Consider the following 144,179-nt stretch of genomic DNA (forward strand, 5'->3'; position numbering starts at 1 on the left):
ATGCATTCTGGCCGATGGTAAAAAAGGAAATATCCTCAGACAAAAACTAGAAGAAGGTTTCTGGAAAACTGCACTTTAATGAGTGCATTCATCTCACAGACTTAATATTTCTTTTGATTAAACAGTTTGGCAACACTGTTTTTGTAGAATCTGCGAAGGGATATTTTGGGGCACATTGAGGCCTATGGTGAAAAAGTAAATCATTTCAGATAAAAACTAAAGTGAAGCTTTCTGAGAAACTGCTTTGTGATGAGTGCATCCGTCTCACAGAGTTAAACCTTTTTTTGGTTGAGCATTTTGGAATCTGTTACTGTAGAATCTGCGAAGAGATATTTGAGAGCACATTGAGACCTATGGTGAAAAAGGAAATATCTTCAGATAAAAACTAGAAAGAAGCTTTCTGAGAAACTGCTATTTAACGTGTGCATTCATCTGACAGAGTTAAACCTTTCTTTTGATTCAGCAGTTTGGAAACACTGTTTTTGTAGAATCTGTGAAGGAATATTTGGGAGCACATTGAGGCCTATGGTGAAAAAAATATATACTCGGAGAAAAAATATGAAGAAGATTTCTGAAAAACTGCTTTGTGATGTGTGCACTCATCTCACAGAGTTAAACCTTTCTTTTGATTGAGGAGATTGGAAACATTGTTTGTGTGAAATCTGCAAAGGGATATTTTGGAGCATATTGAGGCCTATGGTGAAAAAGGAAATATATTCAGATACAAACTAGATAGAAGTTTTCTGAGAAACTGTTTCCTGATGTGTGCATTCATCCCACTGAATTACACATTTGTTTGATTGAGCAGTTTGGAAAGACTGTTTTTCTAGAATCTGTAAAGGGATATTTAGGGACACCTTCAAGCCTACAGTGAAAAAGAAAATATCTTCAGATACAAACTAGAAAGAAACTTTCTGAGGAACTGCTTTGTGATGTGTGCATTCATCTCACAGAGTTAAACTTTGCTTTTGATTAAGCAGTTTGGAATCACTGTTGTTGTAGAATCTTCAAAGGGATATTTGGGAGCCCATTGATTCTTATGGTAAAAAAGGAAATACCTTCACATAAAAAAATTATAGAGAAGCTTACTGAGAAACTGCTTTGAGATGTTTGCATTCACCTCACAGAGTTAAACTTTTCTTGTGATTGATCAGATTCTAACACTGCTTTTCTAGAATATCTGAAGGGATATTTGCGAGCTCCCTGAAGCCTATGGCGAAAAAGGAAATATCATCAGATAAAAACTACAAAGAAACGTTCTGAGAATATTCTTTGTGATGTGTGCATTCATCTCACAGAGTGAAATTTTCTTTTGATTGAACAATTTGGAAACACTGTTTTTGTAGTATCTGCAAAGGGTTATTTGGGAGGCCATTGATTTTTATGGTTAAAAGGTAACATCTTCACATAAAAACCAGAAAGAAAGTTTCTGAGAAACTGCTTTGTGATGTGTACATTCATCTTACAGAGATATACCATGAATTTGATTGAGCAGTTTGGAAACACGGTTTTTCTAGAATCTGCAAGGGGATATTTGGGAGTGCATTGAGGTCTATGGTGAAAAAAGAAATATCTTCAGATACAAACTAGACAGAAGCATTCTGAGAAAGTGCTTTGTAATGTGTGCATTCATCTCACAGATTTAAACCATTCTTTTGATTGATTAGTTTGGAAATACTGTTTGTGTAGAATCTGCAAAGGGATTTTTGGTAGCCAATTGAGTCTTAAGGTGAGAAAGGTAGTATCTGAATATAAAAACTGGAAAGAATTTTTCTGATAAACTGCTTTGTGATGTGTGCATTCATCTCACTTAGTTAAACTTTTATTGGACCGAGTAGTTTGGAAAGACTGTTTTTCTAGAATCTGCAAATGGATATTTCACAGAGCATTAAGCCCTAAGGTGAACAAGGAAATATCTTCAGATAAAAACTAGAAAGAAGCTTTCTCTGAAACTTCTTTGTGATGTGTGCATTCATCTCCCAGAGTTAAACCATTATTTTGATTAAGTAGTTTGTAAACCCTTTTTTTGTAGAATCTGTGAAGGGATATTTGGGAGCACATTGAGGCCTGTTGTGAAAAAAGAAATATCTTCAGATACAAAATAGACAGAAGCTTTCTGAGAAAGTGCTTTGTGATGTGTACATTCATCTCACAGAGTAAAACCATTCTTTAGATTGAGCAGTTTGGAAACACATTTTTGTAGAATCTGCAAAGGGATATTTGGGAGCCCATGGAGTCTTATGGTGAAAAAGAAATTTTCTTCATATAAAAAATAGAAAGAAGCTTTCTGTGAGACTGTTTTGTGATGTGTGCATTCATCTCAGAGATTTCAACCTTTCTTTTGATAAAGCAGTTTGTAAGCACTCTTTTTTTAGAACCTGCAAAGGGATATTTCAGAGAAAATTGAGTCTTATGGTGAAAAAGGGAATACCTTCACATAAAAACTAGAAAGAACCCTTCTGAGAAACATCATTGGGATGTGTACATTCATCTCACAGAGTTAAATCCTTCTTTTGATTGAGCAGTTTGGAAACACTGTTTTTGTAGAATATACAAATGGATATTTGGGATCGCATTGAGGCCTCAGGTGAAAAAGAAAATATCTTCCAATAAGAACTAGAAAGAAGCTTTCTCTAAAACACTTTGTTATGTGTGCACTCATCTCAGAGAGTTAAACCTTTCTTGTGATTGAGCAGTTTCTAACACTGTTTTGGTAGAAACTGCAAAGGGATATTAGGGAGTCACTGGAGGCCTATGGTGAAAAAGGAAATATATTAAGACACAAACTAGAGGGAAGATTTCTCTGAAACTGCTTTGTGAAGTGTGCGTACATGTTATAGAGTTAAACCATTCTTTTGATTGAGCAGTTTGGAAAAACTGTTTTTGTAGAATCTGTGAAGGGATATTTGGGAGTGCATTGAGGCCTATGGTGAAAAAGAATGTATCTTCAGATACAAATTAGACAGAATCATTCTGAGAAACTGCTTTGTGATGTGTACATTCATTTCACAGAGTTAAACCATTCTTATGATTGAGCAGTTTGGAGAAAATGTTTTTGTAGAAATTTCAAAGGGATATTTGGGAGTGCATTGAGGCCTATGGTGAAAAAGGAAATATCTTCCGATACAAACTAGACACAAGATTTCTGATAAACTGTTTAGTGATATGTGCATTTATTTCATAGAATTATACCTTTCTATTGATGGAGAAGTTTGGAAACAAAGTTTTTGTAGAATCTGTGAAGGGATATTTGGATTCACATTGAGGTCTAGGGTGAAAAATGAAATATCTTCCAATACAAATTAGATAGAAGTTTTCTGAGAAACTGCTTTATGATGTGTGCATTCATCTCAAGGAGTTGAACCATTCTTTTGATTGAGCAGTTTCGAACCAGTGTTTTTGTAGAATCTGCAAAGGGAAGTCTTGGAGCCGTTTGAATCTTATGGTGAAAAAGGAAATATCCTCACATAAAAACTAGAAAGAATCTTTCTGAGAAGCTGATTTGTGATACGTGTATTCATCTCAAAGAGATAAAACTTTCTTTTGATTGAGCAGTTTGGAAACACTGTTTTCGTAGAATTTGCAAAGTGATATGTGGGAGCGCTTTGAGGCCTATGGTGAAAAAGGAAATATCTTCACATAAAAACTAGAAACAATCATTCTGAGAAACTGCTTTGTGTTATGTCCATTCATCTTACACAGTTAAACATTTCTTTTGATTGAGTAGTGTGGATACACTGTTTTTCTACAATCTTTAAAGGGATATTTGGGAGTGCATTAAGGCCTATGGAGAAAAAGAAAATATTTTCCAATACAAACTAGAAAGCAAGTCTCTGAGAAACTGCTTTGTGATGTGCACATTCATCTCACAGAGCTAAACCATTCTTTTGATTGAGCAATTTGGAAACACTCTTTTTGTAGAATCTGCAAAAGGATATTCGGGAGTCCTTTGAGTCTAAAGATGAAAAAGGAAATACCTTCACATAAAAATTAGAAAGAAGCTTTCTGAGAAACTTCTGTATGTTGTGTCCATTCATCTCACAGATTTAAACACTTCTTTTGATTGAGCAGTTTGGAAAAATTGTTTCTTTACAATCTGCTAAGGGACATTTGGGAGCACATTGAGGCCCAAGGTGAAAAAGGAAATATCTACATATGTAAACTAGAAAGAAACTTTCTGAGAACCTGCTTTGTAATTTGTGCATTCATCTCACAGAGTGAAACAATTCTTTTGATTAAGCAATTTGGAAACACAGTTTTTGCAGAATCTGTGAAGGGTTATTTGTGAGTGCATTGAGGCCTATGGTGAAAAAGGAAATATATTCAGATACAAACTAGACAGAAGATTTCTGATATACTGCTTTGTGATGTGTGCATTCATCTCACAGAGTTAAATGTTTCTTTTCATAGAGCAATTTCGAAAGACTCTTTTTCTAGAATCTGCAAAGAGATATTTGGGAGCACATTGAGGCCTATGGTTAAACAGGAAATATCTTCCGATACAAACTAGAAAGAAAGTTTCTGAGAAACTGCTTTGTGATATGTGCATTCATCTCACAGAGTTAAACCATTCTTTTGATTGATCAGTTTGGAAACACAGTGTTTGTAGAATCTGCGAAGGGATATTTGGCAGTGCATTGAGGCCTATGTTGAAAAAGGGAATATTTTCCGATACAAACTAGAGAAAATCTTTCTGAAAAACTGCTTTGTGATGTGTGCATTCTCCTCACAGATTTAAACTATCCTTCTGATTGAGCAGTTGGGAGCCACTGTTTTTGTAAAATCTGCAAAGGGATAATTTGGAGCCCTTTAGGTCTTATGGTGAAAAAGGAAATATCCTCAATAAAAACTAGAAGGAAGCTTTCTGAGAAACTGCTATGTGTTGCTTCCATTCATCTGACAGAGTTAAACATTTTTTTTGATTGAGTAGTTTGGAAAACCGTTTTTATACAATCTGCATAGGGATATTTGGGAGTGCATTGAAGCCTATGGTGAAAAAGGATATATCTTCTGATACAAACTAGAAAGAAAGTTTCGGAGAAACTGCTTAGTGATGTGTGCATTCATTTCACAGAGTTAAACTTTCATTTACATTGAGCAGTTTGGAACCACTGTTTATGTAGAATATGCAAAAGAATATTTTGGAGCCCTTTGAGTCTTATGGTGAAAAAGGAAATATCTTCTGATAGAAACTACAAATAAAGTTTCTGAGAAATTTCTTATGATGTGTGCATTCATCTCACAGAGTTAAATCTTTTGATTGAGCCATTTGGAAACACTGTTTTTGTAGAATTTGCAAAGGGATATTTTGGAGCCCTTTGTGTCTTACTGTGAAAAAAGATATATCTTCACATAAAAACTAGTAAGAAGCTTATTGAGAAATGGATTTGTGATATGTGCATTCATCTCACAAAGTTAAACATTTGTTTTGATTGAGCAGTTTGGAAACACTGTTTTTGTAAAATCTTCGAAGGGATATTTGGCAGTGTATTGAGGCCTATGGTGAAAAAGGAAATACCCTCACAAAAAACTAGAAAGAAGCTTTCTGAGAAACTGCTTTGTGATATGTGCATTTATCTCACAAAGCTAAACCTGTTTTTTGATTGAGCTTTTATAAACACTGCTTTTGTAGAATCTGCAAATGGTTATTTGGGAGCGCATTGATGCCTATGGTGAAAAAGGAAATATCTTTACATAAAAACTAGAAAGAAGCTCAATGAGAAACTGCTGTGTGTTTTGTCTATTCATCTCACAGAGTTAAACATTTCTTTTGATTGAGTAGTTTGGAAAACCATTTTTCTATAGTCTGCAAAGGGATATTTGGCAGGGCATTGAGGCTTATGGAGAAAAAGGAAATACCTTCCAATACAAACTAGAAAGAAAGTTTCTGAGAAACTGCTTTGTGATGTGTGCACTCATCTCATGAAACTAAACGATTCTTTTGATTGAGTAATTTAGAAACAATCTTTTTGTAGAATCTGCCAAGGGATACTGGGGAGTAGCTTGAGTCTAAAGTTGAAACAGGAAATACCTTCACATATAAATTAGAAAGAACCTTTCTGAGAAATTTCTCTGTGTTGTGTCCATTAATCTCATAGAGTTAAATATTTCTTTTGATTGAGAAATTTGGAAAAACTCTTTTTCTGCAATCTGCAAAGGGATATTTTGGAGCGCATTTAGGCCTAGGGTGAAAAAGGAAATATCTTCCAAAACAAACTAGAAAGAAAGTTTCTGAGAGAATGATTTGTGATGCGTGCATTCCTCTCACAGAGTGCAACCATTCTTTGATTGAGCAGTTTGGAAACACAATTTTTTCAGAATCTGTGAAGGGATAATTGGGAGCGCATTTAAGCCTATGGTGAAAAAGGAAATATCTTCAGATAGAAACTAGACAGAAGATTTCTGAAATACTACTTTATGATGTGTGCATTCATCTCACAGACTTAAAAGTTTATTTTCATTGAGCAGTTTGGAAAGACTGTTTTTCTAGAATCTGTAAAGTGTATTTGGGAGCACATTAAGGCCTATCATGAAAAAGGAAATATCTTCTGATACAAACTAGAAAGAAAGTTTCTGAGAAACTGCTTTGTGATGTGTGCATTCATCACAGAGTGAAAACATTCTTTTGATTGAGCAGTGGGGAAACATAGTGTTTGTAGAATCTGCCAAGGGATATTTGGGAACACATTGAGGTCTATGGTGAAAAATGAAATACCTTCACATAAAAACTAGAAAGAAGCTTTCTGAGAAACTGCTTCCTGATATGCACATTCAACTCACAAAGTTAAATCTTTCTTTGATTAAGCAGTTTGGAATCACAGTTTTTAAAGAATCTGCCAAAGGATATATGGGAGTACAGTGAGGCCTATGGCAAAAAAGGAATTATCTTCCAATATAAACTAGAAAGAAAGTTTCTGAGAAACTGCTTTGTGATATGTGCATTCATCTCATAGAGTGAAACATTTATTTTGATTGAGCAGTTTGGAAACACAGTTTTTACAGAATCTGTGAAGGGATATTTGGGAGAACATCGATGCCTATGGTGAAAAAGTAAATATCCTCAATAAAAACCAGAAAAGAGCATTCTGAGAAACTGCTTTGTGATGTGTGCATTCATTTCACAGAGCTAAACCATTCTTTTAATTGAGCAATTTTGAAACATTCTTTTTGTAGAATATGAGGAGGGATATTGGGGTGTCCTTGGAGTCTTAAGATGAAAAAGGAAATAACTTCACATAAAAATTAGAAAGAAGCTTTCTGAGAAACTGCTATGTATTGTGTCCATTCATCTCTCAGAGTAAAATATTTCTTCTGATTGAGCACTTTGGAAAAACTGTTTTTCTACAATCTGCAAAAGGATATTTGGGAGCACTTTGGGGCCTATGTTGAAATTGGAAATATCTTCTGATACAAACCAGAAAGAAAGATTCTGAGAAACTGCTTCATGACGTGTGCATTCATCTCACAGAGTGAAATCATTCTTTTGATGGAGCAGTTTGGAAACAAAGTTTTGCAGAATTCGTGAAGGGATATTTGGGAGCTCATTAAGACCTAGTGTGAAAAAGGAAATATCTTCAGATACAAACTAGACAGAAGATTTCTGATACACTGCTTTGTGATGTGTGTATTCATCTCACAGTGTTAAACGTTTGTTTTCATTGAGCAGTTTGGAAAGACTGTTTTTCTAGAATCTGCAAAGGGATATTTGGGAGCGCTTTGAGGCCTATGTTGTAAAAGGAAATATATTCTGATAAAAACTAGAAAGAAGTTGCTCAGAAACTGCTTTGTGATGTGTGCATTTATCTCACAGAGTTAAACCATTCTTTTGATTGAACAATTTTGAAACACAGTGTTTGTAGAATCTGTGAAGGGATATTTGAGAGAGCATTGAGGCCCGTGGTGAAAAAGGAAATACCTTCTGATACAAACTAGACAGATGGTTTCTGAGAAAGAGCATTGTGATGTGTGCATTCACATCACAGAGTTGAGTTGAACCATTCTTTTGATTGAGCTGTTTGTAACCACTGTTTTTTGTAGAATCTGCAAAGGAATATTTTGGAGCCCTTTTAGTCTCATTGTGAAAAAGGAAATATACTCACATAAAACCCAGAAAGGATCATTCTGAGAAACTGCTATGTGATATGTGCATGTATCACAGTTAAAACTTTCTACTGATTGAGCAATTTGGAAACACCGTTTTTGTAGAATCTGCAAAGGAATATTTGGGAGTGCATTGAGGTCTATGTTGAAAAAGGAAATATCCTCACATAAAAACTAGAAAGAAGCTTTCTGAGAAACGGCTTTGTCATGTGTGCATTCATCTCACAGAGTTAAACCATTCTTTCAATTGAGCAATTTGGAAACACTCTTTTTGTAGAATGTGCGAAGGGCTATTTTGGTGTTCTTTGAGTTTTAAGATGAAAAAGGAAATAACTTCATATAAAAATTGGAAAGAAGCTTTCTGAGAAACTACTTTGTATTGTGTCCATTCATCCCACAGAGTAAAATATTTCTTCTGATTGAACAGTTTGGAAAAACTGGTTTTCTGCAATCTGCAAAGGAATATTTGGGAGCCCATTGAGATCTATGGAGAAAAAGGAAATATCTCCAAATAAAAACTAGAAAGAAAGTTTCTGGGAAACTGCTTTGTGATGGGTGCATTCATCTCACAGATTTAAACCATTCGTTTGATTGAGCAGTTTGGAAACACAGTGTTTGTAGAATCTGCGAAGGGATATTTGGTAGTGCCTTGAAGCCTACGGTGAAAAAGGAAATATCTTCCAATGCAAACTGCACAGAAGCTTTCTGAGAAACTGTCTATTATGTGTGCATTCATCTCATAAGAGTTGAACTGTTCTTTTCATTGAGCAGTTTGGAGTCACTGTTTTTGTAATTTCTGCAAAGGGATACTTTGGAGCCCTTTGAGTCTTATGGTGAAAAAGGAAATATCTTCTGATAGAAACTGGAAAAAAACTTTCTGAGAAACTGCTTTGTGATATGTGCATTCAGCTCACAGAATTAAAATTTCTTTTGACTGATCAGTTTGGAAACACTGTTTTTGTAGAATCTTCCAAGGGATACGTGGGAGCATATTTGGGACTGCTTTGAGGGCTATGGTGAAAAAGGAAATAACTTATGATACAAACTAGAAAGAAAGTTTCTGAGAAACTGCTTTGTGATACGAACATTCACCTAACAGTTTTAAACTACACTTGTGATTAAGCAGTTTGGGAACACAGTGTTTGTACAATCTGAGAAGGGGTATTTAGGAGTGCATTGAGGCCTACGGTGAAAAAGGACCTATCTTCCGCTACTAACTACACAGAAGGTTTCTGAGAAAGAGTTTTGTGATTAGTGCATTCATCTCACAGAGTTGAACCATTCTTTTGATTGGGAAGTTTGGAACCACTGTTTTTGTAGAATCTGCAAATTGATATTTTGGAGCCCCTTGAGTCTTATGGTGAAAAAGGAAATATCCTCACATAAAAACTTGGAAGGAGGTTTCTGACAAACTGTAATATGTGTATTCATCTCACTGAGTTAAAACTTTCTTTTAATTAAGCATTTTGGAAACACTGTTTTTGTAGAATCTGCAAAGGGATATTTGGGAACGCATTGAGGCCTATGGCAAAAAACAAGATTTCCTCACACAAAAACAAGAAATGAGCTTTCTTAGAAACTGCTTTTGTGACCTGTGCATTCCTCTAACAGAGTTGAATCATTCTTTTTCATAGAGCAGTTTGAAAACATAGTGTTTGCAGAATCTGCGAAGGGACATTTGTGAGTGCTTTGAGGCCTATGGTGAAAAAGGAAATATCTTCTGATACAAACTAGACAGAAGGTTTCTGAGAAACTGCATTGTGATGTGCGCATTCACCTCACAGAGTAAAATGTTTCTTTTCATTGAGCAGTTTGGAAACTCTGTTCTTCTTGAATCTGCAAATGGATACTTGGGAGTGCATTGAGGCCTATTGTGAAAAAGGAAATATCTTCTGATACAAACTAGATGGAATCTTTCTGAGAAACTGCTTTGTGATGTGTGCAATCAGCTCACAGATTTTAATGATTCTTTTGATTCAGCAGTTTGGAAATAGTTTTTGTAGAATCTGGAAGTGATATGTGGACTCAATTGTAGGCCTATCGTGAAAAAGGAAATACCTTCTGATATAAACTAGACAGAAGCTTTCTGAGACACTGCTTTGTGATGTGGTCATTCATCTCACAGAGTTGAACCATTATTTTCATTGACCAGTTTGGAACCACTGTTTTTGTGGAAACTGCAAAGGGATATTTTGGAGCCCTTTGAGGCTTATGGTGAAAAAGGAAATATCCTCACATAAAAACTAGAAAGGAGCTTTCTTAGAAACTGCTTTGTGATCTGTGCCTTCATGTCACCTTATTAAATGGTTCCTTTTATGAAGCAGCTTGGAAAACAGTGTTTGTAGAATCTGCGAAGGGATATTTGGATTTGCCTTGAGGCCTATGCTGACAAAGGAAATATCTCCTGATACAGACTAGACAGAAACTTTTTGAGAAACTACTTTGTGATGTGTGAATTCATCTCACAGAGGTAAACGTTTCTTTTCATTTAACAGTTTGGAAACTCTGTACTTCTAAAATCTGCAAAGTGATACTTGGGAGCACATTGAGTACGATGGCAAAAAAAGCAAATATCCTCACATAAACCTAGAAAGGAGCTTTCTTAGAAACTGCTTTGTGATCTGTGCATTCCTCTAAAAGAGTTGAACCTTTCTTCTGATGGGGCCGTTTGGAAACACAGTGTTTGTAGAATCTTTGAAGGGATATTTGTGAGTGCTTTGAAGTCTATGGTGAAAAAAGAAATATCTTTTGGTAAAAACTAGACAGAAACTTTCTGAGAAACTGCTTTGTGATGTGTGCATTCACCTCAGAGAGTTACACGTTTCTTTTCATTGGGCAGTTTGGAAACTGTTCTTTAGAATCTTCAAAAGGATATTTAGGAGTGCATCTAGGCTTATGGCGAAAAAGGAAGTATCTTAAGATACAAACTAGAAAGAATGTTTCTGAGAAACTGCTTTTTGATGTTGCGTTCATCTCACAGAGTTTAGCCATTTTTTCATTGAACAGTTTGAAAACACGTTGTAGAATCTGTGAAGGGATACTTGGACTCTCCTGGAGGCCTGTGATGAAAATGAAATATCTTCTGATACAAACTAGAAAGAAGGTTTCTGAGAAACTGCTTTGTGATGTGTGCATTCATCTCACAAAGTTGAACCATACATTTGATTGAGCAGTTTGGAACCACTATTTTTGTAGAATCTGCAAAGGGATATTTTGGAGCCCTTTGAGTCTTATGTTGAAAAAGGAAATATCCTCACATAAAAACTAGAAAGGAGTTTTCTGAGAAACTGCTTTGTGATTTGTGCATTCATCTCAGAGAGTTAAAGCTTTCTTTTGAGTGAGCATTTTGGAAACACTGTTTTTGTAGAATCTGCAAATGGATATTTGGGAGCGCTTTGAGGCTTATGGTGAAAAAGGAAATATCCTCACATAAAAACAAGAAAGGAGCTTTCTTAGAAACTGCTTTGTGACCTATGCATTCCTCTATCAGAGTTGAACCATTCTTTTGATACAGCAGTTTGGAAACACAGTGTTTGTAGAATCTGAGAAGGGATATTTTGAACACTTTGAGGCCTATGGTGAAAAAGGAAATATCCTCCAATAGAAACTAGACAGAATCTTTCTGAGAAACTGCTTTGAGAAGTGTGCATTCATCTCACAGAGTTTAACCATTCTTTTCATTGAGCAGTTTGGAAACTCAGTGTTTGTAGAAACTATGAAGGAATATTTAGATTCCCATGTAGGTCTGCAGTGAAAAAGGAAATACCTTCTGATAAAAACTAGACAGAAGCTTTCTGAGACACTGCTTTGTGATGTGTGCATTCATCTCACAGACTTGAACCATTCTTCTGATTGACAAGTTTAGAACCACTGTTTTTGTAGAATCTGCAAAGGGATATTTTGGAGCCCTTTGAGTCTTATGGTGAAAAAGGAAATATCCTCAAATAAAAATTAGAAAGGACATTTCTGAGAAACTGCTTTGTGTTATGTGCATTCATCTCACAGAGTTAAACTTTCCTTTGATTGAGCATTTTGGAAACTTTTTTGTTGAATCTGCAAAGGGATATTTGGGAGTCTGTTGAGGCCTACAGTGAAAAATGAAATATCTCCACATAAAAACTTGACAGAAGCTTTCTGATAAATGGCTTTGTGATGTGTGCATTCCTCTAACAGAGTTGAACAATTTTGAGATTGAGCAGTTTGGAATCACTATTTTTCTAGACTCGGTAAATGGATAATTGTGAGCGTTTTGAGGCCTATGGTGAAAAAGGAAATATCCTAACATAAAAACTAGAAAATATCTTTCTGAGAAACTGCTTTGGGATCTGTGCATTCATCTCACTGAGATAAACTCTATTCTTGATTGAGCAGTCTGGAAACACAGTGTTTGTAGAATCTGCAAAGGGATATTTGGATTCACCTTGAGGCTTACATTGACAAAGGAAGTATCTTCTGATACAAACTAAACAGAAGCTTTCTGAAAAACTGCTTTGCAGAGTGTACATTCATCTCACAGGATTTAACCATTCTTTTGATTGAGCAGTTTGGAAACTCAGTGTTTGTGGAAACTGCAAAGGGATATTTAGATTCACATGAAGGCCTACAGTGAAAAAGGAAATACCTTCCGATACAAACTAGACAGAAGCTTTCTGAGAAACTGCTTTGTGATGTGTGCATTCATCTCACAAAGTTGAACCATTCTTTTCATTGAGCACTTTGAGAACACTGTTTTTCTAAAATCCACAAAGGGATATTTTTTGAGCCATTTGAGTCTTATGGTGAAAAACGACATAGCCTCATGTAAAAACTAGAAAGGAACTTTCTGATAATCTGCTTTGTGATATGTGCACTGATCTCACGGAGTTAAAACTTTCTTTTGATTGAGCATTTTGGTAACAGTGCTCCTGTAGAATCTGAAAAGGGGCATTTCAGAATGCTTTGAGGCCTTTGGTGATAAAGGAAATATCTTCCCATAATATCTAGACAGAAGCTTTCTGAGAAACGGCTTTGTGATGTGTGCATTCCTCTAACAGAGTTGAACTGTGCTTTTGATTGACCAGTTTGGAACTACTGTTTTTCTAGGATCTGCAAATGGATATTTTTGAGCACTTTGAGGCCTACGGTGAAAAGGAAATATTGTCACATAAAAACTAGAAAGGAGGTTTGTTGGAAACTACTTTGTGATTTGTGCATTCATCTCACAGGGTTAAACATTTCTTTTCATTGAGCAGTTTGGAAAGTGTTCTTCTATAATCAGCAAAGTGAGATTTCAGAGTGCATTGAGGCCTATGGTGTAAAAGGAAATATCTTAAGACACAAACTAGAAAGAAAGTTTCTGAGAAATTGCTTTGTGATGTGTGCATACACCTCAGAGAATTTAACAACAGTTTTCATTAAGCAGTTTGGCAACACGCTGTTTGTAGAATCTGTGAAGGGATATTTGGATTTGCTTGGAGGCCTGTGGTGAAAAAGGAAATATCTTCTGATACAAACTAGAAAGAAGCTTTCTGAGAAACTGCTTTGTGATGCGTGCATTCATCTCACAGAGGTAAACGTTTCTTTTCATTGAGCAGATTGGAAACTCTCTTCTTGTCGAATCTGCAAAGGGATATTTATGAGTGCTTTGAGGCCTGTGGTGAAAAAGGAAATATCTTCACATAAAAACTAGACAGAAGATTTCTGAGAAACTTCTTTGTGATGTGTGCATTCATTTCACAGAGTTGAAACTTTGTTTTGATTGAGCCTTTTGGAAACACTTTTTCTGTAGAATCTGCAAGGGGATATTTGAGAGTGCTTTGAGGCCTATAGTGAAATGGGAATTAACTTCACATAATAACCATTGTTTTGATTGAACAGTTTGAAAACACAATGTTTGTGGAATCTGTGAAGGGATATTAGGATTTGCCTTGAGGCCTATGGTGAACTAGGAAATATCTTCTGATAAAAACTAGACAGAAGATTTCTGAGAAACTGCTTTGTGATGTGTGCATTCCTCTAACAGAGTTGAACCTTTCTTTCCATTGTGAAGTTTGGAACCCTTGTTTTTGTAGAATATGCAAATTGATATTTGTGAGTGCTTTGAGGCCTATGGTGAAAAGGGAAATATCCTCACATAATACTAGAAAGGAGCTTTGTTAGAAACTGTTTTGTGGTCAGTGCGTTCATCTCACTGAGTTAAAGAACTTTTTTGATTGAGCAGTTTGGAAACGCAGTGTTTTTAGAATCTGTGAAGGGATATTTGGATGTGCCTTGAAGCCTATGGTGAGAAAGGAAATATCTTCTGATACAATCTAGTAAGAAGCTTTCTGATAAACTGCTTTGTGATGTGTGCATTCATCTTACAGAGTTAAACTTTTTTTTCACTGAGCAATTTGGAAAAGCTGTTTTTTTTTTATAATTTGCAAAGTGATGTTAGGTGGCACAAAAAGGCCTATTGTGAACAAGAAACTGCTTTTTTATGTGTCCATTCATCTCACAGAACTAACTCCTTCTTTTGATGGAACAGTTCAGAAACACTGTTTTTATAGGATCTGCAAAGGAATATTTGGGAGCATACTGAGGCCTGTGGTGGAAAAGGAAATATCTTCAGATAAGACCTAGTCAGCAGCTCTCTGAGAAACTGCTTTGTGTTGTATGCATTCATCTCACAGAGTTAACTTTGCTTTTGATTGAGCAGTTTGTTAACACTCTTTTCGTAGAATCTGCAAACGTATATTTGGGAGTGCACTGATGCCTATGCTGAAAAAGGAAATATCTTCAAATAAAAACAAGAAAGAAGCTTTTTGATAAATGGCTTTGTGATATATGAATTCAACTCTCTGAGTTAAATATGTTTTTTGATTGACTGGTTTGGAAACACTGTTTTTGTAGAATATGCGATGGCATATTTGGGAGCACATTGAAGCCTATGGTGATCAAGGAAATATCTTTGGATAAAAACTAGAAAGAATCATTTTGAGAAACTGCTTTGTGATATGTGCATTCATCTCACAGAGTTAAACCTTTCTTCAAATAGAGAAGTTTGAAAACACAGTTTTTGCTTAACTTGCCAGGTGATATTTACTAGCGAAAAGAAGCCTATGGTGAAAAAAGAAATATCTTCAGATAAATACAGGAAAGAAGCTTTCTAAGACACTGATTTGTAATATGTGCATTCATTTTACAGTGTTAATCTTTCCTTTGATGGAGCCGTTTGGAAACACGCTTTTGGCAGAATCTGTGAAGGATTATTTTGGAGAACTTTGAGGTTTACAGTGAAAGAGGAAATATCTCCAGATAAAAACTAGAAAGAAGCTTTCTGAGTAACTCCTTTGTGATGTGTGCATCCACCACAAGGTGTTAAACCTTTCTTTTGATTGAGCAGTTTGGAAACACTGTTATGATAGAATCTGCAAAGGGATATTTGGGAGCACACGCGGCCTATGATGAACAAGGAAATAAAGTCAGATAAATACTAGAAAGAAGCTTTATGTGAAACTGCTTTGTGATGTGTGCATTCTTCTCACAGAGTTAAACGTTTCTTTTGATTGAGCAATTTGGAAACACTGTTTTTGTAGAATCTATGACAGGATATTTGGGAGCACATTGAAGACTATGGTGATAAAGGAAATATCTTCTGATAAAAACTACATAAAAGCTTTTTGAGAAACTGCTTTGTGATGTGTGCATTCATCGCACAAAGTTAAACTGTTATTTTGATAGAGCAGTTTGGAAACACTGTTTTTGTATAATCTGCGAAGTGATATTGGGTAGCACAAAGAGGCCTATAGTGAAAAAGGAAACATCTTCAGATAAAAACTGGAATGAAGCTATCTGAGTCACTGATTTGTGATGTGTGCATTCATTTCAGAGTATTAAGTTTTCCTTTGATGGAGCCTTTGGAAGCACTCATTTGTAAGTATCTGCAAAGGGTTATTTGGGATCCCATTGAGGCCTACGGTGAAAAAGGAAATATCTCCAGATAAAAAGTAGACAGAAGCATTCTGAGAAACTTCTCTGTGATATGTGCATTTATCTCACAGAGTTAAATCTTTCTTTCAATTGAACAGTTTTGATACACTGTTTCTGTAGTATCTGCAATGAGATATTTGGGTGCACACGAGGCCAAAGGTGAAAAAGGAAATAACTTCAGATAAAAACTAGAAACAGCTTTCTGAGAAACCACTTTGTGATGTGTGCATTCTTCTCATAGAGTTAAAAGTTTCTTTTAATTGAGTAGTTTGGAAACACTGTTTATGTAGAATCTGCAAAGGGATATTTTGGAGCACACTTATGCCTATGGTGATAAAGGAAATATCTTCAGATAAAAACTAGGAAGAAGCTTTTTGAGAAACTGCTTTCTGATGTCTGCATTCATATAACAGAGTTAAACCTTTCTTTGAATGATCACTTTGGAAACACTGTTTTTGTATAATGTGTGAGGGGATATTTGGGAGTGCACAAGGCCAAAGTTTAAAAAGGGAATCACTTCAGATAAAAAATAGAAAGCAGCTTTCTGAGAAACCGCTTTGTGATGTGTGCATTCTTCTCATAGAGTTAAACTTTTCTTTTCTTTGAGTAGTTTGGAAACACTGTTTTTGTAGAATCTGCAAAGTGATATATGGGTGCACACCGAAGTCTATGGTGCAGTTTGGAAACACCGTTTTTGTGTAATCTGTGAAGCCATGTGAGGTAGCATAAAATGTCTGTGGTGAACAAGGAAATATCTTCAGATAAAAACTGGAAAGAAGCTTTATGAGAAACCACTTTCTGATGTGTGTGTTCATCTCACGGATTTAAATCCTTCTTTTGATGGAGCAGTTCACAAACACTGTTTTTATGGAATCTGTGACGTGATATTTGGGAGCGCATTGAGGTCTATTTTGGAAAAGGATATATCTTCAGAGAAGAACTAGACAGAAGCTATTTTGGAAACTGCTTTGTGATGAGTGCATTCATCTCATAGAGTTAAACCTTTCTTTTGATTGAGCATTTTGGAAACATTGGTTTTGTAGAATCTACAAAGGTATATTTGGGAGCGCACTGAGGCTTAAGGTGAAAAAGGAAATATCTTCGGATAAAAAGCAGAAAAATCTTTCTGAGAAACTGCTTTCTGATGTGTGCATTCATCTCACAGAGTTAAGCCTGTTTTTTGATTCAACAGTTTGGAAGCACTGTTTTTGTAGAATCTGTGATGGGATATTTGGAAGTGCATTGAAGTCTATGGTGATAAAGGAAATATCTTCAGATAAAAACTGGAAATAAGCTTTTTGAGAAACTGCTTTGTGATGTGTGCATTCATCTCACAGAGTTAATCCTTTCTGTTGACGGAGAAATTTGGAAACACTGTTTTGTGTAATCTGCAAAGTGATAATAAGGAGTACAAAGAGGCCTCTATTGAAAGTGGAAATATCTTCAGATAAAAACTGGAAAGAAGCATTATGAGAAACTACTTTCTGATGTGTGCATTCATTTATCAGAGTTAAATCCTTCTTTTGAAAGAACAACTGAGAAACACTGTTTTTAGAAGATCTGCAAAGGAATATTTGGGAGCACATTGAGACCTGCAGTGGAAAAGGAAATAACTTCAAAGAAGAACTAGACAGAAGCTTTCTGAGAAACAGCTGTGTGATGTCTGCATTCATCTCACAGAGTTAAACCTTTCTTTTGATTGAGCTGTTTAGAAGCACCGTACTTGCAGAATCTGCAACAGACTATTTCAGAGCATACTGAGACCTATGGTGAAAAAAGGAAATTGCTTTAGATAAAAAGTTTAAGGAAGCTTTTTGAGAAACTGCTTTGTGATGTGTGCATTCAACTCTCAGAGATAAACCTGTTTTTTGATACAGCAGTTTGGACACCGTTTTTTGATAGAATCTAAGATGAGATATTTGGGTACGCATTGAAGCCTATGGTGAGAATGAAGAAACTTCGGATAAAAACTAGAAAGAAGTGTTATGAGAAATTGCTTTCTGATGTGTGCGTTTGTCTCACAGAGTTAAGATTTTCTTTTGAATGAGCAGTATGGAAACACTGTATGTGCAAACTCTGTGAAGTGATATTTGGTAGTGTGAAAAAGCCTATGGTGAAAAAGGAAATATCTTCAGATAAAAACTAGAAAGAATCTTTTTGAGAAACTGCTTTGTGATGTATGTGTTCAACTCATAGAGAGAAAACTGTTTTTTTAATGAGCAGTTTGGAAACACTGTTTTTGTAGAATTTGCAATGAGGTATTTTGGAGTGCCTTGAGGCCTACAGTAAGAAAGGAAATATCCTAGGATAAAAACTAGAAAGAAGCTTTTTGAGAAACATCTTTGTAATTTCTGTATTAATCTCAAAGAGTTAAACTTTTTTATTGACTGAACTGTTTGGAAACACTGTTTTTTCCAAGTCTCCGAAGCAACGTTTGGTAGTGCAAAAAGGCCTATGGTAAACAAGAAAATATCATCAAATAAAAACTGGAAAGAAGGGTTATGAGAAACTACTTTCTGATGTGTGCATTCAGCTCAGAGTGTTAGGTCTTTCTTTTGATGGAACCTTTTGGAAACACTGTTTTTATAGGATCTGCAAAGGGATATTTGGGAGCACATAGAAGCCTAAGGTGGAAAACAGAATATCTTCAGAGAAGAACTAGACAGAAGCTATCTGAGAACTGCTTTGTGATGTGTGCATTCATCTCACAGAGATAAACCTTTCTTTTGATGGAGCAGGTTGGAAACACTGTTTTTGCTAAATCTGCTAAGCGATATTCAGTTGTGCAAAAAAGCCTATGGTGAGAAAGGAAATATCTTCAGATAAAATCTGGAAGGAAACGTTATGAGAAACTGCTTTCTGATGTGTGTGTTCATCTAACAGAGTTAAGTCCTTCTTTTGATGGAACAGTTTGGAATCACTTTTTTTGTAGAATATTCCAAGGAAATTTGGAGCGCATTGAGGCCTATGGTGAAAAAGGATGTATCTTTGGATAAAAACTAGAAGGAAGCTTTTTGAGAAACTGCTTTGTGATGTGTGGGCTCAACACAGAGGTAAAATGGTTTTTTGATTGAGCACTTTGGAAACACTGTTTTCATAGAATCTATGATGGGATATTTGGGAGCACATTGAAGCCTATTGTGATAAAGGAAATATCTTCAGATAAAAATGAGAATGAAGCTTTTTCAGAAACAACTTTGTGATATATGCATTCATCTCATAGAGTTAAACTTTTCTTTTGACTGAGCAGTTTGGAAACACGGTTTTGGATAATTAGTGAAGTGATGTTAGGTAGTGCAAAAAGGCCTATGGTAACCAAGGAAATACCTTCAGATAAAAACTGGAAAGAAGCGTTATGAGATACTGCTTTCTGATGTGTGCCTTCATCTCATAGAGTTATATCCTTCTTTTGATGGAACAATTCAGAAACACTGTTTTAATAGAACCTGTGAAGGGATAATTGGGGGCATGCTGAGGGCTATGGTGGAAAAAGCAATATCTTCAGAAAAGAACTAGACAGAAGCTTTCTGAGAAACTGCTGTGTGATGTGTGCATTCACCTCATAGAGTTTAACCTTTATTTTTATTGAGCTGTTTAGAAACACTGTATTTGTAGAATCTGTGATGGAATGCTTGGGAGCACACTCTCACCTATGGAGAAAAAAGGAATTTACCTCAGATAAAAAGTATAAAGAAGCTTTTTGAGAAACTATTTTGTGATGTGTGTGTTCAAGTCACAGAGTTAAACCAGTTTTTTGATTGAGCAGTTTGGACACACTGTTTTGGTGGATTCTGCAACAGGACATTTGGGTACACATAGAAGACTATGGTGATAAAGGAACTAACTTCTGATAAAAACTAGAAAGAATCTTTTTGTGAAACTACTTTGTCATGTGGGCACTCACCTCACAGAGTTACACCTTTCTTTTATGGAAACACTGTTTTTGAAAAATCTGTGAGCGATATTAAGCAGTGTGAAAAAGCCTATGGTGAAAAAGAAAATATATTCAGATAAAAAGTGGAAAGAAGCGTTATGAGAAACTGCTTTGTGATACCTGCTTTCATCTCACAGAGATAAGTCCTTTTTTGATGTAACAGTTTGGAAACACTGTTTTTGTTGAATCTGCAATGGAATATTTAAGAGAGCATTGAGGCCTACAGTGAAAAAGGAAATATCTTTGGATAAAAACTAGAAAGAGCTTTTGGAGAAACAGCTTTGTGATGTGAGCATTAATTTCAAAGAGTTAAACTTTTCTATTGACTGAACAGTTTGGAAACACTGTTTTTGTATAATCTGCAAAGCAATGTTAGGTAGTGCAATAAGGTCTATGGTGAACAAGGAAGTATCTTCAGCTAAAGATTGGAAAGAAGCATTATGAGAAACTGTTTTCCAATGTATGTGTTCAACCTAGAGAGTTAAAATCTTTCTTTTGATGGAACCTTTAGGAAACACTGTTTGTATAGGAACTGTGAAGGGATTTTTGGGAGCGCATTGAAGCTGATGGTGGAAAAGGGAATATCTTCAGAGAAGAACTAGACAGAAGCTTTCTGAGAAACTCATTTGTGATGTGTGCATTCATCACATAGAGTTAAAGCTTTCTTTTGATTGAGCACTATGGAAACACTGTTTTTGTAGTATTTCTGAAGGGATATTTGGGAGCACATTTATGCCTATGGTGAAAAAGTAAATATCTTCTGATAAAAACAGGAAAGAAGGTTTTTAGGAACTGCTTTGTGTCCTGCATTCAATTCACAGAGATAAACCAGTTTTTTTATTGAGCAGTTTGGAAACAATGTTTTTGTAGAATCTGCAAAGGTATATTTGGGAGCGCACTGAGACCTATGCTGAAAAAGGAAACATCTTTGAATAAAAACTAGAAAGAAGCTTTTGAAGAAATTGCTGTGTGCTATGTGCATTCGTCTCACAGTTAAACCTTTCTTTTGATTGATCAGTTTGGAAACACTGTATTTGTAGCATCTGTGAAGGGATATTTGAGAGCTCACAAGGCCTATTGTGAAAAAGGAAATAACTTCAGATAAAAACTAGAAAGAAGTTTTCTGAGAAACCGCTTTGTGATGTGTGAATTATTCTCACAAAGGTAAATGTTTCTTTTGAATGAGCAGTTTGGAAACACTATTTTTGGAGAATCTCTAGAGGGATATTTTGTAGCACACTGAGGCCCATGGTGAAAAAGGAAATATCTTTGGATAAAAACTATAATGAAACATTTTGAGAAACATCTTTGTGATGTGTGCATTAAACTCACAGAGTTAAACCTGTGTTTGATGGAGCAGTTTGGAAACACTGTTTTTCTAGAATATGCAAAGGATATTTGGGAGTGCACTGATGCCTATGGTGAAAAAGGAAATATCTTCAGATTAAATCTAGAAAGAAGCTCTCTGAGAAACTGCGTTGTGATGTATGCATTCATCTCACAGAGTTAAACGTTTCTTTCCACTTAGTTGTTTGGAAACACTGTTTTTGGAAAATTTGTGAAGCTATATTAGGTAGTGCAAAAAAGCCTGCGGTGAAAAAGTAAATATCTTCAGATAGAAACTGGAAAGAATCGTTATGAGAAACTGCTCTCTGATGTGTGCGTTCATCTCATAGAGTCAAGTCCTCTTTTGATGGAACAGTTTGGAAACACTGTTTTTGTAGAATGTGCAAAGGGATATTTTGGAGTGCAGTGAGGCTTACAATGGAAAAGGAAACATCTTCAGAGAAGAACTAGACGGAAGCTCTCAGAGAAGCTTCTTTGTGATGTGTGCACTCATATCACAGTGTTAAACCTTTTGGTTGATTGGGCAGTCTGGAAACACTGTTTTTATAGAATCTGCAAAGGTGTATTTGGGACCATATTGAGGCCTATGTTGAAAAAGGAAATATCTGTGGATAAAAACTAGAAAGAATTTTTTTGAGAAACTGCTTTGTGATGTGTACATTCAATTCAAAGAGTTAAATCTGTTTTTTGATTGATCAGTTTGGAAACACAGTTTTTGTAGAAGCTGTGAAGGCACATTTGGGAGTGCTTTGAGTCCTACATTGGAAAAGGAAATATCTTCAGAGAAGAAATAAGCAGACACTTTCAAAGAAACTGCTTTATGATGTGTGCATTCATCTTACAGAGTTAACAGTTTCTTTTAATTGAGCAGCTTGGAAACACTGTTTTTATAGAACCTGTGAAGGAATATCTGGGAGCATATCTCTTTTTGTAGAACCTGCGAAGGAATATTTGGGAGCACATTTAAGCCTATGGTGAAAAAGGAAATATCTTCTGATAAAAACTAGAAAGGAGCTTTTTGAGAAACTGTTTTGTGATGTGTGCATTCATCTCACAGAGATACATATTTCTTTTGATTGATCATTTGGGAAATCATCTTTTTATAGAATCTGCAAAGGGATATTTGGGAGTGCATGAGGCCTATGGTGAAAAAGGAAATAACTTCAGATAAAAACTAGAAAAAAGCTTTTTGTGAGGCATGCATTCTTCTCACAGAGGTAAGCATTTCTTTTGATTGAGGAGTTTGGAAACACTGTTTTTGTAGAATTGGCAAAGGGATATTTAAATGCACTGATGCCAACAGTGATGAATGAAATATCTGGATTAAAAACTAGCTTTTGGAGAAACTTCTTTGGGAAGTATGCATTCATCTCACAGAGTTAAACTTTTCTTTTGACTGAGCAGTTTGCAAACACTATTTTACTATAATTTGTGAAGAGATGTCACGCAGTGCAAAAAGGCCTATGGTGAACAAGGAAATATCTTCAGATAAAAACTGCAAAGAAGCACTATGAGAAACTGCTTTCTGATGTGTGAATTCATCTTACAGGGTTAAATCCTTCTTTTGATGGAACAGTTTCAAAACACTCGTTTTATAGAATCTGTGAGGGGATATTTCGGAGCGCATTTAGGCCAATGGTGGAAAAGGAAAAATCTTCAAAAAAGAACTAGACAGAAATTTTCTAAGAAACTGCTTTGTGATGAGTTCATTCATCTCACCGAGTTAAACTTTCCTTTTCATTGAGTAGTTTGGAAACACTGTTTTTGAAGAAGCTGGGAAGGCATATTTGGGAGCGCATTGAATGCTATGGTGAAAAAGGAAATATCTTCAGATAAAAACTAGAAAGAATCCTTTTGAGAAACTGCTGTATGATGTGTGCATTCATCTCACAGATTTAAAACTTTGTGTTTATTGAGCAGTTCATAAACACTGTTTTTGTAGAATCTGAGAAGGGATATTTGAGAGCACATGTGGCCTATGGTGAAAAAGGCCCTAGTATCTTCAGATAAAAACTAAAAAGCACCTTTTTGAGAAACTGGTTTGTGCTGTATTCATTCAACTCACAGAGTTAAAACGGTTTTTTGATTGAGCCGTTTGGAAACACTGTTTTTTTAGAATCCGCTATGGGATATTTGGGAGCACAATGAACTCAATGGTGATAAAAGAAATATCCTCGGATAAAAACTAGAAAGAAGTTTTTTGAGAAACTGCTCTGTGATATGTGCATTCATCTTACAGAGTTAAACCTTTTTTTTTTTTGATTGAGCAGTTTGGAAACACTGTTTTTGCAAAATCTGTGAAGCAATATTAGGTAGCACAAAAAAACCTATGGTGAAAAACGAAATATTTTCAAATAAAAACTGAAAAGAAGTGTTATGAGAAACTGCTTTTTGACGTGTATGCTCATCTCACAGTGTTAAGTCCTTCTTTTAATGTTACATTTTAGAAAAACTGTCTTTGTAGAATCTGTGAAGGGATATTTGGGACATCATTGAGGCCTATGGTTGAAAAGGAAATATCTTCAGAGAAGAACTAGACAGAAGGGTTCTGAGAAACTTCTTTGTGTTGTGAGCACTCATCTCACAGAGTTAAACCTTTCTTTTGATTGAAGAGTTTGGAAACACTGTTTTGGAAGAATCTGCAAAGACATATTTGGCAGCATATTGAAACCCTTAGTTAAAAGGTAAATATCTTAAGATAAAAACTAGAATGAAGCATTTGGAGAAACTGCTTTCTGATATGTGCATTCATCTCACAGAGTTAAGCCTTTAGTTTGATAGAACAGTTTGGAAACACTGTTTTTGTATAATCTGCAAAGTGATATTTGGTAGCAGAAAGAGGCCTATTGTGAAATAGGAAATATCTACAGATAAAAACAGGAAAGAGTTTTCTGAGACACTTATTTCTGATGTGTTCATAGATTTCACTGTTTTAAATCTTTCCCTTCATGGCACAGTTTGGAAACACACTTTTGGCAGAATCTACGAACAGTTATCTGGGAGCTCATTGAGGCATATGGTGAAAAAGGTAATATCTCCAGATTAAAAATGGAAAGAAGCTTTCTGAGAAGCTACTTTGTGATGTGTGCATTCATCTCACAGAGTTAAACTTTTCTTTTGATTGAGCAGTTTGGAAACACTGTTTTTGTAGAATCTGCAAAGGGATATTTGAGAGCACACTATGTCTACGGTGAAAAAGGAAATATCTTTGGATAAAAACTAGAAAAAAGATTTTGAAAAACTGCTTTGGATGTATGCATTCATCTCACAGTGTTACATTTTTCTTTTGACAGAGCAGTTTGGAGACACTGTTTTTGGACAATCTATGAAGTGATGTTAGTGCAAAAAGGCCTACGGTGAATAAAGAAATAACTTCAGAAAAAAGCTGGAAAGAAGAGTTATGAGAAACTGCTTTCTGATGTGTGCATTCACATCATAGAGTTAAAACCTCCTTTTGGTGGAAGAGTTTGGAAACACAGTTTTTGTAGAATGTGTGAAAGGATATTTAGGAGTGCATTGAGGCTTATGGTTTGAAAGGAAGAATCTGCAGAGAAGAACTAGACAGAAACTGTCTGACAAACTGCTTTGTGATGTGTGCATTCATCTCACAGAGTTAAAACTTTCTCTTGATTGAGCATTTTGGAAACACAGTTTTCACAGAATCTGCAAAGGGATATTTGGAAGTGCAATGAGGCCTATGGTGAAAAAAGAAATATATTCGGGTAAAACCAGAAAAAAGTTTTGTGAAGCTGCTTTGTGAGGTGTACGTTAAACTACAGTGTTAAATTTATTTTTTGTTTAAGTAGTTTGGAAACACTGTTTTTGTAAAATCTACAATGGGATATTTGGGAGTACATTGAAACCTATGGTAATAAAGGAAATATCTTCAGATTAAAACTACAAAGAATCGTTTTGAGAAACTACTCTTTGATTGTGCATTCATTTCACAAAGTTAATTGCAGGTTTTGTTTGAGCAGTTTGGAAACACTGTTTTTGTGTAATCTGTGAAGTGATTCTAAGTAGTGCAAAAAGGCATAAGCTGAAAAAGGAAATATCTTCAGGTAAGAACTGGAAAGAAGTGTTATGAGAAACTGCTTTCTTTTTTTGTACATTTTTTATTGTAATTTAACTTTTAAGGTGCATGTGCACAACGAGTAGGTTATTTACTTATATACACATGTGCCATGTTGGTGTGCTGCACCCAGTAACTCATCATTTAACATAAGAAACTGCTTTCTAATGAGTGCATGCATCTCACAGAGTAAAGTCCTTTTGATGGAACAGTTCAGAGACACAGTTTTTATAGAATCCATGAAGGGATATTTGGGAGCACATTGAGGCCTATGGTGGAAAAGGAAATATCTTCAGATTAAAACTGCAAAGAAGCTTTCTGAGACACTGATTTGTGAGATATGCATTCATTTCTCAGTGACAAATTTTTCCTTTAATGGTGCCGTTTTTAAACACACTTTTTAAAGAACCTGAGAAGGGTTATTTAGGAGTGCAATGAGGCCTATGTGGAAAAGGAATTATCTCAAGACAAAAATTAGAAGGAAGCTTTCTGAGAAACAGCTTTTTGATGTCTACATTCATCTCACAGAGTTAACCCTTTCTTTTGATTGGGCAGTTTCAAAACACCGTTTTTCTTGAGTCTGCAAAAGGACATTTGGCAGCACACAAAGCCTATGGTGAAAAAGGAAATAACTTCAGGAAAAAAATAGAAAGAAGCTTTTTGAGAAAATGCCTAGTGATGTATTCATTCATCTCACAGAGTTAAACTTTTCTTTTGACTGTGCAGTTTGGAAACACTGTTTTTGCAAAATCTGTGAAGTGATATTAGGTAGCACAAATAAACCTATGGTGAAAAAGGAAATAACTTCAGAGAAAACTGGAAAGAAGCATTATGAGAAAGAAACTGCTTTCTGATGTGTGCATTTAACTCGCAGAGTTAAGTCCCACTTTTGATGGAATAGTTTGGAAACACTGTTTTTGTAGAATCTGTGAAGGGATATTTGGGAGCACATTGAGGCCTGTGATGAAAAAGGAATTATATTCGGATAAAAATTAGAAAGAAGCTTTCTGAGAAACTGCTTTGTGACATGTGGGTTCAACTCACAGAGTTGTTTGGAAGCAGTGCTTTTGTAAAATATGCGAATGGATATTTGGGAGTTCATTGAGGCCAATGGTGGAAAAGGAAATATCTTCAGAGAAAAAGTAGACAGAAACTTTCTGAGAAACTGCTTTGTGATGTGTGCATTCATCTCATAGGGTTAAAACTTTCTTTTGATTGTTCAGTTTGGAAACACTGTTTTTGTAGAATCTGTGAAAGGATATCTGGGAGCACATTGAGGCCTATGGTGAAAAAGCAAATAACTTCGGATAAAGACTACAAAGAAGATTTCTGAAAATCCACTTTGTAATGTGTCCATTCTTCTCAAACATTTAAACATTTATTTTAACTGAGCAGTTTGGAAACACTATTTTTGTAGAATCTGCAATGGGATATTTGAAAGCACAGTTAGGCCTATGGTGAAAAAGGAAATATATTTGGATAAAAACTAGAAAGAAGTTCTGGAGAAATTGCTTTGTGATGTGTCCATTCATCTCACAGAGTTAAACTACCCTTTTGAATGAGGAGTTTGGAAACACTGCTTTTGTGTAATCTGTGAAGCAATATTAGGTAAATTATAAAAGCCTATGGTGGAAAAGGAAATAACTTCAGAGAAGAAATAGATAGAAGCTATATGACAAACTGTTTTTTGATGTGTGGATTCTTCTCATAGAATTAAAAGTTTCTTTTCATTGATCAGTTTGGAAACACTGTTTTTGTAGAATCTGTGAAGGGATATTTGGGAACTCACAAGGCCTATGTGGAAAAAGTAAATAACGAAGATTAAAAAAAAAGAAGTTTTACAAGGAACTGATTGGTGATGTGTGCATTCTTCTCACAGTGTTAAACATGTCTTTTGAATGAGCAGTTTGGAAACACCCTTTTTGTAGAATCTGTAAAGGTGTATTTGGGAGCATACTGATGCCTATGGTGAAAAAGGAAATATCTTCAGAGAAAAACTAGAAAGAAGCTCTTTGAGAAACTGCATTGTGATGTGTGCATTTATCTCAAAGATTTAAACTTTTCTTTTGACTTAGCAGTTTGGAAACATTGTTTTTGTATATTCTGCAAAACGATGTTAGGTAGCACCAAAAGGCCTATGGTGAACAAGGAAATATCTTCAGATAAAAACTGGGAAAGAGCTTTATGAGAAACTGCTCTCTGATGTGTGAGTTTCTCTCACAGAATTCAGTCATTCCTTTGATGGAACAGTTTGGAAACACTGTTTTTGTAGAATCTGCTAGGTATATTTCAGAGTGCACTGAGGCCTAGGGTAGAAAAGGAAATATTTTCAGAAAAAAATTAGACAGAAGCTTTCTGAGAAACTACTTTGTGATGTGTGCATTCATCACACAGAATTAAAACTTTCTTTTGATGGAACCATTTGGAAACACTGCTTTTGTAGAATCTGTGAAGTGATATTTGGGAGTGCTTTGAGGCCTATGGTGGAAAAGAAATATCTTCAGAGAAGAATTAGTCAGAAGCTTTCTGAAAAACTGCTTTGTGATGTGTGCATTCATCTCACAGAGCTAAAAAGTTATTTTGACTGATCAGTTTGGAAATACTGTTTTTGTACAATCTGTGAAGCGATGTTACCACAAAAAGGCATATAGTGAATAAGGAAATATCTTCATAAAAATGGAGAGAAGCATTATGAGAAACTGCTTTCGGATGTGTGTGTTCACATCAAAGAGTTAATGCCTTCTTTTGATGGAATAGTTCATAAACACTGTTTTTATACCATCTGTGAAGGGATATTTGGGAGCGCATTGAGGCTGATGGTGGAAAAATTAATATCTTGAGAGAAGAACTACACAGAAGCAATCTGTGAAACTGCTTTGTGATGTGTGCATCTGCCTTACAGAGTTAAAGCTTACTTTTGATAGATCAGTTTGGAAACACTGTTTTTGTAGAATCTGTAAAAAGTGATATTTTTGGAGTGCACTGAAGCCTAGGTGAAAAAGGAAATTTCTTTTGTTAAAAACTAGAAAAAGCTTTTTGAAAAACTGATTTGTGAGGTGTCCATTCAGCTCACAGAGTTAAACCTATTTTTTGATTGAGGAGTTTGGAAACACAGTTTCTGTAGAATCTGTGATGGGATTTTTGGAGCTCCTTGAAGCCTATGGTAATAAAGGAAATAGCTTCAGATAAAAACTAGAAGGAAGCTTTTTCAGAAACTGCTTTGTGATGTGTGCATTCATCTCACAAAGTTAAAAGTGGCTGCTCTTTGAGAATCTTGGAAACACTCTTTATGTAGAATCTGCAATTGGATATTTGAAAGTGCAGTTAGGCCTATGGTGAAAAAGGAAAAATCTTTGGATAAAAACTAGAAAGAAGTTTTTTGAGAAACTACTTTCTGACGTGTGCATTTGTCTCACAGAGTTAAACCTTTCACTTGATGGAACAGTTTGGAAACACTGTTTTTGAGTAGCCTGTGAAGCAATATAAAGTAGCTCAAAAAGCCTATGATGAAAAAGGAACTATCTTCAGATTAAAACTGGAAAGAAGTGTTATGAGAAACTGCTTTAAGATGTGTGCATTCACCTCACAGAGTTAAGTCCTTCTTTTAATGGAAGAGTTTCGAAACACTGTTTTTGTACAATCTGTGAAGGGATATTAAGTAATGCAAAGAAGCCTATGGTAAAAAAGGAAATATCTTCAGATAAAAACTGTAAAGAAGCTTTCTGAGAAACTGCCTTGTGATGTGTACATTTATTTAATACTGTTAAATTTTTCCTTTGATGGAGCCCTTTGGAAATACCTTTTTTGGCAGAATCTGTAAAGGGTTATTTTAGAGCAAATTGAGGCCTATGGTGAAACAGGAAATATCTCAAGATAAAAACTATAAAGAACCTTTTTGTGAGACTGATTTGTGATGTGTGAATTCAGTCAACATGGGTAAACGTTTATTTTTTTGAGAAGTTTGGAAACACTGTTCTTGTAGAATCTGAGAAGGGACATTTGGGAGCACATTGAAGCCTATGGTGAAGAAGGAAATATCTTCAGATATAAACTAGAAAGAAGCATTATGAGAAACTGCCTGCTGATGTGTGCGTTCATCTCACAGAGTTAAGTCCTTTTTTTGATGGAACAGTTTGAAAACTGTTTTTGTAGAACCTGCAAAAGAATATTTGGGAGTGCATTGAGGTCTTGGTGCTAAAGAAATTATCTTCAGAGAAGAACTAGACAGAAGCTTTCTTTGAAACTGCTTAGTGAGGTGTGCATTCATCTCACAGAGTTAAACCTTTCTTTTGCTTGAGCAGTCTGGAAACACTATTTTTGTAGAATCTGTGATGGAATATTTGGGGATCATTGAAGCCTATGGTGAAAAAGTAAATATATTCAGATAAAATCTAGAAAGAAGATTTTTTAGAAACTGCTTTGTGATGTTTATATTCACCTCACACACTTAAACTTGTTTTTTGATTGAGCAGTTTGGAAACACTGTTTTTGTAGACTCTGCGATCGGAGATTTGGGAGTGCATTGAGGCCTATGTTGGAAAAGGAAACATCTTTACAGAGGAACCAGACAGAAACTTTCTGAGAAACTGCTTTGTGATGTGTGGATTCATCTCACAGAGTTAAACATTTCTTTTGATTGAGCATTTTGGAAACACTGTTTTTGTAGAATCTGTGAAGGGATATTTGGGAGCACACTGAGGTTTATGGTGAAAAAGGAAATATCTTAGGATAAAAAATAGAAAGAAGCTTTTTTGATAAACTGTTTTGTGAAATGTCTGTTCATCTCACAGAGCTAAACATTTCTTTCAACTGAGCAGTTAGGAAACATTCTTTTTGCAAAATCTACTAAATGATGTTTGGCAGCACATAAAAGCCTATGGTGAACAAGGAATTATCTTCTGACAAAAACTGGAAGAAGCGTTATGAGAAACTGCTTTCTGAGGTGTGCATTCATCTCACAGATTTAAGTCCTTCTTTTAATGGAGCAGTTGGGAAACAAGTTTTTATGGAATCTTCGTAGGGATATTTGGGAGTGCATTGAGGCCTGTGGTGGAAAAGGAAATATCTTCCAAAAAAAACTAGACAGAAGTTTTCTGAGAAACTGCTTTGTGATGTCTGCATACATCTCACAGAGTTAAACCTTTCTTTTGTTTAATCAGTTTGGAAACAATGTTTTTGTAGAATCTGCAAAGAGATATTTGGGAGCGCATTGAAGCCTGGGGTGAAAAAGTAGATATTTCCTTTTTTACCATAGGCTTCTTTGCATTACTTAATATCCCTTCACAGATTGTACAAAAACAGTGTTTCCAAACTCTTCCATTAAAAGAAGGACTTAACTCTGTGAGGTGAATGCACACATCTGAAAGCAGATTCTCATAACGCTTCTTTCCAGTTTTAATCTGAAGATATTTCCTTTTACATCATAGGCTTTTTGAGCTACTTTATATTGCTTCACAGGTTACTCAAAAACAGTGCTTCCAAACTGTTCCATCAAATGAAAGGTTTAACTCTGTGAGACGAATGCACACATCACAAAGCAGTTTCTCAAAAAGCTTCTATCCACTTTTTATTCAAAGATTTTGGATAAAAACTAGAAAGAAGATTTTTGAGAAACTGCTTTGTGATGTGTGCATTCATCTCAGAGTTAAACCTTTCTTTTGATAGATCCTTTTGGAAACACAGTTTTTGTAGAATCTGTGAAGCGATATTTGGCAGCACACATGACCTATGGTGAAAAAGGGAATAACTTCATATAAAAACTAGAAAGAAGCTTTTTAAGAAACTGCTCTGTGATATGTGCATTCATCTCACAGAGTGAAACGTGACTTTTGATTGAGCAGTTTGGAAACACTGTTTTTGCATAATCTGTGAAGTGATGCTAGGTAGCAGAAAAGGCCTGTGCTGAAAAAGGAAATATCTTCAGATAGAACCTGCAGAGAAGCGTTTTGAGAAACTGTTTTCTATAGTTGCATCTATCTCACAGAGTTATGTCCTTCTTTTGATGGAACAGTTTGGAAACACTGTTTTTATAGAATCTGTGAAGGGATATTTGGGAGTGCATTGAGGCATACTGGGAAAAATAAAATAACGTCAGATAAAAAATACAAAAAGCTTTCTGAGAAACCACTTTGTGAAGTGTGCCTTCTTGTAACAGATTTAAACATTTCTTTTGATTGAGCAGTTTTGAAATACTGTTTTTATAGAATCTGCAATCAGATATTTGAAAGCGCTGTTAGGCCTACGTTAAAAAAGGAAATATCTTTGGATAAAAAGTAGACAGCAGCTTTATGATTAACTTCTTTGTGTTGTGTGCATTCATCTCACAGAATTAAACATTTCATTTTACTGGAGCAGTTTGGAAACACTGTTTTTGTGTAATCTGCGAAGCAATAGTAGGTACCTCAAAAAGCCTATGATGAAAAAGGCAATATCTTTAGATAAAAACTGGAAAGAAGCCTTATGAAATACTGCTTTCTCATGTGTCTCTTCATCTCACAGAGTTAAGTGTTCTTTTAATGGAACACTTTGGAAACACTGTTTCTGAAAAATCTGTGAAGGGATATTTGCCAGCACATTAAGGCCAATGGTGGAAAAGGAAATATCATCAGAGAAGAACTAGACAGAAAGTTTCTGAGAAACTGCTTTGTGATGTCTGCATTAATCTCACAGCGTTAAACCTTTCCTTTGATTGAGCAGTTTGGAAACACTGCTTTTGTATTATCTGCAATATTATAATATGCAGTGAAATATGTCTATGGTGAAAAAGGAAATATCTTCAGATTAAAATTGGAAAGAAGCTTTCTGAGAAACAGTTTTGTGATGTGTGCATTCTTCTCACAGAGTTAAAAATATCTATTGATTGGGAGTTTGAAAACACTGTTTTAGTGGAATCAGCAAAGGTATATTCGGTAGCACTTTGAGAACTAGGATGAAAAAGGAAATATCTTCAGATAAAAATAAGAAAATCTTTTTGAGAAACTGCTTGTAATGAGTGTGTTCATTTCACAGTGTTAAACTTCTTTTTTATCAGCCAGTTTGCAAACACTGTTTTTGTAGAATTTGAGATGGTGTATTTCAGAGTGCATAGTAACCTATGGTGAAAAAGGAATTAACTTCAAATAAAAACTAGAAAGAAGTTTTTGAGAAACTGCTTTATGATGTGTGCATTAATGTCACAGAATTAAACGTTTCATTTGACTGAGCAGTTTGGAAACGCTGTTTTTGTGTAATCTGAAAAGTGATATTTTGTACCCCAAGAAAGCCTATAATGAAAAACGAAATATCTTTTGTTAAAAACTGAAAAAAATCGTTATGAGGAACTGCTTTCTGATGTGTGCATTCATCTCATAGAGTTAAGTCCTTCTTTTGATGGAACACTTTGGAAACACTGGTTTTGTAGAATCTGCAAAGGGATATTTGGTAGCCTATTGAGTCCTATTGTGGAAAAGGAAATTTCATCAGAGAAGAACTAGACAGAAGCTTTCTGAAACTACTTTGCGATGTCTGCATTTATCTGACAGCATTCAAACTGTCTTCTCATTGAGACTTTTGGAAATTTTTTTTTTTTTGTAGAATCTGTGAAGGGATATTTGGGTGTGCATTGAACCCTACAGTGAAAAAGGAAATATCTTCAGATAAAAACTAGAAAGAAACGTTATGAGAAACTGCTTTGTGATGTGTGCATTCACCTCAAAGATTTAAACCTTTCTGTTGATACAGAAGTTTGGAAACACTCTTTTTGTCTAATCTGCTAAGTGATATTAAGTAGCGAAAAGAGGCCTACAGTGAAAAAGGAAATATCTTCAGATAAAAACTGGATAGGAGCTTTCTGAGACACAGATTTGTGATGTGTGCATTCATTTAACACTGTTAAAGTTTTCATTTAATGGAGCCACTTGGAAACAACCCTTTGGCAGAATCTGCGAAGGGTTATTTTGGGGTGCATTGAGGCTTACAGTGAAAAAGGAAATATCTCCAGGTTAAAACCAGAAAGAAACTTTCAGAGAAACAGCTTTGCAATGTGTGCATTCATCTCACATAGTTCAATCTATTTTTTGATTGATCAGTTTGTAAACATTGTTTTTGTAGAATCTATGAAGGGATATTTGGGAGCGCATGAGGCCTATGGTCAAGAAGGAAATAACTTCAGATAAAAAGAATGTTTCTTGGAAATGGCTTTGTGATGTGTGCATTCTTCTTATAGATTTAAAAGCTTCTTTTGATTGAGCATCGGGAAACACTGTTTTTGTAGAATCTGCAAAGGGATATTTTACTCGCACAGTGTCTATGGTGAAAAAATAACTTCAGATAAAAAGTAGAAAGAAGCTTTTTGAGAAAATGCTTTGTGATGTATGCATTCGGGTTACAGAGTTAAATTTTCTTTTGACAGATCTATTTAGAAACGCTTTTTTTTTTATAATATGCAAAGGATGTTAGTGCAAAAAGGCCTATGGTGAACAAGGAAATATCTTCAGATATGTCCTGGAAAGAAGCGTCATGAGAAACTGGTTTCTGATGTAGGCACTCACATCACAGAGTTAAAACTTTCTTTTGATGGAACAGTTCAGAAACACTGTTTTTATAGAATCTGTGAAGGGATATTTGGGAGCACAATGTGGCTTATGGTGGAAAAGGCAATATCTTCAGAGAGGAACTAGACAGAAACAACCTGAGAAACTGCTTTGTGATGTGTGCATTCATGCCACAGACTTAAACTTTTTTTTTGATTGAGTATTTTGGAAACACTGTTTTTGAACTATCTGAAAAGGGATATTTGGGAGTGCACTGAGGCTTATGGTGAAAAAGGAAATATCTTTGGTTTAACACCAGAAAATCTTTTTGAGAAACTGCTTTGTGATGTGTGCATTCTCCTCACAGAGTTAGACATTTCTTTTGATTGAGGAGTTTGCAAACACTGTTTATGTAGAATCTGAAAATATTTATTTGGGAGCGAATTGAGGCCTAGGATGAATAAGGAAATATCTTCAGATAAAAATAAAAAAGAAGATTTTTGAGAAACTGGGTGCTATATGTGCATTCATCTCACAGAGTTAAACTTCCTTTTTATTGAACAGTTTGCAAACACTGTTTTTGTGGAATCTGTGATGAAGTATTTTGAGTGCATTGAAGCCTATGCTGAAAAACGAAATAACTTCAGATAAAAAGTAGAAAGAAGCTTTTTGAGAAACTGCTTTGTGATGTGTCTATTCATCTGAGAGTTAAACCTTTCTTTTGACAGAGCAGATTGGAAACACTGTATTTGTATAATCTGCAAAGTGATATTAGGTAGCACAAAGAGGCATATTTTGAAAAAGGAAATAATGTTAGACAAAAACTGGAATGGAGCTTTCTGAGACACTGATTTGTGATGTGTGAATTCATTTCACAGTGTTAAACTTTCCTTCAATTGAACCGTTTGGAAACACCCTTTTGGCAGAATCTGTGAAGGGTTATTTGGGAGCACATTGAGGCCTATGATGAAAAAGGAAATATCTACAGATTAAAAAAAGAAAGAAGCTTTCTGAGAAACTTCTTTGTGATGTGTGCATTCATCTCAAAGTGTTAAACGTTTCTTCTGATTAATCAGTTTGGAAACACTGTTTTTGAAGAATCTGTGAAGGTATATTTGGGAGCACAGGAGGCCTATGGTAAAAAAGGAAATAACTTTCAATAAAAACTAAAAAGAAGTTTTATGACAAACATCTTTGTGATGTGTGCATTCTTATCACAGACCTAAAAATTTCTTTTGATTGAGCAGTTTGGAAACACTGTTTTTGTAGAATCTGCAATATTTGAGATATTTAGGAGTGCACTTTTTCTATGGCAAAAAAGGAAATATCTTCACATAAAAACTAGAAAGAAATTTTTGAGAAACTGCTTTGTGAGTAATGCTTTCATCTTACAGAGTTAAACTTTTCTTTTGACTGAACAGTTTGGAAACACTGACTTTGTATAATGCATGATGTGATGATTTGCAGTGCCAAAACGTCTGCTGTGAACAAGGAAATATCTTCAGATAAAAGCTGGAAAGAAGCATTATGAGAAACTGCTTTGTGATGAGTGCATTCATCTCACAGATTTCAATTCTTTTGATGTAATAGTTCAGAAACACTGTTTTTTTTAGAATCTGCTAATTGATATTTGGGAGTGCTTTGAGGCCTATGGTGGAAAAAGAAATAGTTTCAGAGAAGAACTAGGCAGAGGCTATCTGAGAATCTGCTTTGTGATGTGTGCATTCATCTCACAGAGTTAAACTTTTCTTTTGATTGAGCAGTTTGGAAACACTGTTCTTGTAGATTCTGCAAAGGTATATAGCACTGAGTCCTATGGTGAACAAGGAAATATCTTAGGATAAAAACTAGAAAGAAGCTTTTTGAGAAACTACTTTGTGATATGTGCACTCAAATCATAGAGTTAAATCTGTATTTCATTGAGCAGATTGGTAACACTGTTCTTGTAGAATCTGCAATGGGATATTTGGGAACGTATAGAAGCGTATGGTGATCAAGGAAGTACCTTCAGATAAAAACTAGAAAGAAGCTTTTTGAGAAACTGCTTTGTGATATGTGCACTGAAATAACAGAGTTAAACCTGTTTTTTTATTGAGTCAATTTATTTGTAGAATCTGCAATGGGATATTTGGGAGCGTATTGAAGCATATGGTGATAAAGGAAATATCTTCGGATGAAAACTAGAAGGAAGTTTTTGAGAAACTGCTTTGTGATGTGTGTGTTCATCTCACAGAGGTAAACCTTTCTTTTGATAGAGCAGTTTGGAAACACTGTTTTTGTATAATCTGTGAAGTGATATTAGGTAGTGTAAAGAGGCCTGTGGTGAAAAAGGAAGTATCAGATAAAAGCTGGAAAGAACCTTTCTGAGGCACTGATATGTTATGTCTTCATTCATTACAAAGTGTCAAATCTTTCCTTTGTTGAAGCCATTTGGAAACATAATTTTGGTAGAATCTGCTAAGGGATATTTGGGAGCCAATTGAGGCCTGAGTTGAGAGAGGAAACATCTCAAGACAAAAAACTAGACAGAAGCTTTCTGACAAACTGCTTCAAGATGTGTGCATTCATTTCACAGAGTAAAACCTTACTTTTGGTTGAAGAGTTTGGAAACACTGTTTTTGTAGAATCTGTGAAGGGATATTTGGGAGCGCCCAGAGGCTTATGGTGAAAAAGGAAATAATTCAGATAAAAAATACAATATCTTTCTGAGAAACCTCTTTGGGATGTGTACATTCTTGCCACAGATTTAAAACTTTCTTTCAATGGAGCAGTTGGGAAGCACTGTTTTTGTAGAATCTGCAAAGGGATATTTGAAAGTACAGTTACACCTATGGGGAAAAAGGAAATGTGTTCAGATAAAAACTAGAAAGAAACTTTTTGAGAAACGAGTTTGTGATGTGTGCATTCATCTCACAGAGTTAAACATTTCATTTGACTGAGCAGTTTGGAAACACTGTTTTTGTGTAATCTGCGAAGTGATATTACGTAGCTCAAAAATGCCTATGATGAAAAAGGAAATATCTTCAGTAAAAAACTGGAAAAAAGTGTTAGGAGAAACTGCTTTCTGATGTGTGCATTCATCTCACAGAGTTAAGGCCTTTTGATGGATAACTTTGGAAACAATATTTTTATCCAAACTGCGAAGGATATTTGGCAGCACGTTGACACCTATGGTGGAAAAGGAAATATTGTCAGAGAAGAACTAGACAGAAGCTTTCTGAGAAACCACTTTGTGATGTCTTCATTTATCTCACAGAGTTCAATCTTTCTTTGGATTGAGCCTTTTGGAAACACTGTTTTTGTAGAATCTGCATAGGGATATTTGGGAGCTCATTGAAGCCTACGGTGGAAAAGGAATTATCTTTGGATAAAATCTAGAAAGAGGCTTTCTAAGTAACTATTTGTTATGTGTGCATTCATCTCACAGAGATAAACCTTTCTTTTGATAGAGCAGTTTGCAAACACTGTTTTTGTTGAATCTGCGATGGTGTATTTGGGAGCACATTGAAGCCTATGGTGAAAAAGGAAATAACTTCGGATAAAAACAAGAAAGAAGCTTTTTGAGAAACTGCTTTGTGATGTGTGGATTCATCTCACAGAGTTAAACCTTTCTTTTGATAGAGCACATTGGAAATACTGTTTTTGTATAATCTGCAAAGTGATATTAGGTAGCACAAAAATAATAGGTTGAAAAAGGAAATAGCTTCAGAAAAAAACTGGAATGGAATGAAACTTCTGAGACACATATTTGTGATGTGTGCATTCATTTTGCAGCGTTCAATTTTTCCTTTGAGGAAGACGTTTGGAAACACCATTTTGGCAGAATCTGTGAAGGGTTATTTGGGAGCACATTATGGCCTACAGTGAAAAAGGAAATATCTCCAGATAAAAACTAGAAAGAAGTTTCTGAGAAACTGTGTTGTAATGTGCACATTCAACTCACATAGTTAAGCTTTTCTTTTGATTGATCAGCTTGGAAACACTGTTTTTCAAGAATCTGCAGAGGGATATTTGGGAAGGCACGAGGCCAAAGGTAAAGTAGGAAATAACTTCAGGTAAAAACAACAAAGAATGATTTTGAGAAATGGTTCTATGATGTGTGCATTCTTCTCACAGATTTTAATGTATCTTTTGATTGAGCAGTTTGGAAACACTGTTGTTTTAGAATCTCAAAGAGATATTTTGGAGCACACTATGTCTATGGTGAAAAACGAACTATCTTCAGATAAAAACTAGAAAGACTTTTTTGAGAAACTGATTTGTGATGTATGCATTCATCTCACAGATTTAAACTTTTCTTTTGACTGAGCAGTTTGGAAACACTGTTTCTCAATAATCTGCAAAGTGATGTTAAGTAGCACAAAAAGGCCTATGGTGAAGAAGGAAATATCTTCAGATTAAAAATGGAAAGAAGTGTTATGACAAACTTCTTTCTGGTGCGTGTGTTCATCTCACAGAGTTAAATCCTTCTTTAGAGGGATCACTTCTTAAACACTCTCTTTATAGATTCTGTGAAGGGATATTTGGGAGTGCATTGAGGCATTTGGAGCAAAAGGAAATATCTTCAGAGAAGAACTAGACAGAAGCTATCTCACACTGCTTTGTCGTGTGTGCATTCATCTCACAGAGTTAAACCTTTCTTTTGATGGAGCAGTTTGGAAACACTGTTTTTGCAAAATCTGTGAAGCGATATTAGATAGAGCAAAAAAGCCTATGGTGAGAAAGGAATTATCTTCACATAAAAACCGGAGAGAAACATTATGAGAAACTGCTCTATGATTTGTGCATTCATCTCACAGGGTTAATTCCTTCTTTTGATGGAACAGTTTGGAAACACTGTTTTTGTTGTATCTGTGAAGGGATATTTGGGAGCACATTGAGGCCTAAAGTAGAAAAGGAAGTATCTTCAGAGAAGAATTAGACAGAAGCTTTCAGAGAAACTGCTTTGTGATGTGTGTATTCAACTAACAGAGTTAAACACTTCTTTTGATTGAGCAGTTTGGAAATGCTGTTTTTGTAGAATCTGGGAAGGGATATTTGGGACTGCATTGGAGCCAATGGTGAAAAAAGAAATATCTTTGCATAAAAACTAGAATGTTGCTTTTTGAGAAAGTGCTTTGTGAAGAGTGCATTCATCTCACAGAGTTAAAGCTTTCTTTTGATGGAGCAGTTAGGAAACACTGTTTTTGTATAATCTGCAAAGTGATGTTTGACAATGCATACAGGCCTATGGTAAACAAGGAAATATCTTCAGATAAAATCTGGAAAGAAGCATTATGAGAAACGGCTTTCTGATGTATGCTTACATCTCACTGGGTTAATTCCTACTTTTGATGGAACTGTTTGGAAACATTGTTTTTGTAGAATCTGCGATGGGATATTTTGGAGCACATTTAGTCCTATTGTGGAAAAGGTAATACCTTCAGAGAAGAACTAGAGAGCAGCTTTCTGAAAAACTGCTTTGTGAGGTCTGTAGTCATCTCACAGAGTTAAATTTCATTGAGCAGCTTGGAAACACTTTTGTCATAGAATCTTTGAAGTGACATTTGAGAGTGCACTGAGGACTATTGTGAAAAAGGAAATAACTTCAGATAAAAACTAGAAAGAAGGTTTTGGGAAACTGCTTTGTGATGTATGCATTCATCTCAAAGAGATAAACTTTTCTTTTGACTGAGCAGTTTGGAAGCACTGTTTCTGCATAATCTGTGAAGTGATGTTAGGTAATGCAAAAAGGCCTATAGTGAACAAGGAAATATCTTCAGATAAAAACTGGAAAGAAGTGTTGAGAAACTGCATTGTATGTGAGTTCATCTCACAGAGTTAAATGTGCCTTTTGATGGAAGAGTTTGGAAACACGGTTTTAGAGAATCTGTGAAGGGTATTTGGGAGTGTATTGAGGCCTGTAGTGGAAAATGAAATAACTTCAGAGAAGAACTAGACAGAAACTATCTGAGAAACTGGTTTGTGATGTGAGCATTCATCTCGCAGAGTTCAACTTTCTTTTGATTGAGAAGTTTTGAAACAATATTTTTGTAGAATCTGCAAAAGTATATTTGGGAGTGCCCAGAGGTCTATGGTGAAAAAGGAAATATCTTCAGAGAAAAACTAGAAAGAAGACTTTTGAGAAACTCCTATGAGTGTGTGTGCATACAATTCACAGATTCAAACCTGTTTTTCGATTGAGCAGTTTTGAAACACTCTTTTTGTAGAATCTACGAATTGATATTTGGGAGCGCATTGAAGACTATAATGAAAAAAGAAATGTCTTTGGGTAAAATCTAGAAAGAAGTTTTCGAAATACCCCTTTGAGATGTGTGCATTCTTCTCACAGTTAAAATTTCCTTTTGATTGCACAGTTTGGAAACACTGTTTTCGTAGAATCAACAAAGTGATATTTAAAGGGCAGTTAGTTCTAAGGTGAAAAATAAAATATCTTCGGATGTAAATTAGAAAGAAATTTTTTGAGAAACTGCCTTGTGAGGTGTGCATTCATCTCAGAGAGTTAAACATGTTTTTTGATTAAGCAGTTTGGAAACACTGTTTTTGTTGAATCTGTGAAGTGATGTTTGGTAGCACAAAAAGGCCTATGGTGAAAAACACAATACATTCAGATAAAAACCTGAAAGAAGGGTTATGAGAAACTGCTTTCTGAAGTGTGCATTCCTCTCACAGAGTTAAATCCTTCTTCTGATGGCACAGTTTGGAAACACTGTTTTTGTAGAATCTGTGAAGGGATATTGGGAGTGCATCAAGGCCTACAGTGGAAAAGGAAATATCTTTAGAGAAGAACTAGACAGAAGTTTTCTGAGAAACTGCTTTCAATGTGTGCATTCATCACATAGAGTTAAACCTTTCTTTTGATCGAGCAGTTTGGAAACACAGGTTTTGTAAAAACTTCGAAGGCATATTTAGGAGCATAATGAAGCCTTACAGTGAAAAAGGAAATACCTTCACATTAAAACAAGTAAGAAGTTTTCTGAGAAACTGCTTTGTGATATCTGCATTCATCTCAGAGAGTTGAACCATTCTTTTTATTGAGCAGTTTGGAAACACTATTTTTGAAAATCTGTGATGTGATGTTATGTAGCACAGAAAAGCCTATGATGAACAAGGGAATATCTTCAGATAAAAACTGGAGAGAAGTGTTACAGAAACTGATTTCTGATGTGTGCATTTATCCCACAGAGTTAAGTCCTTCTTTTGATGGTACAATTCAGAAACACTGTTTTCACTGAATCTATGAAGTGATGTTTAGTAGCGCATTGAGGCCTCTCGTGGGAAAATAAATATCTTCAGAAAAGAACTAGAGAGAAGCTTTCTGAGAAACTGCTTTTTCATGTGTGCATTCATCTCACAGAGTTAAACCTTTCTTTTGATTGAGCAGTTTGGAAAAACTGTTTTTGTAGAATCTGCAAAGGGATACTTGAGAGCTTACTGAAGCTTATGGTGAAAAAGGAAATATCTTCAGATAAAAACTAGAAAGAAGTTTTTTGAGAAACCACCTTGTGATGTGTGCATTCATCTCACAAAGTAAAACCTTTCTTTTGAATGAGCAGCTTGGAAACACTCTTTTTGCAAAATCTGTGAAGCGATACAAGGTTGCACAAATAAGCCTATGGTGAAAAAGAAAATATCTTCAGTTAAAAACTGGAGAGAATCGTTAGGAGAAACTGGTTTCAGATGTGTGCATTCATCTCACAGTGATACATCCTTCTTTCATAGAACAGTTTGGAAACACTGCTTTTGTAGAATCTGTGAAGGGATACTTGGGAGCACCTTGAAGCCTATGGTGAAAATGGAAATATCTTCAGAGAAAAACTAGAAAGAAGTTATTTGAGAAACTGCTTTGAGATGTTAAACTCACAGAGTTAAAACTTTCTTTTGATTGATCAGTTTCTAAACACTATTTTTGTAGAATCTGCAAATGTATATTTGGGAGCGCACTGAGGCCTATGGTGAAATACGAAATATCTTTGGATAAAAACTAGAAAGAAGATTTTAGAGAAACTGTTTTGTGATGTGTGCATTCAACTCATAAATTTGAATTTTTTTTTTCATTGAGCAGTTTTGAAATGCTTTTTTTGTACAATCTGCTATGGGATATTTGGGAGTACATTGAAGCCTATGGTGAAAAAGTAAATATATTTGGATAAAAACTAGAAAGAATCTTTTTGAGAAACTGCTTCCTGATGTTTGCATTCATCTCACAGAGATAATTTTTTCTTTTGACAGAGCAATTTGGAAACACTAACTTTGTTTAATCTGCAAAGCGATGTTAGGTAGCTCAAAAAGGCCTATTCTGAACAAGGAAAGGCCTACCAATAAAAACTGGAAAGAAGCGTTATGAGAAACTGCTTTCTGATGTGGACATTCATCTCACTGAGGTAAATCCTTCTTTGAAGGAACAGTTTGGAAACACTGTTTATATAGTATCTGCAAAGGGATACTTGGGAGCTCATTGAACCACATGGTGATAAAGGAAATATCTTCAGATTAAAACTAGAAAGAAGCTTCTTCAGAAACTGCTTTGCAAAGCGTGCATTCATCTCACAGAGTTCAACCAATCTTTCCATTGATCAGTTTGGAAACACTTTATTTGTAGAATCTGCAAAATGGTATTTGGGAGCTCATGAGGCCCATGGTGAAAAGGGAAATGTTTGGATTAAAAATCGAAAGAAGGTTTTTGAGAAATCACTTTTTGTGAAGTGTGCATTCAACTCAGAGTTAAATCTATTTTTTAATTGAGCAGTATGGAAACACTGTGTATGAAGTATCTGTGATGTGATATTTGGAAGCTCACTAGGGGCTATCGTGAAAAAGGTAATATCTTCGGATAAAAACTAGGAAGAAGCTTTTTGAGAAATTGCTTTATGATGTTTGTGTTCAACTGACCGAGTTAAACTTGTTGTTCTATTGATAAGAATGGAAACAGTGTTTTTGTAGAATCTACGATGGGATATTTGGGACTGCATTGAAGCCTATGGTGAAAAAGGAAACATTTTAGGATAAAAACTAGAAAGAAGCTTTTTGAGAAACATCTTTGTGATGTGTGTATTCATCTCACAAATTTAAACATTTCTTTAGACTGAGCAGTTTGGAAACACTGTTTTTGCAAACCTGCAAAGTGATATTAGGTAGTGCAAAAAAGCCTATGGTGAAAAAGAAAATATCTTCAGATAAAAACTGAAAAGAAGCGTTATCAGAAACTGCTTTCTGATGTGCATGTTCATCACACAGATTTAAGTCATACTTTTGGTGGAACAGTTTGGTAACACTGTTTTTGGAGGATCTGCAAAGGGATATTTGGGAACACACCGAGGCCTATGGCAGAAAGGAAATATCTTCAGAGAAGAACTAGATAGAAGCTTTCTGAGAAACTGCTTTCTGATGTGTGTATTCATCTCACAGATTTAAATCTTTCTTTTATTTGAGCAGTTTGGAAAAACTGCTTATGTAGAATCAGCGAAGGCATATTTGGGAGTTCATCGAATCCTAGGGTGATAAAAGCAAATATCTTCAGATAAAAAGAAGAAAGAAGCTTTTTGAGAAACTGCTTTATGAAGTGTGCATTCATCTCAGAGAGTTAAACCTTTATTTAGATTGATCAGTGTGGAAACACTGTTTTTGGAGAATCTGTGAAGGGATATTTGGCTCACATGAGTCCTATGGTGAAAAAAGAAATAACTTCCCATGAAAACTAGAAAGAAACTTTCAGAGAAACTGCTTTATGACATGTGCATTCTTCTCACAGGGATAAACCTTTCTTCTGATTGAGCAATTTGGAAAGCCTCTTTTTGTAGAATCTGCAAAGGGATATTGGGGAGCGCACTGATGCCTATGGTGAAAAATGAAATATCTTCGGAAAAAAACTAGAAAGAAGCTTTTTGAGAAACTGCTTTGTGATGTATGCATTCATTGCACACAGTTAAACTTTTCTTTTGACCTAGCACTTTGGAAAGACTGTTTTTCTGTAATCTGCAAAGCAATGTTGAGTAGTGCAAAAAGTCCTATGGTGAACAAGGAAATATCTTCACCTAAAAACTGGAAAGAAGCGTTATGAGAAACTGCTTTCTGATGAGCGCATTCATCTCACAGGGTTAAATCCTTCTTTTGATGGAACTATTTGGAAACACCGTTTTTATAAAATACACAAAGGGATATTTGGGAGCTCATTGAGCCCGATGGTGGAAAAGGAAATACCTTTGGATAAAAGCTAGAAAGAACATTTTGGAGAAACTGCTCTGTGATGTGTACATTCAACTCACAGAGTTAAACCTGTTTCTGTATTCAGCAGTTTGGAAACACTGTTTTTGTAGAATCTGCAAAGGGGTATTTTGGACCACACTGATGACTATGGTGAAATGGAAATATCTTTGGATAAAAACTAGAAAGAAGCTTTTTGAGGAACTGCTTTGTCAGGTAAGCATTCATCTCACAGTCTTAAACTTTTCTTTTGATTGAGCATTTTGGCAAGATTGTTTTTGTATAATCTACGAAGCAATTATAGGTATCACAAAAAGGTCTGTGGTGAATAAGGAAATGTCTTCATGTAAAAACTCTAAAGAAGCATTATGAGAAACTGCTTTGTGATGTACACATTCATCTCACAGAATTAAATCCTTGTTTTAATGGAACAGTTGAGCAACACTGTTTTTACAGGGTCTGCAAAGGGATATTTGGGAGTGCATTGAGGCCTATGGTGGAAAAGGAAATATCCTCAGAGAAGAAGTAGACAGAAGATATTGGAGAAACTGCTTTGGTATGTGTGCGTTCAACTCACCAAGTTAAATCTGTTCTTTCATTGAGCAGATTGGAGATAGTGTTTTTCTACAATCTGTGACATGATATTTGGGAGCGCATTGAAGTCTATGGTGATAAAGGACATATCTTTGGATAAAAACTAGAAAGAAGCTTTTTGAGAAACTGCTTTATGATGCATGCATTCATCTCACAGTGTTAAACTTTTGTTTTGACTGAGCTGCTTGCAAACACTGTGTTTGTATAATCTGGGAAGCGATGCTAGGTAGTGCAGAAAGGCCTCTGGTAAACAAGTAAATATCTTAAGATAAAAACTAGAAAGAAGATTTATGAGAAACTGCTTTCTGATGTGTAAGTTCATCTCACAGAGTTAAATCTTTCTACTGATTGAACAGTTTGGAATCACTGTTTTCATAGAATCTGCAAAGGGATAACTGGGAGCACATTGAGGCCTATGGTGGAAAAGGAAATATCTTCAGAGAAGAACTAGAGAGAAGCTATCTGCGAAATTGCTTTATTAAGTGAATTGCATTCATCTCACAGAGTTAAACCTTTCTTTTGATTGATCAATTTGGAAACACCGTTATAGCAGAATCTGCAAAGGTATATTTGGGAGCACACTGAAGCCTATGGTGAAAAAAATATGTTCGGATAAAAAGTAGAAAAATCTTTTTGAGAAACTGCTTTGTTATGTGTGAATTCAACTCATAGAATTAAATCTGTTTTTTTGATTGTGCAGTTTGGAAACACTGTTTTTGTAGAATCTGTGACTGGCTATTTTTGAGCACATTTAAGCCTATGGTGGGTGATACAGGAATATCTTATGATTAAAACTGGAAAGAATCTTTTTGACAAACTGGTTTGTGATTTGTATTTGCTCACAGAGTTAAAACTTTCTTTTGATCGATCAGTTTGGTGACACTGTTTTTGTAAAATCTGTGACAGGATATTAGGTAACGCAAAAAAGCCTATGCTGAAAAAGGAAATAACTTTAGATAAAAAATGGAAAGAAGCGTTATGAGAAATAACTTTCTGATGTGTGCATTCACCTCTAAGAGTTAAGTCCTCCTTTTAATGGAACAGTTTGGAAACACTGTTTATGTAGAATCAGCAAAGGGATATTTGGTAGCAAACCTAGGCTTATCATGGAAAAGGAAATATCTTCAGAGAAAACTAACCAGAAGCTTTCTGTGAAACTGCTTTGTGATGTATCCATTCATCTCACAGAGTTAAAACTTTCTTTTTATTGAGCAGTTTGGAAACACTGTTTTTATAGAATCTGCAAAGGTATATTTGGGAGTGCATTGAAGACTATTGTGAAAAAGGAAATATCTTTAGATAAAATCTAGGAAGAAGCTTTCTGAGAAACTGGTTTGTGATGTGTGCATTCATCTCATAGAATTAAGCCATTATTTTGATTGAACAGTTTGGAAACACTGTATTTGCAAAATCTGCGAAGCGATACTATGTAGAGCAAAAAAGCCTGTAGTGATCAAGCAAATATCTTAGGATAAAAACGTTATGAGACACTGCTCTCTGAGGTGTGCATTCCTCTCACAGAGTTAAATCTTTCTTTTGATGGAATAGTTTGGAAACAATTTTTAGAGAAACCGTGAAGGGACTTTTGGGAGTGCATTGAGGCTTACAGTGGAAAAGGAAGTAGATTCATAGTAGAACTAGACAGAAGCTATGTGAGAAACTTCTTTGTGATGGGGGCATACATCTCACAGAGTTACACCTTTCTTTTGATGGAGCAGTTTGGAAACATTGTTTTTGTAGAATCTGCAAAGGTATATTTTGGAGTGCACTGAGGCATATGGTGAAAAAGGAAATATCTATGGATTAAAAACTACAAAGAAGCTTTTTGAGAAACTGCTTTGTGATGCATGTATTCAATTAACAGAGGTAAACCTGTTTTTTGATTGAGCAGTTTGCACACACTGTTTTTGTAGAATCTGTGATGGGATATTTGGGAGCACATTGAAGCCTATGGTGATAAAGGAAATATCTTAGGATAAAAACAAGAAAGAAGCTTTTTGAGAAACCTCTTTGTGATGGGTGTATTCATCTCACAGTGGTAAACCCGTTTTCTGATTGAGCAGTTTGGAAATGCTGTTTTTGTAGAATCTATGAAGAGATATTTTGGAACTCGTTGAGGCCTACGGTGGAAAAGGAAATATCTTCAGAGAAAAACTAGGCAGAAGCTTTCAGAGAAACTGCTTTGTGATGTGCAATCATCTCACAGAATTAAACCTTTCTTTTGATTCAGCAGTTTGGAAGCACTTTTTTTGTAGAATCTGTGAAGGGATATTTGGGAGAGCATTTAAGCCTATGGTGAAAAAGGAAATATCTTCACATAAAAACTAGAAAGAAGCTTTTTGATAAACTGCTTTGTGGTGTTTGCATTCACCTCACAGAGTTAAACCTTGCCTTTGGATGATCAGTTTGGAAACAGTTTTTGCAGAATCTGCAAAGGGATATTTCAGAGTGCACAAAGCCTATGCTGAAAAAGGAAATAAATTCCGATTAAAGGTAGAAAGAAGCCTTCTGAGAAACTGTTATATGATGTGTGCATTCTTCTCACGCAGATAAACGTTTCTTTTGAGTGAGAAGTTTGGAAACACTGGTTTTATAGAATCTGCTAAGTAATGTTAGGTAGCTCAAAAGGCCTATGGTAAACAAGGAATTATCTTAAGATAAAAATTGGAAAGAAACCATGTGAGACAGTGGAGCCCCATCTCTACTGAAAATACAAAAAATTAGCTGGGCGTGGTGGTGGGCGCCTGAAGTCCCAGCTACTTGGGAGACTGAGGAAGGAGAATGGCATGATCCTAGGAGGTGGAGCTTGCAGTGAGCCAAGATTGCACCACTGTACCCCAGCCTGGGTGACAGAGCAAGACTCTGTCTCAAAAACAGAAAAAAAAAAGAAATGATGTAAGAAACTGCTTTCTGATATCTGCATTCATCTCACAGAGTTAAATCTTACTTTGGATGGAACAGTTCAGTAAGTCAGTATTTAAAGATTCCACAAACAGATATTTGGGAACATTTTGAGGTCTATGGTATAAAAGGAAATATCATCAGAGAAGAGCTAGACAGAAGCTCTCTGAGAAACTGCTTTGTGAGTTCTGCATTCATCTCACTGAATTAAACCTTTCATCTCACTGAGTTAAACCTTTATTTTCTTTGAGCAGTTTGGAAACACTTTTTTTGTAGAATCTGTGAAGGTATATTTGGGAGTGCATTGAAGCCTATGGTGAAAAAGGAAATATCTTCCAATGAAAACTAGAAAGAAGATTTTTGAGAAACTGCTATGTGATGTGTCCATTCGTCTCACACAGTTAAACCTTTCTTTTCATTGGGCAGTTTGGAATAACCGTTTTTGCAGAATCTGCGAAGGGATATTTTGGAGTGCACAAGGCCTGTGGTGAAAAAGGAAATTTCTTTGGATAAAAACTAGAAAGAAGGTTTCTGAGGAACTTCTTTTTGATGACATGTCACTCACAGGGTTAAACCTGTTTTTTTGATTGAGCAGGTTGGAAACACTGTTTATGTAGAATCTGCGACAGGATATTTGGGAGTTCATTGAAGCCTATGGTGATAAATGAAATATCTTTGGAAAAAAGTAGAAAGAAGCTTTTGGAGAAACTGCTTTGTGATGTGTGCATTCACATTGCAGAGTTAAAACTTTCTTTCCAAAATGAGCTCTTTGGAAATAGTGTTTTTGCAAATTTTGTGAAGCGATATCAGATAGTGTAGAAAAGCTTATTGTGAACAAGGAATTATCTTCAGAAGAAAATTGGAAAGAAGCATTATGAGAAACTGCTTTCTGATGTGTGTGTTCATTTCACAGAGTTAAGTCCTTCTTTTGATGGAACAGTTTGGAAACATTGTTTTTGTAGAATCTGCAAAGAGATATTTGGGAGTGCATTGAGGCCTATGGTTAAAAAGGAATTATCTTCATAGAAGACTAGACAGATGCTTTCTGAGAAGTTGCTTTGTGATGTATGCATTAATCTCACAGATTTAAACCTTTCTTTTTATTGAGCAGTTTGGAAACACTGTTTTTGTAGAATCTGTGCTGGGATATTTGGGAGTGCATGTGGTGTATGGTGAAAAAGGAAATATCTTCAGATAAAAACTAGAAATAACCTATTTGAGAAGCTGCTTTGAGATGTATGCATACATCTCAGAGAAATATACCTTTATTTTGATTAATCAGTTTGGAAACAATGTTTTTGTAGATTCTGCAAAGGGATATTTGGGAGCACACAATGCCTATGGTGAAAAAGGAAATAACTTCAGATAAAAACTATAAAGAAGCTTTCTGTGAAACCGTTTTGTGATGCGTGCATTCTTATCACAGATTTAAACGTTACTTTTGATTTAGCAGTTTGGAAACACTGTTTTGGTGGAATCTGCAAAGGGATATTTTGGAGCGCTCTGATGCCTATGGTGAAAAAGGAAATATCTTCAGATAAAAACTACAAAGCAACATTTTGAGAAACTGCTTTGTGATTTATGCATTTAGGCCACAGAGTTAAACTTTTCTTTTGACTGAGCAGTTTGGAAAAACTGTTTTTCAGTGATATGTGACAAGATGTTAGGTAGGGGTAAAAGGCATTTGGTGAACAAGGAAATATCTTCAGATAAAAACTTAAAAGAAGTGTTATGAGGAACCACTTTTTGATGTGTGCATTCATCTCACAAGGTTAAGTCCTTCTTTTGATGGGACAGCTTGGAAACACTGTTTTCGGAAAATCTGTGAAGGGATATTTGGGAGCGCAATGAGGCCTAAAGATGAAAAGGAATTATCTTCATTGAAGAACTAGACAGAAGCTTTCTGAGAAACTGCTTTGGGATGTGTGAATTCATCTCATGGAGTTAAACATTTCTTTTGATAGAGCAGTTTGGAAACACTGTTTTTGTAGAATCTGCTAAGGGATATTTGGGAGCGAACTATTTATATGGTGAAAAAGGAACTGTCTTCAGATAAGAAGATTTTTGAGAGATGGCTTTGTGATGTGTGAATTGAGCCAACAGAGTTAATCCTTTCTTTTTCTGAGCAATTTGGAGACACAGTTTTTGTAGAATCTGTGAAGGGATATTTGGGAGTGAATTGAAGACTATGGTGAAAAAGGAAATAACTTCAGATAAAAACTAGAAAGAAGCTTTTGGAGAAACTCCTTTCTGATGTGTGCATTCATCTCATAGAGTTTAACCCTTCTTTTGATTGAGCAGTTTGCAAACTCTGTTTCCATATAATCTGCAAAGTGATGTTAGGTGGTGCAAAAAGGTGTATGGTGAACAAGGAAATATCCTCAGATAAAAACTGGAAGAAGCATTATGTGAAATTGCTTTCTGAGGTATACGTTCATCTCACAGAGTTAAGTCCTTCTTTTGATAGAACAGTTTGGAAATACTGTTTTTGTAGAATGTGTGAAGGGAAATTTAGAAGTGCATTGAGGCTTAGGGTGGAAAGGGAAATATCTTCAGAGAAGAACTAGACAGAATCTTTCTGAAAAATTGCTTTGGGATGTGCGCATTCATCTCACAGAGTCAAAAGTTTCTTTTGATTGAGCAGTTTGGAAACAGTTTTTGTAGAATCTGTGAAGGGATATTTGGGAAACCAGTGAAGCCTATGTTGAAAAAGGAGATAATTTCTGATAAAAACTAAAAAGAAGCTTTCTGAGAAACTGCTTTGTGTTGTGTGCAATCTTCTCACAGAGTTAAGCATTTCTTTTAATTGAGTAGTTTGGAAGCACTGTTTTTGTAGAATCTTCAAAGGGATATTTAGTGGCACAGTGATGCCTATGGTGAAAAAGGAAATATCTTCAGAGTAAAACTAGAAAGAAGCTTTCTGAGAAACTGCTTTGTTATGTACGCATTCATCTCACAGAGTTAAACTTTCCTTTGGCTGAGCATTTTGGAAACCCTGTTTTTTATAATCTGTGAAGCAATATTAGCACAAAAAGGTCTATGGTGAAAAAGGAGATATCTTCATATAAAAATTTGAGAGAAGCGTTATGAGAAAGTGCTTTCTGATGTGTGCACTTACATCACAGAATTAAAGCCTTCTTTAGATGGAACAGTTTGGAAACATTGTTTTTATGAATCTGCATAGGGATATTTGGGAGTGCATTGAGGCCTGTGGTGGAAAAGGAAATATCTTCAGAGAACAACTAGATAGAAGCTATCTGAGAAACTTCTTTGGTATGTGTGCATTCATCTGACAGAGTTAAACCTTTCGATTGAGTAGTTTGGAAACACTGTTTTAGTAGACTCTGCAAGGGTATATTTGGTGTGCACTGAGGCCTATGCTGAGAAAGTAAATATCTTTGGATAAAAACTAGAAAGAAGATTTTTTGGAAACTACTTTGTGACGTTTGCATTCATGTCACTGAGTTAAACTTTTCTTTTGACTGAGCAATTTGGAAACACTGTTTTTGTAGAATCTGGAGAAGGATATTTGGGAGCACACTGATGACTCTGGTGAAAAAGGAAATATCTTCAGATAAAACCTAGAAAGATGCTTCTTGAGAAACCCCTTTGTGATGTATGCATTCATCTCACAGAGTTAAATATTTCTTTTCACTGAACAGTTTGGAAACACTGTTTTTGTATAATCAGCAAAGCAATGTTATGTAGTGCAAAAAGGCCTATGGTGAACAGCTAAATATCTTCAGATAAAAACTGGAAAGAAGTGTTGCAAAAAAATGCTTTCTGATGTGTGTGTTCACATCACAGAGCTAATTCTTTAACAGATTGGAAATGCTGTTTTTATAGAATCTGTGAAGGGATATTTGGTAGTGCATTGAGGCCAATAATGGAAAAGGAAGTAAGTTCAGAGGAGAATTAGACAGAAGCTTTCTGAGAAACTGCTTCATGATGTGTGCATTCATCTCACAGAGTTAAACTTCTTTTTTGTTGGAGCAGTTTGAAACACTGTTCTTTTAGAATCTGCAGAGGTATATTTCAGAGTGCACTGAGGCCTATGGTGAAAAAGGAAACATCTTTGGATAACAACTAGAAGGTAACGTTTTGAGAAACTGCTTTGTGATGTGTGCATTCATCTCACAGAGTTAAACCTTTCTATTTATTGATCAGTTTAGAAACACTTTGGTAACACTGTTTTTCTAGAATCTGCAAAGGTATATTTTGGAGTGCACTGAGGCCTATGGAGAAAAAGGAAATATCTTCAGATAAAAACTAAAAAGAAGCTTTTTGAGAAACTAATTTGTGATGTGTGCATTCAAATCACAGAGTTAAACCTGTTTTTTGATTGAGTAGTTGGAAACACTGTTTTTGTAGAATCTGCAATGGGACACTTTAGAGTGCGTTAAAGCCTATGGTGATAATGGAAATATCTTTGGATAGCAACTAGAAATAAGCTTTTTAAGAAACTGCTTCATGAGGTGCACATTCATCTCACAGAGTTAAACCTCTCTTTGACTGAGCAGTTTGGAAACACTGTTTTTGCAAAACCTGAAGAGCTATATTAGATAGAAGAAAAAAGCTTATGGTGAAAAAGAAAATATCTTCAGATAAAAATTGGAAAGAAGCATTATGAGAAACTGTTCAGATGTGTGCATTCATCTCACAGAGTTAAATTCTTCTTTTGATGGAACATTTCAGAAACACTGTTTTTTATAGAATCTACAACAGGATATTTTGGAAAGCACTGATGCCTATGGCGAAGAAGGAAATATCTTTTGATAAAAACTAGAAAGAAGCTTTTAGAGAAACTGCTTTTTGATGTGTGCATTCATCTCACAGAGTTAAACGTGTTTTTTCATTGAGCAGTTTGGAAACACTGTTTTTGTAGAATGTGTGATGGGATATTTGGGAGCACTCTGATGCCTGTGGTGACAAAGGAAATATCTTTGGATAAAAATTAGAAAGTTTTTTTTGTGAGTGCCTTGACACATATTGTGATAAAAACTAGAAAGAAGATTTCTGAGAAACTGCATTGTGATGTGTGCATTCTTCTCAAGGAATTAAAAGTTTCTTTTGATTGAGCAGTTTGGAAACACTGTTTACATAGAATCTGCAAATATATCTTTGGGAGCAGACTTATGCCTATGGTAAAAAATGAAATATCTTCAGATAAAATCTAGAAAGAAGCTGTTTAGAAACTTCTTTGTGATGTATGCATTCACCTCACAGAGTTAAGCTTTACATTTGACAGAGCAGTTTGGAAACACTGTTTTTGTATTATCTGTGAAGCATTGTTAGGTTGTGCACAATGGTTTAGGGTGAACAAGGAAATATCTTCAGAAAAAAACTTGAAAGAAGTATTATGAGAATCTCCTTTCTGAAGTGTGTGTTCATCTCACAGAACTATATCTTTCTTTTGATGGAACATTTTGGAAACACTCTTTCTATGAAATCTGAGAAGAGATTTTTGTAGGGCATTGAGGCCTATGGTGGAAAAGGGAATATCTTCAGAGAAGAATCAGACAGAAGCTGTGTGAGGAAACTGCTTTGTGATGCATGCATTCCCTCATAGAGTTAAACCTTTCTTTTGATTGAGCAGTTTGGAGACCGTTTTTGTAGAATCTGCAAAGGTATATTTAGGATGGCCCTGAGGCCTATGGTGAAAACAGAAATATCTCCAGATGAAAACTAGAAAGAAGATTTCTGAGAATCTGCTTTGTGATGTGTACATTCATCTGAGAGAGATAAAACTTTCTTTGAGCAGTTTGGAAGCCCTGTTTATACAAAATCTGTGAAGCAATATGAGGTAGTGCAAAAAAAGCCTACAGTGAAAAAGTAAATACCTTCAGATAAAAAATAGAACTAAGCTTTCTGAGAAACCACATTGTGATATGTGCATTCTTCTCACAGAGTTCAACCTTTCCTTTTATGAAGCAGTTTTGAAACAGTGTTTTTGCAAAATCTGCCAAGCAATGTTTGTTAGCACAAAAAAACCTATGGTGAAAAAGGAAATAACATCAGATGAAAACTGCAAACAAGCGTTTTGACAAACTGCTTTCTGATGTGTGCATTCATCTCACAGACTAAGTCCATCTTTAGATGGAACAGTTTGGAAACACTGTTTTTTTTTTTTGTTTTTTTTTTTGAATCTGCAAAGGTATATTTGGCATCATTTTGAGGCCTATGGCGGAAAAGGAAATATCTTTAGGGAAGAACTTCACAGAAGGTTTCAGAGATACTGCTTAGTGATGTGTGCTTTCCTCTCACAGAGGTAAGCCTTTCTTTTGATTGAGGTATTAGGAAACACTGCTTTTGTAGAATCTGTGAATGGATATTTGGGAGCACATTGAAGCCTATGGTGAAAAAGAAAATATCTTCAGTTAAAAACTAGAAAGAAGCTTTTTAAGAAACTGCTTTGTGATATGTGCATTCATCTCACAGAGTTAAACCTTTCTTTTGATTTAGCAGTTTGGAAACACTGTTTTTGTAGAATCTGTGAAGGGACATTGGGAGCGCATGCAGCCTATGGTGAAAAAAGAAATAATTTCAGATAAAAACTAGAAAGAAAGTTTCTGAGAAACCACTTTATGATGTGTTCATTCTTCTCAAGGAGTTAAATATTTCTTTTGATTGAAGAGTTTCTAGACACTTTTTTTGTAGAATCTCCAAAGGGATATTAGGGAGTGCACTGATGCCTATTGTGAAGAACGAAATATCTTCAGATTGAAATCTAGAAAGAATCTTTTTGAGAAACTGCTTTGATGTATATGCATTCATCTCACTGAGTTAAACTTTTCTTTTGACTGAGCAGTTTGGAAACACTGTTTTCACTTAATCTTCGAAGCGATGTTATAAAGCATGAAATGGCCCATGGTGAGCAAGGAAATCTTTTCAGATAAAAACTGGAACGAAGCATTATGAGAAACTGCTTTCTAATATGAGCATTCATCTCACAGAGTTGTCTTCCTTTTGATGGAACAGCGTGGTAATAATGTTTTTAAAGAATCTATGAAGGTATATCTGGTAGCACTTTCAGACCTGTTGTGGAAAAATAATATCTTCAGAGAAGAACTAGACTTTTTGGAAGTGCTGTTTTAGTAGAATCTGCAAAGCTCTATTTGGGAACCCTTTCTTTTTATTGAGCAGTTTGGAAACACTGTTTTGGCAGAATCTGAAAAGGGATATTTGGCAGCACATGGACCATATGGTGAAAAAGAAAATAACTTCGGATAAAAACTACAAAGAAATTTTCTGAGAAACTGATTTCTGGAATGTGCATTCTTCTCACAGGTTTAATTCTTTCTTTTGATTGAGCAGTTTGGAAAAAATGTTATTGTAGAATTTGCAATGGGATATTTGAAATCACAGTTAGGCCTATGGTGAAAAAGGAAATGTATTGGGATAAAAACTAGAAATAAGCTTTTTGAGAAACTGCTTTGTGATGTATGCATTCCTGTCACAGAGTTAAACCATTCTATTGACTGAGCACTTTTGGAAAACTGTTTTTCTGTAATCAGTGGAGAGATATTTGGTAGCACAAAAAAGCCTATGGTGGAAAAAGATATACCTTCAGATAAAAACTGGAAAGAAGCATTATGAGAAACTGCTTTCTGATATTTGCATTCATCTCACACAGTTAAGTCCTTCTTTTGATGGAACAGTCTGGAAACACTGTTTTTGTAGAATATGCGAAGGGATATTTGGGATCACATTTAGTTCTAAGGTGGAAAAGGAAATAACTTCATTGAAGAACTTGACAGAAGCTTTTGGAGGAACTACTTTTTAATGTGTGCCTTCATCTCACAGAGTTAAAACATTCTTTTGATAGAGCAGTATGGAAACACTGTTTTTGTAAAATCTGTGAAGGGATATTTGGAACTGCATTGAGGCTGATGGTGGAAAAGGAAATAACCTCAGAGAAGAACTAGGCAGAAGCAATGAGAGGAACTGCTTTGAGATGTGTGCATTCATCTCAAAGAGTTAAACTTTTCTTTTGATTGAGCAGTTTGGAAACTGTTTTTGTAGAATCTGTGAAGGGATATTTAGGAGTGCATTGAGGCCTAGGGTGAAAAAAAGGAAATATCTTCAGATAAAAACTAGGAAGAAACTTTTTGAGAAACTGCTTCATGATATATGCATTCATCTCACAGAGTTAAACCTTTCTTTTGACTGAGAAATTTGGAAACATTGTTTTTGCAAAATCTGAGAAGCTATATTAGTTACTGCCAAAAACCCTATGGTCAACAAGGAAATATCTTCAGATAAAAACTGGAGAGAAGTGTTATGAGAGACTGCTTTCTGATGTGTGTGTTCACCTCAGACAGTTATGTCCTTGTTTTGATGAAACAGTTTGGAAACAGTTTTTGTAGAATCTGCAAAGTGATATTTGGGAGTGCATTGAGGACTATGGTGGAAAAGAAAATATCTTCAGAGAAGAACGAGAGTAGCTTTCTAAGAAACTGCTTTGTGATATGTGCCTTCATCTTACAGAGTTAAATCTTTCTTTTGATTGTGTAGTTTGGAAACACTGTTTTTGTAGAATCTGCAAAGTGATATTTAGGAGCACAAGAATCCTATCTTAAAAAAGGATATAACATCAGTTAAAAAGTAGAAAGAAGCTTTCTGAAAAACTGCTTTGTGATGTGTGCATTCTTCTCAGAGAGTTAAACATTTTTTTGCTATTGAACAGTTTGAAACACTGTTTTTTTTTGTGGAATCTGCAAAGGGATATTTTGTAGCAGACTGATGTCCATGATGAAGCAGGAAATATCTTCAGATAAGAACTACAAATATGCTTTTTGACAAAAAGCTTTGTGATTCATGCCTTCATCTCACAGAGTTGAATCATTTTGATGGCACAGTTCAGAAACATTATTTTTATAGAATCTGTGAATGGATATTTGGGAATGCATTGAGGCCTATGGTGTTAAAGAAAATCTCTTCAGAGACAAACTAGACAGTAACTATCTGAGAAATTGCCTTGTTATGTGTTCCTTCATTTCACAGAGGTAAAACTTTCTTTTAATTGAGCAGTTTGGAAACACTCTTTTTGTAGAATCTGCAAGAGGATATTTGAGAGCTCACTGAGGCCTTTGGTGAAAAAGGAAATATCTTTGGATAAAAACTAGAGAGAATCATTTTGAGAAACTGTTTTGTGATGTGTGCACTCATCTCACAGAATTAAACCTGTTTTTTGACTGAGCAGTTTGGAAACACTGTTTATGTAGAATCTGTGATGGGATATTTTGGAGTGCATTGAAACATAAGGTGATAAAGGAAATACCTTCAAAAAACTAGAAAGAAGCTTTTTGAGAATCTGCTTTGTGATGTGTGCATTCATCTCACAGAGTTCAACCTTACTTTTGACTGAGCAGTTTGGAAACACTGTTTTTGCAAAATCTGTGGAGCCATATTTGGTAGTATAATAAACCCTATGGTGAATCATGATATATCTTCAGATAAAAGCTGGAAAGAAGCATTATGAGAAACTGGTTTCTGACTGTGCGTTCATCTCACTGAGTTAAGTCCTTCTTTGGATGGTACAGTTTGGAAAACTGTTTGTGTACAATCTGTGAAGGGATATTTGGGAATGCATTGAGGCCTAAGATGGAAAAGGAAATATCGGCAGAGAACTAGACAGAAGCTATTTGTGAAACTGCTTTATGATGTTTGCATTCATCTCACAGATTTAAATCTTTCTTTTGATTGAGTAGTTTGGAAACACAGTTTTTGTAGAATCTGTGAAGGAATATTTGGGAGTGCATTGAAGGCTATGGTGAAAAAGGAAATATCTATGGATAAAAACAAGAAAGAAGCTTTTGAGAAACTGCTTTGTGATGTGTGCATTCATCTCACAGAGCAAAACCTTTCTTTTGATTGAGCAGTTAGGAAACACTGTTTTTGTAGGGTCCACAACAGTATATTTGGGAGAGCATTTAGGCCTATAGTGTAAAAAGAAATATTTTGGATAAAAATTAGAAAGAACTCTTGAGAAACTGCTTTGTGATGTGCACGTTCAACTCACAGAGTTAAACTTGTTTTTAGATTGGGCCATTTGGAAACACTGTTTTTGTAGAATCTGCAACAGGATATTTGGGAGTGCACTGAGGCCTATGGTGAAAAAGGAAACACCTTCAGATAAAAACTAGAAAGAAGCTTTTTGAGAAACTGCTTTGTGATGTGTGGGTTCAATTCACAGAGTTAAAACTGTTGCTTCATTGAGCAGTTTAGAAAACTGTTTTTGTAGAATCTGCGATGGGATATTTGCAAGCACATTGAAGCTTATGGTGATAAAGCAAATATCTTCAGATAAAAAGTATAAAGAAGCTTTTTAATAAACTGCTTTGTGGTGTGTGCATTCATCTCACAGAGTTAAACCTTTCTTTTGACTCAGAAGTTTGGAAACACTGTTTTTGTAGAATCTGTACAGCGATATTCGGTAGTGCAAAAAGACTATGGTGAACCAGGAAATATCTTCATATAAACACAAGAAACAACCATCATGAGAAACTGCTTTCTGATGTGTGCATTCATCTCACAGAGTAAAACCTTTCTTTTGATTTAGCAGTTTGGAAACACTGTTTTTGTAGAATCTGCAAATGTATATTTTGGAGTGCACTGAGACCTACGGTGAAAAAGGAAATATCTTCAGTAAAAACTACAAAAAAGCTTTTTGAGAAAATGCTCTGCAATGAGTACATTGAATTCTGAGAGTTAAACCTGTTTTTTGATTGAGCAGATTGGGAAAACTGTTTTTGAAGGATCTGCAACTTGATATTTGGGATCGCATTGAAGCCTATTTTGATAAAGGAAATATCTTCAGGGATGAACTAGACTGAAGTTTCTAAGAAACTGCTTCATAATGTGTGCATTCATCTCACAGAGTTAAATCTTTCTTCTGAGTGAGCAGTTTGGAAACAGTGTTTTGTATAACCTGCAAAGTGATGTTATGTAGTGCAAAAGGGCCTATGGTGAACAAGGAAATATCTTCAGATAAACCTGGAAAGGGGTGTTATGAGAAACAGGTTTCTGATGTGTGGGTTCATTTCACAGAGTTAAATACTTCTTTTGATGGAACAGTTCAGAACCACTGTTTTTATAGAAGCTGAGAAGGGATATTTGGGAGTGTACTGAGTGCTATGGTGAGAAGGAAATACCTTTAGAGAAGAACTAGAGAGAAGTTACCTGAGAAACTGCTTTGTGATGAGTGAATTTTTCTGACAAAATTAAAAGTTTCTTTTGATTGAGCAGTTTGGAAACACTGTTTTGGTAAATCTGCAAAGGTATATTTGGGAGTGTACTGAATCCTGTGATGAAAAAGGAAATGTCTTCAGATAAACACAAGAAATAAGATTTTGAGAAATGGCTTTTTGATGTGTGCATTCAACTCACAGAAGTAAATCTGTTTTTGGATAGAGCAGTTTGGAAACGTTGTTTTTGCAGAATCTGTGACAGGGTGTTTTGGTGCTCATTAAAGCCTACGGTGATAAAGGAAATATCTTTGGATAAAACTAGAAATAATCTTTTTAAAAAACAACTTTGCTGTGTGTGCATTCATCTGACAGAGGTAAAATTTTCTTTTGACTGGCCATTTTGGAAATACTCTGTTTGCAAAATCTGCAAAGCGATATTAGGTAATGCAAAAAAAGAATATGGTGAAAAAGGAAATATCTTCAGATAAAACCTGGAAGGAAGAATTATGAGATACTGCTTTCCGATGTGTGAATTCCTCTCATAGAGTTCAGTCATTCTTTTCATTAAACAGTTTGGAAACACTGTGTAGAATCTGCAAAGGGATATTTGGGAGCACATTGAGGCCTATGGTGGAAAAGGAAATATCTTCAGAGAAGAACGAGACAAAAGCTTTCAGAGAAACTGCTTAGTGATGTGTACATATTTGTCACACAGTTAAACCTTTATTTTGATTGAGGAGTTTTGAAACACTGATTTTGTATAATCTGCAAAGCAATATTATTTAGCCCAAAAATGCTTATGTTTTTAAAGGAAGTATCTTCAAAAAAAAACTGGAAAGAAGCATTATGAGAAACTTCTTTCTGATGTGTGCATTCATCTCACAGAGTTGCGTCTTTCTTTTGATGGTATAGTTTGGATACACTCTTTTTGTGGAATCTTCAAAGGGGTATTTGGAAGTGCACTGAAGCCTACGTTGAAATGGAAATATCTTCAGATAAAAACTAGAGAGAAGCTTTTTCAGAAAACTGCTTTGTGCTGTATGCATTCATCTCACAGAGTTAAACAATTCTTTTGACTGAGCAGTTTGGAAGCACTGTTTTTGTATAATCTGCAAAGCAATGTTAGTTAGAATGAAAACACCTATGGTGAAAAAGGAAATATCTCCAGATAAAAACAGGAAACAAGCATTATGAGAAACTGCCTTCTGAAGTGTGCATTCATCTCACAGAGTAAAATCTTTCTTTTGATGGAACAGTTCAGAAACACTCATTTTATGCAATCTGTGAAGCAATATTTTTTTGAGCACATTGAAGCCTATGTTGGAAAAGGAAATATCTTCAGAGAAGAACTAGACAGAAGCTATCTGAGAAGCTTCTTTGTGATGTATGCATCCATCTCACAGAGTTAAATACTTCTTTCAATGGGACAGTTCAGAAACACTGTTTTTATACAATCTGCAAGGGAATATTACGAGCATATTGAGGCCTAAGGTGAAAAAGGAAATCCCTTCAGAGAAGAATTAGAGAGAAGCTATCTGAGAAATTGCTTTTTATGTGTGACTTCATGGCACTGAGTTAAATCTTTGTTTTTATTGAGCAGTTTGGAAACACTGTTTTTTGGTAGGATCTGTGAAGGGATATGTGGGAGCACTTTGAATTTTATGGTGAAAAAGGAAATATCTTCAGATGAAAACTAGAAAGAAGCTTTTTGAGAAATTGCTTTGTGATGTGTGCATTCATCCCACAGAGGTAAACCTTTCTTTTGATCGACCAGTTTGGAGACACTCTTTTTGTAGAATCTGTGAAGGGTCATTTTGGAGCATATGAGGACTATGGTGAAAAAGAAATAACTTCTGATAAAAACAAGAAGGAAGTTTTCTGAGAAAATGCTTTGTGATGTGTGTGTTCTTCTCACAGTGTTAAACTTTTCTTTTGATTGAGCAGCTTGGAAACACTGTTTGTGTAGAATCTGCAATGGGATATTTGGGAGCACACTGATGCCTTGGTGAAAAAAAGAAGTATATTCATATAAAAACTAGAAAGAAGCTTTTTGAGAAACTGCTTTGTGAGGTGTGTGTTCAACTCACAGAGATAAAACTGCTTTTTGATTGAGTAATTTGGAAACACTGTTTGTGTAGAATCTGTAATGGAATATTTTAAAGCACAGTTTGGCCTATGGTGAAAAGGGAAATATCTTCAGATATAAACAAGAAAGAAGTTTTTTGAGCAACTGCTTTGTAATGTCTGAATTCATCTCACAGAGTTGAACCTTCCTTTTCACTGAGCAGTTTGGAAACACTTTTTTTTGTACAATCTGTGATGCGATATTAGCGCAAAAATGAATATGTTGATAAAGGTAATGTCTTCAATCACAAATTGGAAAGAAACGTTATGAGAATCTGCTTTCTGATGTGTGCATTCATCTGACAGAATTAAGTCCTTCTTTTGATGGAACAGTTTGGAAACACTTTTTTTGTAGAATCTGCAAAGGGATATTTGGGATCGCATTGAGGCATATGGTGGAAAAGGAAATATCTTCAAATAAAAAAATAGATGATTTCTGAGAAACTGCTTTGTGATGTATGCATTCTTCTCACAGATTTAAACTTTTCTTTTGATTGAACAGTTTGGAAACTTTTTTTTGTGTAGAATCTGTGAAGCGATATTTGGGAATGCATTGAAGCTTATGGTGAAAAGGAAACATCTTTGGATAAAAACTAGAAAGAAGCTTTGTGGGAAACTACTTTGTGATGTGTCAATTCATCTCACAGTGTTTAGCCTTTCTTTTTTACTGAGCAGTTTGGAAACACTGTTTTTGTATAATCTGTGAAGTGATATGAGGTAGTGCAAAAAAGTCTATGGTGAAAAGTGAAATATCTTCAGAAAAAAAATGGAAAGAATTGTTATTAGCAACTGCTTTCTGATGTGCGCATTCATCTCACAGAGTTATGTCCTTCTTGATTGAACAGTTTGGAAACACTGTTTTTGTAGAATCCGTGAAGGGATATTTGGGAGTGCATTGACTCCTAAGATGAAAAAGGAAATACCTTCAATGAAGAATGAGACAGAAGCTTTCCAAGAAACTGCTTTGTGACGTGTGCATTAATCTCACAGAAGTAAACCTTTCTTTTGATTGACCAGTTTGGAAACACTGTTTTTGTAGAATATGTGAAGGGTTATTTGGGAAAGCATTGAAGCCTAAGGTTAACAAGGAAATATCTTCAGTTAAAAAATAGGAAGAAGCTTTTTGAGAAACTGCTTTGTTATGTGTACATTCATCTCACAGAGTTAAACTTTCTCCTAATTGAGCAATTTGGAAACACTGTTTTTGTATAATCTGTGAAGGTATATTTGGGATGCATTGAAGCCTAAGTTGAAAAAGGAAATACATTCAGATAAAAACTAGAAGGAAGTTTTTTGAGAAACTGCTTTCTGATGTGTGCATTAATCTCACAGAGTTAATCCTTTCTTTTGATAGAGAGTTTGGAAACAATGTTTTTGTAAAACTTGAGAAATGATATTATGTAGTGTAAACAGGCCTATGTTGAAAAAGGAACTATCTTTGCATAACAACTTGAAAGAAGCTTTCTGAGACACTGATTTGTGATGTCCACATTCATTTCACATTGTTAAATCTTTCCTTTAATGGAGCCACTTGGAAAAACCCTTTTGGTAGCATCTGCGAAGAGTTATTTGGGAGAGCATTTAGGTCTATGGTGAAAAAGGAAATACATCCAGATAAAACCCAGAAATAATCTTTCAAGGAAACTGCTTTTTGATGTGCACATTCATCTGACAGAGTTTAAGCTTTCTTTTGATTGAGCAGTTCGGAAACACTGTTTTGGCAGAATCTGCCAGGGATATTTTTGATCGCATTCACCCGATGGTGGAAAAGGAAATAACTTCGGATAAAAACTACAAAGAACGTTTTTGGGAAACTGCTTTGTGATGTGCACATTCTTCTCACAGATTTAAACCTTTCTTTTGATTAAGGAGTTTGGAAAATCTGTTTTTTTAGATTCTTCAATGGGATATTTGAAAGTGCAGTTTGGCCTATGGTGAAAAAGAAATTATATTTGGATAAAAACTAAAAAGAAGTTTTTTTAGAACATGCTTTGTGATGTGTGCATTCACCTCAAAGTGTTAAACCTTCCTTTTGACTGAACAGTTTGGAAACCCTTTTTTTGTAGAATCTGCAAACGGATATTTGGGAGCACATTTAAGTCTACAGTGAAAAATGAATCATCTTTGGATAAAAACTATAAAGAGACTTTCTGAAATAATGCTTTGTGATGTGTGTATTCTTCTCACAGAGTTAAAACTTTCTTTTCATTGATAAGTTTGGAAACACTGCTTTTGTAGAATCTGCCACAGGATATTTGGGAGTTCCCTGAGGCCTATTGTGAAACAAGGAAATATCTTTGGATAAAAACTAGAAAGCAGCTTTTTGAAACTGCTTTGTGATGTATGCATTCATCTCACAGAGATAAAATTTTCTTTTAACTAAGCAGCTTGAAAACAGAGTTTTTGTGTAATCTTTGAAGCTATGTTATGTAGTACAAAATGGCCTATGTTGAACAAGGAAATATCTTCAGATAAAAACTGGAAAGAAGCGTTATGAGAAACTGCTTTCTGATGTGTGTGTTCATCGCTCAGAGTTATATCCTTCTTTAAAAAGAACAGTTCAGAAACACTGTTTTTATTAAATCTGGAAGGGATATTTAGGATAGCATTGAGACCTAGGGTGAAAAAAGAAATATCATTGAGAAGAACTAGAGAGAAGCTATCTGAGAAATTGCTTTCTGACGTGTGCATTCATATCACAGAAATAAACCTTTCTTTTGATTGAGCAGTTTGGAAACACTGTTTTTGTAGGATCAGCAAAGGCATATTAGGGAGCTCAATGAGGCCTATGCTGAAAAAGGAAATATATTCGGATAAACACTAGAAAGAAGTTTTTGAGAAATGGCTATCTCATGTGCACATTCAACTCACAGAGTTAAACCTTTCTTTTGACTGAGCAGTTAGGAAACACTGTTTTTGCAAAATCTGCGAAGTGATTTTATGTAGTGCAAAGAAGCCTATGCTGAAAAAGGAAATGTCTTCAGATAAAAACTGGAAAAAAGAGTTATGAGAAACTGCTTTCTGATGTGTGTGTTCAGCTCACAGAGTTAAATTATTCTTTTGATGGAACAGTTTGGAAATACTGTTTTTATTGAATCTGCGAAGGAGTATTTGAGAGCCCATTGAGGCCTATGGTGCAAAAGGAAATATCTACAGAGAAGAGCTAGACAGAAGCTTTCTGATAAACTGCTGTGTAATGTGTGCATTCATCCGACACGGTTAAATCTTTCTTTCAATTCAGCAGTTTGGAAACACTGTTTTTGCAGAATCTGCAAAGGGATATTTGGAGTGTTTGAGGCCTACCAATGGTGAAAAAGGAAATAACTTCCGATTAAAACTAGAAAGAAGCTTTCTGACAAACCGCTTTGTGATGAGTGCATTCTTCTCACATAGTTAAACGTTTCTTTTGAGTGAGCAGTTTGGAAACTTGTTTTTATGGAATCTGCAAAGGGATATTTTGGAAGGCACAGATGACTATGGTGAAAAAGGAAATATCCTCGGATAAAAACTAGAAAGAAGATTTTTGAGAAACTGCTTTGTGATGTGTGTATTCAACTCACAGAGTTAAACCTCTTTTTTGATTGAACAGCTTGGAGAAACTGTTTTTGTAGAATCTGCAATTGGATGTTTGAAAGTGCAGTAAGGCCTGTAGTGGAAAAGGAAAGATATTCAGATATAAACTAGAAAGATGATTTTCAGTAACTGCTTTGTGATATGTGAATTGATCTCAAAGAGTTAAACCTTTTTAATGATGGAGCAGTTTGGAAACACTGTTTTTCCAAAATGTAAAAAGTGATATAAAGCAGCACAAAAAAGCCTATTGTGAACAAGGAAATATCTTCAGCTAAAAACTGGAAAGAAGCGTTAGGAGAAACAGCTTTCTGATGTATGCATTCATCACAGAGGGTTAAGTTCTTTTTTGATGGAACAGTTTGGAAACACTGTTTTTGTAGAATCTGCGAAGGTATAGTTGAGAGATCATTGAGACCTGTTGTGGAAAAGAAATGTCTTCTGAGAAGAACTAGAAAGAAGCTTTCAGAGAAATTGATTTGTGATGTGTGCATTCGTCTCACAGAGTTAAACCTTTATTTTGACTGAGCAGTTTGGAAACACTGTTTTTGCAAAATATGTGAAACGATATTAGGTAGCACAAAAAACCCTATGGTGAACAAGGAACTATCTTCAGACAAAAACTGGAAAGAACATTATGAGAAACTGCATTCAGATGTGTGCATTCATTTCACAGAGTTAATTCCTTCTTATGATGGAACTGTTTGGAAACACTGTTTTTGTAGAATCTGCAAAGGGATATTTGGGAGTTCATTGAGGCTTATGGTGGCAAAGGAAATAACTTCAGAGAATGAGATGTAAGCTTTCTGAGAAACTGCTTTTTGATGTGTGCATTCATCTCACAGAGTTAAACTGTTGCTTTGACTGAGCAGTGTGGAAACCCTGTTTTTGTACAATCTGCAAATCAATATTTGGGAGTGCACTGAGGCCTATGGTGAAAAAAGGAATATCTTCAGATAAAACTAGACAATAAGTGTTTTGAGAAACTGCTTTATCATGAATGCATTCAACTCACAGAGTTAAACCTGTTTTTTGATTTAGCAGTTTAGAAACGCTGTTTTTGTGGAATCTGTGATGGGATATTATGGAGCGCTTTGAAGCCTATGGCAATAAAGGAAATAACTTTGGATAAAAACCAGAAAGAAGCTTTTTGAGAAACTGCTTTGTGGTGTGTGCATTCATGTAACAGAGCTAAACATTTCTTTTGACAGACCAGTTTGGAAAAACTGTTTTTGTATAATCTTAGAAGTGATAATTTGTAGCACAAAAAGACATATGGTGAACAAGGAAATATCAGATAAATACTGGGAAGAAGCTTTATGAGAAACTGCTTTCTGAATTGTGCATTCATCTCACAAAGTTAAATCCTTTTGATGGAACAGTTTGGAAATAATGTTTCTATAGAATCTGTGAGGGATATTTGGGAATGCATTGAGGCCTATGGTGGAAAAAGGAAATATTTTCAGAGAAGAACTAGACAGTAGCTGTCTGAGAAACTGCTTTGTGAAGTGTGCATTCATCTCACAGAGTTAAACATTCCTTTATATTGAGCAGTTAGGAAAAACTGTTTTTGTACAATCTGAAAAGGTACATTTGGGAGTGCACTGAGGCCTATGGTGGAAAAGGAAATATCTTCAGAGAAGAAATAGACTGAATCTTCACAGACACTGCTTTGTGATGGGTGCATTCATCTCAAAGATTTAAACCTTTCTTTTCATTGATCAGTTTGGTAACACTCATTGTAGTATCTGCAGTGTTACTAGAGAGCACAGGAGGCTTAGGGTGCAAGAGGAAATAACTTCAGATAAAACATAGAAAGAAGCTTTCTGAGAAAGAGTGTTGTGATGTGTGCATTCTTTTCACAGAGTTACGTTTCTTTTGATTGATCTGTTTGGAAATACTGTTTCTGTAGTATCTGCAAAGGGGTATTTGGGAGCACAATGAAGCCTATGATGATAGAGGAATTATCTTCAGATAAAAACTAGGAAGAAGCTTTCCGAGAAACTGCTTTGTGATGTATGCATTCATCTCACAGAGTTAAACTTTTCTTTTGACTGAGCAATTTGGAAACACTGTTTTTATATAATCTGTGAGGCACCGTTTGGTAGTGCAAAAAGGCCTATGGTGAGAAAGGAAATTTCTTCAGATAAAAACTGGAAAAAACTGTTACAAGAAACTGCTTTCTGATGTGTGGGTTCATCTCACAGAATCAAATCTTTCTTTTGATTGAGAATTTGGAAACACTGTTTTTGTAGAATATGCGAAAGGATATTTGCAGCGCATTGAAGCCTATGGTGAAAAAGGAAATATCTTCAGATAAAAACTGGAAAGAAACATTTTGAGAAACTAATTTGTAATGTGTGCATTCATCTCAGAGTTAAACCATTCTTTTGACTGAGCATTTTGGAAAGAGTCTTTTTGCAACATCTGTGAAACAATATTAGGTAGCGCAGAAAAGCATATGTTGAAAAAGTAAATACCTTCAGATAAAGACTGGAAAGAAGTGACACGAGCAATTACTTTCTGAAGTGTGTGTTTGTCTCACAGACTTAAGTCCTTATTTTGATGGAACAATTTCAAAACACTGTTTTTGTAGAATCTGTGAAGGGATATCTGGGAGTGCATTGAGGCTGATGGTGGAAAAGGAAATATCTTCAGAGAAGAACTAGACATAAGCTTTCTGATAAACAGATTTGTAATGTGTGCATTCATCTCAGAGAGTTAAACATTCCTTTTGATTGAGCAGTTTCCAAACAATGTTTTTGTAGAATCTGGAAAGGGATAATTGGTAGCACTTTAAGGCTTAAAGTGAGAAAGTGAATATCTTCACATAAAAATTAGAAAGAGACTTTTTGAAAAACTGCTTTGTGATGTGTGCATTCATCTCACAGAGTTAAAACTTTCTTTGATTGATCAGTTTGGAAACACTGTTTTTGTTGAAACTGCAAAGGTATATTTTGGAGCACCCTGAGGCCTATGGTGAAAAAGGAAATATCTTCAGAAAAAAATAGAAAGAAGCATTTTGAGAAATTACTTTGTGATGTGTATGTTCAACTCACAGAGTTAAACCTTTCCTTTGAGTGAACAGTTTGAAACACTGTTTTTGCAAAATCTGTGAATGATATTATTTACCCAAAAAAACCTGTGGTGAAAAAGTAAATATCTTCAGAAAAAAACTGCAAAGAAGAGTTATGAGAAACTGCTTTCTGATGGGTGTGTTCATCTCACAGATTTAAGTCCTTTTCTTGATGGAACAGTTTGGAAACATTGTTTTTGTAGAATGTGCGAAGAGATATTTTGGAGTGCATTGAGGCCTAAAGTGGAAAAGGGAATATGACCAGTGAAGAACTAGAGAGATTCCTTATGAGAAACTGCTTTGTGATGTGTGCATTGCTCTCACAGATGTAAACGTTTCTTTTGATTGAGTAGTTTGGAAACACTGTTTTTGTAGAATCTGGGAAGGGATATTTGGGAACACGTTGAAGCCTGTGGTGAAAAAGGAAATATCTTTGGATAAAAATTAGAAAGAAGTTTTGTGAGAAACTGCTTTGTAGTGTGTGCATTCTTCTAACAGAGATAAACCTTTTTTTGGATTAATCTGTTTGGGAACACTCTTTTTGTAGAATATTCAGAAGGATATCTGGGAGCTCATGAGGACTATGTTGAAAAAGGAAATAACTTCAGATAAATCTAGAATGAAGCTTTCTGAGAAACTGCTTTGTGATGTGTGTGTCCATCTCACAGAGTTAAGTCCTTCTTCTTATGGAACAGTTTAGAAGCACTGTTTTTATACAATCTGTGAAGGTATATTTTGGAAGGCATTAGGCCTATGGTGGAAAAGGAATTATCTTCAGAGAAGAAGCAGATAGAAGCTTTCTGAGACCCCGCTTTGTGATTTGTGCATTCTTCTCACAGAGTTAAACATTACTTTTGATTGAGCAGTTTGGAAACCCTGTTTTTGTAGAATATGCAAAGGCATATTTGGGAGAACGTTGATGCCTATGGTGAAAAAGGAAATATCTTCGGATAAAAACTAGAAAGAAGCTTTTTGAGAAAGTACTTTGTGACGTGTGCATTCATCTCACAGAGTGAAATCTTGCTTTTGATTGATCAGTTTGGAAACTCTGTTTTTGTAGAATCTGCAACAGGATATTTGGCAGCATACAAGGCCTATGGTGAAAAAGGAAATATCTTCGGATAAAAAATGGAAAGGAGTTTTTTGAGAAACTGCTTTGTGATGTGTGCATTCAACTCACAGAGTTAAACCTGTTTTTTGATTGAGCAGTTTGGAAACACTGTTTTTGTAGAATCTGAGATGTGATATTTAGGCATGCAGTGAACTGTATGGTGATGAAGGAAATATCTTTGGATGAAAACTAGAAAGAAGCTTTTTGAGAAACTGCTTTGTGATGTGTGCATTTATCTGACAGAGTAAAAAGTATTTTTCACTGAGCAGTTTGGAAACACTGTTTTACAAAATCTGTGAAGTGATATTAGGTAATGCTAAAAAGCCTATGGTGAAAAAGGAAACATCTTCAGACAAAACATGGAAAGAAGTGTTATGAGAAATGGTTTTCTGATGTGTGCATTAATCTCACAGAGTTAAGTCCTTCTTTTCATGGAAGTTTGGAAACAGTGTTTCGGTAGAATGTGCATAGGATATTTCACAGCACATTAAGGCCTATGGTGGAAAAGGAAATATTGTCATAGAAGAACTAGACAGAAGCTTTCTGAGAAACTGCATTGCGGTGTCTGCATTCATCTCACAGAGTTAAAACTTGCTTTTTATTGAGCAGTTTGGAAACACTGTTTTTGTAGGATCTGCAAAGGGATATTTGGGAGTGCATTGAAACCTATGATGAAAAAGGAAATATCTGCGGATAAAAACTACAAAGAAGCTTTTTGAGAAACTACTTTGTGATATGTGTAGTCTTCTTACACAAGTAAACGTTTCCTTTGATTGAGCAGTTTGGAAACCCTGTTTTTGTTGTATCTGCTAAGGGATATTTTGGAGTGCACTGATGACTATGGTTAAAAAAGAGATATATTCAGATAAAAACTGCAAAGAAGTTTTTGTTAAACTGTTTTGTGATATATGCATTCATCTCACTGAGTTAAACTTTTCTTTTGACTGAGTAGTTTGGAAACACTGTTTTTGTATAATCTGCAAAGCAATGTTTGGTAGCACAAAAAGGTCTTTGGTAGACAAGGAAATATCTTCCAATAAAAACTGGGAAGATGTGTTATGAGCAACTGCCTTCTGATGTGTCCGTTCATCTCACAGAGTTAAATCCTTTCTTTGATGGAACTATTCTGAAACACTGTTGTTATAAAATATTTGAAAGGATATTTGGGAGTGCATTGAGGCCTAAGGTGGGAAAGGAAATATCTTCAGTGAAGGAATAGGCAGAAGCTATCTGAGAAACTGCTTTGTGATGTGCACACTCATCTCACAAAGTTAAACCTTTCTGTTGATTGAGCACTATGGAAACACCGTTTTTGTAGAATCTGAGAAGCCATATATTGGATTGCATTGAAGCCTATGGTGAAAAAGGGAATTATATTCAGTAAATACTAGAGAAAATATTTTTGAGAAACTGCTTTGTGATGTCTGCCCTCATCTCACAGAGTTAAACCTCTCTTTTGATTGAGCCCTTTGGAAAAACTGTTTTTGAAGAATCTTCAAAGGTATATTTGGGAGCACACTGAGGACTATGGTGAAAAAGGAAATATCTTTGGAAAAAAACTAGAAGAAATTTTTTGAGAAACTACTTTGTGATGGGTGAGTTCGACTCACAGAGATAAACCTTTCTTTTGACTGAGAAGTTTGGAAACACTGTTTTTGCAAAATCTGTGAAGCGATATTAGCTAGCACAGAAAAACCTGCGATGAAAAAGGAAATATCTTCAGATAAAAACTGGAAAGGACCATTTTGAGAAACTGCTTTCTGATGTGTGCATTCACCTCACAGAGTTAAGTATTTTTGATGGAATATTTTGGAAACACTGATTCTGTATAATCTGCGAAGTGATGTTTTGTAGCACAAAAAGGACTTCAGTGAACAAGGCAATAACTTCTGATATAGACTGGAAGGAACTGTTGTGAGAAACTGTTTTCTGATGTGTGCATTCCTCTCACAGAGTTAAATCATTCTTTTGCTGGAACAGTTTGGAAACACTGTCATTATAGAATCTGTGAAAGGATATTTGGGAGTGCATTGAGATTTATTGTGGAAAAGGGAATATCTTCTGAGAAAAACTAGACAGAAGCTATGTGAGAAACTGCTTTGTGATGTGTGCATTCATCTCACAGAGTTCAACCTTCTTTTGATTGAGCATTTAGGAAGCACTGTTTTTGTAGGATCTGCGATGGGATATTTCAGAAGGCATTGAAGCCTATGGTGATACAGTAAATGTCTTCAAATAAAAACAAGAAAGAATCTTTCTAAGAGACTTCTTCTTGATATGTGCCTTCATCTTATAGTGCTAAAACTTTCTTTGACTGAGGAAATATCCTCAGATAAAAACTGGAAACAAGCATTAAGAAAAACTGCTTTCTAATGTGTGCATTCATTACACAGAGTTATGTCATCCTTTTGATGGAACAGTTTGGAAACACTGTTTTGTAGAATCTGCAAAGGGATATTTGGGAGTGCATGAGGCCTATGGTGAAAAAAGAAATAACTTTGGATAAAAACTAGAAGGAAGCTTTCAGAGAAACTTCTTTGTGATGTGTGCATTCATCTCACAGAGTTAAATCATTCTTTTGGCAGAACAGTTTGGAAACAGTGTTTTCATAACATCTGCGAATGGACATTAGGGAGTGCCTTGAGGCCTATAGTTGTAAAGGAGATATCTGCAGATAAAAATTAGAAAGAAGCTTTATGAGAAACTTCTTTGTGAAATGTGCATTAATTTAACAGAGTTAAAGCTTTCTTTTTATTGATCAGTTCAGAAACACTGGTTTTGTAGTATCTGCAAAGGGATATTCATGAGTGCATGTGGCCTATAGTGAAAAAGTAAAAGTTTTCAGATAAAAACTAGAAGGAAGATTTCCGAGAAACTGCCCTGTGATGTGGGCATTCAAATCACAGAGTTAAAGATTTCTTTTGATTTAGCAGTTTGGAAACACTGTTGTTTCAGAATCTGCAATGGGATATTTGGAAGGTCATGGAAACCTATGGTGATGAAGGAAATATCTTCGGATGAAAACTGGAAAGAAGTTTAAAGGAAACTGCTTTGTGATGTGCACATTCATCTCACAGAATTAAACTTTCTTTTGACTGAACAGTTTGGAAACACTGTTTTTGCCAAATTTGTGAAGTGATATAAGTTAGCACAAAAAAGCCATTGGTGAACTAGGAAATATATTCAGATAAAAAAATGGAAAGAAGCGTGGTGAGAAACTGGTTTCTGAAGTGTGCTCATCTCACAGAGTTAAGTCCTTCTTTTTTGGAACAGTTTGGAAACACTGTTTTTGTAGAATCTGAGAACAGATATTTGGGAGTGCATTGAGGCCTATGGGGGAAAAAGAAATAAGTTCAGAGAAGAACTAGACAGAATCTTTCTGAGAAACTGCTTTCTGATGTTTACATTCAGCTAACAGAGTTAAACCTTTCTTATGATTGAGCATTTTGGAAACAGTGTTTTGTACAATCTGAGAAGAGATACTTGGGAGCACATTGAAGCCTATGGTGAAAAAGCAACTGTCTTTAGATAAAAAGTAGAAAGAAGGTTTTTGAGAGACTGCTTTGTGATGTGCACATTCATCTCACATATTTACAATATTCTATTGATTGATCAGTTTGAAAACACTGTTTTTGTAGAATCTTTGAAGGGATATTTGGGAGCGCAAAAGGCCTATGGTGAAGAAGGAAATAACTTCTAAGAAAAACTAGAAAGAATCTTTCTGAGAAACCACTTTGTGATGTATGCATTCTTCTCACAGAGTTAAACCTTTCTTTTTCTTAGGCAGTTTGGACACTGTCTTTGCATAATCTGTGAAGCAAAGTTAGATAGCACAAAATGCCCTATGGTGAACAAGGAAATAACTTCAGAGAAGCCATAGAGACAATGTATCTGAGAAACTGCTTTGTGATGTGTGCATTCATCTGACAGAGTTAAAACTTTCTTTGATTGAGCAGTTTGGAAAAAATATCATTGTAGAATCTGCACAGGGATATTTGGGAGTACATTGAAGCCTATGGTGAAAAAGAAAATATCTTTGGACAAAAACAGGGAATAACTGTTATGAGAAAGTTCTTTCTGATGTGTGTGTTCATCTCACAGAGTTAAGTCCTTATTTTGATCTAACAGTTTGGAAACACTGTTATTGTAGAATCTGTGAAGAGATATTTGGGAGAGCATGGAGGCCTATGTTGGAAAAGTAAATATCTTCAGAAAAGAAAGAGACAGACTCTTTCAATAAAGTGCTTGGTGAAGTGTACATTTATCTCACAGAGTTAAAACTTTCTTTTGGTTGATCAGTTTGGAAACACTGTTTTATATAATCTGCGAAGGGATAATTGGGAGCACACAAGGCCTATGTTGAAAAAGGAAATGATGTCAGATAAAAACTAGAAAGAAACTTTCTGAGAAACTGCTTTGTGATGTGTGCATTCTCCTCACAGCATTAAAGCTTTCTTTTGATTGAGGATCTTGGACACATTGCTTTTTTTAGAATCTGCAAAGGGATATTTGGGAGCACAGTGATGTTTATGGTGAAAAAGGGAATGTCTTCAGACAAAAACTAGAAAGAAGGTTCTTGAGAAACTGCTTTATGATGTATGCATTCATCTCACAGGGTTAAACCTGTCTTTTGACTGAGCAGTTTGTAAACACTCTTTTTGTAGAATCTGCAAAAGGATATTTGGGAGTGCATTGAATCCTATGGTGAAAAAGGGAATACCTTCCGATAAAAACTAGAAAGACGCTTTTTGTGAAACTGCTTTGTGATGTGTGCATTCATCTCACAGAGTTAAACCTTACTTTTGATTGAGCAGTTTGGAAACACTGTTTTTGTAGAATCTGAAAAGGTATATTTAGGAGCTCCCTAAAGACTATGGTGAAAAAGGAAATATCTTAGGGTAAAAACTATAAATAAAATTTTTGAGAAACTGTTTTGTGATGTGTGCGTTCAACTCACATAGTTAAAGTTGTTTTTGGATTGAGCTGTTTGGAAACACAGTTTTTGTAGAATCTGTGAAGGGATATTCGGGAGCACATTGACACCTATGGTTTAAAAAGAAATATCTTCACAGAAGGAAGCCTATGATGAAAAAGGAAATAGCTTCGGATAAAAACTAGAAAGAAGCTTTTTGAGAAACTGCTTTCTGATGTGTGCATTCATCTCAAACAGTTAAACGTTTCTTTTGACTGAGCATGTTGGAAACACTGTTTTTGCAAAATCTGTGAAGGTATACGGGGTAGCACAAAAAGTCTATGTTGAAAAAGGAAATATGTTCATGTAAAAACTAGAAAGAAGAGTTAGGAGGAACTGCTTTCTGATGTGTGTGCTCATCACACAGAGTAAAATTCTTCTTTTGATGGAACAATTTGGAAACACTGTTTTTGTAGAATCTGTGAAGGGATATTTCGGAGTGCATTGTGGCCTATGGTGGAAAAGGAAATATCTTCAGAGAAGGATGATACAGAATCTTTCAGAGAAATTGCTTTGTGATGTGTACATTCAGCTAACAGAGTTAAACCTTTCATTTGATAGACCAGTTTGGAAACACTATTTTGTAGAATTTGAGAAGGGATATTTGGGAGTACATTGAAGCCTAGGTTGAAAAAAGAAATATCTTCAGATAAAAAGTAGAAAGAAGTTTTTGAGAAACTGCTTTGTGATGTGTGAATTCATCTCACAGAGTTACAACATTCTTTTGATTAATATGTTTGGAAAAACTATTTTTGTAGAAAGTGCGAAGTTGGGAGCATTCGAGGCCTAAGATGAAAAAGGAAATAACTTCAGATAAAACTAGAAAGAAGTATTCTGAGAAACTGCTTTGTGATGTGTGCATTCCTCTTACAGAGTTAAACTTTTTTTTTTTTTTTTGATTGAGCACTTTGGACACACTGTTTTTGCACAATCTGCAAAGGCATATTTTGCAGTGCAGTGATGCCTATGGTGAAAAAGGAAATATATTCTGTTAAAAAATAGAAAGACGATTTTTGATAAACGGCTTTGTGATGCCTGCATTCATCTCACAGAGTTAAACCTGATTTTTGACTGATCGCTTTGGAAACACTGCTTTTGTGGAATCTGCAAAGGGATATTTGGGAGTTCACGAGGCCTATTTTGAAAAAGGAAATAACATCAGATAAAAACTAGAAAGAAGTTATCTGAGAAACTGCCCTGTGATGTGTGCATTCATCTCACAGAGTTAAATCTTTTGAATGCTCAGTTTGAGAACACTGTTTTTCTAGAATCTACAAAGTTATATTTGGAAGCCACAGAGGCCTATGGTGAAAAAGAAAATATCTTTGGAAAAAAATAGAGAAAAGCTTTTTATAAACTGCTTTGTGATGTGGGCCTTCAACAGATGACGTTAAAACTGTTTTTTGATTGAGCACTTGGACACCCTTTTTCTGTAGAACCACGATGGGATATTTGGGAGTGCATTGAAGCCTGTGGTGACAAAGGAAGTATCTTGGGATAAAAACTAGAAAGAAGCTTTTGAGAAACTGCTTTGTGATGTGTGGATTCATCTCACAGAGTTAAAACTTCCTTTTGACTAAGCATTTTGGAAACACTGTTTTTTCAAAATCTGTGATGCAATATTTGGTAGCACAAAAAAGCCTATGGTGAACAAGGAAATATCTTCACATGAAAATGGGAAAGAAGTGTTATGAGAAACAGCTTTCTGATGTGTGCATTCATCTCAGAGTTAAATCACTCTTTTGATGGAACAGTTCAGAAACACTGTTTTTATAGAATCTGCAAAAGCATATATGTGAGCGCATTGAAGCCTATTTTGGAAAAGGAAATGTCATCAGAGGATAACTAGATAGAAGCTATCTGAGAAACTGCTTTATGAAGTGTGCATTCATCTCACAGAGTTAAACATTTCTCTTGATAGATCAGTATGGATACACTGTTTTTGACAATCTGCGAAGGTATATTTGGGAGAGTACGAGGCCTATGGTGAAAAAGGGAATAACTTCAGATAAAAAATAGAAAGAAGCTTTCTTACAAGCTGCTTTGTGATGTGTGCATTCTTCTCATGGAGATAAACGTTTCTTTTGATTGAGCACTTTGGGAACACCGTTTTTATAAAATCTGCAATGGGCTATTTGCGAGCACACTGATGCCTACAGTGAAAAAGGAAATATCTTTATATAAAAAGTAGCATGAAGTTTTTTAAAAAACTGCTTTGATGTATGCATTCATCTCACAGAGTTAAACATTTCTTTTGACTGAGCAGTTTGGAAACACTGTTTTTGTATAATCTGCGAAGCAATGCTTGGCAGCACGAAAAGGCCTACGGCGAACAAGGAAATATATTCGGATAAAAACTGGAAAGATGCATTATGAGAAACTACTTTATGATGTCTGCATTCATCTCACGGATTTAAGTCCATCTTTTGATGGAACAGCTTGGAAACACTGTTTTTGTAGAATCTGCGAAGGAATATTTGGGAGTGCATTGAAGCCTGTGGTGGACAATGAAGTATCTTCAGAGAAGAATGAGACAGAAACTTTCTGAGAAACTGCTTTGTGATGTGTGCATTCATCTCACAGAATTAAAAATTTCTTTTCATTGAGCAGATTGGAAACACTGTTTTGGTAGAATCTGTGAAGGTATATGTGGGAGCGCATTGAATCATACATTGAAAAAGAAAACATCTTTGGAAAATCTAGAAAGACACTTTTTGAGAAACTGTTTTGTGATGTGTTCATTCATCTCACAGAGTTAAACTTTCTTTTGATTGAGCAGTTTGGAAACAGTGTTTTCATAGAATCTGTGAAGGCATACTTCAGAGCGCATTGAAGCCTATGGTGAAAAAGGAAATATCTTCAGATAAAAACTAGAAAGAAGCTTTTTGAGAAACTGTTTTGTGATGTGTGGATTCATCTGACAGAGTTAAAACTTTCTTTTGATTGATCAGTTTCAAGCTGCAAAGGGATATTTGGGTTCACACGAGTTCTATGCTGAATAAGAAAATAACTTCAGATAAAAATTAGAAATAATCTTTGTGAGAAACTGCTTTGTGATGTGTACATTCATCTCACAGAATTAAAACTTTCTTTAGATTGTGCAGTTTGGAAATGCTGTTTCTGTACAATCTGCAAAGGGATATTTAGGAGCAAATAAGGACTATGGTGAAAAAGGAAATATCTTCAGATAAAAACTAGAAAGAATCTTTCTGAGAAACGTCTTTGTGATGTGTGCATGAGTTAAGTCCTTCTTTTGATGGAACAGTTTGGAAACCTTTTTTAGAATCTGGGAAGGGATATTTGAGAGTGTATACACCCCTCCTTTGGAAAAGGAAATATCTTCAGAGAACTTTCTTTTGGTGATCATTTTGGAAACAGTTTTTGTAGAATATACGAAAGGATATTTGGGAGCACAAGAGGCCTATGGAGAAAAAGGAAATATCTTTGAATAAAAACCAGAAAGAAGTTTTTAAGAAACTGCTCTGTGATGTGTGCATTCCAGTCACAAAGTTAATCTTTTTTTTTTTTTCATTGAGCAGTTTGGAAACACTGTTTTTTTAGAATCTAGAATGGAATATTTTGACTCACATGGAAGCCTATGATGACAAAGGAATTATCCTTGGATAAAAACTAGAAAGAATCTTTTTGAGAAAGTGATTTGTGTGTTAAATACTTCTCATACTGTTAAATCTTTTTGTGATTGAGCTGTTTGAAACAATGTTTTTGCAAAATAGGTGAAGTGATCTTATGCAACACATAAAAGCCTATTGTGAAAAAGGGAATATCTTCAGATAAAAACTGGAAAGAAGCTTTATGATAAACTGCTTTCTGATGTGTGCATTCATCTCACAGAGTTAAGTACTTCTTTTGATGGAAGAGTTTGGAAGCACTGTGTTTGTACAATCTGTGAAGGGATATTTTGGAGTGCTTTGAGGCCTAAGGTGGAATAGGAAATATCTTCAGAGAAGAACTAGACAGAAGCTTTGTGATAAACTCCTATTGATGTGTGCATTCATCTAGAAGAGTTGAACTTTTCTTTTGATAGACCACTTTGGAAACACTGTTTTTGTAAAATCCGTGAAGGCATATTTGGGAGCTCATTGAAGCCTAAGGTGAAAAAGGAAATAATTTCGGATTAAAAACTAGAAAGAAGATTTTTGGGAAACTGCTTTGTGATGTGTGGATTCATCTGACAGGGATAAACCTTAGTTTTGATTGATCAATTTCAAAATACTTGTAGAATCCACGAGGGGATATTTGGAAGCAAACGTGGCCTCTGGTGAAAAAGAAATTAACTTCAGATAAAAACTAGAAAGAAGCTTTCTGAGAAAACGCTTCATGATGTGTGCATTCATCTCACAGTATTAAGCCTTTCTTTCGATAGAGCAGTTTGGTAAAACTGTTTTTGTAAAAAATATGAAGGGATATTTCAGAGCACATGAGGCCTATGATGAAAAAGGTAATATATTCAGAGAAAAACTAGAAAGAAGCTTTTTGAGAAACTGCTTGGTGATGCGTACATTCATCTCACAGAGTTAAACCTTTCTTTTGATTGAGCAGTTTGGAAACACGGTTTTGGAAATTCTGCAATGGGATATTAAGGAGCATATGAGACCTATGGTGAAAAAGGAAATAACTTCAGATAAAAACTGGAAAGAATCTTTCTGTGAAACTGCTTTGTGATGTGTGCATTCATCTCACAGAGTTAAACCTTTCTTTTGATTAAGAAGTTTGGAAACACAGGTTTTGTACAATCTGTGAAGGGATATTTGGGAGTCCATTGAAGCCTATGGTGAAAAAGGAAATATCTTCAGATGAGAACTAGAAAGAAGCTTTTTGAGAAACTGCTTGGTGATGTGTGCATTCATCTCACAGAGTTAAACCTTTCTTTTGATGAGCACTTTGGGAATGCTGTGTTTGTAGAATCTGCAAAGTGATATTTGGGAGCGCATGGGGAGTATCGTGAAAAACGAAATAGCTTCAGACAAAAAGTAGAAAGAAGCTTTTTGAGAAACGGCTTTATGATGTATGCATTCATCTCACAGAGTTAAAATTTCTTTTGTCTGAGCAGTTTTTAAATACTCTTTTTTTATAATTTGCAAAGCGATTTTCAGTAGTGCAAAAAGGCCTATGGTGAACAAGGAAATATCTTCAGATTAAAACTGGAAAGAAGGGATATGAGAAACTGATTTGTGATTGCTGCATTCATCTCATAGAGTTAAATGCTTCTTTTGATGGAGCAGTATGGAAACATTGATCTGTATAATCTGCAAAGGGATATTTTTGAGTGCATTGAAGCCTACGGTGGAAAAGGAAATATCTTAAGAGAAGAAATAGAAACTATATGAGATACTGCTTTGTGATGTGTGAATTTATCTGACACAGTTAAACCTTTCTTTTGATTGAGCAGTTTGGAAACACTGTTTTTGTAGAATCTGAGAAGGGATAATTGGGAACACATGAGGCCTATGGTGAAAAAGGAAACAACTTCAGATAAAAACAAGAAAGATGCTTTATGAGAAACTGTTTTGTGAAGTGTGCATTCTTCTTACAGAATTAAAAGTTTCTTTGGTTGAGCAGTTTGAGAACACTGTTTTTGTAGAATCTCTGAAAGGATATTTGGGAGTGCATGAGGTCTATGGTGAAAAAGGAAACAACTTCAGATAAAAACAAGAAAGAAGATTTATGAGAAACTGCTTTGTTATGTGTGCATTATTCTTACAGAGATAAAAGTTTCTTTTGATTGAGAAGCTTGGAAACACTGTTTTTGTACAATCTGCAAAGGGATATTTTGGAGTGCATGTAGTCTATGATGGAAAAGGAAATATCTTTGGATAAAAACTAGAAAGAAGCTCTTTGAGAAACTGCTTTGTGATGTATGCACTCATCTCATAGAGTTAAAATTTTCTTTTGACTGAGCAGTTTGGAAACACTTTTTCTGTATAATCTGTAAAGTGATCTTTCATAGTGCTAAAAGGCCTATGGTGAACAAGAAATTATCATAAGATAAATACTGGAAGTAAGCATAATGAGAAACTGCTTTCTGATGACTGCATTCATCTCACAGAGTTATGTGCTTCTTTTGATGGAACAGTTGGGAGACTCTGTTTTTGTAGAATCTGGGAAGGGATATTTGGGAGTGCATAGAGCCCTATGGAAAGGAAATGTCTTCAGAGAAGAACAAGATGGAAGCTTTCTGAGAATCTGCTTTGTGATGTGTGCATTCATCTCACAGTGTTCAACCTCTCTTTTGATTGAGCAGTTTGGAAACTGTTTTTGTAGAATCTGCAATGGGATATTTTGAGCACATTAATGCCTTTGGTGAAAAAGGAAATATCTTCACATAAAAACAAGAAAGAAGCTTTTAGAGAAACTGCTTTGGGATGTGTGTATTCATCTCACTGATTTAAAACTTCCTTTTCATTGAGAAGCGTGGAAACACTGTTTTTGTAGCATCTGAGAACGGATATTTTGGAGTGTACGTGGCCTATGGTGAAAAAGGAAATATCTTCAGATAAAAGGTATACAGATTTTTCATAAACTGCTTTGTGATTTTTGCGTTCAACTCACAGAGTTAAACTTGTTTTTTGATTGAGCAGTTTGGAGACACTGTTTTTGTAGAATCTGTAAAGTGATATTTGGGAGCACATTGACGCCTATGGTGATAAAGGAAATATCTTTGGATAAAAACTTGAAAGAAGGCTTTTGAGAAACTGCTTTGTGATGTCTGCATTCTTGTCACAGAGTTAAACCTTTCCTTTGACTGAGCAGTTTGGAATCACAGTTTTTGCAAAATCTGTGAAGTGATATTAGGTAGCGCAAAAAAGCCTAAGGTCAAAAAGGAAATATCTTCAGATAAAAACTGGAAAGGAGCATTACGATAAACTGCTTTCTAATGGGTGCATTCATCTCAGAGAATTACATCCTTCTTTCAACAGAAAAAGTTTAGAAACACTGTTTTTGTAGAGTCTGTGAAGGGATAGTTGGGATCGCAGTGAGGCTTATGAAGGAAAAGGAAATAATTTCAGAGAAGAACTAGACAGAATCTTTCTGAGAAACTGCTTTGTGACATGTGCACTCATCTCACAGAGTTAAACATTTATTTTGGTGGAGCAGTTTGGAAACACGGTTTTTGCAAAATCTGTGAAGTGATATTTGGTAGCACAAAAAAACCTAAGGTGAAAAAGAACATATCTTCAGATAAAAACTAGAAAGAGACTTTTTGTCAAAATGCTCTGTAATGTGTGGATTCACCTTACAGAGTTAAAACTTTCTTTTGATTGATTAGGTTGGAAGCACTGTTTTTGTAGAATCTGTGAAAGGATATTTGGGAGTACATGAAGCCTATCGTGAAAAAGGAAATAACTTCCGATTAAAAACTAGAAAGAATGTTTCTGAGGAACCACTGTGTGACGAGTGCATTCTTATCACAGAATTAAACGTTTCTTTTGATTGAACAGTTTGGAAACACTGTTTTTGTAGATCTGCAAAATGATATTTTGGAGCACACAGATTCCAATGCTGAAAAAGGAAATATCTTCAAATAAGAACTAGAAAGAAGCTTTTTGAGAAATTGCTTTGTGATGTATGCATTCATATCAGAGTTAAACTTCAATTTTAACTGAACCGATTCAAAACACTGTTTTTGTATAATCTGCAAAGTGATGTTAGGTAGCACAAAAATCTTATGGTCAACAAGGAAATATCTTCAGATAAAAACAGGAAAGATGTATTATGAGAAACTGATTTTGGAAGTGTGTGTTCATCTCACAGAGTTAAATCCTTGTTTTGATGGAAAATTTGCAAACACTGTTTTTACAGAATCTGTTAAGAGATATTTCGGAGAGCATTGAGGCCTATGATGACAAAGGAAATATCTTTAGAGAAAATGCAGAAGCTATCTGAGAAACTGCTTTGTGATGTGTGCATTCATCTCACAGGGATAAAACTTTCTTTTGATTGAGTAGTTTGTAAACACTGTTTTTGTAGTATCTGCAAAGCTACATTTGGGAGTGCACTTAGGCCTACGGCAAAAAAAGAAATATCTTTGCATAAAAACTAGAAATAAGCTTTTTAAGAAACATCTTTCTGATGGCTGTGTTCAATTCAGAGTTAAAACTGTTTCTTGAATGAGGACCTTGGAAACCCTCTTTTTGTAGAATCTGTGACGGGATGTTTGGAAGCACATTGAAGCTAAGGGTGAAAAGGGAAATATCTTCAGATAAAAAATAGAAAAAAGCTTTTTGAGAAACTGCATTGTGATGAGGGCATTCATCTCACAGAGTTACATCTTTCTTTTGGTTGATTAGTTTGTAAGTACTGCTTTTGTTGAATCTGCAAAGGGATAATTCAGAAAGCACTGACGCCTATGGTGAAAAAGCAAATATCTTCGGATAAAGACTAGAAATTAGCTCTTTGAGAAACTGCTTTGACATGTATGCACTCATCTCACAGAGGTAAACTTTTCTTTATACTGAGCAGTTTGGAAACACTGTTTTTATATAGTCTGAAAAGCAATGTCAGGCAGTGCAAAAATGCCTATGGTAAACAAGGAAATATTCTCAATTAAACACTGGAAAGAAGTGTTATGAGAAACTGCTTTCTGATGAATGTGTTTGACTACTAGGTTAAATCCTTCTTTTGATGGAACAGTTCAGAAGCACTGCTTTTATAGAATCTTCGAAGTGATATTTTGGAGCACAGTGAGGCCTATGGTGGAAAAGGGAATATCTTCAGAGAAGAATGACAAAGAAATTATTAGAGAAAATGTTTTGTGATGTGTACATTCATCTCACTGAGTTAAAGCTTTCTTTTGATTGAGCAGTTTTGAAACACTGTTTTTGTCGTGTCTGCAATGATATCCTCGGGAGCAAATTGAGGTCTATGGTGGAAAAGGAAGTATCTTCAGATAAAAACTACAAAGAAGTTTTTGAGAATCTGCTTTGTGATGTGTGCATTCAAATCACATATTGAAATATTTCTTTTGATTGAGCAGTTTCTAAACATTGTTTTTGTAGAATCTGTGAAGGGATATTTGTGATCTGATGGAGGCCTATTTTTAAAGAAGAAATAACAGAGAAGAAGTAGAAAGAAGATTTCTGAGAAACTTCTTTGTGATGTTTGCATCCATCTCACAGAGTTAAAGCTTTCTTTTGATTAATCAGTTTGCAAACACTGTTTTTGTAGAATTTGTGAAGGGATATTTGGGAGCACTTTGAAACCTATGGTAAAAAAGGAATTATCTCCAGATAAAATAAAAGAAGTAGCTTTCTCTGAAACAGATTTGTGATGTGTGCATTCATCTCTGAGAGTTAAAGACTTCTTTTGATTGAGCAATTTGGAAACACTGTTGTTGTAGGATCTACATGAGAATACTTGGGAGCAGATTGAGACCTGTGGTGGAAAAGGAAATATCTTTTGATAAAAACTAGAAAGAAGCTTTCTGAGAAACTGCTTTGCGATGAGTTCACTCAACTCACTGAGTTAAATCTTCCTTTTGATTGAGAAGTTTGAAAACAGTGTTTTTGTAGAATATCTGAAAATAATTTTTGGAGTTCAGGGATAATTTTGAAAGCATTGAGGCCTATGTTGAAATAGGAAATATATTCTGATAAAAAAATACAGAGACTCTTTCTGAGAAATTGCTTAGTGATGTGTGCATTATTCTCACACAGTTAAAACTTTCATTTCATTGATCCATTTGGAAACACTGTTTCTGAAGTATCTGCAAAGGTATTTTTGGTAGTTTATTGAGGCCTATGGTGGAAAAGGATATAAATTCAGAGAAGAACTATACAGCAGCAATTTGAGAAAATGCTTTGTGATGTTTGCATTCATCTCACAGAGTTAAACCATTCTATTGATTGAGCAGCTTGGAAACCCAGTTTTTATAGACTCTGTGAAGGGATATTTGGAAGCGCACTTGGCCTATTGTGAAAAAGGATATAACTTCAGATAAAAACTACAAAGAAGATTTCTGAGGTACCACTTTGTGGTGTGTGTATTCTTCTCACAGAGTTAAATGGGCTTTTTGATTTAGCAGTTTGTAAATACTGTTTTTGTAGAATCTACAAAGGTATATTGGGGAGCACAAGGAGGCCTATGTTGAAAAAGTAAATATCTTCAGATAAAAACTAGAAATAAACTTTTTGAGAAACTGCTTTGTGATGTGTGCATTGAACTCACAGAGTAAAACTTATTTTTTGATTGAGTAGTTTGGCAACACTGTTTTTGTAGAATCTGCAATGGTATATTTGGGAGCACACTGAGGCCTCTGGTGCAAAAGGAAATAACTTCAGATAAAAACTAGAAAGAAACTTTTGGAGAAACTCCTTTGTGACGTGTGCATTCAATTCGCAGAGTTAACCCTTTCTTTTGATTCAACAGTTTGGAAATACTGTTTTTGTAGGATCTGTGAAGAGATGTTAGGAAGTGCAAAAAGGCCTTTGGTTAACAAGGAAATATCTTCAGTTAAAAACTCGAAAGAAGCATTATGAAAAACTGGTTCTGATGTGTGTGTTCATCTCACAGAGTTAAATCCTACTTTTGATGGAACAGTTCCTAAACACTGTTTTATAGAACCTGTGAAGGGATATTTTGTAGCACACTGAGGCATATGCTAAAAAAGGAAATATCTTCACATTAAAACTAGACAGAAGCCTTCTGAGAAACTTCTTTGTGATGTGTGTATTCATCTCATGGAGTTCAATCTTTCTTTTGATAGAGCAGTTGGGAAACAGTCTTTCTGTAGAATCTGCAAAGGGATATTTGTGAGCCCTTTGAGGCCTATGGTGAAAAAGGAAATATCTTCACATAAGAATTAGAGAGAAGCATTCTGAGAAACTTCTTTGTGATGCATGCATTAATCTCACAGAGTTGAACCTTTTTTTTGATTGAGCAGTTTGGAAACAGTCTTATAGAATCTGCAAAGGGATATTTGGGAGCACATGAGGCCTATGGTGAAAAAGGAAATAACTTCAGATAAAAACGAGGAAGAAGCTCTCTGAGAAACTGCTTTGTGATGTGTACATTCTTCTCACCGAGTTAAACGTTTCTTTTCTTTGAGTGGTTTGGAAATACTGTTTTTGTAGAATCTCCAGTGGAATATTTGGGAGGGCACTGATGCTTATGTAGAAAAAGGAAATATCTTCAGATAAAAATTAAAAAGAAGCTCTTTGAGAAACTGCTTTGTGATGGATGCGTTCACCTCACAGAGTTAAATTTTTCTTTTGATGGTGTGGTTTGGAAAGACTGTTTTTGCAAAATCTGTGAAGCGATATTCTGTACCACAAAAGAGCGTTTGGTGAAAAAGGAAAAAACTTCAGATAAAAACTGGAAAGAAGAGTTATGAGAAACTGCTTTCTGATATGCGTGTTCAACTCCCAGAGTTAATTCCTTCTTTTGATGTAATAGTTTGGAAACACTGCTTTTGTAGAATCTACAATGGGATATTTGGGAGCACTATGAGGCTTATGGTGGAAAATGAAATATCTTCAGAAAAGAACTAGATAGAAGCTTTCTGTGACACTGCCTTCTGATGACTGCATTCTTCTCACATGGTTAAAACTTTCTTTTGATTAATCACTATGAAAACACTCCTATTGTAGAATCTGTGAAGGGACATTTGGGAGCACTCACAGCCTATTGAGAAAATGGAAAAAACTTCTGATAAAAACTAGAAAGAAGCGTTCTGAGAAATCACTTTTCGATGTGTGCATTCTTGTCACAGAGTTAAACATTTCCTTTGATTGAGCAGTTTGGAAACACTGTTTTCATAGAATCTGCCAAGGGAAATTTGGTAGTGCACTGATGCCTGTGGTGAAAAAGGAAATATCTTTGGATAAAAATTAGAACAAAGTTTTAATTAAAAATTAGATTTAATTAAAAATTTAATTAAAAATTAGAACGAAGCTTCTGAGAAGCTGCTTTGTGATGTGTGCATTCAACTCACAGAGTTAAACCAGTCTTCTTATTGAGCAGTTTGGAAACACTGTTTTGTAGAAACTGCAATGGGATATTTGGGAGTGCTTTGAAGCCTATGGTGGAAAAGGAAATATCTTCAGATAAAAACTAGAAAGAAACTTTTTGAGAAACTGCTTTGTGATGAGTACATTCATGTCACAGAATTAAACATGGCTTTTTGATTGAGCAGTTTGGAAACACTGTTTCTTTGTAATCTGCGAAGTGATGCTAGGTAGCACAAAAAGGACTGTGCTGAAAATGGAAATATCTTCAGATAGAAACTGGAAAGAAGTGTTATGAGAAACTGCTTTCTAATATGTGTGTTCATTTCACAGAGTTAAGTCCTTCTTTTGATGGAACAGTTTGGAAACACTGTTTTTATAGAATCTGTGAAGGGACAATTGGGAGCGCATTGAGGCATACAGGGAAAAAGGAAATATATTCGGATAAAAAATACAAAAAGCTTACTGACAAACCACTTTGTTATGTGTGCATTCTTGTCACAGATTTATACATTTCCTTTGATTGAGCAGTTTAAAAACATTTGTTTTGTAGAATCTGCAATCTGATATTTGAAAGTACTGTTAGGCCTATGTTGAAAAAGGAAATATCATTGGAAAAAAAATAGAAAGTAGATGTTTTACAAACTTCTTTGTGATGTGTGCATTCATCTCACATAGTTAAACATTTCATTTGACTAAACAGTTTGGAAACACTGTTTTTGTGTATTCTGTGAAGCAATATTTGGTAGCTCCAAACGCAAAGCCAATATCTTCAGATAAAAAATGGAAAGAAGTGTTATGAGATACTGCTTTCTCATGTGTGCATTCATCTCACAGAGTTAAGTCATTCTTCTAATGGAACAATTTGGAAACACTGTTTTTGTAAAATATGCAAAAGGATATTTGGCAGAGCTTTGACGCCTATGGTGGAAAAGAAAATATCATCAGAGAAGAAGTAGAGAGAAGCTTTCTGATACACTGCTTTGTTATTTCAGCATTCATCTCACAAAATTAAACTTTCTTTTGGTTGGGCCTTTTGGAAACACTTTTTTTTTAGAATCTGCAAAGGGATATTTGGGAGCTCACTGAATCCTATGGAGAAAAAGGAAATATCTTTGGATAAAAACTAGAAAGAAGTTTCTTGAGAAACTGCTTTGTGATGTGTGCATTCATCTCTCAGAGCTAAACCTTTCTTTTGATAGAGCAGTTTGGAAACACTGTTATTTTATAATCTGCAAAGTTATATTTTGTAGCACAAAGTGGCCTATGGTGAAAAAGGAAATATCTTCAGATTAAAACTGGAAAGAAGCTTTCTGAGAAACTCCTTTGTGATTTGTGTATTCTTCTCATAGAGTTAGACATATCTATTGATTGATTGTTTTTGTAGAATCACTGGAAACACTGTTTTTGTAGAATCAGAGAAAGTATATTTGGGAGCACTTTGAAGCCAAGGGTGAAAACGGAAATATATTTGGATAATAATAAGAAAAGCTTTTTGAGAAACTGTTTGTAATGAGTGCATTCATCTCACAGAGTTAAACTTGTTTTTTATTGACCAATTTGCAAACACTTTTTTTGTAGAATCTGAGATGGAATATTTGGGAGTACATTGAAGCCTATGATGAAAAAGAAAATAACTTCGGATAAAAACTGGAAAGAAGGTTTTTGAGAAACTGCTTTGTGATGTGTGCATTCATCTGACAGAGTTAAACTTTTCTTTTGATAGAGTACTTTGGAAACACTGTTTTTGTATAATCTGTGAAGTGATATTAAGTAGCACAAAGAGGTCTATGGTGAAAAAGGAAATAGATTCAGATAAAAACTAGAATAAGTTTTCTGAGACACTGCATTGTGATGTGTACATTCATTAAACAGTGTTAAGTTTTTCGTTTGATGGAGCCATTTGAAAAGCCAGAAAGAAACTTTTTGAGAATATCTACATTCATCTCACAGAGTTTAAACTTTCTTTTCATTGAGACTTTTTGAAACTTTTTTTGTAGAATCTGTGAAGGGATATTTGGGAGTGCATTGAAACCTACAGTGAAAAAGGAAATAACTTTGGATAAAAACTAGAAAGAATCTTTTTGAGAAACTGCTTTGTGATGTGTGCATTCATCTCACAAAGTTAAATCTTTCTTTTGATCGATTAGTTTGTAACCATTGTTTTTGTAGAATCTGCGAAGGGATATTTGGGAGTGCATGAGGCCTCTTGTCAAGAAGGAAATAACTTCTGATAAAAACAAGAAAGAATGTTTCTGAAAAATAGCTTTGTGATGTGTGCATTTTTCTCAGAGATTTAAAAGTTTCTTTTGATTGAGCACTTTGGAAACACCGTTTTTGTAGAATCTGCAAAGGAATATTTGGTCATGGACTATGTCTATGGTGAAAAACAAATATCTACAGAAGAAAAGTAGAAAGAAGGTTTCTGAGAAACTGTTTTGTGATGTATGCTTTCATCTCACAGAGTTAAACTTTTCTTTTGACTGATCCATTTAGAAACACTGTTTTTGTATAATATGAGAAGTGATGTTCGTGCAAAAAGGCCTATGGTGAACAAGGAAATATCTTCAGAAAAAACCTAGAAAGAAGCGTCATGAGGAACTGCTTTCTGATGTGTGTGCTCACATCACAGAGTTAAAACCTTCTTTTGATGGAACAGTTAGGAAACCGTGTTTTTATAGGATCTGTGAAGGGATATTTGGGAGCACATTGTGGCTTATGGTGGGAAAGTAAATGCCTTCAGAGAGGAACTAGAAAGAGACAATCTGAGAAACTGCTTTGTGATGTGCACATTCATGTCACACAGTTAAACCTTTCTTTTGATTGAGCATCTTGGAAACACTGTTTTTGCAGAATCTGCAAAGGGATATTTGGGAGTGCACTGAGGCCTATGGGGAAAAAGGAAATATCTTTGGGTAAAAACTAGAAAGAAGCATTTTGAGAAATTGCTTTGTGAGGTGTGCATTCAAGTCACAGAGTTAAACCTATTTTTTGATTGAGCAGCTTCAAAACACTGTTTTTGTAGAATCTGTGAGGTAATAATATTATGTAGCACCAAGAGGCCTATGGTGAAAAAGTAAATATCTTCAAATAAAAACTGTAAAGAAGCTTTCTGAGAAACTGCTTTGTGATGTGTGCATTTTCCTCACAGAGTTAGATATTCCTTTTGATTGAGGAGCTTAGAAACACTGTTTTTGTAGAATCTGCAAATGGGAGTACAATGACGCACAGGATGAAAAAGGAAATATCTTCAGATAAAAATAAGAAAGAAGATTTTTGAGAAACTTTCTGCTATGTGTGCATTCATCTCACACAGTTAAACTTGTTTTTTACTGAACAGTTTGCAAACACTGTTTTTGTGGAATCTGCGATGGTATATTTGGGAGCACTTTGAAGCTTATGGTGAAAAAGGAAATATCTTTGGATAAAAACAACAAAGATGCTTTCTGAGAAACAGCTTTGTGATATGTGCATTCTTCTCACAGAATTAAATGTTTCTTTTGATTGAGAAGTTTGGAAAAACTGTTTTTGTAGAATCTGCTAAGGCATATTTGGGAGCACACTGAGGAGTATGGTGAAAAAGGAATTATCTTCGGATTAAAACTAGAAACAAGGTTTTGGGAAACTGCATTGTGATATATGCATTCATATCTTAGAATTAAAATTTTCTTTTGACTGAGGAGCTTGGAAACACTGATTTGTATAATCTGTGAAGCGATGTTTAGTATTGCTAAAAGTCCTATGATGAACAAGGAAATACCTTCAGATGAAAACTGGAAAGAAGCATTATAACAAGCTGCATTCTGAAGTGTGTGTTCATCTCACAGAGTTAAATCCTTCTGTTGGAACAGGCCAGAAACACTGTTTTTGTAGAATCTGTGAAGGTATATATGGGAGTGCATTGAAGCATATGGTGGAAAAGGAAATATCTTCAAAGAAGAACTAGACAGAAGCTATCTCAGAAACTGGTTTTTGATGAGTGCGTTCATCTCACAGAGGTAAACTTTTCTTTTGATAGAGCAGTTGGGAAACACTGTTTTTGTAGAATCTGCAAAGGGATATTTGGAGTGCATTGAAGCCTAGGGTGAAAAGGGAAATATTTTCAGATAAAAACTAGAAAGAAGCTTTTTGAGAAATGGCTTTCTGATGTGTGCATTCATCTCACAGAGTCAAACCTGTTTTCTGATTGAGCAGTTTAGAAACACTGTTTTTTTTTTTAGAAACTGCCAAGTGATATTTGGGAGCATATGAGGTCTATGGTGAAAAAGGAAATAATTTCAGATGAAAACTAGAAAGAAGCTTTCTGAGAAAATGCTTTCTGATGTGTGCAATCTTCTCTCAGAATTAAACCCGTTTTTTTATTGAGCAGCTTGGAAACACTGTTTTTGTAGAATCTACAAAGGGATATCTGGGAGTTCATTGAAGTCTATGTTGAAAAAGGAAATATCTTTGGATAAAAACTAGAAATAAGATTTCTGAGAAACTGCAATGTTATGAGTGCATTCATCTCACAGAGTTAAACAAGTATTTTGACTGAGCAGTTTTGAAACACTGATTTTGTAGAATCTGCAAAGGGGTATTTTGGAGCACATTAACGTCTATGGTGGAATAGAAAATATCTTCAGAGAAGAGCTAGACAGACGCTTTCTGAGATACTGCTTTGTGAAGTGTGCATTCAGCTCACTATGTTGTACCTTTCTTTACATTTAACGGTGTAAACACTGTTTTTGTAGAATCTGCGAAGGGATGTATAGGAGTGCATTGAAGTCTATTGGGTAAAAGGTATAACTTTGGAGAAAAACAAGAAAGGAGCTTTTTGAGAAACTGCTTTGTGATGTATGCATTCATCTCACAGAGTTAAACTTTCCTTTGACTGAGCAGTTTGGAATCACTGTTCTTGCATTGTCTGTGAAGCGATGATATTAGTGCAAAAAGGTGAAAAAGGAAGTATCTTCAGATAAAAACTGGAAAGAAGAATTATGAGAAACTGCGTTCCAATCTGTGCATTCCTCTCACAGAGTTAAATGCTTCTTTAGATGGAAGAGTTTGGAAACACTGATTTTAGAGAATCTGTGAAGGAATATTTGGGAGTGTATTGAGGCCTATATTAGAAAAGGAAATAACTTCAGAGAAGAACTACACAGAAACTATCTGAGAAACTGCTTTGTGAAACATGCATTCATCTCACAGAGTTAAACCTTTCTTTTGTTTGAGATGTTTGGAAACACTGCTTTTGTAGTATCTGCAAAGGTATATTTGGGAGCGCACTGAGGCCTATGGTCAAAAAGTAAATATCTTCATATAAAAAGTAGAAAGAAGATTTTTTAGAAAATACTATGTGATGTGTGCATACAACTCACAGAGTCAAACCTGTTTCTTGATTGAGCGTATTGAACCACTGGTTTTGTAGAATCTGTAAAGGGATATATGGGAGCGCATTGAGGCCTACTGTGGAAAAGGAAATATCTTCAGAGAATAACTAGACTGAACCTTTCTGAGAAACTGCTTTGGGATGTGTGCATTCATCTCACAGAGTTAAAACTTTCTTTTGATTGCTCAGTTTGGAAACAATGTTTTTCCAGAATCTGTGAAGGAATATTTGGGAGCACATTGAAGTCTACTGTGAAAAAGGAAATATCTTCAGATAAAAACGAGAAAGAAGCTTTTTTGAGAAATTGCTTTGTAATGTGTGCATTCATCTCACACATTTAAAACTTTCTTTTGACTGAACAGTTTGGAAACATTTTTTTTTCCAAAATTTGTGAAGCAATATTAGGCAGTGTGAAAAAGCCTATGGTGTAAAAGGAACTATCGTCAGATAAAAACTAGAAATAAGATTTTTGAGAAACTGCTCTGTGATGTGTGCATTCAATTGGAAGAGTTAAACCGGTTTCTGATTGAGCAGTTTTTAAACAATGTTTTTTCTAGAATCTTCCAAAAGATATTTGGGAGTGCATTGAAGTCTATAGTGGAAAGGAAATCTCTTCAGAGAAGAACTAGACAGAAGCTTTCTGTGAAACTGCTTTGTGATGTGTGCTTTCAGCTAACTGAGTTAGACTTTTCTTTTGATTCAGCAGTTTGAATACACTGTTTTTTTTAGAATCTGCAAAGGGATGTTTTGGAGCGCATTGAACCCTAGGGTGAAAAAGGAAATATCTTCTGATAAAAACTAGACGAAGCTTTTTGAAAAAGTGCTTTGTGATGTGTGCATTCATCTCACAGGGTTAAAACTTTCTTTTGATTAACCAGTTTAGAAATACAGTTTTTGTAGAATCCACTAAGGAATACTTGGCAGGGCACGTAGCCTATGGTGAAAAAGGAAATAACTTCAGATAAAAACTAAAAAGAATCTTTCTGAGAAACAATTTTGTGATTGCTGCATTCTTCTCACAGAGTTAAAAGTTTCTTTCAATTGATCAGTTCGGACACACTGTTTTTGTAGAATCTGCAAAGGGATATTTGTGAGTGCAGAGAGGCCTGTGTTGAAAAAGTAAATATCTTCAGATAAAAACTAGACAGAAGCTTTTTTAGAAACTATTTTGTAATGTATGCAAAAATATCAGAGAATTAAACTTTTCTTTTGACTAAGCAGTTTGGAAACACTGTTTTTGTATAATCTCTGAAGCAATGTTAGGAAGCGCAAAAAGGCCTATGGTGAATAAGGAAATATCTTCAGATAAAAACTGGGAAGAAGCATTATGAGAAACTGATTTCTGATGTCTGCATTCGTCTCACAGAGGTAAATCCTTCTTTTGATGGAGCAGTTCAGAAACACTGTTTTTATAGAAACTGTGAAGGGATATTTGGGAGCGCATTGAGGCCTATGGTGAAAAAGGAAATATCTTCAGATAAAAACTGTAAAGAAGCTTTCTGAGACACTGATTTGTGACATGTGCCTTCATTTCACAGTTTTAATCTTTCCTTTGATGGAGTCATTTGGAAATACAATTTTGGATGGGGCTGCGAATAATTATTTTGGAAAGTGTTGAGGCTTATGGTGAAAAAGGAAATATCTCCAGATAAAAACTAGAAAGAATCTTTCTGAGACACTGCTTTTTGATATGTGCATTCATCTCAAAGAGTTAAATATTTCTTTTGATTGAGCAGTTTTGAAACACTTTTTTTATAGTAGCTGCAAAGAGATATTTGGTAAGACACTGAGGCCTATTGTGAAAAAGGAAATAACTTTGGATAAAAACTACAAATAAGCTTTCCGAGAAACCCTTTTGTGATGTGTACCTTCTTCTCACAGATTTAAATCTTTCTTTTGATTGAGCAGTTTGGAAACTCTGTTTGTAGAATCTGCAATGGGATATTTGAAAGCACAGTTAGCCCTACGGTGAAAAAGGAAATATCTTCTGTTAAAAACTAGAAAGAAGCTCTTTGAGAAATTGCTTTGTGATATGTGCATTTATCTCACAGAGTTAAACCTTTCTTTTGATTGATCAGTTTGGAAACACTGTTTTTGAATAATGTGTGGGGGGATATTTGGGAGTGCATGAAGCCTACGGTGAAAAAGGAAATAACTGAGATAAAAAATAGAAACAAGAGGCTCACTCTCTTTTCAGACTAAGCCTGCCTGCACCCAGGTGAAATAAACAGCCTTGTTACTCACACAAAGACTGTTTGGTGGTCTCTTCACATGGATGTGAGTGAAATTTTAGTGCCATGACTTGGATCAGGAGACCTCCCTTGGGAGATCAATCCCCCTGTCCTCCAGCTATTTGCTCCATGAGAAAGATCTGCCTATGACCTCGGGTCCTCAGATGGACTAGCCCAAGGAACACCTCACAAATTTTATGTTGGGACGCTACTGAAAATCTGACTGTTCATCTAACATAGCAGCCACTTCTAGATTAACTGTAATTCTGGCCCAAGGCTCTCTGACTGACTCCTTCCCAGATCTTCTTTGTTTAGTGGCTGAAGACTGATGCTGCCTGTTTGCCTCAGAAGCCCTCTAGACTATCATGGATGCTGATCTTCAGAGGGCTGAAGAGGAACAGATCTAGTCCACAGCTCCCAGCATGAGCAATGCAGAAGATGGGCGATTTCTGCATTTCCAATTGAGATACCAGGTTCACCTCACTGGGGAGTGTCAGATGGTGCATGGAGGACAGTGGGTGCAGTGCACTGAGCATGAGCTGAAGCAGTGCGAGGCATCACTTCACCTGGGAAGCACAAGGGGTCAGGGAATTCCCTTTCCTAGTCAAAGAAAGGGGTATAGATGGCACCTGGAAAATCGGGTCACTCCCACCCTAATACTGTGGTTTTCCAATGGTTTTAGGAAACAGCACACCAGGAGATTATATCACACGCATGGCTCAGAGGGTCCTATGCCCATGGAGCCTCGCTCATTGCTAGCACAGCAGTCTGAGACCAAACTTCAAGGTGGCAGCGAGGCTAGGGAAGGGGTGCCAACCATTGCCAAGGCTTGAGTAGGTAAACAAAGCGGCTGGGAAGGTTGAACTGGGGGGAGCACACTGCAGCTCAAGGGGGTCTGCCTGCCTTTGTAGACTCTACCTCTGGGGGCAAGGCGTAGCCAAACAAAAGGCAGTGGAAACCTCTGCAGACGTAAATGTCCATGTCTGACAGCTTTGAAGATAGTAGTGGTTCTCCGAGCATGCAGCTGGAGATCTGAGAAAGGACAGATTGCCTCCTCAAGTTTGTCCCTGAACCCAGAGTAGCCAAACTGGGAGGCACCCCCCAGTAGGGGCAGACTGACACCTCACATGGCCGGGTACAAATCTGAGACAAAACTTCCAGAGGAAAGATCAGGCAGCAACATTTGCTGTTCGCCAATATCTTCTGTTCTGCAGCCTCTGCTGCTGATATCCTGGCAAACAGGGTCTGGAGTGGATCTGCAGCAGAATCCAACAGACTTGCAGCTGAAGGTCCTGACTGTTAGAAGGAAAACTAACAAACAGAAAGGACATCCACACCAAAACCCTATCTGTACATCACCATCATCAAAGACCAAAGGTGGATAAAACCACAAAGATGGGGAAAAAACAGAGCAGAAGAAGTGGAAACTCTACAAATCAGAGTGCCTCTCCTCCTCCAAAGGAACACAGCTCCTCACCAGCAACGGAACAAAGCTGGATGGAGAATGACTTTCACGAGTTGAGAGAAGTATTCAGACAAACAAACTATTCCGAGCTAAAAGAGGAAGTTCAAATCCATGGCAAAGAAGTTAAAAACCTTGAAAAAAAATTAGACGAATGGCTAACTACAAAAACTAGTGAAAAGCAGTCCCTAAAGGACTTGATGGAGATGAAAACCAAGGCATGAGAACTATGTGATGAATGCATAAGCCTCAGTAGCCAATTTGAGCAACTGGAAGAAAGGGTATCAGTTATGGAAGATCAAATGAGTGAAATGAAGTGAGAAGAGAAGTTTAGAGAAAAAAGAATAAAAAGAAACCAAAAAAGCCTCCAAGAAATATGGGACTATGTGAAAAGACCAAATCTACGTCTGACTGGTGTACCTGAAAGTGACGGGGAGTGTGGAACGAAGGTGGAAAACATTCTGCAGGACATTATCCAGGAGAATTTCCCAATCTAGTAAGGCAGGCCAACATTAAAATTCAGGAAATATATAGGAAACCACAAAGATACTCCTCAAGAAGAGAAACTCTAAGACACATAATTGTCAGATTCACCAAAATTGAAATGAAGGAAAAAATGCTAAGGAAAACCAGAGAGAAAGGTCGGGTTACCCACAAAGAGAAGCCCATCAAACTAACAGCTGATCTCTCGGCAGAAACTCTACAAGCCAGAAGAGTGAAGCGGTCAATATTCAACATTCTTAAAGAAAATAATTTTCAACCCAGAATTTCATATCCAGCCAAACAAAGCTTCATAAGTGAAGGATGAATAAAATACTTTACAGACAAGCAAATGCTGAGGGATTTTGTCACTACCAGGCCTGCCCTAAAGGAGCTCCTGAAGGAAGCACTAAACATGTAAAGGAAAAACAGGTACCAGCCACTGCAAAAACATGCCAAATTGTAAAGACCATCAAGGCTAGGAAGAACCTGCATCAACTAACGAGCAATAAAACCACCTAACATCAAAATGACAGGATCAAATTCATACATAACAATATTATCCTTAAAGGTAAATGGGCTAAATGCTCCAATTAAGACACAGACTGGCAAATTGGATAAAGAGTCAAGACCCATCAGTGTGCTGTGTTCAGGAAACCCATCTAATGTGCAGAGACACACATAGGCTCAAAATAAAGGAATGGAGGAAGATCTACCAAGCAAATGGAAAACAAAAAAAGGTAGGGGTTGCAATCCTAGTCTCTGATAAAACAGACTTTAAGCTAACAAAGAAGGCCATTACATAATGGTGAAGGGGTCCATTCAACAAGGAGAGCTAACTGTCTTAAACATATATTAACCCAACACAGGAGAACCAAGATTCATAAAGCAACTCCTTAGAGACCTAGAAAGAGACTTAGACTCCTACACAATAATAATGGGAGACTTTAACATCCCACTGTCAACATTAGACAGATCAACAAGATATAAATTTAAAAAGGATACCCAGGAATTGATCTCAGTTCTGCACCAAGCAGACCTAATAGACATCTACAGAACTCTCCACCCCAAATCAACAGAATATACATTCTTTTCAGCAATACAGCACACATATTCCCAAATTGACCACATAGTTGGAGGTAAAGTACTCCTCAGCAAATGTAAAAGAATAGAAATTATAACAAACTGTCTCTCAGACCACAGTGCAATCAAACTAGAACTCAGGATTAAGAATCTCACTGAAAACCGCTCAACTACATGGAAACTGAACAACCTGCTCCTGAATGACTACTGGGTACATAACAAAATGAAGGCAGAAATAAAAATGTTCTTTGAATCTAATGAAAACAAAGACAAAACATACCAGAATCTCTGGGACACATTCAAAGCAGTGCATAGAGGGAAATTTATAGCACTAAATGCCCACAAGAGAAAGCAGGAAAGATGTAAAATTGACACCCTAACATCACAATTAAAAGAACTTGAGAAGCAGGAGAAAACGCATTCAAAAGCTAGCAGAAGGCAAGAAATAACTAAGATCAGAGTAGAACTGAAGGAAATAGAGATGCAAAAAACCCTTGAACACAATCAATGAATCCAGGAGCAGGTTTTTTGAAAAGATTAACAAAATTGATAGACTGCTAGCAAGACTAATAAAGAAGAAAAGGGAGAAGAATCAAATAGACTCAATAAAAAATGATAACGGGGATATCACCACAGATCCCACAGAAATACAAACTACAATCAGAGAATACTATAAACACCTCTATGCAAATAAACGATAAAATCTAGAAGAAATGGATAAATTCCTCGACACATACACCCTCCCAAGACTAAACCAGGAAGAAGTTGAATCTCTGAATAGACCAATAACAGGCTCTGAAATTGAGACAATAATTAATAGCTTACCAACCAAAAAAAGTCCTGGGCCAGATAGAGTCACAGCCGAATTCTTCTAGAGTTACAAGGAGGAGTTGGTACCATTCCTTCTGAAACTATTCCAAACAATAGAAAACGAAGGAATGCTTCCTAATTCATTTTATGAGGCCAGCATCATCCTGATACCAAAGCCGGGCAGAGACACAACCAAAAAAGAGAATTTTAGACCAATATTCCTGATGAACATTGATGCAAAAATCCTCAATAAAATGCTGGCAAACCAAATCCAGCAACACATCAAAAAGCTTATCCACCATGATCAAGTGGGCTTCATCCCTGGGATGCAAGGCTTGTTCAACATATGCAAATCAATGAATGTAATCCAGCATATAAACAGAACCAAAGACAAAAACCACATGTGTATCTCAATAGATGCAGAAAAGGCCTTTGACAAAATTCAAAAGCCCTTCATGTTAAAAACTCTCAATTAATTAGGTATTGATGGGACGTATCTCAAAATAATAAGAGCTATTTATGACAAACCCACAGCCAATATCATGCTGAATGGGCAAAAACTGGAAGCATTCCTTTTGAAAACTGGTACAAGACAGGGATGCCCTATTTCACCACTCTTATTCAACATAGTGTTGGAATTCTGGCCAGGGCAATCAGGCAAGAGAAGGAAATAAAGTGTATTCAATTAGGAAAAGAGGAAGTCATATTGTCCCTGTTTGCAGGTGACATGATTGTATATCTAGAAAACCCCATTATCTCCGCCCAAAAATCTCAAGCTGATAAGTAATTTCAGCAAAGTCTCAGGATACAAAATCAATGTACAAAAATCACAAGCATTCTTATACACTAATAACAGACAAACAGAGAGCCAAATCACGAGTGAACTTCCATTCACAATTGCTTCAAAGAGAATAAAATACCTAGGAATTCAACTTACAAGGGATGTGAAGGACCTCTTCAAGGAGAACAGCAAACCACTGCTCAATGAAATAAAAGAGGATACAAACAAATGGAAGAACATTCCATGCTCATGGGTAGGAAGAATCCATATCATGAAAATGGCCATACTGCCCAAGGTAATTTATAGAGTCAATGTTATCCCCATCAAGCTACCAATGACTTTCTTCACAGAATTGGAAAAAACTACTTTAAAGTTCATATAGAACCAAAAAAGAGCCCTCATAACCAAGTCAATCCTAAGCCAAAAAAAAAAAGCCTGAGGTATCACACTACCTGACCTCAAACTAAACTACAAGGCTACAGTAACCAAAACAGCATGGTACTGGTACCAAAACAGAGATATAGACCAATGGAACAGAACAGAGCCCACAGAAATAATGCTGCATATCTACAACTATCTGATCTTTGACAAACCTGAGAAAAACAAGCAATGGGGAAAGGATTCCCTATTTAATAAATGGTGCTGGGAAAACTGGCTAGCCATAGGTAGAAAGCTGAAACTGGATCCCTTCCTTACACCTTATACAAAAATCTATTCAAGATGGATTAAAGACTTAAATTTTAGACCTAAAACCATAAAAACCCTAGAAGAAAACCTAGGCAATACCATTCAGGACATAGGCATGGGCAAGGACTTCATGTCTAAAACACCAAAAGCAATGGCAACAAAAGCCAAAATTGACAAACGGGATCTAATTAAACTCAAGAGCTTCAGCACAGCAAAAGAAACTACCGTCAGAGTGAACAGGCAACCAACAGAATGGGAGAAAATTTTTGCAATCTACTCATCTGACAAAGGGTAATATCCAGAGTCTACAATGAACACAAACAAATTTACAAGAAGAAAACAAACAACACCATTAAAAAGTGGGCAAAGGATATGAACAGACACTTCTCAAAAGAAGACATTTATGCAGCCAAAAAACATGAAAAAATGCTCATCATCACAGGCCATCAGAGAAATACAAACCAAAACCACAATGAGATACCATCTCACACCAGTTAGAATGCCGATCGTTAAAAAGTCAGGAAACAACAGGTGCTGGAGAGGATGTGGAGAAATAGAAACACTTTTACACTGTGGGTGAGACGGTAAACTAGTTCAACCCTTGTGGAAGTCAGTGTGGCGATTCTTCAGCGATCTAGAGCTAGAAATACCATTTGACCCAACTATCCCATTACTGGATGTATACCCATAGAATTATAAATCATGCTTCTATAAAGACACATGCACACTTATGTTTATTGCAGCACTATTCACAATAGCAAAGACTTGGAACCAACCCAAAATGTCCAACAGTAATAGACTGGATTAAGAAAATGTGTCGCATATACACCATGGAACACTATGCAGTCATAAAAAATGGTGGGTTCATGTCTTTGTAGGAACATGGATGAAAATGGAAACCATCATTCTCAGCAAACTATCTCTAGGACAAAAAGCGAAACACCACATGTTCTCACTCATAGGTGGGAATTGAACAATGAGAACACATGGACACAGGAAGGGGAACATCACACACCGGGGATGGTTGTGGGTTGGGGGTAGAGGGGAGGGATAGCAATAGGAGATATACCTAATGTTAAATGACGAGGTAAAGTGTGCAGCACACCAACATGACACATGTATACATATGTAACAAACCTGCACATTGTGCACATGTACCCTAAAACTTAAAGTATAATAATAATAAAATTAAAAAAATATAAAAACCTAGACAGAAGCTTTCTGAGAGACTTCTTTCTGATGTGAGCATTTATCTCACTGAGTTGAAAATTTATTTTGATTGAGCAGTTTGGAAACAGTCTTTTTGTAGCATCCACAAAGGGATATTTGAGCCCTTTGAGGCCTATAGTGAAAAATAAAATATCTTAACATAAAAACTAGACAGAAGGTTTCTGAGAAACTGCTTTCAGGGGTTTGCATTCATCTCACAGTGTTGAACCTTTCTTTTCAATGAGCAGTTCAGAAAGGGTCTTTCTAGAATCTGCACAGAGATGTTTGGAGTGCTTTGAGGCCTATGGTGAAAAAGGAAATATCTTCACACAAAAACCACATGGAAGCTTTCTGAGAAACTCCTTTGTGATGTGTGCATTCATCTCACAGAGGTAAACGGTTGTTTTCATTAAGCAGCTTGTAAACTCTGTTCTTGTAGAGTCTGAAAAGGGATATTTGTGAGCGCTTTGAGGCCTATGGTGAAACAGGAAATATCTTCACATAAAAACTAGACAGAAGCTGTCTGAGAAACTTCTTTGTAATATGCGCATTCGTGTCCCAGAGTTCCAAGTTTCTTTTGATTGAGCAGTTTGGAAATAATATTTTTGGAGAAACCACAAAGGGATATTTTTCAGTGGTTAGAGGCCATTGGTGAAAAAAGAAATATCTTCCCATAAAAACTAGACAGAAGCTTTCTGAGAAACTTCTTTGTGATATGTGCATTCATCTCACAGACTTGAACCTTTCTTTTGATTGATCAATTTGCAAACAGTCTTTTTGATCTGCAAAGGGATATTTTTGAGTGGTTTGAGGCCTATGGTCAAAAAGCAAACATCTTCACATCAAATCTAGACAGAAGCATTCTGAGAAATTTCTTTTTGATGTGTGCATTCATCTCACAGAGGTAAACGTTTCTTGTCATTGAGCAGATTGGAACCTCTGTTCTTGTAGAATATGCAAAGGGATATTTGTGATCTCTTTGAGGCCTATGGTGGGAGATGAAATATCTTCACATAAAAACTAGACAGAAGGTTTCTGAGAAACTGCTTTGTGATGTGTTCATTCTTCTCACAGAGTTATACCTTTCTCTTGATTGAGCAGTTTGGAAACAGTCTTTTTGCAGAATCTGCAAAGGGATATTTGTGAGCCCTTGGAGGCCTATGGTGAAAAAAGTTATATCTTCACATAAAAACTAGACAGAAAGTTTCTGGGAAAATGATTTGTGATGTGTGCATTCAACTCACAGAGGTAAAAGTTCGTTTTCATTGAGCAGGTTGGCAACTCTGTTCTTGTAGAATCTGCCGAGGGATGTTTCTGAGGACTTTGAGGTCTATGGTTAGAAAGGAATTATCTTCACATAAAAAATAAATAGAAGCTTTCTGAGAAACTTCTTTGTGATGTGTTCATTCATCTCACAGCATTGAACCTTTCTTTTGATTTTTCAGATTGGAAACACTATTTTTTTAGAATCTGCAAAGGGATATTTGCGAGGAGTTTGAGGCCTATGGTAAAAAGGAAATATCTTCACATCAAAACTAGACAGAAGCATTCTGAGTAACTTGTTTGTAATATGTGCATTCATCTCACAGAGTTGAACCTTTCTTATCACTGAGCTGTTTGGAAACAGTCTTTTTGTAGAATCTGCAAAGAGATATTTGTGAGCCCTTTGAGGAATATGGTAAAGAAGGAAATATCTTCACATAAAATCTATACATAATGTTTCTGAGCAACTGCTTTGTGATGTGTGCATTCATCTCACAGAGGTAAATGTTTCTTTTCATTGAGCAGATTGGAAACTCTGTTCTTGTAGAATCTGCAAAGGGATACTTGTGAGGGCTTTGAGGCCTATGGTGAAAAGGGAAATATCTTCAAACAAAAACCAGAAAGAATCTTTCTGAGAAACTTCTTTGTGATGTGTGATTCATCTCACAGATTAGAACCTTTCTTCTGATTGAGCAGTTTGGAAACAGTCTTTTTGTAGTACCCACAATAGGATATTTCTGAGCCCTTTGAGGCCTACTGTGAAAAATGAAATATCTTAACATAAAAACCAGAGAGAAAGTTTCTGAGAAACTCCTTTGTGATGTGTGCATACATCTCACAGTGTTGAACCTTATTTTTGATTGAGCAGTTCAGAAACTGTCTTTTTATAGACTCTGCACAGGGATATTTGTAGCCCTTTGAGGCATATGGAGAAAAAGGAAATATCATCACACACAAACCAGGCAGAAGCTTTCTGAGAAACTACTTTGAGATGTGTGTATTCATCTCACAGAAGTAAACAGTTGTTTTCATTAAGCAGATTGTAAACTCTGTTCTTGTAGAGTCTGAAAAGGGATATTTCTCAGTGCTTGGAGGCCTATGGTGAAAAAGGAAATATCTTCACATAAAAACTAGACAGAAGCTGTCTGAGAAACTTCTTTGTAATGTGTGCATTCATCTCCAAGAGTTGAACTTTTCTTTTGATTGAGCAGTTTTGAAAAAGTATTTTTGTAGAATCTGCAAGTGGATATTTTTAAGTCATTTGAGGCCTATATTGAAAAAGGAAACATCTTCACATAAAAACTAAACAGAAAGTTTCTGAGAAACTGCTTTGGGTTGTGTGCATTCATCTGACAGAGTTGAAACTTTCTTTTGTTGAGCAGTTTGGATGCAGTCTTTTTGTAGAATCTGCAAAGTGATATTTGTCAGCGGTTAGAGGCCTGTTTTGAAAAAGGAATTATCTTCACATAAAAACTAGATAGAAGATTTCTGAGAAATGGCTTTGTGATGTGTACATTCATCTCACAGAGTTGAAAATTTCTTTTGATTTAGCACTTTGGAAACAGTCTTTTTGTAGTATCTGCAAAAGGATATTGGTGAGCCGTTTGAGGCCTATGGTGAAAAAGCAAATACCTTTATATAAAAACTAGATAGAAGCTTTCTAAGAAACTTCTTTGTGCTGTGTGCACTCATCTCACAGAGTTGAACCGTTCATTTGATTGAGCAGTTTGGAAACAGTCTTTTTGTAGAATCTGCTAAGGGATATTTGTGAACAGGTTGAGGTCTATGGTGATAAAGAAAATATCTTCACATAAAATCTAGACAGAGCTTTCTCTGAAACTTCTTTGTGATGTGTGCAGTTATCTCACAGAGTTCGACATTTCTTTTGATTGAACAGTTTGGAAACAGTCTTTTCACAGACTCTGCAAAGGGATATTTGTGAGCCCTTTGAGGCCTATGGCGAAAAAGGAAATATCTTCACATAAAAGCCAGACAGAAGTTTTCTGAGAAACTCTTTTGTGATGTGTGCATTCATCTAACAGATTTGAACCTGTCTTTGGATTGAGTAGTTTGAAACAGTTTTTTGTAGAATCTGCAAAGTGATATTTGTTAACCCATTGAGGACTATGGTGAAACAGGAAACATCTTCACATAAAAACTACACAGAGTCATTCTGAGAAACTACTTTCTTATGTGTGCATTCATCTCACACAGTTGAACCTTTCTTTTGATTGAGCAATTTGGAAACAGTCTTTTTGTAGGATCTGTAAAGGGTTATTTGCGAGCTCTTTGAGGCCTATGGTAAACCAGGAAATATCTTCACAAAAACTAGGCTGGAGCATTCTGAAAAACTGCTTTGTGCTGTGCACTTTCATCTCAGAGAGTTGAAACTTTCTTTTGATTGAGCAGCTCGGAAACAGTCTTTTAGTAGAATATGGAAATGGATATTTGGAGCGCTTTGAGGTCTATGGTGAAAAAGGAAATAACTTCACATAAAAACTAAACAAAGTTTCTGAGAAGCTTCTTTGTGATGTGTGCATTCATCTCACAGAGTTGAACCTTTCTTTTGGTTGAGTATTTTGGAAAGAGTCTTTTTGTAGAATCTGCAAAGGGATATTTGTGAGTGGTTTGAGGCCTATGGTGTCAAAGGAAATACATTCACATAAAAACTAGACAGAAGCTTTTTGAGAAACTTGTTTGTGATGTGTTCATTCACCTCAGAGAGTTGAACCTTTCCTTTGATTGAGCAGTTTGGAAACAGTCTTTTTGTAGAATCTGCCAAAGGATATTTTTAAGCACTTTGAGGCCTATTGGGACAAAAGGAAATATCTTCAAATGAAAACTAGACAGAAGCTTTCTGATAAACTTCTTTGTGATGTGTGCTTTCATCTCACAGATTTGAAACTTTCCTTTGATTGAACAGTATGGAAACAATGTTTTTGTAGAATAACTACATGGATATTTGGAATGCTTTGAGGCCCATGGTGAAAAAGGAAATATTGTCATATAAAAACTAGACAGAAGCTTTCTGAGAAACATCTTTGTGATGTGTACATTCATCTCACAGAGTTGAACCTTTCTTTTGATTGAGCATTTTGGAAACAGTCTTTTGTAGTATCTGCAGAGGGATATTTTTGAGTGGTTTAAGTCCTATGTTGAAAGAGTAAATATCTTCACATAAAAACTAGACAGACACTTTCTGAGAAACCTCTTTGTGATGTGTGCATTCATCTCACAAATTTGAGCCTTTCTTTTTATTGAGCAGTTTTGAAGCAGTCTTTTTGTGTCATCTGCCAATGGATATCTGTAGCGTTTTGATGCGTAGGGTGAAAGGAATTATCTTCACATAAAAACCGTATAGAAGCTTTCTGTGTAACTTCTTTCTCATGTGTGCATTCAACTCATGGAGTTGAACCATTCTATTGATTGAGCAGTTTGGAAACTGTCTTTTTGTAGAATCTGCAAAGGGATATTTGTGAGCGGTTTGTGGACTATGGTGAAAAAGGAAATACCTTCAAATAAAAACTAGACAGAAACATTCTGAGGAACTTCTTTGTGATGTATGCATTCATCTCACAGAGTGGAAGCTTTATTTTGATTGAGCAGTTTGGAAACAGTCTTTTTGTAGAATCTGCAAAGGGATATTTTTCAGTGGTTTGAGGCCTATGTTGGAAAAGGAAATATCTTCACATGAAAACTAGACAGAAGCATTCTGAGAAACTTCCCTTTTAAGCAGGCTTTCACCTCACAATGTTGAACCTTTCTTTTGATTGTGCACTTTGGAAACAGTCTTTTTGTGGAATCTGCAAAAGGTTAGTTGTGAGCACTTTGAGGCCTATGTTAAAAAAGGAAATATCTTCACATAGAAACTAGACAAAAGCTTTCCTAGAAACTTCTTTGTGATGTGTGCATTCATCTCAAATAGTTGAATATTTCTTTTGATTGAGCAGCTTGGAAACAGTCTTTTTGTGAATCTGCAAAGGTATATTTGTGACAGCTTTGAGATCTATGGTGAAAAAGGAAATATCTTCACATAAAAACAAGAGAGAAGGTTTCTGAGAAACTTCCTTGTGATGTGGGCGTTCATCTCACAGAGATGAACCTTTCTTTTCATTTAGCAGTTTGGAAAGAGTCTTTTTGTAGTATCTGCAAAGGGACATTTGTGAGTGTTTTGAGGCCTATGGTGAAAAAGGAAATATCTTCACATCAAAACTAGCCAGACTCTTTCTTAGAAACATCTTTGTGGTATGTGCATTCATCTCACAGAGTTGAGCATTTCTTTTGATTGAGGAGTTTGGAAACAGTCTTTTTGTGGAATATGCAAAGGGATATTTGCTTACCCTTTGAGACTTATGGTGAAAAAGGTAATATCTTCACATGAAAATAATACAGAAGATTTCTGAAAAACTGATTTTTGATGTGTGCATTCATCTCACAAATGTCAACGTTTCTTTTCTTTGAGCAGATTGGAAAATCTGTTCTTGCAGAATCTGCCGAGGGATATCTGGATTGCTTTGAGGCCTACGGTGAAAAAGGAAATATCTTCACATAAAATGTAGAGAGAAGCTTTCTGAGAAACCTCTTTGTGATGTGTGCATTCATCTCACAGAATTGAACCTTTCTTTTGATTGACAAGTTTGGAAACACTCTTTTTGTATCATCTGCCAAGGGATATTTGGAGGTCTTTGAGGTCTGTGTTGAAAAAGAAATAACTTCACATAAAAAATAGACAGAAGCTTTCTGACAACCTCCTTTGTGATGTGTGCTTTCATCACAGAGAGTTGAAATTTTCTTTTGATTGAACAGTTTGGAAACAGTCTTTTTGCAGAATCTGCATAGGGATATTTGTGAGTGGTTTGAGGCCAATGGTGAAAAAGGAAATATCTTCACATAAAAACTAGCAGAAGGTTTCTGAGAAACTTCTTTGTGATGTGTGCATTCATCTCAGAGAGTTGAAACTTTCTTTTGATTGAGCAGTTTGAAAAGAGTCTTTTTGTAGCCTCTGCAAAGGGATTTTTGTGAATGCTTTGACGCCTATGGTGAAAAAGGAAGTATCTTCACATTAAAACTGGACATAAGCTTTCAGGGAAACTTCTTTGTGATGTGTGCATTCATCTTATGGATTTGAGCCATTCTTTTGTTTGAGCAGTTTGGAAACAGTCCTTTTATAGAATCTTCAAATGTATATTTTTGAGCAGTTTGAGACCAATGGTGAAAAAAGAAATATACTCACATAAAAATTAGACAGAAGGTTTCTGAGAAACTGCCTTGAGATATGTGTATTCATATCTCAGAGGTGAAGGTTTCTTTTCATTGAGCAGATTGGGAAATCTGTTTTTTGTAGAATCTGCAAAGGGATATTTGTGAGAGCTTTGAGGCCTGTGGAGAAAAAGGAAATTTCCTCACATAAAATTTAGACAGGAGTTTTCTGAGAAATTTCTTTTTGATGTGTGCATTCATCTCACAGAATTGAACCATTCTATTGATTGAGCAGTTTCAAAACAGTCTTTTCATAGAATCTGCAACAGGATATTTGTGACCACTTTGTAGCCTGTGGTGAAAAAGGAAATATCCTCACAGAAAAACTAGACAGAAGCTTTTTGAAAAACTTTTTTGTGATGTGTGCATTCATCTCACAGAGTTGAACCTTTCTTTGGATTGAGCACTTTAGAAAGAGTCTTTTTGTAAAATCAGCAAAGGGACATTTTAGCCCTTTTAAGGTCTATGGTGAAAAAGGAAATATTTTCACATAAGAATTAGGCAGAAGCTTTATGAGAAACTTAGTTGTGATGTGTGCATTCATCTCACAGGGTTGAACATTTCTTTTGATTGGGCAGTTTGGAAACAGTCTTTATGTAGAATCCTCAGAGGGATATTCGTGAGCACTTTGAGGCCTATGTTAAAAAAGGAAACATCTTCACATAGAAACTAGACAAAAGCTTTCCTAGAAACTTCTTTAAGATGTGTGCATTCATCTCAGAGTTTAACTTTTCTTTTGAATGAGCAGTTTGGAAACTGTCTTTTGTACAATCTGCAAAGGAATATTTGTGAGCAGTTTGAGGCCTATGGTGAAAAAGGAAACATCTTCACATTAAAACTAGACAGAAGCTTTCTGAGAAATTCCTTTGTTATATGTGCATTCATCTCACAGAGTTGAATCTTTCTTTTGATTTAGCAGTTTGGAAACAGTCTTTTTGTAGAATCTGCAGTGGGATACATGTGAGCACTTTTAACCCCATGGTGAAAAAGGAAATATCTTCACATAAATATTAGACAGAAACGTTTTGAGAAACTTCTTTGTGATGTGTGCATACATCACACAGAATTGAATGTTTCTTTGGATTGAGCAGTTTGGAAACAGTCTTTTTATAGAATCTGCAAAGGATATTTCTGACCCCTTTGTAGCCTATGGTGAAAAGAAAATAACTTCATGTAAAAACTATACAAAAGGTTTCTGGAAATCTGATCTGGGAAATGTGCATTCATCTCACAGATGTAAAAGTTTCTTTTCACTGAGCAGATTGGAAAATCTGTTCTTCTATTACCTGCAAAGCGATATTTGTTAGCACTTTGAGACATATGGTAAAAAAGGAAATATCTTCACATAAAAACTAGACAGAAGCTGTCTGAGAAACTTCTTTGTTTTAAGTGCCTTCATCTCACAGAGTTGAACCTGACTTTTGAATGAGCAGTTGGGAAACAGTCTTTTTGTAGAATCTGCAAAGTGATACTTGTGAGCCCTTTAAGGTTTATGGTGAAAAGGAAAATATCTTCACATAAAAACTAGACAGAAGCTTTCTCAGAAACTTCTTTGTGAAGTGTGCATTCATCTCACAGAGTTGAACATTTTGTTTGATTGAGCAGTTTGGAAAAACTCTTTTTGTAGAATCTCCAAAGGGATATTTGTGATCCCTTTCAGGAATATGGTGAAAAAGAAAAATCTTCACATAAAAACTAGACAGAAGGTTTCTGAGGAACCGCTTTCTGATTTCTGCATTCATCATACAGATGTAAACGTTTCTTTTCATTGAGCAGATTGGAAAATCTGTTCTTGTAGAATCTGCAATGTGATACTTTTGAGCCCTTTGGGGCTTATGGTGAAAAAGGAAGTATCTTCACATAAAAACTAGAGAGAAGATTTCTGAGAAACTGCATTGTGACGTGTGCATTCATCTCATAGAGTTAAACGTTTTATTTCACTGAGCAGATTGGAAACTCTGCTCTTGTAGATTCTGCAAGGGATATTTGTGAGCACTTTGAGGTCTATGATAAAAAAAGAAATATCCTCATATAAAAATTAGACAGAAGCATTCTGATAAACTTCTTTGTGATGTGTGCATTCACCTAACAGAGTTGCACCATTCTTTTGATTAAGCAGTTTGGAAACCGTGTTTTCGTGGAATCTGCAAAGGGATATTTGTGAGCAGATTGAGGCCTATTGTGAAAAAGGAAATATCCTCACATAAAAACTACACAGGAGCTTCCTGAGAAACTTCTTTGTGATGTGTGCATTCATCTCACAGAGCTGAACTTCTCTTTTGATGTAGCAGTTTGGAAACAGTCTTTTTGTAGAAACTGCAATGGGATGTTTGTGAGCCCTTTGAGTCCTATGGTGAAAAACGATATATCTTCACAATAAAACTAGACAGAAGGTTTCTAAGAAACTTCTTTGTAGTATGTGCATTCATCTCACAGAGGGAAAAGATTCTCTTCATTTAGCAGATTGGACACTCTTTTCTTGTAGAATATACAAAGGGATATTTCTGGGCGTTTTGAGGCCTATGGTTAAAAAGTTATATCTTCACAAAGAAACTAGAAAGGAGGTTTCTGAGAAACTTCGTTGAGATATGGGCAATCAACTCACGGAGTTGAACCTTTCTTTTGATTGAGCAGTTTGGAAACAGTGTTTTTGTAGAATTTGCAATGGATAATATGAGCGATTTGAAGCCTATGGTGAAAAAGGAAATATCTTCACATTTAAACTAGACAGAAGCTTTTGGAGAAACTTCTTTGTGATATGCACATTCATCTCACAGAGTTGAACCTTTCCTTTGATTGGGCAGTTTCGAAACTGTCATTTTGTGGAATCTGCAAAGGGATACTTGAGAGCACTTTAGGGACTATGGTGAAAAAGGAAATATGTTCACATAAAAATTAGACAGATGCTTTCTGAGAAACTTCTTTGTGATGTATGCATTCACCTCACAGAGTGGAAACTTTATTTTGATTGAGCAGTTTGGAAACAGTCTTTTTGGAGAATCTGCAAAGGGATATTTGTGAGATGTTTGAGGCCTATGGTGAAAAAGGAAATATCTTCACATAACCACTGGCCCGAAGCTTTCTGAGAAACTTCTTTGTGATGTGTGCATTCATCTCAAGGAGGTAAAGGTTTGTTTTCATTGATCAGGTTGGAAACTGTGTTCTTGTAGAATCTGTAACGGGATATTTCTGAACACTTTGAGGCCTATGGTGAAAAAGCAAATATCTTTACATAAAAACCAGACAGAAGCTTTCTGAGAAACTTCTTTGTGATGTGTGCATTCATCTCACAGAGTTTATCGTTTCTTTTGATTGAGTAGTTTGGAAACAGTCTTTTTGTAGAATCTGCAAAGGGATATTTGTTAGCCCTTTGATGCCTATGGTGAAAAGGAAATAACTTCAAATAAAAACTAGAAAGAATTATTCTGAGAAACTGCTTTGTGATGTGCACATTCAGCTCACAGAGGTAAATATTTCTTTTCATTGAGCAGATTGGAAACTCTGTTCTTCTGTAATCTGCAAAAGGATATTTGTGATCACTTTGAGGCATATGGTGAACAAGGAAATATCTTCACATAAAAACTAGACAGAAGCATTCTTAGAAACTTCTCTGTGATGTGTACATTCATCTCACAGAGTTGAACCTTTCTTTTGATAGAGCAGTTTAGAAACAGTATTTTTGTAGAATCTGCAAGGGGACGTTTTTGATCCCTTTTAAGGTCTATGTTGTAAAAGGAAATATCTTCACATCAGAATTACACAGAATGTTTCTGAGAAACATCTTTGTGATGTGTGCATTCATCTCACAGAGTTAAATATTTATTTTGATTGAGAATTTTGGAAACAGTCTTTTTGTAAAATCTGCAGAGGGATATTTGTGAGCGCTTTGAGGCCTATGTTGAAAAAGGAAACATCTTGATATAGAAACTAGACAGAAGCTTTCCTAGCAACTTCTTTGTGATGTGTGAATTCATCTAACAGAATTGAACCTTTCTTTTGATTGAGCAGTTTGCAAACAGTCTTTTGTAGAATCAGCAAAGGGATATTTGTGAGAGCTTTTTGGCCTATGGTGAAAAAGGAAATATCTTCACATTGAAACTAGTCTGAAGCTTTCTGAGAAACTTCTTTTTTATATGTGCATTTATCTCACAGAGTTGAAACTTTCTTTTAATTGAGCAGTTTGGAAACAGTCCTTATTTAGAATCTGCAAAGGGATATTTCTTAGCCCTTTCAGGACTATGGTGAAAAAGGATATATACTCACATAACTACTAGCCAGAAGCTTTCTGAGAAACTTCTTTGTGATGTGTGCATTCATCTCACAGAGGAAAGCTTTCTTTTAATTCAGCAGATTGGAAACTCTGTTCTTGGAGAATCTGCAAAGGGATATTCTTGAGCCCTTTGAGGCCTATGGTGAAAAAGGAAATATCTTCACATAAAAACTAGACAGAAGCCTTCTGAGAAACTTCTTTGTGATGTGTGCCTTCACCTCACAGAGTTTTACCTTTGTTTTGATTAAGCACTTTGGAAAGAGTCTTTTTGTAGAATCTGCAGTGGGATATTTGTGATATTTTATAGAATCTGCAGTGGGATATTTGTGAGTGTTTTTAGGCCTATGGCGAAAAAGGAAATATCTTCACATAAAAATTAGACAGAACATTTCTAAGAAACTTCTTTGTGATGTGTGCATTCATCTGACAGATTTGACCCTTTCTTTTGATTGAGTAGTTTGGAAACAGTCTTTTTGTATAATATGAAAGGGATATCTGTGAGCCCTTTGAGGTCAATGGTGAAAAATGAAATATATTCAAATTAAAACTAGGAAGAAGCTTTCTGAGAAACTTCTTTGTGATGTGGGCCTTATCTCAGAGAGTTGAATCTTTCTTTGGATTGAGCAGTTTGGAAAAAGACATTTTGTAGAATCTGCAAATGGATGTTTGGAGCACTTTGAGGCCTGTGGTGAAAAATGAAATAGCTTCAAATAAAAACTAGGCAGAAGCTTTCCGACAAACTGCTCTGTGATGTGTGATGTGTGCATTCACCTCACAGGGTTGAAACTTTCTTTTGATTTACCAGTTTGGAAATGGTTCTTTTGTAAATTCTCCAAAGGGATATTTGTGAGCGGTTTGAGGCCTGTGGTGAAAAAGGCAATATCATCCCATAAAAACTAGACAGAACGTTTCTGAGAAACTACATTGTGATGTGTGATTTCATCTCACAGAATTGAACCTTTCTTTTAACTGAGCAGTTTGGAAAAAGGCTTTTTGTAGATTCTGCAAAGGGATATTTGTGAGCCCTTTGAGGCCTATGGTGAAAAAGGAGATATCTTCACATAAAAACTAGACAGGAATTTTCCGAGAATATACTTTGGGATGTTTTCATTCATCTCACAGAGTTGAACTTTTCTTTTGATTGAGCAGTTTGGAAGCAGTCGTTTTGTAGAAACTGCAAAGGGATATTAGTGATCCATTGGAGGCCTATGGTGAAAAACGAAATAACTTCACATAAAAACTACAAAGAACATTTCTAAGAAACTTCTTTCTGATGTGTGCATTCATCTCACAGAGGTAGACACTTCTTTTCATTGAGCAGATTGCAAACTCTGTTCTTGGAGAATCTGCACAGGGATATTTGTGAGTGCTTTGAGGCCTAAGGTGAAAAAGGAAATACCTTCACATAAAAAGTATACTGAAGGTTTCTGAGAAACTACTTTGTGATGTGTGCATTCATCTCTCAAACTTGAACCTTTCTTTTAATTGAGCTGTTTGGAAACAGTGTTTTTGTAGAATCTGCAAAGGGATATTTTTGAGCCCTTTGAGGCCTATGGTGAAAGAGGAAATATCTTCACATAAAAACTAGACAGAAGCTGTCCGAGAAACTTCTTTGTGAGGTGTGCATTCATCTCACCGAGATGAAAGTTAATTTTTATTGAGCAGTTTGGAAACAGTATTTTTGTAGAATCTGGAAATGGATATGTGGAGTACTTTGAGGGCCACGGTGTTGAAGGAAATATATTCACATAAAAACTAGACAGAAGCTTTTAGAGAAACTTCTCTGTGATATGTGCATTCATCTCACCAAGTTGAAACTTTCTTTTGATTGAGCAGTTTGGAAACAGTCTTTTTGTAGAATCCGCAAAGGGATATTTTTGAGTGCTTTGAGACCTACGGTTAAAAAGGAAATATCTTCACATAAAAATTAGAAGCTTTCTGAGGAATTTCTTTGTGATGTGTGCATTCATCTCACAGAATTGAACCTTTCTTTTGATGGAGCAGTTTGGGAAAAGTCTTTTTGTAGAATCTGCAAACGGATACTTGTGAGCTCTTGGAGGACTATGGTGAAAAAGGATATATATTCACATAAAAAGTAGACAGAAGGTTTCTGAGAAACTGATTGGTGATGTGTGCATTCATCTCACAGAAGTAAATCCTTCTTTTCATTGAGCAGATTGGAAACTCTTTTCTTGTAGAATCTGCAAAGGGATACTTTTGAGCACTTTGAGGCCTATGGTGAAAAAGGAAATATCTTCAAATGAAAATTAGACAGAAGCATTCTGAGTCACTTCTTTGTGATGTGTGCTTTCATCTCACAGAAATGAACCTTTCTTTTGATTGAAAAGTTTGTAAACAGTCTTTTTGCAGAATCTGTAAAGGGATATTTTTGAGTCCTCTGATACCTATGCTGAAAAAGGACATATCTTCACATTCAAACTAGACAAAAGCTTTCTTAGAAACTTATTTGTGATGTGTGCATTCTTCTCACAGAGATCAACCTTTCTTTTGATTGAGCAGTTTGGAAACAGTCTTTTTTGTAGAATCTGCAAGGGGATATATGTGAGCGTTTTCAGTCCTATGGTGAAAAAAGACATATCTTCACATAAAAACTAGACAGAAGCTTTTTCAGAAACTTCTCTGTGATGTTTGCATTCATCTCACAGAGTTGAATCTTTCCTTTGATTGAGCAGTTTGGAAACACTCTTTTTGTAGAATCTCCAAAGGACTATTTGTGAGAGGTTTGAGGCCTATGGGGAAAAGGAAATATCTTCAAGTGAAAACTAGACAGATGCTTTGTGAGAAACTTCTTTGTGACGTGTCTATTCGTCTCACAGAGTTGAAACTTTCTTTCATTGAACAGTTTCGAAATAGTCTTTTATATTATCTGTCAAGGGATGTTTGGAGCGCTTTGAAGTCTACAATAAAAAAGGAAATATCTTCACATAAAATCTAGACAGTCCTTGCCCATGCCTATGTCCTGAATGGTGATGCCTAGGTTTTCTTCTAGGGTTTTTATGATTTTAGGTCTAATCTTTAAGTCTTTAATCCATCTTGAATTGATTTTTGTATAAGGTGTAAGGAAGGGATCCAGTTTCAGCTTTTTACATATGGCTAGGCAGTTTTCCCAGCACCGTTTATTAAATAGGGAATCCTTTCCCCATTGCTTGTTTTTCTCAGGTTTTTCAAAAATCAGATAGTTGTAGATATGCGGCGTTATTTCTGAGGGCTCTGTTCTGTTCCATTGATCTATATCTCTGTTTTGGTACCAATACCATGCTGTTTTGGTTACTGTAGCCTTGTAGCATAGTTTCAAGTCATGTAGCGTGGTGCTTCCAGCTTTGTTCTTTTGGCTTAGGATTGATGTGGCGATGTGGGCTCTTTTGGTTCCATATGAACTTTAAAGTAGTTTTTTCCAAATCTGTGAAGAAAGTCATTGGTAGCCTGATGAAGATGGCATTGAATCTGTAAATTACCTTGGGCAGTATGGCCATTTTCACAATATTGATCCTTCCTACCCATGAGCATGGAATGTTCTTCCATTTGTTTGTACATGGTTTATAGTTCTTCTTGAAGAGGTCCTTCACGTCCCTTGTAAGTTGGATTCCTAAGTATTTTGTTCTCTTTGAAGCAATTGTGAATGGGAGTACACTCATGATTTAGCTCTCTGTTTGTCTGTTATTGGTGTAGAAGAATGCTTGTGATTCTTGTACATTGATTTTGTATCCTGAGACTTTACTGAAGTTGCTTATCAGCTTAAGGAGATTTGGGGCTGAAACGATGGTGGTTTTCTAGATATACAGTCATGTCATCTGCAAACAGGGACAATTTGACTTCCTTTTTTTCTAATTGAATACCCTTTATTTCCTTCCCCTGCTTAATTGCCCTGGCCAGAACTTCCAACACTATGTTGAATAGGAGTGGTGAGGGAGGGCATCCCTGTCTTGTGCCAGTTTTCAAAGGGAATGCTTCCAGTTTTTGCCCATTCGGTATGATATTGGCTGTGGGCTTGTCATAGATAGCTCTTATTATTTTGAGATACGTCCCATCAATACCTAATTTATTGAGAGTTTTTAGCATGAAGCATTGTTGAATTTTGTCAGAGGACTTTTCTGTATCTATTGAGATAATCATGTGGTTTTTGTCTTTGGTTCTGTTTATATACTGGAATACATTTATTGATTTGCGTATATTGAACCAGCCTTGCATCCCAGGGATGAAGCCCACTTGATCATGGTGGATAAGCTTTTTGATGTGCTGCTGGATTCGGTTTGCCAGTATTTTACTGAGGATTTTTGCATCAATGTTCATCAAGGATATTGGTCTAAAATTCTCTTTTTTGGTTGTGTCTCTTCCTGGCTTTGGTATCAGGATGATGCTGGCCTCATAAAATGAGTTAGGTAGGATTCCCTCTTTTTCTATTGATTGGAATAGTTTCAGAAGGAATGGTACCAGTTCCTCCTTGTACCTCTGGTAGAATTCAGCTGTGAATCCATCTCGTCTTGGACTCTTCGGTTGGTAAGCTATTGATTATTGCCACAATTTCAGAGCCTGTTATTGGTCTATTCAGAGATTCAACTTCTTCCTTGTTTAGTCTGGGAGGGTGTATGTGTCGAGGAATTTATCCATTTCTTCTAGATTTTCTAGTTTATTTGCATAGAGGTGTTTGTAGTATTCTCTTATGGTAGTTTGTATTTCTGTTGGATCAGTGGTGATATCCCCTTTATCATTTTTTCTTGAGTCTATTTGATTCTTCTCTCTTTTCTTCTTTATTAGTCTTGCTATCAATTTTGCTGATCCTTTCGAAAAACCAGCTCCTGGATTCATTAATTTTTAAAGGGTTTTTTTATGTCTCTATTTCCTTCAGTTTTCCTCTGATTTCAGTTATTTCTTGCCTTCTGCTAGCTTTTGAATGTTTTTGCTCTTGATTTTCTGGTTATTTTAATTGTGATGTTAGGGTGTCAATTTTAACAACAGGTGCTGGAGAGGATGTGGAGAAATAGGAACACTTTTGCACTGTTGGTGGGACTGTAAACTAGTTCAACCATTGTGGAAGTCAGTGTGGTGATTCCTCTGGGATCTAGAACTAGAAATACCATTTGACCCAGCCATCCCATTACTGGGTATATACCCAAAGGATTATAAATCATGGTGCTATAAAGACACGTGCACACATATTTTTATTATGGCACTATTCACAATAGCAAAGACTTGGAACCAACGCAAATGTCCAACAATGATAGATTGGATTAAGAAAATGTGTCACATATACACCATGGGATACTATGCATCCATAAAAAATGATGAGTTCATGTCCTTTGTAGGGACATGGATGAAATTAGAAATCATCTTTCTCAGTAAACTATCACAAGAGCGAAAAAAACAAACACCGCATATCCTCACTCATAGGAAGGAATTGAACAATGAGAACCCAAGGACAGAGGAAGGGGAACATCACATTCTGGGGACTGTTGTGGGGTGTGGGGATGGGGGAGGGATAGCATTAGGAGATATACCTAATGCTAAATGACGAGTTAATCGGTGCAGCACACCATCATGACACAAGTAATCATATGTGACTAACCTGCACATTGTGCACATGTACCCAAAAACAAAGTATAATAATAGAATAAAAAAAAAATAAAATAAAATTTAGACAAAAGCTTTCTGAGAAGCTTCTTTCTGATACGCATTCTTCTCACAGAGTTGTAATTTTTCTTTGAGTGAGCAGTTTGGAAATATTCTTTTTGTAGTATCCTCAAGGGAATATTTTTGAGCACTCTGAGGCCTATGCTGAAAAAGGAAATATCTTCATGTAAAAACTAGACAGAAGCATTCTGAGAAACTTCTTGGTGATGTGTGCTTTCATCTCACAGAGTTGATACTCTCTTTTGATTGAGCAGTTTGAAAACAGTCTTTTTGTAGAATCTGCAAATGGATAGTGGGAACGCTTTGGGGCCTATGGTGAGCAAGGAAATATCTTCACATAAAAACCAGACAGAAGCTTTCTGAGGAGCTTTTTTGGGATTTGTCCAATCATTGCACAGAGTTGAAGCTTTCTTTTGATTGAGCAGTTTGGAAACAGTCTTTTTGTAGTATGTGCAAGAGTATATTGGTGAGCAGTTTGTGGCCTATAGTGAAAAAGGAAATAAATTCACATAAAAATTACACAGAAGCTTTTTGAGAAAATTCTTTGTGATGTGTGCTTTCATCTCACAGAGGAAACATTCTTTTTATTGAGCATTATGGAAACAGACTTTTTGTAGAATCTGCAAAGGGATATTTGGAGCGCTTTGAGGCCTATTGTGAAAAAGGAAATATCTTCAAATAAAAACTAGACAGAAACTTTCTGAGACACTACTTTTTGATGTGTGCTTTCATCTAACAGAGTTTAACCTTTCTTTTGATTGAACGATTTGGAAAGGGTCTTTTTGTAGAATATGCCAAGGGATATTTGGAGGTCTTTGGGGCCTGTGTTTAAAAACGATATATCTTCACATAAAAACTGGACAGATGCTTTGTGAGAAACTTTTTGTGATGTGTCCATTAATCTCACAGAGCTGAACTTTTCTTTTCATTGAGCAGTTTGGAAATAGTCTTTTTGTATACTCTTCCAAGGGATATTTGCTCTGCTTTGAAGTCTATGGTGAAAAAGGAAATATCTTCACCTAAACTCTAGACAGAAGATTTCTGAGAAACTTGTTTCTGATGTGTATTCTTCTCATAGAGATGTACTTTTTCTTTGATTGAGCAGTATGGAAATATTCTTTTTGTAGAATCTGCAAAGGGATATTTTTGAGCACTCTGAGGCCTATGGTGAAAAAGGAAATATCTTCACATAAAAAATAGAAAGAAGCTTTCTGAGAAACGTCTTTGGGATTTGTGCATTCATCTCACAGAGTTGAGCATTTCTTTTGATTGAGCAGTTTGAAAGGGTGTTTTTGTAGCATCTCTAAAGAGATATTTGTAAGCGATTGGAAGACTAAGTTGAAAAAGGAAATATCTTCACATAAAAATGAGGCAGAAGCATTTTGAGAAAGGTGTTTTTGATGTGTGCATTCATCTCACACATTTGAAACTTTCTTTTGATTCAGGAGTTTGGCAACAGTCTTTGTCCGGAATCTGCAAAGGGATATTTGTGAACACTTTGAGGCCTATGGTGAAAAAGGAAATATCTTCCCATAAAAACTGTACAGGAGCATTTTGATAAACCTTTTTCTGATGTGTGCATTCATCTCACAGAGGTGAACCTTTCTTTTGATTGAGCAGTTTGGAAGCAGTCTTTTTGTATCATCTGGAAAGGGATATTTGTGAGCCATATTTGCCCTATGGTGAAAAAGGAAACAACTTCAAATAAAATCTAGACAGAAGCTTTCTGAGACACTACTTTGTGACGTGTGCTTACATCTCACAGAGTTGAATCTTTCTTTTGATTGAACAGTTTGGAAACAGTCTTTTTGTAGAATCTGTCAAGGGATATTTGGAGGGCTTTGGGGCCTATGGTTAAAAAGGAAATATCTTCACATAAAAACTAGACAGAAGTTTTTCAGAAATTTATTTGTGATGTGTCCATTCACCTCTCAGAGTTGAACTTTTCTTTTGATTGAGCAGTTTGGAAATAGTCTTTTGTATGATATGCCAAGGGATAGTTGGAGTGCTTTGAAGTCAATGGTGAAAAAGGAAATATCTTCATATAAAATCTACACAGAAGCTTTCTGAGAAACTTCTTTCTGATCTGCATTCTTCTCATAGAGTTGAACTTTTCCTTTGATTGAGCAGTTTAGAAATATTCTTTTTGTAGAATCCTCAAAGGCATATTTTTGAGCACTTTGAGTCCTATGGTGAAAAAGGAAATATCTTTACATAAAAACTAGACAGAAGCTTTCTGAGAGAGCTCTTTGGGATGTGTGCATTCATCCCACAGAGTTGAACCTGTCCTTTGATCAGTTTGGAAATAGTATTTTTGTAGAATCTGCAAAGGGATATTTGTGAGCCCTTTGAGGCCTGTGGTGAAAAAGGAAATATCTTCAAATAAAAACTAGACAAAAGCTTTCCGAGAAACTTCTTTTTGACGTGTGCTTTCATTTCACAGAGTTGAAACTTTCTTTTGATTGAGCAGTGTGAAAACAGTCTTTTTGCAGAATCTGCAAGTGGATAGTGAGAATGCTTTGGGGTCTATGGTGAAAAAGGAAATATCTTCATATAAAAACCAGACAGAAGCTTTCTGAGAGGCTTCTTTGGGATGTGCCCATTCATTTCACAGAGTCGAAGCTTGCTTTTGATTGAGCAGTTTAGAAACAGTCTTTTTGTAGAATCTGCAAGGGTGTATATGTGAGCGATTTGAGTCCTATGGTGAAAAAGGAAATATCTTCACATAAAAACTAGACAGAAGCTTTTTCAGAAACTTCTTTGTGATATTTGCATTCATCTCACAGAGTTGAACCTTTCCTTTGATTGAGCACTTTGGAACATTCTTTATGTAGAAGCTCCAAAGGAATATTTGTGAGAGGTTTGAGGCCTATGGGGAAAAGGAAATATCTTCAAATGAAAACTAGACAGAAGCTTTCTGAGTAACTGCTTTGTGACGTGTGCATTCATCGCAGAGAGTTGAACCTTTCTTTTTTTTGAGTAGTTTGGAAAGAGTCTTTTTGTAGAATCTGTACAGGGATATTTGTGAGTGCTTGGAAGCCTATGGTAAAAAAGGAAATATCTTCACATAAAAATTAGACAGAAGCATTCTGAGAAACATCTTTTTGATGTGTAAATTCATTTCACAGAGTTCAACCTTTCTTTTGATTCAGGAGTTTGGAAACAGTCTTTCTGTAGAATCTGCAAAAGAATATTTGTGAGTGCTTTGAGGCCTACAGTGAAAAAGGAAATATCTTCATATAAAAGGTAGACAGAAGCCTTCTGATAAACCTGTTTGTGATCTGGGCATTTATCTCAGACAGATGAAACTTTCTTTTGAATGAGCCTAAGTTGAAAAAGGAAATATCTTCAAATTAAAACTAGATAAAAGCATTCTGAGACACTACTTTGTGACGTGTGCTTTCATCTCACAGAGTTGAACCTTTATTTTGATTGAACGGTTTTTAAACGTCTTTTTTGTATTGTCTGCAAAGGGATATTTGGAGTGCTTTTGGGCCTTTGGTGAAAAAGAAAATATCTTCACATAAAAACGAGACAGAACCTTTCTGAGAAAGTTGTTTTCAATGTGTCCATTCATCTCACAGTGTTGAAACTTTCCTTTGATCGAGCAGTGTGGGAACAGTCTTTTTGTAGTATCTGCAAAAGGGTATTTGGAACAGTTTAGGCCTATGTTGAAAAAGGTAATACATTTACATAAAAACTAGACAAAAGCTTTCTGAGAAACTTCTTTGTGACGTGTGCATTCATCCCACAGAGTTGAACCTAGCTTTTTATTGAGCAATTTGGAAACAGTCTTTTTGTAGAATCTGCAGAGGGATATTTGGAGCACTTTGAGGCATATGGTGAAAAAGGAAATATCCTCAAATAAAAACTAGGCAGAACCTTTCTCAGAAACTACTTTGCAATGTGTGCATTCATCTCACAGAGTTGAACCTTTCTTTTGATTGAGCAGTGTGGAAGCAGACTTTTTGTAAAATCTGCAAAGCAATATTTGTGGGAGGTTTGAGGCCTATGGAGAAAAAGCAAATATCTTCACATAAAAACTGAATCATAAAATCTGAATCAGAATGCTTCAGATGGAAGAATTCTGAGAAACTTGTTTGTGACATTTTCTTTCATCTCACAGAGTTGAACCTTTGTTTTGATTGAGCAGTTTGGATACAGTCCTTTTATAGAGTCTGTAACGGGATATTTGTGAACCCTTTGAGGCCTGTGGTGAAAAAGGAAATACCTTCAGATGAAAACTAGACAGAAGCTTTCTGAGAAACTTCGTTGTAATGTGTGCATTCATCTCAAACAGCTGAAACTTTCTTTTGATTTGGGCAGTTTGGAAATAGTCTTTTTGTGGAAACTGCAAAGGGCTGTTACTGAGCCCTTTGTGGCCTATGGTGAAAAAGGAAATATCTTCACATAAAAACTAGACAGAAGCTTTTTCAGAAACTTTTTTTGTGATTTTTGCATTCATGTCACAGAGTTAAAACTTTCTTTTGATTGAGCAGTTTGGAAACCGTCTTTTTGTAGGATCGGCAAAGGGAAATTTGTGAGCACTTTGAAGCCTATGGTGATAAAGGAAATATATTCACATGAAGAGTAGACAGAACTTTTCTGAGAAACTTCTTTGTGATGTGTGCATTCATCTCACAGAGTTGAACCTTTCTTTTGATTGAGAAGTTGGGAAACAGTCTTTTTGTGGAATATGTAAAGGGATAATTGTGAGCCCTTTGAGGTATATGGTGAAAAAGGAAATATCGTCAAATAAAAACTAGACAGAAGATTTCTGAGAAACTTCTTTGTGATGCTTGCATTCATCTCCCCGAGTTGAAACATTCTTCTCATTGAGCAGTTTGGAATCAGTCCTTTTGTGGAATCTGCAGATGGATATTTGGAGCGCTTTGAGGCCTTTGGTGAAAAACGATGTATCTTCACATAAAAACTAGACAGAAGCTTTCTGAGAAACTTCTTTGTGATGTGTGCATTCATCTCACAGTGTCAAACCTTTCTTTTGACTGAGGAGTTTGGAAACAGTCTTTTTGTAGAACCTCCCAAGTTATATTTGTGAGTGGATTGTGGCCTATGGGAAAAAGGAAATATCTTCACATAAAAACTAGACAGAAGCGTTTTCAGAAACTTCTTTGCAATGTGTGCATTCATCTCACAGGGTTTCTTTTGATTGAACAGTTTAGAAACAGTCTTTTTCTATTATCTGCCAAGCAATATGTGGAGTTCTTTGATAATATCTTTATGGAAAACGTAATATCTTTATGGAAAAATTAGAGAGAGGCTTTCTGAGAAACGTCTTTCTGATGTGTGCATTCATCTCTCAGAGCTGAAACTTTCTTTTACTGAGCAGTTTGGATACATTCTTTTTGGAGATTCTGCAAAGGGATATTCCTGAGCACCTTGAGTCCTGTGGTGAAAAAGAAAATATCTTCACATAAAAACTAGACAGAAGCTTTCTGAGAAACTTCTTTTTGAAATGTGCATTCATCTCACAGAATTGAACCTTGTTTTTGATTGAGCAGTTTGGAAACACTCTTTTTGTAGAATCTGCAAAGGGATATTTGTAGTGCTTTGGGGACTATGGTGAAAAAGGAAATATCTTCACTTAAAAACTAGACAGAATTTTTCTGAGAAACTTTGTGAAGTGTGCCATCATCTCTCAGAGTTGAACCTTTCTTCTGATTGAGCAGTTTGCAAATAGTCTTTTTGTAGAATCTGCTAGAGGATGATTGTTAGAGGTTTGAGGCCTATGGTTGAAATGGAAATATCTTCACATAAAAACTAGACAGAAGCTTTCTGAGAAACTTTTTTGTAATGTGCACTTTGATCTCACAGACTTGAACCTTTCTTTTAATTGAGCAGTTTGGAAACAGCCTTTTTGTGGAATCCACAAAGGGATATTTGTGAGCCCTTGTAGTTCTATGGTGAAAAAGGATATATGTTCACATAAAAACTAGGCAGAACGTTTCTGAGAAACTGCTTTGTGTTGTGTAAATTCTTCTGACAGAGGTAAACGTTCCTTTTCATTGATCAGATTGGGAACCCTGTTTTTATGTAATCTGCAAAGGGATTTGTGACAAATTTCAGGCCTGTAGTGATAAAGGAAATATCTTCAAATGAAAACTAGACAGAGCGTTTCTGAGAAACTTCTTTGGGATGTGTGCACTCATATCACAGAGTTGAGCATTTCTTTGATTGAGCAGTTTGGACACAGTCTTTCTGTAGGATCTGAAAAGGTATGTTTGTGAGCTGTTTGAGGACTATGGTGAAAAAGGAAATATCTTCACATAAAAATTAGACACAAGGTTTCTGAGAAACCGATTTCTGCTGTGTGCATTCATCTCACATTAGAGTGGATTGGAACCTCTGTTCCTGTAGAATCTGTGAGGTGATATTTGTGAGCACTTTGAGGCCTATCATCAAAAAGGAAATATCTTCACATAAAAACTAGACAGATGGTTTCTGAGAAACTTCTTTGTGAAGGGTGCATTCATGTCACAGTGTTGAACCTTTGTTTTGAATAAGCAGTTTGGAAAGAGTGTTTTTGTAGAATCTGCAAAGTGATCATTCTGAGCCCTTTTGAGGCCTATGGTGCAAAAGGAAATAACTTCACATTAAAACTAGACATAAGTTTCTGAGAAAATTCTCTGTGATGTGTTCATTCATCTCACAATGTTGAACTTTTCTTTTGATCGAGCAGTTTGGGAAAAGACTTTTTGTAGAAATTGCAAAGGAATATTTGTGACCGCTTTGAGACTATGTTGAAAATGGAAATATCTTCACATAAAAACGAGACAGAGGCTGTCTGAGAAACTTCCTTGTGATGTGTGCATTCATCTCTCAGAGTTGAATCTTTCTTTTGATTGAACAGTTTGGTAACAGTCTTTTTTCACAATCTGCAAAGGGATATTTGTGAGCACTTTGAGGTCTATAGTGAAAATGAAAATATCTTCACATAAAAATTAGATAGAAGCTGTTTGAGAAACTTTTTGTGATGTGTGCATTCATCTCACAGAGATGAAACTTTCTTTTTATTGAGCAGTTTGGGACCATTCTTTTACAATCTTAAAAGGAATACTTTTGAGTACTTTGCAGCCTATGTTGAAAACGGAAATATCTTCACATAAAAACGAAACGGAAGCATTCTGAGAACATTCTTTGTGATGTGTGCTTTCATCTCTCAGAGTTGAACCTTTCTTTTGATTGAACAGTTTTGAAACAGTCTTTCTGTAGAATCCGAAAAGCGATATTTGTGCAGTTTGAGGCCCATGGTGAAATAAGAAATATCCTCAAATAAAAACTAGGCAGAAGATTTCTAAGAAAATTATTTGTGATGCGTGCAATCATCTCACAGAGTTGAACCTGTCTTTTGGTTGTGCAGTTTGGAGACAGTCTTTTTCTTGGTTCTACAAACGGATCTTTTTGAGTGCTTGAAGGCCTATGCTGAAATATGGAGTATAATAATATAAAAACTAGGTGGAAGATTTCTGAAGAATTTCCTTGTGATGTGTGCATTCATCTCACAGAGATAAACGTTTCTTTTCCTTGAGCTGATTAGAGACTCTGTTCTTGTAGAAGCTTCAAAGGAATATTTTTGAGCTCTTTGAAGCCTATGTTGAAAACGGAAGTATCTTCACATAAAAACTAGACAGAAGCTTTCAAAGAAAAGTCTTTGTGATGTGGGCACTCATCTCAGAGGTTTGAACCTTTCTTTTGAATGAGCAGTTTGGAAAGAGTCTTTGTGTAGAATCTGCAAAGAGATATTTGTGAGCCCTTTGAGGCCTATGGTGAAAAAGGAAATATATTCATGTAAAAACTATACAGAAGTTATCTGAGAAACTGATTTGTGATGTGTGCATTCAACTCACAGAAGTAAACGTTTCTTTTTGTTGAGTATATTGGAATCTGTGTTCTTGAAGAATCTGAAAAAAAGATATATGGGAATGACTTGAGGCCCATTGTGACAAAGGAAATATCTTCACATAAAAACTAGACAGAAGGATTCTGAGAAACATCTTTGTGATGTGTGCATTCATCTCACAGAGTTGAATATTTCTTTTTATTGAGCAGTTTGGAAACAGCCTTTTTGTACAATCTGCAAAGGGATATTTTTTAGCGATTTGAGGCCTGTGTTGAAAAAGGAAATATCTTCACATAAAAACTAGGCAGAAGCTTTCCAAGAAACTTTTATGTGATGTGCATATTCATCTCACAGAGTTGAACCTTACTTTTGATTGAGCAGTTTGGAAACAGTCTTTTTGTAGGATATGCAAAGGGATATTTGTGATCCCTTTGACGCCTATGTTGAAAAAGGAAATATCTTCACATAAACTACAGAGATGGTTTCAGAGAGACTGATCTGTGATGTGTATTCATCTCACAGAGGTAAAAGTTTATTTTCATTGAGCAGATTGAAACCTCTGTTCTTGTAGAATCTGCAAAGGGTTATCTGTGAGTGCTTTGAGGCCTATGGTGAAAAAGGAAATATCTTCACATAAAAGGTAGACAGAAGCTTTCTGAGAAACATGTTTGTGATGTTGCAATCATCTCAGAGAGTTGAAAATTTCTTTTGAATGAGCAGTTTGGAAACAGTCTTTTTGTAGTACCTGCAAAAGATTATTTGTGAGGCCTTCGAGGTCAAAGGTGAAAAAGGAAATATCTTCATATAAAAACTAGACAGAAAGATTCTGAGAAACTGACTTGTGATGTGTGCATTCATCTCACAGAGGTAAATATTTCTTTTCACTGAGCAGATTGGAAACTATTCTTGTAGAATCTGCAAAGGGATATTTGTGAGCACTTTGAGGCATATGGTGAATTAGGAAATATCTTTACATAAAAAGTAGACGGAAGGATTCTGAGAAATTTCTTTGTGATGTGTGCATTCATCTCACAGAGTTGAACATTTTTTTTGATTGAGCAGTTTGGAAACGGCCTTTTTGTAGGATCTGCAAAGGGATATTTATGAGCCCTTTGAGGCTTGTGGTGAAAAAGGAAATATCTTCACTTTAAAACTAGACAGAAGGTTTCTGAGAAACTTATTTGTGATGTGCGCATTCATCTCACAGAGCTGAACCTTTCTTTGAGCAGTTTGGGAACACTCTTTTTGTAGAATCTGCAAAGGAATATTTGTGAGCGCTTTGAGGCATATATAGAAAACGGAAATAACTTCACATAAAAACCAGACAGAAGCTTTCTTAGAAACTTTTTATTGATGTGTGCATTCATCTCAAAGAGTTGAAAGCTACTTTTGTTTGAGCAGTTTGGAAACAGTCTTTTTGTAGAATCTGCAAAGGGATGTTTGTGAGAGGTTTGAGGCCTATGGTGTAAAAGGAAATATCTTCACATAAAAACTAGACAGAAGATTTCTGAGAAACATCTGTGTGATGTGTGCTTTCATCTCAGAGTAGAAATTTTCTTTTGACTGAGCAGTTTGGAAACCGACGTTTTTGTAGAACCTGCCAAGAGAAATTTGGAGCATTTTGAGGCCTATGGTGAAAAACGAAATACCTTCACATAAAAACTAGACAGAAGTTTTCTTATAAACTGCTTTGTGATGTGTGCAATCATCTCACAGAGGTAATAGTTCGTTTTCATTGAGCAGATTGGAAACTCTGTTCTAACAGAATCTGCAAAGGGATATTTGTGAGAGGTTTGGGGCCTGTTGTGAAAAACGAAATATCTTCACATAAAAAATGAACAGAAGGTTTCTGAGAAATTTATTTGTGATGTGTGCAATCATCTCACAGATTTGAACCTTCCTTTTGATTGAGCAGTTTGGAAACAGTCTTTTTCTAGGATCTGCAAAGGTATATTTGTGAGCACTTTGAGGCCTATGGTAGAAAACAAATATCTTAACATAAAAACTAAACAGAATATTTCTGAGAAACTTAATTGTGATGTGCGCATTCATCTCACAGAGTTGAAACTTGCTTTTGATTGAGCAGTTTGGAAACAGTCTTTCTGTAGGATCAGCAAAGGGATGTTTGTGAGTAGTTTGAGACCTATGGTGAAAAAGGAAATATCTTCACATAATAACTAGAGAGAAGATTTCTGTGAAACTGATTTCTGATGAGTGTATGCATCTCACAGAGGTAAATGTTTATTTTCATTGAGCATATTTTAACATCTGTTCTTGTAGAATCTGCAAAGGGATATTTGTGAGCGCTTTGAGGCCTATGGTGAAAAAGGAAATATATTCACATAAAAAGTAGACAGAAGCTTTCTGAGAAACTTCTTTGTGAAGGGGCAGGTTTGAACCTTTGTTTTGAATGAGCAGTTTGGATACAGTCTTTTTGTAGGATCTGCTAGGGGATGTTTGTCATCGTTTGTGGCCTATGGTGAAAAAGAAAATAACTTGACATTGAAACTACACAGAAGGTTTCAGAGAAACTGGTTTGTGATGTGTGCATTCATCTCACAGAGTTGAACCTTTCTTTTGATTGAGCAGTTTGAGAACATTCTTTTTGTAGACTCTTCAAAGGAATATTTGTGAGCCCTTTGAGGTGTATGTTGAAAATGGAAATATCTTCACATAAAAACGAGACAGAAGAATTCTGAGAGACTTCTTTGTGATGTGTACATTCATCTCACGGAGTTGAACCTTTCTTTTGATTGAGCAGTTTGGAAACAGTCTTTGTGTAGAATCTGCAAAGCTATATTTGTGAGCTGTTTGAAGCCTATGGTGAAAAACGAAATATCTTTACATAAAAACTAGACAGATTTCTGAGAAACATGTTTTTGAAGTACAGATTCATCTCAGAGAGTTGAACCTTTCTTTTGATTGAGTAATTTGGGAACATTCTCTTTGTAGAATCTGTAAAGGCATATTTTTGATCTCTTTCAGGATGATGGTGAAAAGGAAATATCTTCACATGAAAACTAGACAGAATGTTTCTGAGAAACTGTATTGTGATGTGTGCATTCATCTCACAGTGATACACAGTTCTTTTCATTGAGCAGTTTCAAAAAAGTGTTTTTGTAGAATCTGCAAAGGGATATTTGAGGGCGGTTGGAGACGTATGTTGAAAAAGGAAATATCTTCACATAAAAACTACACAGAACCTTTATGAGAAACTTCTTTTCAATGTGTGCATTCATCTCACAGAGCTGAGCATCCGTTTTGATTGAGCAGTTTGGAAACAGTCTTTGGTAGAATCTGCAAAGGGATATTTGTGAGCTCTTTGAGGCCTGTGGTAAAAAAGGAAATATCTTTACATGCAAACTAGACAGAAGCTTTCTGAGAAACTTCTTTGTTACATGTGCATTCGTTTGACAGAAGCAAACGAATCTCTTCGTTGAGCAGATTGAAAACTCTCTTCTTGTAGAATCTGCAAAGGGATATTTGTGAGCAGTTAGAGGCCTGTGGTTAAAAAGTTATATCTTCACATAGAAACTAGAAAGATGGTTTCTCAGAAACTTCTTTGTGTTGTGGGCATTCATCTCACAGAGTTGAGCCTTTGTTTTGATTGAGCAGTTTCAAAACAGTGTTTTTTTGCAATCTGCAATAGATATTTTTGAGGGGTTTGAAGCCTATGGTGAAAAAGGAAATATCTTCTCATAAAAACTAGACAGAATCTTTCAGGGAAACTGCTTTGTGATATATGCATTGATCTCACAGAGATGAACTTTTCTTTTGATTAAGCAGTTTCAAAACTGTCTTTTTGTAGAATCTGTTAATGGATACTTGTGAGCACTTTGAGGCATATGGTGAAAACGGAAATATCTTCATATTAAAATGAGACAGAAGCTTTCTGAGAAACTTCTTTGTGATGTGTGCATTCATCTCACTGAGCTGAACCTCTCTTTGGATTGATTAGTTTGTAAACAGTCTTTTTTTAGAATCTGCAAAGGGATGTTTGAGAGCGGTTCTGTGTCTATGGTGAAAAAGGAAATATCTTCACAAAAAAACTAGACAGAAGCTTTTTGAGAAACTGCTCATAACGTATGCATTCATCTCACAGAGTTTAAATCTTCTTTTGATTGAGCAGTTTGCAAGTAGTCTTTTTGTGGTATCTGCACAGGGATATTTGTGAGCGGTTTGAGGGCTATGGTGAAAAAGGAAATAGCTTCACATAAAAACTAGATAGAAGCTTTCTGAGAAACTTCCATGTGATGTGTTCATTCTCCTTACAGAGTTGAACCTCTCTTTTGATTGAGCAGTTTGGAAACAGTCTTTTTGTAGAATCTGCAAAGGGATATTTGTGAGACCTTTGTGACATATGGTGAAAAAGTAAATATCTTCACATAAACACCAGACAGAAGGTTTCTGAGAAACTGCTTTGTGATGTGTGCATTCATCTGACAGAGTTAAAGTCTTTTTTTCATTGAGCAGATTGGGAAGTCTGTTCTTGTAGAATCTACAAAGGGATATTTGTCAGCACTTTGAGGCTCATGGTTAAAAAGGAAATTTCTTCATATAAAAACTGTACAGAATATTTCTGAGAAACTTCTTTGTAATGTGTGTATTCATCTCAGAAAGTTAAAACATTCTTTTGATTGAGAAGTTTGGAAACCGTCTTTTTGTATAACCTGCAAAGTTATATTTGTGAGTAGATTGAGGTCTATGGTGAAAAAGGAAATATATTCACATAAAAAATAGACAGAAGCTTTCTGAGATACTTCTTTGTGCTGTGTGCATTCATCTCATAGAGATGAATCTTACTTTCAATTGAGCAGTTTGGAAGCAGTCTTTTTGTAGAATCTGCAAAGGGATATTTCTAAGCCCTTTGAGGTCTGTGTTGAAAAACGAAATACCTTCACATAAAACCTGGACAGAATCTTTCTGAGAAACTTCTTTGTGATGCATGCATTCATGTCACAGATTTGAAATTTCTTTTGATTGAGCAGTTTGGAACCAGTTTTTTTTAGAGTCTGCAAAGGGATATTTGTTGGCCTTTTCAGTAGTATGGTGAAAAAGGAAATAGCCTCATAAAAAAACTAGACAGAAGGTTTCCAAGAAGCTGCTTTGTGATGTGTAGATTCATCCCAGATAGGTAAAAGTTTCTTTTCATTGAGCGGATTGGAAACTCTCTTGTTGTACAATCAGCAAACGGATATTTGTGAGCCCTTTGAGGCCTATGGTGAAAAAGGAAATATCTTCACATAAAAAGTAGACAGAAGCTTTCTGAGAAACTGTATTTTTACTTGTGCATTCATCTCACAGAGTTGATCCTTTCTTTTGATTGAGCAGTTTAGAAACAGTCTTTTTGTAAACTCTGCAAAGGGATATTTGCGAGCCCTTTGATGCCTTTGGGGAAAAAGGAAATGTCCTCACATAAAAATTAGACAAAACTTTCTGAGAAACTTATTTGTGATGTGTGTATTCAACTCACAGAGTTGAACGTTCCCTTTGATAGAGCAGTTTTGAAACACCCTTTTAGTACAATCTGCAAGTGGATATTTGGAGCGCTTTGAGGCCTATTCTGGAAAAGGAAATATCTTCACATAAAAACTAGAAAGAAGAATTCTCATAAACTTCTCTGTGCTTTGTGCATTCAACACACAGATTTGAACCTTCCTTTTGATAGAACAGTTTTGAAACACTCTTTTTGTAGAATCTGCAAGTGGATATCTGGAGGGCTTTGAGGCCTGTGCTGGAAAAGGAAATATCTTCACATAAAAACTAGAAAGCAGCATTCTAAGAAACTTCTTTGTGATGTGTGCATTCAACTCACAGAGGTGAACATTTCTTTTCATAGAGCAGTTTGGAAACAGTCTTTTTATAGAATCTGAAAATGGACACTTGGAGCACTTTGAGACCTATGGTGAAAAAGGAAATATCTTCACATAAAAACTAGACAGAAACTTTCTGATAAACTTCTTTGTTATATGTGCATTAATCCCAGGGATTTGAACCTTTCTTTTGGTTAAGTAGTTTGGATACAGTCTTTTTGTAGAATCTGCAAAGGGATATTTCTGAGCAGTTTGATATTTATGGTTGATAAAGGAAATATCTTCACATAAGAACTAGACAAAAACTTTCTGAAAAACTTTGTGATGTGACCAGTCAGCTCACAGGGATGAACTTTTCTTTTGATTGATCAGTTTGGAAACCGTCTTTTTGTAGAAACTGCAAAGAGATATTTGTGAGCCCTTTGAGGTCTGTGGTGAAAAAGGAAATATCTTCACATAAAAATTAGACAGAAGCTTTCTGAGAACATTCTTGGTGCTATGTGCATTCATCTCACAGAGCTGAAGCATTCTTTTGATTTAGCAGTTTGGAAAAAGTCTTTTTTACAATGTGTAAATGGATATTTGTAAGCCCTTTGATGCCTATGGTGAAAAAGGAAATATCATCACGTAAAAACTAGAAAGAAGCTTTCTGAGGAACTTCTTTGTGATGTGTGCTTCCATCTCATAGACTTAAATCTTTAGATTGAGCAGTTTAGAAAATGCCTTTTTGTAGAATCTGCAAGGGGACATTTTTGAGCCCATAAGGCCTATGGTGAAAAAGGAAATATCCTCACATAAAAACTAGACATAAACTTTCTGAGAAACTCCTTTGTGATGTGTGTTTTCATCTCACAGAGGTAAACGTTTCTTTTCATTGAGCAGATTGGTTACTGTTCTCATAGAGTCTGCAATGGGCATACTTGAGTGCTTTGAGGCCTATGGTGAAAAAGGAAATATCTTCAAATAAAAAGTAGATAGAAGTTTTCTGAGAAACTTCTTTTGATGGGTGCATTCATCTCACAGAGCTGAACCTCACTTTTGATTGAGCAGTTTGGAAACAGTCTTTCTGTAGAATCCACAAAGTGATATTTGTGAGCAGTTTGAGGCCTATGGTGAAAAAGGAAATATCCTCACATAGAAACTAGACAGAAGCTTTCTGAAAACTTCTTTGTGCTGTGTGCATTCATCTCACAGAATTGACCCTTTCTTTTGATTCAGCATTATGGAGACAGTCTTCTTGTGGAATCTGCAAATGGATATTTTGAGCACTTTGAGGCCTATTGTGAAAAAGGGAATAACTTCACATAAAAAATAGACAGAAGCTTTCTGTGAAACTGCTTTGTGATGTGTAGATTCATCTCATGGAGTTGAACCTTTCTTTTGATTGAGTACTTTGGAAACAGTCTTTTCATAGATTCTGCAAAGGGATATTTGTGAGCCCTTTCAAGCCTATGGTGAAAAAGGAAATATCTTCAAATAAAATCTAGACAGAAGCTTCGTCAGAAACTGCTTTGTGATGTGTCCATTCATCTCACAGACTTGAAACTTTCTTCTGATTGAGCATTTTGGAAACGGTCTTTTTGTAGAATCTGCAAAGGGATATTTTTGAGTGCTTTGAGGCCTTTGGTGAAAAAGGAAATATCTTCACATAAAAACTAGACGGAAGTTTTCTGAGAAAGTTCTTTTGGTGTATGCATTCATCTCACAGAGTTGAACCTGTCTTTTGAGAGAGCAGTTTGTAAACAGTATTTTTGTAGAATCTGCAAAGGGATATTTTTGATCCCTTTGAGGCCTAAGGTGAAAAATGAAATAGCTTCAAAAAAAACTAGATGGAAGCTTTCTAACAAACTTCTTTGTGATGTGTGATTTCAGCTCACAGAGTTTACACTTAGTTTTGATGGAGCAGTTTGGAAATAGTCTTTTTGTAAAATATGGAAAGGGATATATGTCAGTGGATTGAGGCCTAAGGTGTAAAAGGAAATAACTTCACATAAAAACTAGACAGAAGATTTCTGAGAAACTCCTTTGTGATGTATGCATTCATCTCACAGACTTGATCCTTTCTTTTGATTGAGCAGTATAGAAACAGACTTTTTGAAGAATCTGCAAAGGGATATTAGTGAGCGGTTTGAGGCCTATGGTGTAAAAGGATATATCTTCACATAAAAACTAGACAGAAGTTTTCTGAGAAACTTCCTTGTTATGTGTGCATTCATCTCACAGAGTTGAACCTTACTTTTGATTGGGCAGTTCAGAAATAGTCTTTTTGTAGTATCTCCCAAGAGATATTTGGAGCACTTTGAGGCCTATAGAGAAAAAGGAATTATCTTCACATAAAAACTAGATAGAAGCTTTGTGAAAAACTTCCCTGTGATGTGTGCATTCTTTTGATTGAGAAGTTTGGAAACAGTCTTTTTGTAGAATCTGGAAATGGATATTTGTATCGGTTTGAGGCCTATGGTTAATAAGGAAATATCTTCACATAAAAACTACACAGAAGTTTTCTGAGAAAACTGTGAAGTGTCCTTTCATCTCACACATTTGAACATTTCCTGTGATTGAGCAGTTTGGAAACAGTCTTTTTGAGGATCTGCAAAGGGATGTTTGTGAGTCGTTTGAGGCCTATGGTGAAAAAGGAAATATCTTCACATTAAAATTAGACAGAAGGTTTCTGAGAAACTTCTTGTGATGTGTGCGTTCATCTCACAGAGTTAAACATTTCTTTTGATTGAGCAGTTTTGAAACAGTCTTTTTGTTGAATCTGCCAAGAGATATTTGGAGTGCTTTGAGGCCTATGGTGAAAAAGGAAATATCTTCACATGAAAACTAGACAGAAGCTTTCTGAGAAACTTCTATGTGATGTATGCATTCATGTCACAGAGTTGAACCTTTCTTTTGATTGAGCAGTTTGGAAACAGTCTTTTTGTAGAATTGGCAAAGGGATATTTGGAGTGTTTTGAGACGTATGGTGGAAAAGGAAATATCTTCACATAAAAAGCAGACCAAAGTTTTCTGAGAACTTCTTTATGATATGTGCATTAATCTCACAGAGTTGAACATTTCTTTTGATTGAGCAGTTCGGAAATAGTCCTTTTGTGGAATCTGTAAAGGGATATATGTGAGACCTTTCTGGCCTGTGGTGAAAAATGAAATATCTTCACAGCAAACTAGACAAAAGCTTTCAGAGAAACTTCTTTATTATGTGTGCTTTCATCTCATAGAGTTGAACCTTCCTTTTCATTGAGCAGTTTGGAGACAGTCTTTTTGTAGAATCTTCCAAGTGATATTTGGACGGCTTTCAGGCCTATAATGAAAAAGAAATTATTGTCACATAAAAACTAGTCAGAAGCTTTCTGAGAAATTATTTTGTGAAGTGTGCATTCATCCCACAGATTTGAACGTTTCTGTTCATTGAGCAGTTTGGAAACAGTCTTTTTGAGGAATCTGCAAAGGGGTGTTTGTGAGCCCTTTGAGGCCTGCAGTGAAAAAGGAAACATCTTCACATAAAAACTAGACAGAAGCTTTCTGAGAAACTTCCTTGTCATCTTGCATTCACCTCACCCTGATGAACCTTTCTTCTGATTGAGCAGTTTTGAAACAGTCTTATTGTAGGATCTGCAAAGGGATATTTTAGAGCAGTTTGTGGCCTAGAGTGAAAAAGGAAATAGCTTCACATAAAAACTAGACAGAAGCTTTTTGAGTAGCTTTTTTGTGATGTGTGCTTTTCTCTCACAGAGTTGAAAACTTCTTTTGATGGAGCAGTTTGGAAACAGTCTTTTTGTAGTATCTGCCAAGGGATATTTGGAACACTTTGTGGCCTATGGTGAAAAAGGAAATATCTTCACACAAAAACTACACAGAAGCATTCTGGAGAAACTTCTTTGTGATGTGTGGACTCATCTCACAGAACTGAACCTTTCTTTTGACTGAGCAGTTTGGAAGCAGTCTTTTTTGGAATCTGCAAAAGGATAATTTGAGCGGTTGGAGGCCTATGTTGAAAAAGGAAATATCTTCATCACATAAAAATTAGACAGAAGCTTTCTGAGAAACTTCTTTTTGATGTGTCCATTAATCTCACAGAGTTGAACCTTTCCTTTGAGCAGTTTGGAAGCAGACTTTTTGAAGAATCTGCAAAGGGATATTGGTGAGCGTTTTGAGGCCTATTTTGAAAAAGGATATATCTTCACATAAAAACCACACCGAAGTTTTCTGAGAAACTTCCCTGTTCTCTCTGCATTCATCTCACAGAGTTGAAACTTTCTTTTGATTGAGCAGTTTGGAAACAGTCTTTTTGTAGTATCTCCCAAGTGATACTTGGAGTGCTTTGAGGCCTACAGTGAAAAAGGAAATAGCTTCACATAAAAACTAGACAGAAACTTTCTGAGAAACATCTTTGTGACATGGGCATTCATCTCACGTACGTGAAACTTTCCTTTGATTGAGCAGTTTTTAAACAGTCTTTTTATAGGATCTGTAAAGGGATATACACGAGCTGTTTGAGGTCTGTGGTGAATAGGATATATCTTCACATCAAAACTAGACAGAAGCTATCTGAGAAACTTCTTTGTGATGTGTGCATTCATCTCACAAAGTTAAACCTTTCTTTGATTGAACAGTATGGAAACAGTCTTTTTGCAGAATCTGCAAATGAATACTTGGAGCGCATTGAGTCCTATGGCGAAAAAGGAATCATCTTCACATAAAAACTAGACAGAAGCTTTGTGAACAACTTCTTTGTGATGTGTGCATTCATCTCAAAGAGTTGAACCTTTCTTTTGGCTGAACCATTTGGAAACCGTGTTTTTGTGGAATCTGCAAAGGGATGTGTGGAGCACTTTCAGGCTTATGGTGAAAAAGGAAATATCTTCACATAAAACCTGGACAGAAGCTTTCTGAGAAACTTCTTTGTGATGTGTCCATTCATCTCACACAGTTGAACCTTTTCTTTGATTGAGCAGTTTGGAAACAGTCTTTTTGAAAGATCTGCAAAGATATATTTGTGAGTGGTTTGAGGCCTATGATGAAAAGGAAATATCTTCACATTAAAACCAGATAGAAGCTTTTTGATAAACTATTTTGTGATGTGTGCATTCATCTCACAGTGTTTAAGCCCTCTTTTGATTAAGCAGTTTGGAAACAGTCTTTTTGTAGAATCTGCAAAGGGATATTTCGAGTGCTTTTATGTCTTTGGTGGAAAAGGAAATTTCTTCACATAAATACAAGATGGAAGTTTTCTGAGAAACTTCTTTATGATGTGGACATTCGATCCACAGAGTTGAACCTTTCATTTCATTGAAAAGTTTGGAAACAGTATTTTTGTGAAATCTGCAAAGGGATATTTGAAGTGCTTTGAGTCCTATGGTGGAAAAAGAAATATCGTCACATAAAAACTAGACAGAAGCATTCTGAGAAACTCCTTTGTGATGTGTGCATTCATCTCATGGTATTGTACTTTCTATTTGATTGAGCAGTTTGGAAACAGTCGTTTTGTAGAATCTGTGAAGTGATATATGTGAGACGTTTGTGTTCTGCAGTGAAAAATGTAATATCTTCACACCAAACGAGACAGAAGCTTTCTAGGAAACTTCTTTATGACGTGTGCATTCATCTCAGAGAGTTGAAGCTTCCTTTTCATTGAGCAGTTTGGAAACAGTCTTTTTGTAGAATCTGTCAAGTGATATTTTGATAGCTTTTAGACCAATGGTGTAGAAGAAATATCATCATGTAAAAACTAGTCAGACACTTTCTGAGAAACTTCTTTGTGATGTATGTATTCATCTCACAGATTTGGACCTAATTTTCATTGAGCACTTTTTAAATCATCTTTTTGCAGAATCTGTAAAGGGATATATGTGAGCCCTTTGAGGTCTACAGTGGAAAGGACATATCTTCACATAAAAACTAGACAGAAGCATTCTGAGAAACTTCTTTGTGATGTGTGCATTCATCTCACAGAATTGAACCTTTCTTTTGATTGAGCAGTTTGGAAACAGTCTTTATGTAGAATCTGCAGAGGGATATTTGGGAGTGTATTGAGGCCTTTGGTGAAAAGGGAAATATCTTCACATAAAAACTAGAAAGAAGCTTTCTGAGAAACTGCTTAGTGATGTGTGCATTCATCTCAGAGGAAAAAACGTATCTTTTCATTGAGCAGATTGGAAACTGTTCTTCTAGAATCGGCAAAGGGATATTTGTGAGCTCTTTGAGCCCTATGGTGAAAAAGGAAATGTCTTCACATAAAAACTCTAAAGAAGATTTCTGAGAAAATTCTTTGTGGTGTGTGCATTTGTCTCACAGAGTTGAACCATTCTTTTGATTCAGCAGTTTGGAAACAGTCTTTTTGTAGAATCCACAAAAGGATATTTCAGAGCACATTGAGGCCTGGGGTGAAAAAGGATATATCTTCACATAAAAACAAGAACGAAGCTTTCTGTGAAACTGCTGTGTTGGGTGCATTCATCTCACAGAGGTAAACATTTCGTTTCATTGAGCAGTTTGTACACTCTGTTCTTCTAGAATCTCCAAAGGGATATTTGTGAGTGCTTTGGGGCCTATGGTGAAAAAGGAAATATCATCAGATAAAAACTATAAAGAAGAGTTCTGAGAAACTGCTTTGTAATGTGTGCATTTGCCTCACAGAAGTAAACGTTTCTTTTCATTAAGGAGTTTGGAAACTGTCCTTCTAGAATCGGCAAGGGGATATTTGTGAGTGCTTTGAGGCCTATGGTGAAAAATGAAATATCATCAGATAAAAGCTATAAAGAAGATTTCTGAGAAACTTCTTCATAATGTGTGCATTCATCTCACCGAGTTGAACCTTTCTTTTCATTGAACAGCGTGGAAACAGTCTTTTTGTAGAATCTGCAATGTGATGTTTGTGAAGGCATTGAGGCTTATGGTGAAAAATGAAATATCTTCACATAAAAACTAGATATATGCTTTCTGAGAAACTTCCTTGTGATTTGCCCATTCATGTCACAGAGTTGAACATTTCTTTACATTGCGCAGTTTGGAAGCAGTCTTTTTGTAGGATCTGCAAACAGATATTTGTGAACGCTTTGATGCCTATGGTGAAAAAGGAAATATCTTCACATAAAAACTAGACAGAAGCTTTCTCAGAAACTTCTTTGTGATATGTGCATTCATCTCACATAGTTTAAACTATCTTTTGATTGAGCACTTTGGAAAGAGTCTTTTTATAGAATCTACAAAGAGATATTTTTGAGTGGTTTGAGGCCTGTGGTGAAAAAGGAAATATCCACAAATAAAATCTAGACAGAAGCTTTCTGAGAAACTTCTTTGTGATGTGCACATTCATCTCACAGAGTTGAACATTTCTTTTGGTTGAGCAGTTTGGAAACAGTCTATTTATAGATTCTGAAAAGGGATATTTGTGAGTGCTTTGAAGCCTATGGTTAAAAAAGGAAATATCCACAAATGAAATCTAGAAAGAAACTTTCTGAGAAATTTTCTTGTGATGTGTGCATTCACCTCACAGAATTGAACCTTTCTTTTTATTGAGTAGTATGGAAATAGTGTTTTTGTGGAATCTACAAAGTATTATCTGTGAACGCTTTGAGGCTTAGGTGAAAAAGTAAATATCTTCACATAAAAATTAGACAGAAGCTTTATGAGAAACGTCTTTGGGATGAGTACATTCACCTCACAGTGTTGAACCTTTCTTTTTATTGAGCAGTTTGGAAACACTCTTTCTGTAGAATCTTCAAAGAGATATTTATAGGCGGTTTGAGGCATGTGGTGAAAAAGGGAATGTCTTCACATAAAAACTAGAAGAAGCTTTCTGAGAATCTTCTATGTGATGTGTGCATTCATCTCACACAGTTGAATGTTTCTTTTGATTGAGCAGTTTGAAAACAGTCTTTTTGTAGAATCCACAATGGGACATCTGAGAATGCTTTGAGGCCTGTGGTGAAAAAGTAAAAATATTCACATAAAAAGTAGACAGAAATTTTCTGAGAAACTTTGTCAAATGTTTGCATTCATCTCAAAGAGTTTAACATTTTTTTTCATTGAGCAGTTGGGAAACAGTCTTTTTGTTGAATCTGCAAAGGGATATATGTAGGCAGTTTGAGTCTTATGGTGAAAAAGGAAATGGCTTCACATAAAAACTAGACAGAAGCTTTCTGAGAAACTTCTTTGTGATATGTGCATTCATCTCACAGACTTGAATCATTCTTTTGACTGATCATTTGGGAAACTGCCCTTTTGTAGAATCTGCATAGGGAGATTTGTGAGCCCATTTAGGACTATGGTGAAAAAGAAAATATCTTCACATAGAAACTAGACAGAAACTGTCTGAGAAACTTATTTTTGATGTGTGCATTCATCACACGAATCTTTCTTTTGATTGTGCAGTTTGGAAATGGTCTTTCTGGAGAATCTGCAAAGGGATATTTGTGAGCGTTTTGAGGTCTATATTGAGAAAGGAACTATTTTGATATGAAAACTAGACAGAAGCTTTCAGAGAAACTACTCTATAATCAGCACATTTTTCTCACAGAATTGAACCCGTCCTTTGACTGAGCAGTTTACAAATGCTCTTTTTTTAGAATCTGCAAAGTGATATTTGTGAAAGATTTGAGGCTTCTATTGAGAAACGAAATATCTTCACATAAAAACTAGACAGAAGCTTTCTGAGAAACGTCTTTGGGATGTGTACATTCACCTCATTGAGTTTAATATTTCTCTTGATTGAGCAGTTTGGAAACAGTCTTTTTCTAGAATCTGTAAAGGATATTTATAGACAGTTTGAGGCATGTGCTGAAAAAGGAAATATTTTCACATAAAAGCTAGACAAAAGCTTTCTGAGAAAGCACTTTGTGATGTGTCCATTCATCTCACAGAGTTGAGCCTTTCTTTTGATTGATCATTTGGGAAACAGTCTTTTTGTAAATTCTACAAAGGGATATTTGTGAGTGCTTTGAAGCCTGTGGTGAAAAAGGATATATATTCACATAAAAAGTAAACAGAATATTTCTGAGAAACTTCTTTGTGTTTTGTGCATTCATCTCACAGAGTTGAACATTTCTTTTGATTGAGCAGTTTGGAAACAGTCTTCTTGTGGAATCTGCAACTGGATATTTGGAGTACTTTGAGGCCCATGGTGAAAAAGGAAATAACTTCATATAAAAACTAGAGAGAACCATTCTGAAAAACTTCTTTTTGATGTGTGCATTTATCTCACAGAGTTTAAACTTTCTTTTCATTGAGCAGTTTGGAAACCGTGTGTTTGGAGAATCTGCAAAGGGATATTTGTTTGAGGTTTGAGGCCTATCTTGAAAATGGAAATATCCACAAATAAAATCCAGACAGAAGCTTTCTAAGAAGCTTCTTTGTGATGTGTGCATTCATCTCAAAGACTTGGAGGTTTCTTTTGACTGAGCAGTTTGGAAACAGTCTTTTTCTAAAATCTGCAAAGAGATATTTGACAGCGGTTTGAGGCCTATGGTGAAAATGGAAATATCCACAAAAGAAATTTAGACAGAAGCATTTTGTGAAACTTTTTTGTGATGTGTGCATTCTTCTCACAGAGTTGACCCGTTCTTTTGATTGAGCAGTTTGGAAAGTGTCTTTTTGCAGAATCTGCAAAGTGATATTTGTGAAGGTTTTGAGACCTATAATGAAAAAAGAAATAGCTTCACATAAAAAGTAGACAGAAGGTTTTTGAGAACCTTCTTTGTGATGTGTGCATTCATCTCACAGATTGATTTGAGGCCCATGGTGAAAAAGGAAACATCTTCACATAAAAACTAGACAGAAGCTTTCTGAGAAACTTCTTTGGAATGTGTGGATTCATCTCACAGAGTTGAATCTTTGTTTTGATTGAGCATTTTGGAATCCATCTTTTTGTAGTATCTGCATAGGGATATTTGTGAGCCCTTTGAGGCCTACATGAAAAAGGAAATATCTTCATAGAAAAACTAGACACAAGCTTTCTGAGAGACTTCTTTGTGATGTGTGCTTTCATCTCACAGAATTGAACCGTTATTTTGATTGAGCAGTTTGGAAACAGTCTCTTTGTAGAATCTGCAAATGGATATTTGGAGTGCTTTGAGGCCTGTGGTGAAAAGGGAAATATCTTCACATAAAAACTAGACAGAAGCATTCTGAGAAACTTCTTTGTGATGTGTACATTCATCTCACAGTGTTGAACCATTCTTTTGATGGAGCAGTTTTGAAATATTCTTTTTTTAGTATCTTCAGTAGGATATTTTTGAGGGTTTTAAGGCCTACGTTGAAAAAGGAAACAACTTCATATAAAAACTAGACAGAAGCATTCTGAAAAATGTCTTCATGATGTGTGCATTCATATCACAGAATTGAGACTTTCTTTTGATTGAGCAGTTTGGAAACAGTCATTTTATAGAATCTGCAAAGGGATATTTTTGAGCTCTTTGTGGCCTATGGGGAAATAGGAAATATCTTCACATAAAAACTAGACAGAAGCATTCTGAGAAACTTCTTTGTTATGTGTGCATTCATCTCACAGGGTTGAATCTTTCCTTTGTTTGAGAAGTTCTGAAACACTCTTTTTGTAGTATCTGCAGAGGGATATTTATGAGTGGCTTAAGGCGTATGGTGAAAAAGGAAATGTCTTCACATGAAAACTAGACAGGAGTTTTCTGAGAAACTTCTTTGTGATGCATGCATTCATCTCACAGAGTTGAACCATTCTTTTGATTGAGAAGTCTGGAAACCATCTTTTTGTAGAATCTGCAAAGGGATATTTGGGAGCACATTGACACCTATGCTGAAAAATGAAATAGCTTCACATAAAAACTACAAAAAAGCTTTCTGAGGAACTGTTTTGTGATGTGTGCATTCATTTCACAGAGTTAAAAGTTTCCTTTCATTGTCAAGTTTCGAAAGTATGCTCTTCTACAATTGGCAAAGGATATTTTTGAGCACTTTAAGGCTTTTGGTGACAAACAAAATATTTTCACATAAAAACTAGACAGAAGCTCCCTGGGAAAATTCATTGTGATGTGTGAATTCAACTCCCAAAGATGAACCACTCCTTTGATTGAGCAGTTTGGAAACAGTCTTTTTGTAGAATCTGCAAAGGGATATTTGGGAGCGCATTGAGGTCTATGGTGAAAAGAGAAATATATTCACACAAAAACTACAAAGAACTTTTCTTAGAAACTGCTTTGTGATGTGTGAATTCATCTCCAAGAGGTAAAAGTTTCCTTTCAATGGAAAGTATGCCGTTCTATAATCAGCAAGGGGATATTTGTGAGCACTTGAGGCCTATGGTGAAAATGAAATATCTTCACATAAAAACTAGACAGAAGGTTTCTAAGCAACTTCTATATGACGTGTCCATTCATCTTATAGTGTTGAACCATTATTTTTAATTAGCAGTTTGGACACAGCCTTTTTGTAGAATCTGAAAATGGATATTTGGGAGTGCGTGGAGGCATATGGTGAAAAAGGAAATATCCTCACATAAAAACTATAAAGAAACTGCCTGAGAAACTGCCTTGTGATGAGTGCTTTCATCTGACAGAGGTAAAGGTTACATTTCATTGAGCATACTGTAAAAGCTGTTATTCTGTAATCGACAAAGGGATATTTGTGTGCACTTTGAGGAAAATGATGTAAATGGAAATATCTTCACACAAAAAATAGACAACAGCTTTCTGGGAAAATTCTTTGTGATGTGTGTATTAAACACAAAAAATTGTAATACTCTTTTGATTGAGCAGTTTGAAACAGTCTTTTTGTAGTATCTGCAAAGGGATATTTTTGAGTGCTTTGAGTCCTATGGTGAAAAAGGAAATATCTTCACATAAAAACTAGAAAGATGCTTTCTGAGAAACTGCTTTGTGATGGGTGCATTCATCTCACAGGTTTAAAGGTTTCTTTTTATTGAGCACTTTGGAAACTCTGTTCTAGAATTGGCAAAGGGATATTTTTGAGTGCTTTGAGGCCATTGGTGAAAAAGAAAACATCTTCATATAAAAATTAGACAGAATCTTTACGACAAACTTCTTTGTGATGTGTGCATTCATCTCAGAGAGGTGAACCATACTTTGGTTGAGTAGTTTGGGAACAGCCTTTTGTAGAATCTGCAAAGGGATATTTGTGAGCACTTGAGGCCTACAGTGAAAAACGAAATATGTTCACATAAAAACTAGACACAAGATTTCTGAGAAAGTTCTTTCTGATGTGTGCATTCATCTCACAGTGTTGAATGATCTTTTGATTGAGCAGTTTGGAAGAAGTCTTTCTGTAGAATCTGCAAAGGAATATTTGGGAACCTGTTGAGGCCAATGGTGAAAAAGGAAATATCTTCACATAAAAACTAGACAGAAATTTTTGGAAAAACTTTTTTGTGATGGCTCCATTCACCTCACAGAGATGAACCATTCTTTTGATAGATCAGTTTTGAAACTGTCTTTTTGTAGACTCTGCAAGGGGATATTTTGGAGCATATTGAGGCCTATGGTGAAAAAGTAAATATCTCCCCATGAAAAACTACATGGAAGCTTTCAGAGAAACTTCTTTGTGATGTGTGCATTTATCTCACAGAGGTAAAAGTTTCTTTTCATTGAGAAGTTTGGAAACTCTGTTCTTCTAGAATCTGTAAAGGGATATTTGTGAGTGCATTGAGGTTTGTGGTGAAAAAGTAAATGTCTCACCACAAAAACTACAAAGAAGATTTCTGAGAAACTGCTTTGTGATGCATACCTTTATCTCACTGAGGTAAAAGTTTCTTTCCATTGGGCATTTTGGATACTCTGTGTTTCTAAAATCTGCAAGGGGATCTTTGTGAGTGCATTGAGGCCTATGGTGAAAAACGAAATATCTTCATAAAAACTAGAAAGAAGCTTTCTGAGTAACTGCTTTGTGAAGTGCACATTCATCTCACAAAGTTAAACATTTCTTTTCATTGGGCATTTTGGATACTCTGTGCTTCTAGAATTGGCAAAGGGATACTTGTGAGCATTTTGAGGCCCATGGTGGAAAAGGAAATATCATCACATAAAAACTAGACAGAAGCTTTATGAGAAACTCCTTTGTGTTGTGTGCATTCTTGGCACAGATTTGAACCATTCTTTTGATTCAGCAGTTTGGAAACAGTCTTTTTGTAGAATCTGCAAAGGGATATTTTGGAGTGTGTTAAGTCCCATGCTGTAAAAGGAAATATCTTCACATAAACACTAGAAAGAAGCTTAATGAGATACTTTTTGTTATGTGCACATTCATCTCACAGAGGTAGAGATTTCTTTTCATTGAGTAGTTTTGAAACTCTGTTATTCCAGAATCAGCAAAGGGATATTTGTGAGCACTTTGAGGCCTACGTTAAAAAAGGAAATATCTTCACATAACCAGACAGAAGCTTTCTGGGAAAATCCTTTGTGATGAGTGCAATAATCTCATAAGGTTGAACCATTCTTTTGATTGAGAAGTTTGGAAACAGTCGTTTTGTAGAATCTGCAAAGGGATATGTGGGAACACGTTGAGGCCTATGCTGAAAAATGATATATTTTCACAAAAAAACTAGAAAGAAGGTTTTTGATAATCTAATTTGTGATGTGTGTATTCATCTCACAGAGTTAAGTGTTTCTTTCTAGTGAGCAGTTTAGAAACTCTGTTCTTCTTGAATTGGGAAAAGAATATTTGTGAGCTCTTTCAGGCCTATGGTGAAAAAGTAAATATCTTCACATAAAAACTACACAGAAGCTTTCTGAGAAACTTCTTTGTGATAAGTGCATTCATCTCATGGGGTTGAACCATTGTTTTGATTGAACACATTCACAACAGTCTTTTTGTAGAAAATGCAAAGGGATATTTGGGAGTGTGCTTAGGACTATAGTGAAAAAGGAAAGATCATTACATAAAAACTACAGAGAAGCATCTGAGAAACTGCTTTGTGATGTGTGCATTCATCTCACAGAGGTAAAAGTTTCTTTTCATTGAGCAGTTCCAAACTCTTTTCTTCTAAAATCAGAAAAGGGATATTTGTGAGTGCTTTAAGGCCTATAGTGTAAAAGGAGTTATCTTCACATAAAAACTAGACAAGCTTTCTGGGAAAATTGTTTGTGATATATGCATTCACCTCACAAAGTTGATCCATTCTTGTCATTGAGCAGTTTGGAAACAGTCTTTTTGTGGAATCGGCAATGGGATATTTGGAAGTAATTTGAGGCCTATGGTGAAAAAGGAAATATTTTCATATAGAAACTAGACAGAAGCTTCCAGAGAAACTTCTTGGTGATGTGTGCATTAATATCATGGAGGTGAACCATCCTTTTCATTGATCAGTTTGGAAAAAGTCTTTTTGTAGAATCTGCAAAAGGATATTTG

The sequence above is a fragment of the Pongo pygmaeus genome, chromosome 21 (assembly GCF_028885625.2).
Source record: "Pongo pygmaeus isolate AG05252 chromosome 21, NHGRI_mPonPyg2-v2.0_pri, whole genome shotgun sequence".
NCBI classification, from domain to species: domain Eukaryota; kingdom Metazoa; phylum Chordata; class Mammalia; order Primates; family Hominidae; genus Pongo; species Pongo pygmaeus.